This window comes from Schistocerca cancellata, chromosome 4, assembly GCF_023864275.1.
Source record: "Schistocerca cancellata isolate TAMUIC-IGC-003103 chromosome 4, iqSchCanc2.1, whole genome shotgun sequence".
Taxonomy (NCBI): domain Eukaryota; kingdom Metazoa; phylum Arthropoda; class Insecta; order Orthoptera; family Acrididae; genus Schistocerca; species Schistocerca cancellata.
The window spans coordinates 454,556,770-454,700,948 of NC_064629.1; the positions used below are offsets into that span (position 1 = coordinate 454,556,770).

Below are 144,179 nucleotides of genomic sequence, written 5' to 3' on the forward strand. Positions count from 1 at the left end.
ACTGTTAGACATTTAATGTTGCTTATCTTGGTGGTACATCCAGAATCATAATGTCTGATATATTGTTTTTCTTTAATTCTCAAATTTTATAGAAAAAATGCATATTTTAATTTTATAATGTACTAAAACAATTTGCTTATAATATTTTATATGCACTGATGGAAGCACAGATTACTACGGATATAGCAATGGCTGTAATGATTGATCATTCCATTGTAATATTTATTTTCTTAAGAAGCAAAAAGTGGCTGGTTCAGCACCATTTCCTCATTATGTGACACACTGAACTGTTTTCACAACCAAAACAAGCACCTGGCAAGAGCTGTCATAGAAATATACTTGACTTAAATGCATTCTTAATTTGTTTATGACCCTTTATCACCATTGCTCTGTATGTACATCTGGTGATTCCTAAAGGCTGAGAGTTACACAGTTGTCACTCGGTATCATTGTGTTTTTAAACTGTTCAGATGGTGCTTGTTTGTTTGTTTTTATCACTGTTGACCAAGTTTTAATAAAAGTTCACAATGGTTCCAAGTGAAGCTTGGCTGACCAGGTACTAATAATAACTTTACATGCACCACGGTAACCATGCAGGCATGTAATTTAATAGTTTGCCTAACAATAAATAAAATGCAGAAAATCATACTAAATTTTGCAAGCATAATTTTAAAATTTGCTCACCTAAATCTTCACTTTTCTTGCTTGTTGAACAACAAATACTTCTCCATTTCAAGCCACACACAATCAGTATTTCCACTGGTGTTAAAGCAAGACTCCTTCCACTCATTGCTCATTGAAGATCTCAAATAGTTTTTAATGATCTTTAACTTGGAAAAGCTAAGGCTACAGGCACTGGCATGCACAAAAATATTTGTAACATGTTTGTTGCACTTGGTGAAAATGTCTTGCAAGTTCTTTTTGAAGATGTACTGAAGTACATCTGAACACCTACTGTCAGTTTGTGAGAGCATATGGAACAATATTTCCAATTCTAACTTATATCACCTCTCTGCATTTTATTCATTTATTTAACCTGATGTGATTAGGGCCATCAGACCCTCTCCTACATTGGAACAGGATTTAACACATACAGTAACTTTTTTGCATCATATTTATCTAAGAAATAACAATTTTAATATGACAATTAGTATTAAAATTATTTGAGTTTCTATTTATACAACGTGAGTAAATAATAATGACTATGAACTAATTTCTCAAGGCATCTGCAACATTTTTGCATCCTGTGTTGAGATTGTATTTCCTTGAAACTTCCTGGCAGATTAAAATTGTGTGCCAGACTGAGACTCAAACTCGGGACCTTTGCCTTTTACGGGCAATTGCTCTACCACTGAGCAACCCAAGCATGACTGATGATACTTCTACATAGCTTCAATTCTGCCAGTACCTCATCTCCTACCTTGCTGTATTTTTGTATTTCCTGGTTTCAAAGTTGTTAATGTCACAAATAACACTGAATATGTCACAGCAGTTACTGAGGTGCTGAAATCCTTACTTCAGAGACATAATTATGGTGTCTACCTCAGAGAATCTTGATCCTCACATATTAGAGATAGAAAAGATTAATATGATTTTAGTAAACTGCAGGAGCAGCCAAGGAAAGGTCCCAGAATTAGTATCGCTTATTGAAGGTTATAATGCACAGATAGTATTGGGAACAGAAAGCTGGTTGAAGCCAGATGTCAGTGACAATGAAATCCTAATTTCAGACTGGAATATTTATCGTAAGGATAGGTTAGTCACCAATGGTGACAGTGTGTTTATTGCAGTAAAAATTTTGATAAAATCCAGCAAGGTTATCACGGATTCCGAATGTGAGTTAATCTGGGTGAAACTGTGTATTAAAGAACAGTCAGATACAGTGATTGGATGCTTTTTTAGACCACCTTGGTCAGGATCTGTAGTTGTGGAGCACTTCAGATAGAGCTTGCAGAATATCATTAGTAACTTTCCTGTGTGTGTGTGTGTGTGTGTGTGTGTGTGTGTGTGAAATTTTATGGGACTTAACTGCTAAGGTCATCAGGCCCTGAGCTTACACACTACTTAACCTAAATTATCCAAAGGACAATCACACACACCCATGCCCGCAGGAGGACTCGAACCTCCGCTGGGACCAGCCGCACAGTCCATGACTGCAATGCCTTAGACTACTCGACTAATCCTGCATGGCTAATTTTCCTGATCACACTGTTATAATAGAGGGTGACTTCAACTTAGCAGGTGTAGATTGGGAGTGTTATGCCATCAAAACTGGTACCCAAGACAGGGAATCAGGTGGCATTGTTCTGGATGTCTTGTCCAAAAATTACCTTAAGCAGATAGTTAGAGAACCAACTGGTGATGGTAACGTCTTAGACTTGCTGGCAACAAACACACCAGAATTTGTCAAATCAATTAATGTAGAGGAAGGTATCAGTGTTCATAAGGTTGTGACAGCAACTATGATGACGGGTCCCCCAAGGAATGTTAAGAAAGGTAGGAAGATATATTTGCTCAGCAAGGGTGACAAGGTACAAATTTCTGAATATCTGAATATCTTAGCAGTCAGCATGAAATATTCGGTGATGAGGATGAAGATGTGGAGGACAAATGGAAAAAATTCAAATTCTTTGTTCAATATGCCCTAGACAAGTATGTTCTGAATAAGGTTTTAAGGGATGGGAAAGATGCACTATGGTTTAATAACCATCTTAGAAAAGCACTACGTAAACAAAGAGCACTTCATATCAGATTCAAGAGAAGTAAAAATCTAGCTGACAAACAAAAGATGAACAAAGCTAAAATGAGCATAAAGAGAGCAATGAGAGAAGCGTTCAATGATTTCAAAAGTAAGACGTCATCAACCGACCTAATTAAAAACCGTAAGAGATTTTGGTCATGTGTAAAATCAGTAAGTGAGACAAAATCATTTGTTCTTTCTCTTAGCAACCATGCCATCACTGAACCATTTATAACAGAGAGAAGGCCGAAATACTGAATTTGGTCTGTCAAAGTTGTTTCACTGTGGAAGATCATAACACTGTCCCTCTCTTGAATCGTCGTGTGAACATCGAAATGGCAGATATTGAGATAACGTGGAATTGGGAAGCAGCTACAATTGCTTAGTAGTGGAAAGGCTTCAGGACTGGATGAGTTACCTATATGGTTCTATAAAGATTATGCAAAAGAACTTGCTCCCCTTCTAGCAGTAACTTATCGTAGATTGCTTGAGCAACAAAAGATACCTAATAACTGGAAAAATGGGCAGGTCATACCCATTTTTAAGAAAGGCTGTAAGACAGATCCACACAATTATAGACCTATATCACTGATGTCATCTATTGTAGAATTATGCAACATGTTTTATGCTCAAGAATTATGACATTCTTGGAAAAGGAACAGCTCCTGCATAAAAATCAACATGAACTCCGAAAACAGAGATCCTGCAAAACTCAGCTCACTCTGTTCCTCCATGAGATCCACAGCACAGTGGACAGTGGTGCTCAGGTTGATACCATGTACCTTGATTTCAGAAAGGCATTTCACACCGTCCTGCATTGCTGTTTAATGAAAAAAATACAAGCTTACAGAGTATCGGAGCAGACCTGCAATTGGATTCAAGCCTTTCTTGGAGATAGAAGTCAACACATCACTCTTAACAGAACTATATCAACAGATGTAAAGGTAATATCTGGAGTACCACAGGGAAGTGTCATAGGACCGTTGCTGTTCACAATATATATAAATGATCTAGTAGAAAGTGTCGGATGCTCTTTACGGCTATTCACAGATGATGCAGTCGTTTATACCATAGCAGCAATGCCAGAAGAATTTTCAGAACGACCTGCAGAGAATTGATAAATGGTGCAGGCTCTGACAGTTGATCCTGAATGTAAATAAATGTAACATATTGTGCATACATAGGAAAAGTAATCCACTAGTGTACAGCTACACTATTGATGACAAACAGCTGGAGACAGTGTCTGCTGCAAAATATCTTGGAGTAACTATTCAGAGCAACAGTAAGTGGAATGACCATATAAAACAGATAGTGGGAAAAGCAGACACAAGACCCAGATTCATAGGAAGAATCTTAAGGAAATGTAACTCACCCACTAAGGAAGTGGCTTATAAGGTGCTTGTTCACCCCATTCTTGAGTATTGTTCATCTATCTAGGATCCCTATCAGGTAGGACTGATAGAGGAGATAGAGAAGATCCAATGAAGAGCAGTGTGTTTTGTCACAGGATCGTTTAGCTAGTGAGAGGGCATTATGGAGATGCTAAACAAACTCCATTGGAAGACATTACAAGAGGGACGTTGTGCACTCACGGAGAGATTTACTACTGAAATTTTGGGACATTTCAGGAGGAGTCAAACAACATGTTACTTCCCCCCACATACATCTCGTATATTGACCATGAGGAGAAAATTAGAGAAATTAGAGCCAATAAAGAGGCTTACGGACAATCATTCTTCCCGCACACTATTGGTGAATGGAAATGGGTTGGAGGGATCAGATAGTGGTACCGAAAGTACCCTCGGCCACACACCATTAGGTGGCTTGCGAAGTGTTATGTAGAAGTAGATGTAGAACATACAAGAATTTTTTCATTAAGTAGTTCTCTCCATTGGAATGAATTCTTCCATATTTTCTTAGAAAATTGCCTTTTAACAGTTGCAGAACTGGATTCTATGAACTCGGGAACATTTCCTAAAGCTGTTACCAATTCTTCCACTCCTTTCTTAGCCTCTTTCAAAATCATTGTCTCTAATTCATCAATAACATTAAGTGATGATTTTATTAATTTGACTGTAGCGTCTAATAGCATACTTCCTTGCAGAACTACTTTATTGACTCTGTTGACATGGCAAATGACACTATGCCATATCACAGCACACAGAGAAATCCTAAATTTAGTGATTCCTTTAAAGAGACTAGATTCCTTACTGAAACCCATTGGATAATTTTTGCAAGTGTTTCCTAATTCTGCTAATGCAAGTCTTACATTATTAAGCTCAGCTCTCACAAGAAGAACGCTTTCAATTGTAGCCTCCCACCTTGCGTGTGTGCCAGTGCTTCACAGAGGCTGAAAATAATGAGAAAAATCTTTAAACTACACCAAAAGAATGTTGTGCAATTGCAGATGGCTTAACTTCACCACTGACAGTGAAGTTCAAGCAATGAGCACAATAGGAGATATAATGAGCTCACGGATTATTTTTGATGATAAGAGCTTGAGTACCACTCTTCTTGTCCTTCATATTTTTTTCATTGGCATAAGATTGTCCTCAACAATGTGCAAGTATTATCCAAAGGTTATGTAGTATCCAAGGAAACAATTCTGTGAGATCATTTCCAGTAGTGTCATTTGCCTGAAAATAAATGAATAAAATAAAATAAAAAACTATGTTTCATGGTCACTTCGTAAAGGAACATGTCTTTTTGGCAAGGAAACATAATTTGGGAAATTAACCTTAACAAAACTGATCTGCACCTCTTTTCTTCCTGATCAGTTTGATCTTGGGTTGCCACATCCATTAATTTTGTGTTTTTAATTCTCTGAAAAACCTCTTTCCATGTTCACTTACCAATACTATGGTTGCATGGCAGTTCATGGTTGGAGAGCTTTGCCAATCTGCTAAACCATTTGTTACAAGAGAAGCAGCACTAGAACTGAGCAACTGGCAACAGAATCAATACACAGAATTTTTTGTTCAAGAATATACAAGTCGTGCTTCCTCAACTTTTCCAACATTTGAAAGATAATGGAAGCAATGATAAACGGTAAAATATCTTCTCGTCTTGCTATCAACAGGAAGTTTTATATTGTTCTCACTAATGTGTTTGCAAACCTTCCTTAGTAGTTCCTATACTAAAATTACGATTTACATTATCCACCCAGGTTCCTGGATCACTAAGATCATTGACAACTTGAAGGCTGTTACTTCACTTAGCTGCTTTTCTTTCTTCAAGGTGATGTTGGCCTGCTGTAGCTTCTTCTGCAGTAATACTGTCACAAGTTATAATTCACAGTTTCATCAACCGCTAGTTCTCGCTTGCATGAAACATATGATTCTACAGCATTATCAGTTGATGAAGCTTTAGTAACACTACATTATTTCACATGACACTGACTATTTACAGAAACACTGTCAGATCAGTTTAAAAATGTATTTAATGAACTCATTTACTGCATCTGATCTTTTAGTGTGATACACTTATGTTTTCTTTTTATGGTACCTGAAATTATTTATGAAACATTCTACACTCTTGCATAAATCAAATCACAGGCTCTGACAGCACCAGACATAGGCACACAGTCTGTCCGTACTAGATGCCTTACTGGATTGCTGAACCAAGACACCAAAAACATTACAGCACTTTACTCAAATGTGTCCAACCCACAGATTAGCATTGGAAATTCTACAGAGTGGCAAGGGTTGAGTGCTGTCACTGTGGGAGAAGGTACATCTTAACCTACACCCTGCAATTTGTCTAGCATCGTAGGTAAAAAGGCGTACCATGCCAGCCAGTGACATTAAACAATTATTGCTTTTATGGACAAGCCAAGAGACAAATGGAAATCTATATTGTTATCAGTTTATGTGTATAATGATTGCTGCAGTATTCATCAAAGCTGTCTGGTTTAAGAAAAAGTAGAATAAAAAATGAACGAGCTCTGGACAGTGGGACTAGGATTAATGCAACCTATTAACATTCAAAATTTCTTTTCTTTTAGCAGAAAACCAGGCTGTTTGGTAAGTAAGGACAGATTTTGACAGGGGTCATTGGAGGGCCCCCTCAAGCTTGGTGGCAGCAATTCGTGCAGTAGCCATATATTGGCCCAGCATGTAACACATTCCTGCCAGTACTATGCGTAGATTTGTGACTAGCAGTGGTCAATACAATGTCTATAGTGGTAGGTGAATATCCTATTGGCAACAAGTTGATCTGATGGTGATTAGTCTCCAGAGAAATTGCAGACAAAGATTTTAGGGCCCGAGTTGTTGCTGATGCCGAGAGACATTGCATTCTATACCTCAGAGTTGCATTGCTTAGCTCTCACTTAAGCTCCACCACAGTGCTGCCAGCACTTTGTACTTTTGGCATCATGGCAGGCATTTTTGGTAAGTGACAATAGGGTTTGAGTTGTCAGAGACATGGAAGCAGGATAATAAGAGATTATGGTAAGGGGTTTGGGCAACTTGAGGAATTCAAAGTCATGATTTGATCAGGCTTAAGTTGTCTTATGTTTAAATTAGGAAGATACAATTTGATTTCCAACTAAATAATTTTCAAGCTAAATGCAATTTTACATCGAGGTAAGAGAAAGGGATGTGCTGCAATAGGAGTGTGAGATGTGGCTGGGATGGAGTTCGTTGATTGGCAATGTTGTTAGTTGTGTGCATGTATCTGTGTGTGTGTGTGTTCTGGGGTGGGTGAAATGGTGCCGGTAGATCTTTTTTGGGGAAATGTCTTTGACAATGCTGACAGATTGTTGAGAAGGGACTTGCAGACATTATATCATCTGAGTATTGTCAGTTTGCTGATATGGTAAAATTTCAGACATGAGTGCTGTTACTGATATCAGTGGTGTGGCTGTGGCTAGTGCAGATGATCTCAGTGTAGACAAGGCTTTTGTGTTTGAATAACAGGCATTTATTGCTGGCCCTTCTGTGGGCTGGCGCATCTTATAGCTACAGCTACAATCTGAAAACCACTGTGAAATGCTTGGCAGAGGGTGCATTACATTTTACCACTTCTTAGGACTTCTTCCCATTCCATTCATCTATGGAGCACAGGAAGAACAATTGTTTAAATGTCTCTGTGCATGCTGTAATTAATCTAATCTGCCATCACAATTTCTATGTGAGCAATACACAGGTGGTTCTTCCATTGAAATAACTGGAACTTCATTTCTAAGCCATAACTATAAACCCAGGACTCATCGCCAGTGATCATTGCATTAAGAAAGTTGGGCTTACTGCTCACAGTATGTAGCATATTCTGTGTAAGCTCAGAACAAAGTTGCTTCTGCTCAGTTGTTAGCATCTTTGGCACAAATTTTGCTCAGATCTTCCTTAGGTCCAAATTTTCTGTTAAAATGGAGTTAATGGATCCAATAGTAATTTCAACCTTGCCTGCAAGTTCTCTAATAGTGATTTGTCTGTTCTGCATCACCAGGGTCCTTAAATGATCAATAACAATCTCATTTGGGGATATTGAAGGCCTACCTGAATGTGCTTCACTTTTTACTAAGTACCCATATTTGAAGTGGTTGTACCACACCTTTGTTTCTGTAGTACCCATTGCTTTATTCCCAAACACTTATCAAATCTTGCAGATTGTTTCAACTTGAGAATTGCCAAGGGTTAAAACAAAATTTGATGCAATAATTTTGTTCCATGTTTGCTGTCATTTTGTCCACAGCACAAAATCTTAAGACTAAAACTTACACATGTTCACTTTTCAACAGTTAGTCAGTGACTGGTTGTTTCTGCAGTCATGAAAAAGTTAGGTATGTGCATTATGTATGCCTAAAAACATAGAAATCATGCTTGTACCAATACCATTGCTGGTTTCAACAATAAAATATAAGGTCAGATACTTTTTCAACAGCCCTCATCCTTCCACAGTTGGTATCACACACAGGTTATGTGTGTTTAACCATTTGCTAACTCTGAATGAGAGGAAATTTTACCAGTTTTGTCCCTATTCATCTTTTTTGTATGTATTTCGAAGTCTTGGATCATGTTCAATAGCTAAGTGGTCTGAGGCCCCTTTCACGGTCTGCACGGCACCCCCCGTCGGAGGTTTGAGTCCTCCCTTGGGCATGAGTGTGTATGTTGTCCTTAGCATAAGTTAGTTCAAGTCAGGTTAAGTAGTGTGTTAGGTTAGGGACCGATGACCTCAGCAGTTTGGTCCCATAAGACCTTACTACAAATTTCCAATTTTTTTCATGTTCAATACATTTTTCACTGACTGTTTTTCATGTCATATTTTTTTTTCACAGTACATGTTTTGACAATTTAATGACACATCACGAAATTTTAAAATCTCTCTTGCAGTTAATGCTGTAGCACCATATGTAGATCTTACCATTGTTATTATAGATTCTACAGTAACTTGTAGCTTTCGAAGTACTAACATCAAAAACAGTTTTTCAGTTCTTTCCTAAATATATTAGGAATGAAAAGTTCTGAAACCATACCTGAGTTTAGTTAGTACATTTGTGGCACATGATAGGACATTCATTCTTTAATATAATTTGTGATAGACCTGATTTTCACCACCCCTAATGGTAAAGCTGATATCAAACTTTTAGGAAAATATATTCAAGAGCTTATCAGTTTTATCTTCAAACTATCATCAATTATATAATATTGTTCCAGTTGTAGGGTATTTCTATTTATTTGGATGTGTTATCCTTTGTCATTTCTTGGATAACAAACTTGAAAACAGTGAATTACTAATACCTGATTAACAGTTTATGAAACTACAATTTGACTGTCATGATCAGAAAGGCTAGTTGTAAACTAAAAAATTGTTATGAAAAAAAGATTATCTGTGGCAGCCTTACAAGAGGCTTAACCTGTGGTGGGAATTTTTCTGTGGAGTGTAAGTTAAATTCTTGAATGAAGAGGTTTCCAGCAGCTTTTTGTACCCATTAGCCGTGAAAAATTAATGCTGTAGCACCATATGTAGATCTTACCATTGTTATTATAGATTCTACAGTAACTTGTAGCTTTCGAAGAACTAACATCAGAAAACAGTTTTTCAGTTCTTCCCTAAATATATTAGAAATGAAAAGTTCTGAATTAATAGGCACATTCTCTTTGCAAACATGCACAACATTTTAACATCAGACTGAGAGGTCATCAGCAGATGTGCTGATAGACAGATCACTGAGAATAATCAATACATTGATGTGAGGATGACACCTCAGCTTTCATCAAAATAATACACATGTATGCTCTAATGATCCACTCAAATGTCAAAGAATTTCTCATTCATAGTATGTATGGAAAAAGTGAAGAATCACATAAGCTAACTCTGCGAGGAGGAGATGCACTGCAGCATGAAGGAACTTGACACGTTTTGCCACAAGAAATGATGACTTCTTGGTGGCTGCATCTTTCTTGTATATAATTATAATCAGTCCATCAGTGCTCCGCATGATAACAATTTAATTGCTTCCAAAATATTGTGCCTGTTGGCAAACTGATTCGACCATTCAGTCAATAAGTCCCCATGACAATCCCGAATAATATCTACAGATAGCCTGTGTTCGATTATTACTATTACTATTACTATTATTATTATTATTTACCTTTGATTGTTCAGTTCATTATGACTATGACATAAATGTTTTCTGTACGGCAATTGCTACATGTTATTTTCACTTAAATTAGTATGGTAATCATAGCCATGGAGAAGGTACACACTCTGTATCTATTAAATTTAAATGATACTTTAATGATGGTCAACACAGCCATGTAATTCATTTAGTAGCAATATTTATAATACAGAAAGTAAGACATTTTCCTTTTGACTAAGTGTTTCAAACAGTTACATAAAGAACAAGCAAGTTGTAATGAGTGTGTAAAATTTACTACACTTTGTCTTCCCATTACAGGCTTTATAATAACTATTTATTACTCTTTGTCTTTATTCTCTAAAAGTCATACTGTGAATGTAGATAACTAAGAAATTATGTAAGTGGATAGATAAAAAATCTACTCACCAAGTGGTGGCAGAACAAACACATAAAAGATGGTTGTAATTGGTGAGGTTTAGCCAGTGGCTCCTTCTTCAGGCAGAAGGGTTGAAGGAGTAGGAATAAGGGTGATGGAAAAGGACTGGAGAGGTCTAGGAAAAGGGGTAGATTTAATGAAAGCCACCAAGATCCACTGGTCTGGGGATACTTACCAAACTGTAAGTTTCCTTTACCCCCCCCCCCCCCCCCTCCTACCCCTTCAACCATTCTGCCTGAAGCAGGTGCCATTGGCTCTGAAAGCTTGCAAATTACATCTGTCTTGGCTGTGTGTGTTATGCCGCCACTTGGTGAGTAGATTTTTTACCTATCCAATTAAATAAATTTGTCAGTAATTGATTGTTTTTGTTGTTATAACTAAGAAATTAGGTAGAGCTTATCCATTTTGCATGTGCAAGTAGCTTGACCTTGTATTCTCAGGTAATATTATTTTCTCTTTTGTTCTTATTACAGTGAGGAAAGGGGATCAAGGCACAATTCTAAGTATACAAGGAGCTTTTCCCCCTTGATCTGCATCCTTAAATACGTAGATTGGACTATGTTTCAATACTTTTGACCTCATATCTATAAGAGGTTTTATTTCTTTCCACAAAATATTTCTTGTCATGAAGGTGACATGTTGAGTTGCAGACAAGCAAAATGAAAAGACTATTATACAATGAGCTTTTGGCCAGAGCCATCTTCAGAAAGAAAACACACATACACACACACACACACACACACACATACACACATTCACACAAGCAAGAACACCTCATGCAAACATGACTGCTATCTCCAACTAATCTGGCCATAATGCAACTGGAAGCAGCAATCTGGAGTGGTGTGGTGGAGAGGGAAGGGTGGCAGGGAATTGGGGTTGGGGGATGGGAGTGAACGTTCCCTGGCAGAGAAGCATACAGCAACTAGATGGCAGCAAGACAAGGCTGCCAGGTGTGGAATTGGTTGGCTGTGGGGCAGGGGGGACATGGAGTTGAAAAGGAGAGGAGTAGGGAAGGGGGAAACACCAGTGGGTACATTGGCTGAGAGCAGTGCACAGTGAGGGTGAGGGTATGTGAATTTGGAGGAGGTGATAGGACAGAGAGGCCAGAAACTGTTGGGCGGAGGGTGTGGGGAAAGTAGGTTACTGTTTGTCAAGGCCAGGATGATTTAGGGAGAGAAGAATGTGCAGTAAGAAGAACTCCCATTAGCACAATTCAGAAAACTTGGTGGTAGAGGTTAGCATCCAGATGGCCGGGGTAGCTAAGCAGCCACTATAATGAAGCACACTATGTTCAGCTGCATGTTGTGGCACAGGGTGGTCCACTTTGCTCTTGGTCATAGTTGGTGGTGTCCATTCATCCTTGTGGACAGCTGTTTGGTAATCGTATCAATATAGAAAGCTGTAGAATGATTGCAGCAGAGCTGGTATTTGACATGGCTGCTTTGATGGGTGGCCGGGCCTCTGAATATTGTTGATATTCCAACCCGGACTTTCCACTGTTTAATATTTCTTGTCATGTAGTCATTTCATTTCTTATCCAACTTACATGAGTGATTTTACTTTTACTCCATAAATATTTTATTCTATCTATATCCGATTCCCGCTCCAGCTACTGCCGGGTCTGGGTGCTGACGAGTCCTCTCCATTTGGCTCGGTCCTCCCACCACTTTTCTTCCTCCACTTGCTGCCAGGTCACACCTCTCCTTTCAACAGATATTCTCACTCCCATTTTCCACCGTGTTCTTGGGCGCCCTCTAGGTCGTTTCCCATCCATCTTTAGTTCTTCCATAATTTTGGGGAGTCTCTGCCCATGCATCCTCTTAACATGCCCATACCATCTTAATCTCTTTCTTTCAACTTCTTCTCTCATACTTTCTTGTTTGAGGTCCTTTCTAATCTCTACATTCCTTACTCTGTCCATTCTTGTTTTTCCCTTAACTGCTCTGAGAAATTTCATTTCCCCTGCTTGCAGTCTGCTCCAGTCCCTTTCTTTCATTGTCCATGTTTCTCCACCATAGGTGACAATAGGGAAGTAATAATTCTTATACATCAGGAGTTTTGCTCTTTCTGAAACTTCATTATTCCAAATCAGATGTTTTATTGTTTGGTAGAAATTGCCTCCCTTCTGTAACCTCCTATTAATTTCGTTAGTTATTCTTCCATACCTAGATATTTCACTCCCTAAATAAGTGAAACTTTCTACCACTTTGAGGGGTTCTCCATTCAAGGTAATATTTCCATTGATTCCTTTCTCTCTTCCAAATACCATTACTTCACTCTTATCTTTATTTATTCTTAATCCATACCTTTTCATTATTTCCTTCCACGCATCAAGCTGTAACTGTACATCTACCTCTTTATCACCCCATATTACCATATCATCTGCAAAAATCATCTTTTTGTCTTTTTCTTTTACTATATCTTTAACTGCCCTATTCATTCCCTCCATCACAACATTAAAAAGTGCAGGAGATAGAATACTTCCTTGCTTAAGTCCTTGTCTTATTTCGAAGTATTCAGAGTTCCCCAATGGTGTTCTAATTCTACAATTGTGGCCTCTGTACATTGTCTTTATAACATTAATGTATCCATCTTCTATATCTATCTTCTTCAGTTCTTCCCAGAGTCTTTCCCTGTCAACTGAGTCATATGCCTTTTCTATGTCTATAAAAACCATTATCACCCTTTTGTTATACTCCCAACTTTTTTCCATCAGTTGACGGATAGAAAATATCAGGTCGATTGTGCTCCTTCCTTTCCTAAACCCATGCTGTTCTTCACTCAGCTCCTTTTCTATCTTTTCACTTATTCGATTTAGTAAAATTCTTTCAAAAATCTTGGCTGTATGACTCATGAGGGTTATTCCTCTGTAGTTTTTACAAAGTCTTTTATTGCCTTTCTTGAAGATGGGAACAATGTCTCCTGTTCTCCAGTCACCAGGTATTTTACTATTTCTCCACACGCTTGATAGTACTCTATACAGCCACTGCATTCCCACTGGACCTGCTGCTCTTATCATGTCCACTGATACTTCATCAGGTCCTGGGGCTTTCCCCCCATTCATCTTCTTCACAGCTTTTTCCATTTCTTCCTGTGTAATTTGTCCTAATTCTGCTTCCCAACTTCTCTCAATTTCTCCATTATTTGTTGTTTCCTCATGTACCTGGTCCTCAGCGTTTAACAGCTTCTTAAAATGTTCTTTCCAGAGATCTTTTATATTCCCTGGATCTTCAATAATGGTACCGTCCTCTGTTTCCATCTTTACTGGTACTTCAGAAGCCTTCCTTTTATTTTTCATCATTTTATAGAACATTTTCTTATTGCTCTTCACATCTTCTTCAAGTTTTTTTGTAAACTCTTCCCATGCCTTTTTCTTTGCTGTTTCCACTATTTCTTTGCACTTCTTCTTTTCCTCTATATATCTTTTATGGTCTTCGTCATTTTTAGTTTTCCACCATTTTCTCCATGCTCCATTTTTTCTTCTAACTGCTTGGATTGTGGTATCATCCCACCAACTTGTCTGTCTTATTTTTTCCTTTCCAGATGTTCTGCCACATACTTTTTGTGCTGCTTCGACTAAAGTGTCTTTGAATAAACTCCATTCTTTTTCTACATCGCAGAAGACTTCTTTTGGAAATTTTTGTGTTATTAATTCTCTGTACTTCTCAGCACATTCACTCTCCTTCAATTTCCAATCCCGTATCCTCGTCACTTTCTTCTGTTTTCTATTTTTCACACACTGATTCATTTTCCATTGTCCCACCAGTAACCTATGGTCTCCATCAGCACTCACACTTGGAATTACCTTCACATTTGTTACTTTCTCTCCCCATTCCCTATCTACTAGAATATAATCAATTACACTCTTCGTTCTTCCATCCCAACTGTATCTGGTGATAACATGACTTTCTCTCTTCATAAACCAGCTGTTTGCTATTTTCATTCCATTTCTCTGGCACAAATCCAGGAGTCTTTCCCCTTCTTCATTTCTACCTCCATATCCAAAACATCCCAATACTTGCTCAAATCCCTTTCTGTCTTTGCCTACCTGTGCATTAAAATCTCCCATCACTATATTAGCACTCTCTATATGGTTTTCTAACACATTTTCAAAGTCCATCTTCTCTTCTTCGCTACATCCCACTTGAGGTGCATAAATCTGGATTACTTTTAGTGTTTCTTTTTGGAATCTCAGGTTTAAGATTATGATCCTGTCTGATATATATCTCACATTTTCAATACAGCTTTGTACATTCTTATTCACCATCACTGCCACACCATTTCTTCCAGACCTGTTATTCCCACTCCAGTACAGTTTTCCTCCTCCTCTCAAATTCTTCTCACCTTTTCCCTTCCACTTTGTTTCGCTTAATCCCAATATATCTAACTTCCTCTCTGTCAGTACATCTGTCATTTCTTCCATTTTTCCATTGAGGGTTAATATATTAAGGGTGCCAATATTTAGGTTATTTTTTAGTCCAGTTGGTTTCTTCTTCTTGTACTGATGAGTAACATCAGGTCTCCCGCCATTTGCACCAGTACTTGAAGAAGCAGTGGGGTCAAATCCTGAGTGGTTCATTCCGAGGCTCGTCTGTGTTTTGAAAGCAATATATGAACACTTTCCTACTGGCTTGCTAGGCCTAACGCAAGGAAGGATTTTCTGTTGGGGTTGTCTCCCTTAGCCTTTGGAGTTTCTCCTCCACCACAAGGCAGTGGTTCCCTTCTCATTTAATCCCCAGAAAGGAGGGTTGCCTCATCTGCCAGCTACGCCGTTCCGAAGTCTTCCTTCTCCGCCGTCGCTGCCATTAAGGTCTTCACCAGTAACCCTGGGCATGGGTTCCGTGTTATACCCCACGGGATTGGGTCCCTGCCTGAACTCAGCCATCCTAGCACTCCGGCCTACTGAAGTGTAGGATGCCCACCCCCGTGACGTGGACGCGCCAGACAAGAATTACCCCAGTGGAGGAATAGGGAAGGGCACCCTACCTCCCTGGAGCCAGGTTAATGATTGTGTATGGTGCCACAATCAAAGGGCGAAATATTTTATTAACAACTGATATTGTAGTATCATCAACTCAGTTAAAATGCATAAATTTAATTACATCTGTTATCTACTGTCTTCCTATTCTTTAACGTATATAGCAGTGTCTTGTCTACGTCAGTTTGCCTATAGTGCTTTGTATTTTTGTTTTTTCTATCTTTGCTCAGAAGTGAATAGTAGTGATAAAACTGACATCACTACAGTATTTAAATCCCTTAGAAAAACTGAAATTCTTATTTTCGAATTACAGTTTTTAGGAAAACATTCACATTATAAAGAGAACTCCATTCAGAGTCAATTGTATAATGTCTAATGTGTCATCAATATGTATTTTGATGTAAATGTATTAATTGGGGGAGGGGGTTATTAATGAAATACTATATCGAGAGTTGAGAATCTGTATGTTACAGTGACATTGTATGACTTGAAACATCTGTATCCACTCTCACACCATACATGTCTTCCTGAGAAAGATGTCTGCATACAATTTTCACTTTGTCTCACACAGACAGACTAGGTCTCATTTGAGAACTTACCTACATTTTACCACGAATATTTATAGCTGGTTGCAAAGTTTTTCAGTCACCTTTATTAAATTGCAGCACTCAAGTACAAAATGATCCACAACAGATATAACGCCATTAAAATATCAACACACTTGTATTAGGAATAGTACAATCATTCCATTTAAAGCAATAGAACAGTTGAACTGTTGTGCTAAGTTGTAAATTGCAATAACTGAACAAAAAATGGTGTACGTTGCAGATTCAGAGCAGCTACAACAAGGATCTCTGATGCCCATTCAGAATGATGGACAGGAAGCTGAGGCTGTAGCAACAAAAAATCATGTGGTCAGTTAATGTGTATTAACTTACAGCAGAGTAATTACTAATAGTTTTAGCATGCGTTTGGCATAATATGTTTAATGTCATTAACAGAAAAATATGCATGATGAGTGTTTTAGTTCTGGTTGTATCCTTGTGCCTATGTTTACACTTAAAAGTATCTGATGCCCTATACTAATTGCATTTTACCCTCATATAAAATATTACCTCAGTTTGGATGGATCTAAAAGATGTTTTACAATGTTTGCAGATAATGAATAGCATTTCCCATCATTTGTCCTAATCATCAGTGGCTGTATCAGTACAAGTGAATCACAGAATAATTAAATGGATCACAGAATAATTAAATGCTTCCTCTATCTGTCCTCATAATACAGTTGCCCAAAATGGTCTCAGTGATCTCATCAAGTAACCCCCCAGCAGTTTTATCAGTATGGGGATTTCATTAATACAATGTGCTAGGTAGTTCTACTACCACCTGCCCTAAAAGTAGAGCTGTTAGACTCTTATTTTGGAAGCTTGATGTCTCTTGAACATAGGGAAGAGCACCCCTGTCCTGCAGACAGATGATGGTTCATAAATTGGTCTCCAGTGACTTATTCTCAATCATCTGCAAAACTTGGTGGCACCTAATTCTACGCGAATGGTGTATTGGCTTGTTTTCTTGTTCTGTCTGAAGAATCTGGTTGCAGTTCCAATGATGTGTTAGACTGGGAATGGGCATTTGACACAATTTTTCAAGTATTTTTGTTTGAGCTTTATGTTTTCCACTTCTGCAATGACAGACGTGCAATGTACCGTAATCATTAGAAGACCATTTTTCTATGATGGGTTGTGATGACTATCTGAATGAAGGTTTATGTAAAGATGAATTTTACAGTACTGAAGAATGCTAGATAGCAATAGAAACTAAATATATAAGTAATTTATTTAGGGCCTAAATGACATACATCCATTTAAAGTATTTTGTCAATGAAAACTTCTTCCCAAGAAGTCCTGGCAATAAATTACTCTCGAGTCAACTCTAAGCATTGCTAAGGAGGGAATTATAAGGAGAATCATAAATAAAATTACTGTCCAATGAATTAGAGCATGAAGCATTAGAAGTTCAAGTGTTGTTGGGAAATTCAGTGATCTGAAGGGAGAGATGTTATGCTGATATTAGATCCAGTAGAGTTTAGCCAATAGAAATCCAGGGCAATAGCAACAGGATTAATTAATGGCATAACAGGTGTTAGCATTGGTATGAACAGTAAGTTTGTAACAGAGTAGCCAAATAACTGTTTGTGCACTGAAATAAAGTCAATGCCAACACTCACTGTACAGCTATCTGTGCCTATGCCATATTTGATGACCAATTAAATGATTCTCTGTTTGATTTAAAATGTAATAATTCTGTAATGCATCTTAACATAAGTGGTCTATCAGTAGGAGTGATGAACAAATTGTATGAACTATAAGTATTTCTGGAGAACTCAAGATCTGTAAAAGATCTGGCTTAAAAGTGAAAATATAAACTTGATAAACTCACTTTCAGGTTACAATTTAGCAGTGAGTTTTCGTAGAAAAATGGTTTTGGAGGATTGTGCATTCTAGTAGAAGAACCACTAAGCTTTGAAGTCAGGCAGACTTTAATTGCTTGAATGAGGAACTATTATTTGAAAGCTGCGGCATTGAACTTTTGGAATACGACATATTAATTATTAGTATACATATATATATATTATATTTCTGACTATTCTGCTACATGTGCATTTTTAGACAAACTTGAAACCTTGTTGTATAGATTGCAGGTAGAAAAGTTATGTAAAAAGGTCATAATTTGAGCTGACTTCAACATAAACGTAAGAGCTGATGACAGGTTTGACATTTCTCTGAAGGACATGTTATCTACAAATGGCTTAACACCAAAACTTTAGGGAATACACTAGAATAACAGCATCTTCTGCAACATGTATAGATAATATAGTGAGCAGCATCAATTATGGTGTTTCAGAAAAGTTCATCGTAGAATTAGGTATATCTAACCATTCAGCCCTTTTTATCTCATTGCCAAATTTAGATAAAACTGTAACAATGAAACGAGTCAGGAACAACAGCCAACACAATGTGAATACATTTGTCTCAAGACTAAATGAAACATCCTGGTCTTTCAGCAATTGGTACTCAGTAAACACAAACTACAATGCTTTTGTATCAGAATTCATGAGTGTTTTCAATGAATGCTTCCCCTTCATAACAGCGCATGACAAAAACTGTAAAAAGACCTCTTGGATAACTGAAGGCAACAGGATCTCTAGTATTAGAAAGAGGATATTGCACATGCAAGCAAAGAACAGCCATGGTGCAAAGTTTGTCAGCTATGTAAACAAATACAGAAGAATATTTGGTAGAGTAGTTAAAAAGGCAAAACAAATGGCAAACAGTAAATACATATCAGATGACACAAATAAATCAAAAGCTGTGTGGCAAATTGTCAGGAGTGAAATAAGTTAGGAGACGAGGTACTGGCAGAAGTAAAGCTGTGAGTACTGGACGTGAGTCGTGCTCCAAACTATTGCTAGTAATCTCTTTTCTGTGGCTGTAAAATTAGTGCATGAGTATCTAAGCTAGGGCTGGTGAATGCCACAGCATTATTAGTACCTAACTGATGACCCAGCCACCTTGAAATAATTTGCAAGTGACTCCTTGATGTGATGCATCTGCAAAAAACTTGAAAGGTACATTCATTTTTGGATGTTTGAGTTTATGGGCTTCAACTAATGCTTGCTTAATATTATTGAAAGCCTCCAATGTTCCTTCATACCATTTCAAAACCACTCTCCGTTTTAATAAAGCCAGAAGTCTCAGACACTTCATTGAGTGTCCTTCTGTGAAACATGATTAGAATCTGTTTAACCCTAGAAATGAGTGTAACTGTTTCACATTTAAAGGTTCTGGACACTCCTTTATTGCTTTTGTCCTAACGGGGGTCAGATTGTATACCTTCAGCTCAATTATGTGTCCTAAAAATTTACATTCATGTGATTTAAATAGCTTAATAGTAATACCCTTTTTGTAGTGCTTACTTAGTACTAAGTAAATTACAATGTTCAATGCATGTTTTTGAAATTAATAGAGCATATTCATCATAAATTATCAGATCTTGCAATGACTCATTACCTAGGGCTTCATCGAGTGCTCTTATGAACACTGATACTGTAATATTTAAACCAAATGATAATACTTTAAACTGGTATGATATTACTTCAAACAGTGGGGACTCTTCATGTAGCCTCACCTGCCAACAGCCACAGTGAGATCCATTGAAGTGAAATGTTGTGTATTTTCAAACTTCAACTATAATTCCTGAATATAACTGGATGGTCATGTTCTGTTTCAATTTGTTTATTCAACACTTTCATATCTAAAACTAACAATGTACCTGCTGTTGCTCTTTACTTTACATGCATAATCACTAAGTACTCATGGTTTTTCTGAAAAAATAATCTTGATACTTGGACAGAATATGGAATAACTTTTGTTTCTATGCATCATTTAATGCTTTCAACTCCAGAGCTTTCTCTCTTATTTGTTCCATGTATTCCATATCATTATTTTTCAATTAATACCATATATACTGATAATTGTCAGAGGTGCACAAAATAAATTATTAAAAGTATTTAAATTCCAAATGCAAATACTTGGTTATTTAATCTATTTCAGATATGAGTACAAAATGGTTTTAAAGAAAAATATTTTAATACAGTACAAAATGCTAAGTATGTATTTTCAAAACACCTTTATTCAAGTAAAATAACTCTATTTAGTAAACAGTTTTCGTACTGTTTATTTCACTGATTCTAATACCTATAATTGCTAAAATATTTCATCTTGTTGTACTGCCTATGTGGCCTCATTATCATTCCACAAAGGAAAGTGGTCATTCAACAGGGGCAGAACTTGGTAAACAGGCATTATATCTAAGGAAACGGTTTCCTGCAGTTGGATATGTCTTCAAGGAATGTAAACTATTTTCATTATCTATAAAATATTGTAGTGTTTTCAGATCAATTTAGTGTTGACACTATCACTGACTACAGAATAATCAAACTCCTCAAAAAGCTAATAAGATTCAACCTTTTCTTTTTCTATCAGAATGTTGTAAGTTCTTCCCATCTTCTTCTTCATGTTTCAACATCTGTACTTCTGAAATAATCAGTTCTTTAATGTACTATCTGCTGTCCTTTGGTACCCATTTCATTTTGAAGGTAGAAGCTGCTTAGCATTCTTTGTATTCTCATTAGTTGTGGCAGAAGATATCCATAGTACATCAGTTCATCCCCTTCTGAACTTCTTGTGCCATGAGCAATAGATTTTGAACAGCTTGTGTATTCTTTAAGAAACTGTATTTAAGTGTCTTTAAAAACTACAAATCTAAAAACTACAAATCTAAGTTTTCTGAAAGTTTTATTTACAGTACAGAGAATTTTCCACTTGAAAATAGGTTTCACAAGCTTTAGGAGACCTTAAACACAGATTTCAAAATGCTTGACAGTTTGAGATGGCTGCTGCATAAGGTTTTCTTTGTGTGACTTACTTTTAGATCTGGCCTTATCCATATCTCATGATGATTTTAAGTGTAAAATTGGTGTGGCACAACTCTCGTGATTAGGCAGTTGTAATTCTTCAAAATATTCAGGTGGCTCTGGAAATTCACTCGGTGTTATATCATCATCACGTTCATCAACAACAACAACATTATCATGCCGAACATCAGTATTTTGATCTGAACATCATTCACTTGTTCCTGTGTCTAAATGTTTTCGATACAGTTTAAACGGTTTGAGCACATTTGATGCACTGTCGGTAATAATGTCCATGATTTCTGTCAGCTTTAAATCAAATTTAAAATGAATGTGCACAATCTGTTCAGCTACTTTGTTGTAACTGTACATTCTCTTAAGCCTCATGCAAGCCAGAGCTGTGCTTTTTCATGCAGATGTTTCACAATCAATTCAGTGAGTTGTTACACCCAGGGAGCGGCTCATGGATGATAACCAAATACCAGCAGTGGTGCATAAAAAATCAGTCTTTTTCAAAGCTCCTTTTGAATTCTCTATATATTTTGTGTATTGCTATGCAATTCTTTTATTACCTGTTTCTGAGCATGTAATTTGTGCTGGGACCTTCAATAAGAGCATTACAGGATTTATTTTCTGCAGTTAATGTAGGTGACAAGGTATACCCTAAGAAATTCACAAGCAACTTTTCATAATTATGTGACTTCTGTAAGATGTCAGGAAATGTTTTTTGTTTCATTATCTTTATTTTAGATGAAATTAGCCTCTCACCAGCATCACCAATGTACTTAAACTTCTTTGTATTTTCAGTTTTGATTTTCTCATCTTCCCTTAATAGGTCAGCATGTCATCTTCCTGCAAAAGTAAAATTAATAGTTTATTACCAGAAGCACAGAATGGTTGTAATTATTATTACCAGTAAGTAGGATCTTGTTTTATTATTGGGAACTTAATTATGAGATCCTACTAGAAAGCAAAACAAATTAGGTATCCCTTCTTGTGTACCTTTAAATGGTTCAAAAAAGTTAGCTGTAGCATTAAAACTTCCTATTAATGTTTTCTAACACTTTTTGGGAACTTCAGATTCATTTGTGTCATTTCAAGGGTCATTTTTTATGTCTTTGAAGAAGTGTTTTAATACGGTTCTTCTGAAACTTGTTATAATCCCTGAAAAAGTGTCTACAAATAAGATAACAAAATATCTTGAGTGTCTGATTTCAACAAGTAGTCTATGGATCAATAAAAACATCATTTGTCTTTTGTCTTGATTATTATGAATTCATAGTGAATATTTTTTATGTTTCCCTGGATAACATGGAATTTGATTGAATAACATTACTGGCTATAGCATAACTGTGAGAAAATTTAGATGATGCAGTTGGCCACCTTAAGACAGCCTTTCTACTAGTCAGAGGATATCAGTGGTGTTAAACTTCTTCTATGGAATCTAGAAGACATTAATGTGAGAAAATTCAGACGAGGCAGTTGGTCATCTTAGGAAAGTCTTTCTACTGCTTATAGCGAGGATTTAAATTGCTTTAAACTTCCTCTGGACAGTGCAGAATCTAGTTTAAAACTACTACTGGCTATGTTATTACTAAGAGAATTTAGATAAGGCAGTTGGCTACCTTAAGACAATCTTTCTATGGGGCAGATGGAGGCCTTTAAGGCTTCTCTGGGCAATGTGGAATTTTCTAATTAATATTTGTGAAATATTTGTGGTTAAGATATTACCAAAAGTAGGCAAAAACCAGTCTGAAGGTACATCCCTGCTCCACCCCTCTCACCCTGAAATGAGTGATCTTTTGAGTTAACAATGGTTGCAAGTTCCATAATGTTTCTGATTTTCATATATGTAGTGATCTTCTTCAGGTCAATACCAATTTCAGTGCCAAATTTTGTGGCAATCAGGTGATTGGTACAAGTGTTATCCATGGACAAATATACATACCCACATCATTTTAGCTCTATATATTATAAGATAAATCTACCATATAAAGCAATAACTACATAGGTATGTACGTTTGTCTGGGGTAAATGCCTAACAAGTCATCAGATTGCCACAAAATTTGGCACTGAAATTAGTATTGATCTGCAAAAGGTCACACCATCTATGAAGTCCAAAAAACCATGAGCCTTTTAACATTAACTCAAAAAAATCACTTATTTATTAATTTTGTGTGTGTGTGGGAGGGGGGGGGGGGGGGGGAAGAGGGTGTACCCTTGGACCAGTTTCTGCACTCTCTAAATAATATCTTACCTATGGATGTCAGTACATTCTTCCAAGTGCCTTATGAGAGATCAGGTATGCTTATGGTACATTATGAAGTCCCAAAGAGTATTTGTTAATCAGTAAAATTAAAATTTGACAAGGAAAAAAGTGTTTAAGTAAGTAAGGCTCCAATAGGCTCAGAAATTATTCATTTTTTTATGAAAGTGTTTCAGAAATAGTATATTTTCATAGATCCTCCCAAAATATGTGATTTTGCCTTAAGATTTAAATTTATAGATAAAATGTTTTGGACAGTCCTCTGTATTATATTTTGGGATATCACTTTCAGTACAGAATTTTGAAGGAATGTACAGTGAATTTGTCCAGGTTCTGTTTTCCATTTAATGAATTCATCTTAAATAAGATATTTTAATTTGGATACATTTCACTGTGATGCTTTTATGCAAGTTATTCTTTGCTTCAGATGCAATCACACAGTGACATCTCCCATACACAAAATATATTGCAGCATGTCTACTCTATAATGAACTTTAGTCACTGGGACTTGCTGGGAGATGGGAGAGGGCAAGATGACTTTCCTGGGATGATTTGTGGTGAGCGGAGCAGCAGCTCATGAACACTGAAAACTTAGTTTTACTGCTGACCATCTGGTATGGTAGAAATATCAAACAGAACAAGCACAAGTTTTAATGAAAGCACATTTCGAAGACACTAATTCAAATGTGGTACAATATGGCAGCAGCAGCAGCAACAACAACAACAACTACTACAACTGCAACACTCTCTCCTCACATATGATACTTTGTACCTTTACAAGAATTGGTTGCAGTGAGACATGACACGAAGTACAGCAAGTTCTATAGGATGGAACTCGGTGCTGGAATTGATTTATGGACTTGACAGGCAGTACTCAATTTACTGCTGGCCATGTTTTTTATTGTGTAATCTAACTATCTGCTGCACATGGAACCTGTTAATTGTGTGTCACAAATTATTTTTGTTTGTGAGTGTTTTGTGGGGGAGGGGAGTATCTGCAGACCAGGCAGCAGTGTGTGGTGGACTTTGGGGCAGCACATTGTGTAGTACTGACAATTTAATTTTCATACCTCATAGCTCATGTACTGTGCTTTGTACCAAACAATGTTGACCACAAGGACTGGCAGCAGTGAGAAAAGATGGTGAGGTACTGTGGCAACTTCTGAGGGAACTTCGGTACCTGAGCTCAAGGTAGATTATAGTTGCCACTCAAGGAGCAATCCCCTCAGGATGATAAGCTGCTGTGGGCAAAGGGACATGTGAAGAAGGATGTTTACTTATCTAGTGCCAACTTATGATAGCACAAGTGTTGTAGTAATCAACAGCTGTGGTAGTAAAAAGTGTTCATGATAGTGCTTCGTGGATCTTTTGTCTTCAAAACATGCGCTTATTTGTCATACAGACTCTAAAATTAAACTAAGACTGTTGTAACACAATACAATCAGTAGAAAAGAAGTTACTACAAAGTAATTTCACTATCATGAGATTTTTTACTTCAACATCACTTGAAAACACAAGACAATGGACAAGAAATGTTCTATATTGTGCTGACATGATGTGAAAAGAACTAGGGGCATGGGGATTTCTTGTCATGTATGAACATGCAATACCTGACAGTGCTATAATACTTTCAGGAAGTCTTACGGTACTTTACGAATTCCATGGAACTTAGGCTCCCGAGCAATGCTGGGTACTCCAGCTAGCGTAAGTTAAACATTTTGAATACAATTTCATACATTGTCAAACAAAGAATGATGATGGTGGAATTTCATTTCAGGTTGTATAACTAGTAATAACTGTATTATGATGTTTAACATGTTCATGTTTAGCTTAAAACAACTGAAATTTTGTTTTACTTCTATTAATTTATTTAAATCCAGCAAATAAAAAAACTGACCAGAATCACTTATGAAATGAAGAATCTTACATCCTGTATATTTCCAGCCTGACTGGGTACTGACATGTGTGTCATATTTCGTTGTTTCCACTTCTTTTTATTATGCCTTCACTGTTCAGCATTATTGACTCTGCATAAAATTAATTTGTTTTCTGTCGGGAAATCTGTTTAAGTGTTGATTGTTCTCCTGTGCCTGTTGGGAGCTATTGTCTTATGATATGAGTTCCCCTCTTTCCATATTTAACATAGTAAAACCTAAAAAAAGATAAACAATCACTTAATGTTGACCAACCTCCGTATGACATTTCTTTTCTAGCTTAGCAAGTAAGTCTCCCCACTAGTACTTTTCATAAATATGTTCCCTCCAGTGGGTTGTCTAAATACATCATCCTGCTCAGATGCCACTCTATGTATTTCTTGTAAGACCCAAAAGAATTGTTATTATATTTAGGGTCCTGTAGGTTCAAAGTTAGTTTCTTCTGTGCAATCAACCCATGGTTTGAATTCTTCAAAATGTGCAGTACCCCATTCAGCCACACACCCCACAGGGCAACTCAATGCAAAATATATCTTTTTGGAATCCTCCCCGGACTGAGGCAAGGCTCATGAGAATACTCATAAAAATATGTAGTGTGTACATCTCCATTTGGTTTAAATTTAGGGAACTGTTTTGTTAAATCCATGTAATTCCCTGATTGAAGCTCTAACACTTCATTCAGTATCTCAATGTTGTTCTGTCCTACTTGCTTCTCTACCCATGCCTTTGTTTTCTCTATTTCACCACACAGCATCTTCCTCCTAATGAGAGGTGTTTGTGAATGTAAAAATCTCGTTGATGATACCTCTGATCAACTATAGATTTTACTTTTCTCTCCAGTCTGATTTTCCACAACAACCTCTAAAGTCTCTAGCAATTTTTGAGTGTCTTTCATCTGGACATGTATGTTCTGGAATTGGTCATCATTGTTCTCACTCATTTGTTACAAAGTGCTGTTAAATTCTAGAACTGGTACCATACCTCATTGCTCACTAAATCACATTGTTTTTCACTTTTCTCTCCAGTCTCTCATTTGTACAAACAGGCAAAGGCTTTTGCCTTCTTCTGATTACTTATAAATAATTAGTCTTGAATTCGCTGTACCAATGCAGAAAATTTTTTTCAACATAATGTTGTTGACATCCATTGTCTGGGGCAACCAGCCTAACTTCTTAACAAAATCTTCATAAGCTTTCCAAATTTTGCTTATTTTGTTATTACTGCTCCACTGTTATTTGTGTCTGTCAGAGGGCTCCAAATGTGGTGCTGCAGTGGATGGATTCAAGGTTGTACTTTTCATATGTAGTATGTGAAACGGCATACACTGTCTTGTCTTATGTTCTGAATACTCATGATTTCCTTCAATAGTTCAGTCATTGTTTGCAGTAGTGGTACTCAGTTCTGGTGTACCATGCTTGTCATTCTTCTTCATCTGGCAGTTATGAATGTAGCTGTAAGAGAGACTGTTTTCCAAGTACCATCATCAAACCAAGAAATTCTCAGACATCAGTTTTACTTACATATTCTTCAACATCATAAACAATATTTCACATTAATATCTTGCAGAACATGAGATTAATATCACAACTGCCAGGGCATACAATGTTCTCTATGTGACTTATCATCATCCAACGTCCAGATCAACATGTTTTGATAGCTCTGCACAGAGAAGAAGTTGGTCATACATTGTGATCCATGGCACTACAACATGGGCGAAGTACATCTCTGGCCTGGCACCCGCACAGTGTAAGTGGCCCTACATCGGAGCAGGTGTTGATCTTTTAACACCTGTACTGGCACACAGACATACAGCAGTCCTGTATTATTATGTCTCTGCACAGAATTTCCATCATTTCCCACACAGTGAGCTGTCCAGTCTCTTTGCATAAGTTATGCATTAATAAATTTTCTGACATATTTTGTCAAACATCGTGAAGCTTTTGGAAACAAAATGACAATCTGTCATTGAGGAGGATTGATTAACACATTAAGCACATCTTGTTATTTTAGACATGATCATGTGATGTGATAACATTCATAACCAATTTCAGCCATATGTTGACCTTTTTCAAATTGTCTATGTCACAGTGCAGTAGTGAAGCTCCCAAAAAATCAGTTTGGTGAACAAAGTGTTAATGACATGTATTATTATACTCAATGTAAGAACCAAAGTGAGTGAACAGTTAACTAGAGAAGACTGTTACTTTTTTTTCTGACCTCCATTTTTCCAACATTTCCTGAGCACTTTGCAGCAAGCCTAATATGCCTGAAAACTTGATCATGTACTGTCAATCATAAGTGCACTTTCCTGTGTCAGTAATATGGACACACCACCCTGGCATGCAATAAACATTAAACTTATTGAAAATAATCAGCTCTTTCATTTTGTGTTCATGTATTCTTGGCATAAAGGAAAATTTAATTCAGAATGAGCATTCTGCAGTGCTGACTTTACCAGCAGAAGCTGCAACAAACAGTTGCTCATACAACTTCTCCTGTAGTAGTGGAGCTGCTGTGAAAACACTAATCTCCACCACACAACATCCACACCACACAGACGAATGCACTCCTCAAATTGGAGGTTTGTACCTAAAGGAAAATGAACCAAAGTTGAGCAATGTGTTGACAATGATGAAGTCATCATCGACTACATCAAGGGAGATGGAAGTTGAGAATGAACCAACATCACCCAAAGCAAACAGACAGTGCTAATCTCGTCTCTCTTCTTCTGTGGTGAATGTGGTAAATATAAAACTACTGATTTTGTCATTGAAATCTAAAATCCATCTGAAGGAATCAAAAAGACTTCCCAAGAAACCCCTTTCAATTGCAAGCTTAAATTAAATTAGATTAGATGTACTTTTTGTTCCAAATGATCCATTGTGAAGAAATCCTCTGGGATGTGGAACACAGGAAGCAAGAATACACAATAAATATTTACCAAAATAAAAACAGATATGCTAATGTACCTACCACAGATCCCATATGAAACTGTCCAAGGTAAAAAAAAAATACATTTAAAAAATATAAGTGCTATTATTAGCATCATACACATGCATCAATCTGTTCAGCTGAGAACTTGATCAATGAAATAGGTGTTGGCCACCAATAAATCCTTTAGAATCTTCTCAAACTAAACCTTATTATAAGTTAAACTTTTTATGGCTGCTGACCTGAAATTAAAAATGTGTATTACTGGGTAGTGGACATGTTTGTGAACCCAAGTAAGTGACTTCAAATCTTTGTGAAAGTTATTCTTATTTCTAGTATTGATTCCATTAACTGAGCTGTTGGTTTGAGAAAAAAAAATTTTTTAATAACAAATTTAATTAAGAAATAAATATATTGGGAGGCAGTTGTTAGTATCCCCAGATCCTTAAATATCCTTCTGCAGAACATTCTTGAGTTCACATCACAAATAATTGATATTGCACATTTTTTGGCTCAAAAAGCTTTATCTTGCCTCGATGAGTTGCCAGAGAAAATAATGCCATATGACATTACGGAATGAAAGTAAGCTATGTCTGACAACATTCTCATAGCAAATAGAGATTGTTTAGACACTTTAGCAGTTCTGTGGTATGCTTCCCGCAGTTAAACTTGTTATTGAGCTGTAATCCCCAGAATTTAGCTCTGCCAATTTCTTCTGTCTGCTTGCCATCATATTGAAGGCATACACTGCCAGAAAACCTTTTACAACTTCTGTTCTGCATATTGTACATTTTTTCAAGCTTCAGTGACAGAGAATTGGCTAGGAACCACTTGTTAATGTCCATGAAAGTTTCAGTGGCTGACCTTTCGATGGCTGCACTTGATTTACTATCTACTGCAATGTTTGTATCACCTGCAAACAAAACAAACTAATATGTAACCCTGGGGGACACGAGATATTGTTAGTTCCCAGCTAAATGATGCCTGGTAGCTTAATGCATGTCTCTTTTCTATTGAGACCCTTTGTTTTCCGTCAGAGATATAGGAGTTGAACCATTTTTTTAAGCATTTCCTGTTACACTGCAATATTCTTATTTGCTTAAAATGATATTGTGATCTTGTTGCGTTTGTCAGATCACAAAATATACCAATAGCCTGTGATTTACCATTTAATGAATTAAGTACACTCTCACTATATGTGTAGATAGTCTTTTCAATAACAGAACCCTTTAGAAATCTGAATTGTGACTTGGATAATATTTTATTTGTGGTCAGATAGTTAAAAAGACAACTATATATGAAGGGCTTATTTCAATAGTGGTATGGGTCCATTTTTGTTCATTCTGAGGTACTGAATCCTAAAGTTAAATGAGTGCTGAAAAATCTGCAGTTGAGACACCAGAAATATTCAAATATATATACTTCAGTATTTCTGGTATCTCAACTGCAGATTTTACATTTGACATTAGGACTCTGTATCTCAGAATGAACAAAAATCGATTTGTACCACTATTGAAATAAGCCCTTCATATTATCTTTTCTAAAATTTTTGATAATGTGGACAAAAGTGAAATGGAAGTGGGGTGGCATTTTTTTATCTCCTTTCTGATACAAACGTCAGTGTATTCAGCTTATTCAAAAGTTCAGCAACACTGCACACATCTGTTGCCTGTGTGTCATTTACTCTTAATGCTACATGCTCGTCTTCATCTCTGGTTCTATCAGCCTCTTCCTTCACTATATCGTATATGTCTTTATTTTGTTATCTGATTTTACTATCCTTTTCTGATAATGAATTTGCTTTGATATCCATATGACTAACTTCAGTATTTTGCACAGAACTATTTCTGACTCATAGGTATAGTTTCCTTTTTATCTTACAGGGTACCTTTATTCCTTCAGTAATCCGTGGCTTTTTTTATAGACGTTGGTCTAATATAGGTTAATTTTGGGGAGAAATGTTTTAAAATAGGTTAATGATATTATTAATAAAAGTGTTTTATTTTTCATTCATTCTATGAGCATTGAACACACTCACTCCAGTTCATATCTTTGAGGAGTTTCCTAAAGCAACCAATTTTTGGCTAACTGACTATCCACTTGAACTCAGATTTAGTCTATTTTATATCCTCATCAGTATTAACATTTATCAAAAGGATGTCATGGTATGCAAAGCTACTTATTTTGTCTTATAATACAATTTTGTTCATTAGACAGTTCTGTAAACATATTATCAATGGCTGTGTTTGAGTCCTTAGCTATTCCAGTTTGAAAGTTAACAATATGAATTTAGTTGAATGACAATGCTACTGATTGCAATAAGTTATTACTGGCAGAGTTTTCAAAAAAAATCTACATTAAAAACAGCAATAACCATTAATTCTTTATTTTTTGTTGTTAAATAGTCCAATAGGGCTTCAAAGTGATTTATTAACAGCTTAAATTATCTGCATTACCTCAGTAAATACTTACTATTATGAATGATTTGTTATAAAATTTTACTTCTGTTACACATGTTTCCATAAGCTGCTCTATGCAAAATTTGTGAATGTCTATGTTATTAAGTTTATGGCAGCTCCTCCATCCTCCATGTCTGCCCTACAAAAGTGAGATGCTAACCTAAACCTTGTAACACTTAACACAATGGTACCAGTGGCCACATGATGTTCAGAGAGGAAGGTTACATCAGCTAGGTTAGATGACTTTAATTCATCAATGCAGATAAATAGTTAATTAATTTTACATCTTAGCCCTTGAATATTTTGATGCACTAAAGACAGTCAGAATTTCACATTGACTGAGATAAAACTGGGTGGAAATAAAATTTCTGTTGAGTGGTGAAAATTTTTAATCAACAGCTGTGTTTGCTGATCCAATGTGCCAGAATTCTGCTGTTTAGTTTCTTTCTGAGTCTGAATGTTTGTTTCAATCCTGACCTCTCTTATGACTTGACTTGTTTCTGTCATACCTATACCAAATAAGGTGCTGCTCCAACATCTGTAACCACTGATATTTTACCACTCATGGCAGTGCCTCCCCCTCTTAAATTTCCTGGTATTAGACCAGCCAGTTTACGCTATCCTTTCCTGCTGGTGCCCATTTCACAGTGTCTTGAAATGGCATGCAGACGAAATCGGACTCCCAGTACAAGACCGATCTTGTGCTTGTATTTACAAGAAACACATATTGAAATCCAGAATGATCAATGACTCTGTATCAGAATGTAACTGATCAGAAACTTCTTGCCAGATTAAAACTGTGTTCCAGACAGGACTAAAACGGTGATTTTGCGTTTTTCAGGCAAGTGATCTACTGACTGAGCTAACCAAGCATTACTTATGACTTGTCCTCACAGCTTCATTGCCTCCTCTCCTACCATCAAAACTACATAGCTGTTCTCCAGTGTAATAGTATTTCATTACTGAAACAGGACAATTGGTCAGCTTGAGGAGGCCAGCTACTTTAATTTCTGTTCTCAAACTTGGGAATTGTTGTATCAGAGGTGATCAAAAAGTTTCCAATTGAGGGCATTGCTGCAAAGTATGTGCAACGTAGCATGACTGTGGTGCAGGTTTATAAGCAACAATATGTGGGAAGGGGTTTAGTGCACCATTCGTGTCTTTCCAACATATGTATGGTACATATGAAAACATGAACTGTGACAACATTATTACCAAATGCATCTGAACAGTACCCAGATGCTGTTATTCTTTTCTTTGCTGCTGAAGGACAAACACTGGTAGACATACATCAGAGAATGAAGAGTGTGTATTAGAAAGCATATCTGTCACAAACCACCACTGTGGTAAATGGTAACAAGGGGTGCTGCTGCTTTATGGTGACACATGTTCTCATCCTGCAAATTTTGTAATGAGTAAGTTATGCCAACTCAACTGGCAGACATTTGAGCAGCTGCCCTGTAGTCCTGATCTCTCCCCATGTGATTATCATATGTTTTGTGCCTTCAAAAAGGCCTTTAAAGGTCAATGAGTCCTGTTACTTGAGGATGCACTACAGGCAAGTATGGTCTTCCTCATGCAGCATGACATAGTGTTTTACCTAATGACTATCTTAAACTTGGTGTATCAGTGCAATGATTGCCTCAATGATCATGGTGATTTTGCCTGACTGTCGTACCAATTCTGGACTCTACAGCCTTTAAATGGAAACTGTTTGATTACTATTTATACATGCCTAAGTAGTCACCCTTACCAGTTGTCCTCACCAGCTGTATGGGAAAGACCATGCAGTGCATGATTAACCTCAACCTTTTTTGGATCTTTGCATAGAAACAAGTGCTTAGTCCATTTCATTGGGTATCCAGGAGATATTACTCTATAATTGATAAGTGCCATTTCTAGAGGTGATATACAACTGACTTTCCTGTGCAGACTCCCTCTAGAATATTACTTTTTTGACCTTGAGAAGTCGTACAATAAAAATTGGAGGCATAAAATCCTTGACAATCTACATATATGGAGCTTTTTGGGATGTCTTCCAGTTTTGTTGTGGTACTTCTTTATTTTTGGTACAGAGTTGGTAATGTTCTATTAGATGATTTCCGACAAGAGTGTAGTAGCATTTTAAGTGATCCTCTTTTTAACAGGTATTATCGGTATTGCATCTTTTATGCTGCCAGAATGGGCCAGTAGTCATTGACACAGTTGAATGTCAGGATGCTGACTCAGGGTGGTGAGCAGGCTACTGATTGTAAGGGACTTGTTCCTTGGCAGTAATGGAATGAAATCCATACAAATTTGCATCATACTTTATCTAGCAAAAACATGTACAGATGCCAGTGATAATGGTTCAGTGGGTCTCAGATGCTACATCATACGAGGTGGCATGTTGATGACACATGACTGCCATGAGGCAGAGTCACACCATCAGTGGTCTTCTGGTGTGTGACTGCATTAGGTGTTTCACTGACAGCAAGGTACATAAGCAACCGTATCTTCAACATGAAGCAGTATGGCCTCTTTCAGTGCAGATGTACAGCATCTCCTTGGAGCACCATTGTCGTGCATGCTGTTGGTGAAGGCACCTCTTTCTCAAAACCATTGCATAATTGTGGTGAAAAATATATGCTATAGAGCTGGATGTTGTGAATAACAATTTTGATAAAGACAATGAGCAGCTCTTCCACTGTCATAAGGCTTGGCATTGAGAAGGATCATATCAATGTATTCTGCAAACATGTGCTGAGCAATGTTGTTCTAACACTCGCAGATACTTGAAAGAGGCTTGAACTAGGCAGGACAGATGTCAGATGACATCAGCCAACTGCATACTACACTGCTGCATACCTACCTGGCAAACATGTTTTTGTACATTTGTAGCACAGAATTGGTACATTTCCAGACATGGACTCCAAATCAAAATATTGTGTACTGACTTCCCTCTACAAGTACTAGAAGTTTGTAATGGGAGTTCTTGAACACCCTGTATACCAGTTTTGGTACCTATATCTTACAGGATTCAGTCTCCTCCAAAACATATATGACTATCAAGTAGCATTTTCTTCTAAAAATAGCTTAAAATAGTCTTATGCATAATATGAATCCAGAGAATTCTACCTTACAGAACTGAGGTAGCCATAAAATTATCTGTCACACATGTCCAGGTCTGTTATGTAGGGAAAACAGAATGAGAAATTGCTGTTAGATACAAAGAATATGTATTTGGAAAAAAAGGGTAAACATTTATATAACTCATCGTCTGCTGTTCATTTATTAACTACAGCCCATAAGCACAATGAAGTTCATGACATCAATATCCTACACACAGAGAAGAAAGGGTTCAGAGTTAATATCCTGAAGAATTATAAATTTTCAAACACCCTTCTGTTAATGACAGTTCCATTCTGAATGAACAGTAATAAAAAAAAATTTCAGTGGTATAAAGCCATTACTTAGAAATATATAAAGTTGACTCCTCCTTTTCCTCAGAGTAGACTCTAAAATATCACCTTCATCTCTCCCTTGAATTTATTGCATTGTAATCATTTTCATATGATATGTATAGAGTAATTGCTATTGCACTATCCTGTACAAATTTCATTTTTCATAATACTGTATATTGACTTGTGAGATGAAAACTTATAAGCTATTTCAAATATTTTTGTAATTTAAGCAGTAATTTCTCTGTTTGTTAATAGATTGCATGATGTGTTTCATGTCCATACTGTGGCAACTTCAGCCTGTGGGCCTCTTAGGCTGGTACTACCTCCAGTGACTGTTTCCTCTTATAGCCCGTAGTGGCATATAGTGTACTACTCCACATAGCTTTAATTTTACTGACTGCTTTCTACTTGATACCAGTTACTATATCTGTAATTTTACACAGATTAAATATTATCTTCTTATGAAGTATTTTATGTGACAATAGCATGTTGCTGTTAAATCTGTTCAACTGTTACTATATGTGAGTACAATTTCCTCATAAATGTGTTTGGTATAGTAATCATCTATTCTTGGTTTTTCTCTATGTTAATTGTTTTGTACTCTTTTCAGGTAATTGTTTGATTTTTCTGATGAAGATACCCGTAGTTGGTGTCAAAACCAGGTTAAAGTGAAATCTTGTTGCAACCAGTTGTGTGTATTATACATGTCATAGTCCTGTACAGTTGCTGTTTCACAGTCATATTTAAAATTTTAAGGTTTCTGTTATAATTTGATGTGTCATTCATTGATGCTTAGTATTAATGTTTTGATAGTGTTTTAGACAATTTTTTTTTGTTTCTGTCTCTCACTGTCCCATTTGCTGCAGGAATAATTTTGCAAAGGTCTCACTAGTGAGATGTAGACTATGGTCACATTAGTGTCACCACTTAGTGGGAGTTTCATGAATAAATAGAGTAAATGTGTGCAAAAAGTTGTCTTTCCATTTGTCATTATCCGACGTGGGTTCCAACATAGTTACTCAGATGTTCACACTCAGATCAGAGGTGACACAGGATTTGAGGCATCCATCTTTTGGTATATTAGGCTAAGGAAGTAGATATGGCGATGATAGGGAAATGAGGTTCTGGTTTGGCTTGCTGGTCTGCTTCTTATTGCTTATTCATGTGTTTACAGTGAACATGCAGAAGAGCACAGACACTAGTTTACAACTTCAACAAATCCAAAAAGTATATGAGGCTTGTTAGATTCTTCAATGAATTATCAGAACAAATGTCCACCTCAACCTATAACTTAATTTGGATTCAAGTATACAGTAATGGATGGTACCATGCACAACAAACCATGGAAGTAACAGAATCTATTCCATTAATTGGCCCCTTAGGTTCAAGTACTTGTCACAATAAGAGCAACATACAGATATAGGTAAATGTAGATGAATGTATGATGGAAACCAATAATCCTTGTCCAGGGGTACATACAGGTGGTAAGCTTTGCAAGTCCTTCTTAATGCACAAGTTTCTTTGAGTGTAATGCTCACTCAGATAGCATCCCCTGCACACTTTTGGTCATCTGAGGCTTCCAGTTGGAGCTATCCTCTGTCTTGAACTCTGCTTTGCTTGATGTTGGAGGGCCTAATGCATACCCATATGACCTATTAAGGAACTGACAAAAGTGCCATCTTTATCTACGTTACAAGGCTTATGACTAATATTAATAATTAGATTAATTTTCTTTTTTTTTCTGTCAATCCTTCAGGTATTGGTCATTAAACATTATTAGTAAATTTCTTTCTCTATGTTTATTGTACCTGAAGTTTAGTGAGTTTTATTTGCTTGTGAATAATTGCAGCATACTGTGAGTTAGAAACTATCACAACATGAATTCTGTGTGCAATATATTATGCAAAAATCTGGAACATGATCTTGAAAAATAACTTTTGAAATGTCCATATTTTAATGAAAGGGTCATAGACCATCTTGCAGGACAGAAGGAGAGATGAGCTGATTACATCTGCAAACATAAATGAAGATAAGCAAAACTTAATAAAAGATAAGAAGTTCATTTATTGTAATTGTCTACCTAATATACTAAATTAAGCGGTTAAAAATGATTGGTAACAAACTTTCACACCAACATCCCATTTTCAGATACATTAGCACAAGAGATCATACCAAAAATGAGGCGTTTTGGGGATACCTTCAGTGTGGTTGCAATACACAAGTATAAATAAGAAAACAGACAAATAAAGTGTGTTGGCTTCACAAAAAATTAACATGGTGGCAGCTGCTTCATTTGCTTCTGTCAGCCAGTTGCAGCACAAAACCCATGAAATCATGGAAAATTTACAGTTTTGTTTCACAAACTCATAAATACTGCAGATTGAACGTATGGTACACAAAACATAAAATGTCTCAAGTTTACATTGGAAAACATGAGAAACATTAAGCATGCTATACAGAAAACATAAACTGCATTTAAGCTCTCTCTTGAAAATGAATCTTTTAGTTGAATTGTCAAGTAAAATGTAGGAATATGATGTCAAAAAATAGATATGCTACCTATAGATTTTATCATGGAGTTAGTATTTGTTGTTATTTAATAATTTATTATGACACAGATAGGAGGCACAGCATGTCAACTTTTGGCTTGAATGTGATACTGACCCCCCCCCCTCTGGAAGCTTGGTTGTGATTACATATTACATTGCAGTGTAGCCTGATATCTAGGTTAGTTCAGATCGGCAGCCTTCCCCAGCATGGAAACCATGCATAGTGCCTGCTGTCCCATGCCAATATTTTTATATTTCACCTCTCTCTCTCTCTCTCTCTCTCTCTCTCTCTCTCTCTTACACACACACACACACACACACACACACACACACACACACAGTAAAATGGTGTGGTCTGAGTGACCTAACCTTCCTTTTTACCCTTTCACTGTCAGTCCTTCTCTCCTCACCAAAGAAGGAATGTTAGTTCCAAAAACTAAGACATTGCATGTAGTTTTGTATGTGCCTGTTGGCAATACTGACATTTCTCCAGTGGCCAGCAATTTTGTATTGTCACTTTACATTTATCAAATTTGCTTGTGACATTTTCTCAAACTCATCTCATTTTGACACTTCCCTTCTTGGTAATGACTCATTGTTAACTTTGGTGAACATAATAAAATAATTAATAGACTTATAATTGCAGAAATTTTCTTGTAAGAATGTCTCAGTTCTTGCTAAGTAAACATTTATTTTACAGGTCTCAGATAAATTACAACATCAAGAAGGAATTTACAAACATTTAGAAATGGGAAGTTCAATCACAGCTACAGGGAAATTGTTCCACACTCTGCAAATGGAAAGTGGAAACACAAGCAGTTGTGTTTCACGTGAGATGAAGGAACCAGAACAGCATGTGTCAGCTCCTGTAGTAGCTGCACCTGTATTTGCAGGTGGTGAAGATACGGGTATGTCAATTAATTCATCACATTTTTATGAGTCATATCACTAATAAATGCTGTTTTTTTTTGTTTGTTTTGGTTTTAGGGCGCAAAACTGCTATGGTTATTAGCTAATAAATGCTGTAAAGCATTATTTGTAAAATGAACAACAGCTGCATATCTCTGTGGTGGTTATTTATGCACATGTAATAGACTACTTTTTTCTGTTCAGGAATGCCTGAATTGTTAACTGGAGTTTCACTTAAAAACTGTGCAGCTGTCATTTTATTTTGTTGTGAAGGTGACCACTGGGCTTCATAACTTATGAGTCATACCCTTCTGTATAAAAAAAATGGTTTTAGTCTGTAGTTGGAATTTATTTATTTTGCCTTCAGGCTTCTGGTTTCAGCACACAGTACACCCCTCAGGCCATAGCCTGGCAAACAGTTGTCACTTTCACTTCCCAAGTAGGTATATGGGGGTATGTGACACACCTGCTTGGGAAGCGAACATGACGTCTGCGTTCCAGCAGTTGGCCTGAGGATGATACTGTACATCAAAACATAGCCAGCAGGAAAAATAAATAAACTGTGAATAGAGACTAAAGCTTACATTTTCTTCAGTATTGTATCAGTAAATTTTTGGCAATAAATCATATCAGTAAATGAAAATAAAATGAGCCTATAGGTAATACTCCCAACTGATTTGGCAATAAATACTATTTCTCTATGTAAGTTACCTCAGAGTACCTGCCAGGAGGACATCAATGAATAAACATTTCGTTTTCTACATTGATTTTTCAAATCAAATTTTTCAACTCAGATATTGCTCCTGGAATTATCAGAATGGACCCCTGCAACTTAGGAACATGAACATGTGCTATGAACTATGTTATGCACAACACCCACAAACTTCCAAAAATTCTGAAATGTATATTTTATTCATGTAGATTACACTAGGGATTATTACCTAGATGAGGATACTACTGCCAAAAGTTTATAAACCACAAATGTAGATTACAACTATTGATGTAGTGTTATATAATTTTTGTAGCACTAAACATTCAAATGTACAGAGTATGTGAAAGATTAGTCACACAGTTAACACAAAAAGAATATTTAAATTTTACTTAAAATGTTAGACTCTAGAGTTTTAAAGTGAATTTAGATGACACAGGTGATCTTTCTCAAACACACAAAGGAAATACCAGAAGTCGGGTGCACACCTGCGAGTTAGATCATACATACATTACAACCATTAAGTTTACTACAGACTGTCACTGCTAGTACAATCCTCTCCATTACTCACTCAGTTGTCTCTGCTCCATTATAGTACATTCCATTTTATATAAGGATCACAATAATGATATACTTGATTTGATTTATCTAAGCTTAGAAATCTTACATTGCATTTTCACAAAAATATGGAGTTTGTGACAACAAAACAATAAATACTAAATAAAAAACAAATTTATAAATACACAGCATTTACCAAGGCAAAAGATATTTGGTAGTTACAACAATGAAGTACCACAAGCAGCTAATAAATGAAAATATTCATCAGAATTTTGCACATATATGTTTCCAAAAATTACAATGGCTATGAGATAAAAAAACAACAAAAGACAGTATACCTATGTTAATATACAAAAACGAAACAAAACGTAACTGTGAATGTATAATTTTCATTGCAACAGTATCTGTATCTGCGGTGAATTTTTTAAAATGATTTTGTGATGCATTCAGTTAACATTTTCTTTATTTGGTATATATTTGGTATATCAAATGAGAAAATGTTAGCTGAAGGCTTCACAAAATGGTTAAAAAATGTACTGTGTGTCTGTGATTGTCCTTTGTCTTCACATATATTAGCAGTTGATGAACGTGTATTACAAAATACATGCTCATGTCATCATGCCATTCTGATTATCAAGATGTATTTGTTAAATATTCATAAGCATAGTTACCATTATATGTGATCATCCTCTTACTTGCTTCATAAAGACATTGTTCTCAGTAAAGTGTATATTCCACAGCTGCCATTTGAGCCTTAATATTTCATTACATCAACAGTAAATGCAAATTATATTATTACTTTGTAACTAAGTGTAGGATGCTACAAAGAATTGCACTTCTTTATGGTCAATAACTTGTTAGGTAACAAAATTTTTGTTTCTGTGACCCTTTTTAATAGATATTTCATCTAACTCTGAAATGCATTTAGCTTTGTGTTTCTTTAACACTTTTGTCTTCAACATGGTATTTTGGTCTATGATATTTGTGGTGTCAGTAGGCTATCATTCAGATCCTCTTCTGATTACAGTATCCATGAACATGAATTTGGGCTAAATGTCTGGCATTGCTAGTATATCTTGATATTTCCTCCTCCTGTCTTCTGCTACAATATAACATCTTTATTATATGTCTCATGACACAATTGCCATATAGATCAGCTCCTGATTATCTTTTTCACAATCAGATTGATTCTAAGAAAACAATTATTACATGATTTCCCTTTAATATCTTTTTCTGCCAGTGGTCTTACTGATATGATATTAAGCCCAAGTCTACCTTCATGTTTCCATGATGTTTCAACTATTACTGTTTATTACATCATGCCTCTTGAGATGCAAATGAAAAATCTCTAAATGTCCTAGATTTTCTTCCATTGTCCTTCTTCCCACCATGCTAGGTGAGCCTTTGAGATTACTGAGTTATGTAGTCACACTCCTCTTCATTTGGCTTTGGCTGATTTCTATTGTTTCCTTAGCAACAATTCATCCAGCAGTGAATTATGAACATTTTATGATAACTCAATTTTTCCTGCTTTATTAAGCATGTAAAAAATCTAATTTAATGATGTTGACCAGCTTGAGCATATAATATTGATTGCACAGTCGTAATATGAAGACAGATATAAATGACAAATGAGTGTCTCATTTATTTAGTAGACTGGTTTTACATTACATTCTTTTCTGATAATCATGGATTGTGCTGTAACTGAAAGATGTGGAACATACTCCACTAAGCCTCTTAAGGACAAGTGAGATAGTGTTTGACTAAAGATACACAGATGTAAGATGGTGATGTGGCATCAACTCAAAAACTATCCATCATTTGGCAAATATACTGATTTGCTTACTTAGATTAGTAGAAGATTTAGCAAACAATTAAAGTATCCCTTACAAGACATAACAGCATGGTCTCTTTTTCATGATTAATCTGTATTGAACTTAGACCAGTATTTACTTTTATTTTGTGATGTTAGTAATTTTATAAAGGTTCCAGCTCTAGCAGGTATATGAGCAGCAAAAGAATAATGGTCAAAAACTGAAAGATGTCAGATGATTCAGACCGTATTTCATACATTTTGATATAACTCACTTTTTCAATCTTTTTCATCCTTGATGAAAGACCTTTTGGTACCTAAGCCTTTATCTAGTCTCCTTTCATATATTTTCCACCCTGACTGATATACATGTTACAATACAGCAGTTACAAAACTTCAGGACAGATAGAATAGACCTATATAAAATTATTTAATTAGACAGATAAAAAAATCTACTCCCCAACAATGGCGAGCTTTTGGAGCTGGTGGCTCCTCCTTCAGGCAGAAGGGTTGAAGGGGAATGAAGGAGGGTGAAGGAAAAGGACTGGAGAGATCTAGGAAAAGGGGTCGATTTCAGGAAAGTCACCCAGAACCACAGGTCGTGGGAGACTTACCTAGACCTCTCCAGGCCTTTTCCTCCACCCTTCTTCATTTCTCTTCAACCCTTCTGCCTGAAGAAGGAGACACTGGCTCCAAAAGTTTGCCAATCACATCAGTCTTATGTGTGTGTTCTGCTGCCGCTTGGTGAGCAGATTTTTTTATCCATCCACTTAAATAATTTTATCAATAATTGATTGTTTTCATTGGTTATATATATAACACACCCACACCCACAGCCACACACACACACACACACTGAAGAGCCGTACAAACTGGTATCCTTGCCTAATATCCTGTAGAGGCCCCGCTGGGACACAGATGCCCTGCAACATGAAGTGGCATGGACTTGATTAATATATGAAGTAGTGCTGGAGGGAATTTACACCATGAATCCTGCAGGGCTGTCCATAAATCCATAAGAGCATGAGGAAGTGAAGGTCTCTTCTGAACAGCATGTTGCAAGGCATCCCAGACATGCTCAATAATGTTCATGTCTGGAGAGTTTGGTGGCCAGCAGAAGGGTTTAAACTCAGAATAGTGTTTCTGGAGCCACTCCGTAGCAAATCTGGACATGTGGGGTGTCACAGTATCCTGCTGGAATTGTCCAAGTCCGTCAGAATGCACAATGGGCATGAATGGATGCAGGTGATTAGAGAGGATGCTTACTAATGTCACCTGTCAAAGTCATGTCTTGACATATCAGGGGTCCGATATCACTTCAACTGCACATGCCCCAAACCATTACTGAGAGTCCATCAGCTTGAACAGTTCCCTGCTAACATGCAGGGTCCATGAATTCATGAGGTTGTCTCCATACCCATACACATCCACATCCATCCGCTTGAAACAATTTGAGAGACTCATCAAAACAGGCAACATGTTTCCAGTTATCAACAGTCCAATATCGGTATTGAAGGGCCCAGGCAAGGTATGAAACTTTGTGTCATGAAGACATCAAAGGTACACTAGTGGATCTTCAGCTCTGAAAGCCCATATCAATGATGTTCTGTTGAATGTTTCACACAGTGACACTTGTTGATCACCCAGCATTGAAATCTGCAGCAATTTACAAACGGGTTGCACTTCTGTCACACTGAATGAATCTCTTCACTCATCATTGGTCTTGTTCTTGTAGGATCTTTTTCTGGCCACAGCAATGTTGGAGATTTGATGTTTTATGGTATTCCTGATATTCATGATATGCTCTTGAAATGTTTGGATGGGAAAATTACCACTTCGTTGCTGCCTCAGAGATGCTGTCTCCCATTGCTCATGTGTTGACTATAACACCACATTCAAACTCACTTAAATCTTGATAACCTGCCATTGAAGCAGCAGTAACTGATCTAACAACTGTGCCATACATTTGTTGTCTTATTTAGGCTTTTCCAACTGCAGCACCTTATTCTGCCTGTTTACATATCCCTGTATTTGAATACGCGTGCCTATACCATTTTCTTTGGTGTGTGTGTGTGTGTGTGTGTGTGTGTGTGTGTGTGTGTGTGTGTGTGGGCTGGCGCGCGCACTCAGGAGCCTTGTACTCACATAATTAAAAACACACAAAGATTTCATCACTTTTGTCAAAATATCTGAGACAGTTAGACCGTTTCACTCAATTGCCAAGGGTCCAGGTCACATACCAGTCTGACATATTGTTTAGTTCCTACAGAAAGTTGTAATGATGCCCACAGATGAAGCAAAAAAGAAAGTACTCTGGTATAGCCTCCAAAGTTAGATTTCCTGGTTTACAATTTGTGAATATTGATAACCTAGTGAAGACTAAAGGATGATACATTAAAATGTGCATATTCATAGCATAAACTCTCATAAGGAACTTGATACAATTTTTAACATTACCAAATCATCATTGTTATGTTGCAGCAGTGGGGTCAAGTCAAAGTAATGCATCATACTATGAGTCGATGGCTAATGATGTAACAATGTGGATGACCAGTACATTTGGAAAATTCTTGGATAGTGAGGAACACTTAACCGGCAATGAAGGTATGTGATGAGTCTTCAAAACTTATTGTGTAATGAATGATAAGAGGTTGTATGGAAAAATAATCCACCATACCTGGTGTTCCTCTTTTTTTACTCCTACCAGGTTTAACAAATGTCTCATTCTCTAGTGGAAGTAAATATATGTACAATAGTGGTCTGGTTCAAGATCCTTATAGTCATGTGGACTGTGCTGAGCAGGGTGCAGTGATAAGGATCTGCTTACACTTGACAGTGCCAAGAAAACATTAGTCACAGTGAGATATATTGTTCAGAAATACAGAATTATTTTCCCAGAGAGGTAACAGCTCTGTCAGGCCAGTAGTTTGCGGACCTTGTGAGCAGAGGCAGCCACCCGTCTGTCTGATGGTACTGCTGCATAGTGGATATCTCGTGTGAAAGCCATTATGCCACAGCTGATTGGTGCCCCTGTCCCAGTGTCAGCCACCATGGTTAATGCTATATAATAATGGACAACAGATCTGCAAGCTGATCTCTTAAATGCTCTTGTTGATGTTGAAGACATGAACCTAGGGGAGGACAGGAGATGTTTAGATACACAGAGGTCAACTGATGTAGCTTCACACCTCCATAGAACAGGTGCAACTTTGGTTATTGATTAAAAAAGGTGTAGCATTCATCTGACACTTATCATGCGCTCTGCTGCAGTGGGAATACCAATGACATCATGTGTACTAGTTTTACAGTTTGGTTGGCTGTCCTGAATGTTTTATATTTTTGTAACTTCATTTTCCATGATTTTTTTTTCTGCTGCTGAATACTTAATGTTGTGTATCTGGGCATTCTTGTGACACACTGCTTGTCACCAATATGATGGCAGGTTTCTGTTCCATGATGGGATTACGCTTCATTCATGGACTTGGGTGCTCTGCTAGCCTCATTTTTTGCAGTCAGTTTCACATTCACCTCAACCTGCTTTGTATTTTCCCATAGCTAGCAGTCTGCCAGATCAGGCTTCTGGTGTTGCTAGTGAAGAACTTTAACAAACTTTTAGTGTTTTCCTGTGATACTATTCTGGGGAACAAAATCTCGTCTTTCCTTCAGTAACATGCCTTGAATTTTTCAGGATGGAATATTTGTGTAACAAATTCATTATCTACATTTTACATTACTATTTATATATTATTCAATTTAATTATGCTTCCCTACCTATACTGCTGACTTACATGATTTCTTGGATTACCTCCTACTTTTAAAGCATTATATTCTATGTCCAAGACATGAAGTTCATCATATTCAATTTTATTAAAGCTGTTTCTTTCTTGCTAATACAAATTTTCCATATAATTACAAGTTCATCTAGTAGTTACCACTTAATGTTCTACTGTTCTTTAGCTTTGTTTGCAAACCAGTCAATGAGTGTTTCATTCAGCGGTGAAGCTGAGTTTGAAAGTATCAAAACTGGACCAGCTTTCAGTGCTTGTTTCAAGGTGGTCAAATGCTCTTTGACATTTGGTAGACCATTCAAATTTTATTCCTTTGTACAACAATTGGTTTCAATGTTTGCCAATTTCAGTGAAGTTCTTTACAAATTTATGATAGTAATTATAGAGACCCAAAAAAGTTTGCAGTTGTTTAGATGTCTGTGGTGGTGAGAAAGTTCTGAATTGCTGAGATTAAGCACATATCTATTCTCACACCTTCCCGACTAATCATGTGCACAATATAATTCAGCTCCATAGCTGCAAAATGACATTTATCAAGGCTTAGCTTCAGTTGTGCTGTCGTCAGTCTTTTGAGCACTTCCTCCAGTTGTCACTTACAAGTATTTTCAGAACACTATCATGTCATCAAAATAAACCAAAAATTTTCTCCATTTCAGTCCTCCAAGTATCCAATCCAGTAATCTTTGAAAAACTGCTGTTGGGTTCTTGAAACCATTTGTGATTTGATGGCACTGGAAATGGCATCAGAGGACAGTAAAAGCTTTATTAAGCCAATATTTCAGTGCTGTCATCAGCAGGTGATATCTGCTCTTCAAATCCATGGTGGGGAATTATTTACTGACCCAAGCTGTCCAGAGTTGCGCTATGTTTGGTATGGGATATGTATCGGTGATGATTAAGTATTCAGAGTCAAAGCTAAATTTGTATTTTTAGTGCCATTTGGTAACTTATTTGAGGCTAAAGAAAAGGGTGCTCCTATGACTCTCACTATATTCAATAATACTGTCTGCTAGCTGTTTGTCGAAAAGTTCTTCCACTATCAGTTGCATACATTTAAGAATTCTATAAAGTTTTTTACACACTGCAGCATTATTCCCTGATGTTATCCTGTGCTGCATGACTTGTGTTGGTGGTAAATAACTCCATTAATTTTAGGAAGAAGGTTTCTGTCACTTTCCTATTGTTTGTTTGTATGTGCTTTACTCTTTCACATAATGCTGGCTAGTGATGGTTTGCTTACAGAAAAGGTCCTCACTTGATCTAGCTATGTGATCTTCCTCCAAAACCTTCAAATTAGCAAGCAAGAAACTCTTTGATATACCTCAATTCATTCATACTAAAATTACCTAGACTGACTGGGTCGATAAAATCTCTAACCACATGATTGATGTGTACTATACTTCTGTGTTCAAAACAGTGTGACACCCAATTCTTTGTTAGTTTTCTATGGCTCTAAAACTCATAATAAACCCTTGGATAAGTGTGTACCTGTGCTAAAGCAAATAAAATTCCCTGTATCTTGAGGTATTGTATCATGTGAATTGGTTTTTCATGCCTGTGTCTGCAGTTTATTTAGTACCACCTTCATGATTGGTGAACCTTGTGACATTTTAACACTTGCAGCTGTTTTACCTAGAGGAACCAATGTCCTGTCAAGTTCAGTTGTACATTACAAAAGATCCATTTTTGGGTGATGTTTAACAGTACAACTGAATCGCAGAACCCTTCCCCAACATGTGGCAACACTTTCATATGCTCCCAAGAACATTTAGTTCTTAAGTTAAAACTGTGCATTTTGTTCTGAATTACCTCACGACATTTCCCCCACTCCACACAACCCATGCCATGCCCAAGAGATCCAGACTGATGATAAGCACATGAGCCCCAGCAAACTTAATAAATTTATGTTCCTTACAATCCACTCTGAATATGTTTCAGCAGTGTTGTGTTCTCCTGGGAATGCCATCCAATCAATGAGGCTAATTATTGGGCAATTCCTGCCATATGCTTTCTTCCAGGAATCACATACCTTAACGCCCACCTCCCCACATTCATAACATACCAGCTGATAACATTGCTTCCTGATGTGGCCTGTATGTATGCTCACCTCTATAATAGTTCACCTCAGAGAAGAAAACACCAGCGTCTCTCCTCCATGTAGCAATGTTGATTTCCTCTAGTTGTGTGACAGTTATAATGGCTGCAGATAAATCACTTAGATTCTCCATCTGAATGTCCTTGACATGTCAGTAGATATACCCATCACAAACACATCATGAAGGATGATTCTGCCAGCCTCCAAATCGCATTTTAGCTGACACGTTTGCACATTCACCTTCCTAATTCTCTCAGAGAAAGAGACTACTGATTTGCTGCATTTCTACAACAGTTCACTGACTTTCTCACTAAAAAATCTTGTGCTATTCTGTGTACGTAGTGGTGCTGGATGAGACCATTATCCAGCTCCTCCAATTTTGTGGTCTTACTAACAGTCTTGCGGTACATAACGTATGGTCTTATGTCAACTACTAACAACAATTTAGCCGTATTCAAGGCTGTTTCAGCCCACCATTTTCCCAAATCAGCTGCAGACTTCAAATCATAAATAAAAGAAGATACATCCTCAGTTCCCCCCAAGAACCATGGACCTTGTCATTGGTGGGGAGGCTTGTGTGCCTCAGCGATACAGATAGCCATACCATAGGTGCAACCACAACGGAGGGGTATCTGTTGAGAGGCCAGATAAACGTGTGGTTCCTGAAGAGGGGCAACAGTCTAGATTGACTGATCTGGCCTTGTAACACTAACCAAAACGGCCTTGCTGTGCTGGTACTGTAAACGGCTCAAGCAAGGGAAAACGACAGCCGTAATTTTTCCTGGGGGCATGCAGCTTTACTGTATGGTTTAATGATGATGGGGTCCTCTTGGGTAAAATATTCCGCAGGTAAAATAGTCCCCCAATTGGATCTCCAGGCTGGGACTACTCAGGAGGACGTCATTATCAGGAGAAAGAAAACTGGCATTCTACAGATCGGAGCGCGGAATGTCAGATCCATTAATCGAGCAGGTAGGTTAGAAAATTTAAAAAGGAAAATGGATAGGTTAAAGGTAGATATAGTAGGAATTAGTGAAGTTCCCTGGCAGGAGGTACAAGACTTTGGGTCAGGCAAATACAGGGTCATAAATACAAAATCAAAAAGGGGTAATGCAGGAGTCAGTTTAATAATGAATGAAAAAAATAGGAGTGTGGGTAAGCTACTACAAACAGCATAGTGAACACATTATTGTGGCCAAGCTAGACACAAAGCCCACGCCTACTACAGTAGTACAAGTTTATATGCCAATTAGCTCTGCAGATGACGAAGAAATTGAAGAAATGTATGATGAAATGAAAGAAATTATTCAGATATTGAAGGGAGGTGAAAATTTAATAGTCTTGGGTGACTGGAATTTGGTAGTAGGAAAAGGGAGAGAAGGAAATGTAGTAGGTTAATATGCATTGGGGCTAAGAAATAACAGAGGAAGCCACCTGGTAGAATTTTGCACAGAGCACAACTTAATCGTAGCTAACACTTGGTTCAAGAATCATAAAAGAAGGTTGTATACATGGAAGAAGCCTGGAGATACTGACAGGTTTCAGATAGATTATATAATTGTAAGACAGAGATTTAGGAACCAGGTTTTAAATTGTAAGACATTTCCAGGGGCAGATGTGGACTCTGACCACAATCTATTGGTTATGAACTGTAGATTAAAACTGAATAAACTGCAAAAAGGTGGGAATTTAAGAAGATGGGACCTGGATAAACTGAAAGAACCAGAGGTTGTACAGCGTTTCAGGGAGCACATAAGGGAACAATTGAGATGAATGGAGGAAAGAAATACAGTAGAAGAAAAATGGGTAGCTTTGAAAGATGAAGTAGTGAAGGCAGCAGAGGCTCAAATAAGTAAAAAGACGAGGGCTAGTAGAAATCCTTGGGTAACAGAAGAAATATTGAATTTAATTGATGAAAGGAGAAAATATAAAAATGCAGTAAATAAAGCAGGCAAAAAGGAATACAAATGTCTCAAAAATGAGATCGACAGGAAGTGCAAAATGGCTAAGCAGGGATGGCTAGAGGACAAACATAAGGATGTAGAGGCTTATCTCACTAGGATTAAGATAGATGCTGCCTACAGCAAAATTAAAGAGACCTTTGGAGAAAAGAGAACCACTTGTATGAATATCAATAGCTCAGATGGAAACCCAGTTCTAAGCAAAGAAGGGAAAGCAGAAAGGTGGAAGGAGTATATAGAGGGTCTACACAAGGGTGATGTACTTGAGGACAATATTATGGAAATGGAAGAGGATGTAGATGAGTTGAAATGAGAGATACGATACTGCGTGAAGAGTTTGACAGAGCACTGAGAGACCTGTGTCGAAACAAGGCCCCGGGATTAGACAACATTCCATAAGAACTACTGACGGCCTTCGGATAGCCAGTCCTGACAAAACTCTACCACCTGTTGAGCAAGATGTATGAGACAGGCGAAATACCCTCAGACTTCAAGAAGAATATAATAATTCCAATCCCAAAGAAAGCAGATGCTGACAGACGTGAAAATTACTGAACAATCAGTTTAATAAGTCACGGATGCAAAATACTAATGCGTATTCTTTACAGACGAATGGAAAAACTGGTTGAAGCCGACCTTGAGGAAAATAAGTTTGGATTTCGTAGAAATATAGGAACACATGAGGAAACACTGACCCTACGACTTATCTTAGAAGCTAGATTAAGGAAAGGCAAACCTATGTTTCTAGCATTTGTAGACTTAGAGAAAGCTTTTGACAATGTTGACTGGAATACTCTCTTTCAAATTCTGAAGGTGGCAGGCGTAAAATACAAGGAAGTGAAAGGCTATTTACAATTTGTAAAGAAACCAGATGGCAGTTATAAGAGTGGTGGACATGAAAGGGAAGCAATGGTTGGGAAGGGAGTGAGACAGGGCTGTAGCCTCCACCGATGTTATTCAATCTGTATATTGAGCAAGCATTGAAGGAAACAAAAGAAAAATTCGGAGTAGGTATTAAAATCCATGGAGAAGAAATAAAAACTTTGAGGTTTGCTGATGACATTGTAATTCTGTCAGAGACAGCAAAGGACTTAGAAGAGCAGTTGAACAGAATGGATAGTGTCCTGAAAGGAGGATATAAGATGAACATCAACAAAAGCAAAATGAGGATAATGGAATGTAGTCAAATTTAGTCAGGTGATGCTGAGGGAATTAGATTAGGAAATGAGACACTTAAAGTAGTAAAGGAGTTTTGCTATTTGGTGAGCAAAATAACTGATGATGTTTGAAGTAGAGAGGATATAAAATGTAGACTGGCAATGGCAAGGAAAGCATTTCTGAAGAAGAGAAATTTGTTAACATCTAGTATAGATTTAAGTGTCAGGAAGTCGTTTCTGAAAGTATTTGTATGGAGTGTAGCCACGTATGGAAGCGAAACATGGACAATAACTAGTTTGGACAAGAAGAGAATAGAAGCTTTCGAAATGTGGTGCTACAGAAGAATGCTGAAGATTAGATGGGTAGATCATATAACTAATAAGGAGGTATTGAATATGATTGGGGAGAAGAGAAGGTTGTGGCACAACTTGACTAGAAGAAGGGATCGGTTGGTAGGACATGTTCTGAGGCATCAAGGGATCACCAATTTAGTATTGAAGGGCAGCATGGAGGGTAAAAATTGTAGAGGAAGACCAAGAGATGAATACACTAAGCAGATTCAGAAGGATGTAGGTTTCAGTAGGTACTGGGAGATGAAGAAGCTTGCACAGGATAGAGTAGCATGGAGAGCTGCATCAAACCAGTCTCAGGACTGAAGACCACAACAACAACAACAACAACATCCTCAGTTCTTTACCCATAAATGGTGCTATAAAGTGTAGAAGGGACAGGTACACCCAGGATTGTTTTGGTATACCCTGATCAGAATGTACCTGCCCACCAGCAATTTCCAATCCAGGTACTCTCCTTCACAATGCCTCATTGCCCTAGTTATCGTTGGCTGCATTCTCCAACAACACAGCTATTTGCCCTTCTGGGTTTCCATTGTGTTTTTTTCCCAAAGTCACTGTCCATACATCTGGCACTTGTGTAAGCTCTATCTGTCATTATACAAGAAAAACAAGGAAGTAGTACCCCAGTACACAAATGGGAACAACACTGCACTTAATCTTTGGACTGTATCACAGCCCAGTAGGACGTTGTGCACTGCTGTGCTTCATAACCAAACCTTCTACATGTTCTACATGTAGCTCACACAGCCTGAACACATGGCAAGTCATGCCTGGATAGATCACAATATTGATATCCCAATGGCTGCAGGTAAATCTCCCTAGTATTTCCACAAAACAAAAGTAAGTCCACAATTTCTGGAGGCCTAATCATGTAAATGTTTAACATACTATGGAGGTCCTCATGGCTCAAAATGATGAATACAAAAGACATGATGAAGGCCAACAAATATCAGTCGTTCACCACACTTCAATGTAGTGCACTGCAATACACAGCCATTGACATTATAGCAGAGCTGCACAAGCAATATGGGCTGCTGCTGCTGTTGATATGTGGTTGTGGCACCAGGCATAGATGCCTCTTCTAGGGGTAACCACTTGCTAGCATCAGGTGTAAAGGTCTGGTCCAAGACCCCTATAGTCTTCAGGATTGTGCCAAGCAGGGTGCAGAGAAGAAGATCTGCTTATGCTCAAGGGCACCAATAAAACATTATTCACAGTGACACATTTATCGTTCATAAATACAAAATCATCTTCCCAGAGTACTGGCAACTCAGCTGGGCCATTCGGGTGTGAACCCCATCAGCACTGTCACGCCCACATCTGTGTGGCAGTACTGTTGCATAGGGGTTGGCCTGTATAATAGCCATTACATCACAGCCATTCAGTGCCCTCAATCCACTGACATAGACTTCCACCTCCACAGGATAACTGGAACTGAGCTCATTGATTGAGAAAGGCATGGTATTTATGCTGACACATCCTGTGCATTCTGCTGTGGTGGGGCTAGCAATGACATCATGTGTACTAGTGTTCCCATTTGAACATCCTTCCTGGTGGCTTCAGGCTTTCATAATTTTGTCTTTCAGACACTCTTTTCTGCTACGTCAGGGTCTGAATAGTTACTGTTTTTTTGTATCTAGGCCTTCTTGCAACACACCACTTGGTCACCATAGTGCTGCATATTTCTTGTGGTGTGATATAACTGTGCTTTGTTCATTGACTTAGGCTCTAAGCTGTCCTGTACATCTGAACTGCTTCCACATTCCCCTCAACCTCGTCAGCGTTTTCCCCTGGCTGAGCAGTCTGCCAGGCTCTGACTCAGGCATCTTAGCTTCTGGGGTTCTCGGTGAGGAACTACGATTGTATGGTTTGTTATTTAATTTTTATCTTCCATGTTAATCATTTCATATTGTAAAATTTATAAATGTCTTTTGTTCTGATTTATCTGTCCTGATAACAGGTCTGCGAAAGTTCTCAATATATATTTTTATATCTAAGTTCTGGTTATCATTCATAATATAGATTTCAGTTTCCTCTAAGTTGTTCATGTATTTTCTTTTCTTGACTCAATGAACATTGGACAGATTAGTTCTTGCATCTGCTGTAGAGTATCAATTTTTTTAAAGATACATATTAAAAGGCAAAACCTTGTTTTAATTTTTGATATATTCATTGCAGCTTCTAGTGAATTTTGGTCCTGTTCATCACATGTAGAGCATGTCACAGTCACAGAATTTATTTTTATGTATTTGTGATTGGTCATATTTTTTATCTTTACCTGTTGTGTGTACTATGCTCATTACTAGCTTACTCTCTGTGAAAATGCTAATTTTATCATTAGTATTATGGTATATGTTACTTACTTTTAGAGAAATGTTTTCCATATATGGCAGCATTATAAATTTTTCTTTCTTCTCTCTTTTTACTTTGGCCAACGTTTTTTCATCATTTTTGGTAAGAAATTTTATACTAATTTCCTTTCTGTATATCTTATTGACTATATTAGAATTGTAGCCATTATTTGCAGCTACATTGTTAATTGTTTCTGCCCTCATGTTTTCTGTAGTAATGGGAACTCTTTCATGATGAATTATGTATTTACACAGTCACTTGGGGCTCTCTTACAAAATGTGTCAAATTTGTCAACACCTTTATCATTAGCTAATTTTGTGTCAGAGAAGTCCATGCTCTTGTCTGTTTCATATTTAATAGAAAATTGGATGCAATAATGCATTATATTCATTTGATAGTGAAATTAATTTAATTGGTTTTATCATTATTTCCATTAAAGAAAATGAGAGTATCATCAACATAAGATTGATAGAAAAAGATTTTATGAGCTGCCTGGATCTGTTTTTAGAAAAAAATTATTTTCTATGGATCTAAGAAAATATTTAACAAGGTTCCTGCAAAGCAGCTTTTCATAGCTGATGCCTCATTCTGGTTGTATGTCTCTCCTTGACAAGTGAAATGATTGTGGAATAGCACAATTTTTAGGAGACTGATCAGTTTGTACATTCATAACTGGATAAGCTTGCAAATTTTAGTGGATTTATTATTTTGATGTTCTAGGTTTCAGTAATTGGCACATTTGTGCCCAGCACTTATTAAACAAGCAGTTAAAAATATGACATTCTACTTTAGTATGGAAATGAATAACTGTATAGTAATGAATCCACAAGCATCTAAAATGATAGCCTGACCCAAAATTCACACACAAAGATTTCCTCTTAGAACTGTTGTAGTTTACATAAATATTTCAGCATACTGACTTACTAAAAAATTCAATAAATTGCTTACTCAGTTCTGTAAATATACCTTGAAATACACAATTAAAGATACCATGGACCTTAATCATATAAAAGACACAAACACACCTGCCAGTTCGATGTCATAAATCTGTACAGAAATGTGCCAATAATTGGAATCATAAACATCACAAGAAATAACCTACTAAAATTTGTCAAGGTTAACCGACTAGAAATATATGAACTGATCAATCTCCTAGAAAGAGTGCTATCTCACATTTCACCTTCCATGAGAGATATATGTGCAGATTAATGGGTCAGGTATTGGAAGCTGTCATGCAGAAACACTGCCAAATATTTTCTTGGTCATTTAGAAAATAAATTTATCAGAGAACAAATCCAATAGGTGAATAAAATCACTTATTACCATTGTTAGGTTGGTGATACAACCAGTATGTTAAATGGAAATAATGATAAACTCAATTAATTTCACTGACAAATAAGTAAAATGCTTGAGAGTATTAAATTTAGCATGGAATATGAAACAGAGTAGAGCATAAACTTCTTAGCAATAAAAATAAGGAAACTTGTGGATTTCATAAACCATCCCCAAGTAACTGTATAATATGTAAAACAGATGCCACCCACAAACACATAAAACATTGTATTTTAGTGGCATGTTAGAGCACATCATTAGAGTTCCCTTAGTATAGAAAACATGAAGGGAGAATGGGACTGCTGCAAATATTGACTTCAGTACTCATATAGTCAATAAAATATACTGAAAGAAAATAAGGGCAAAATGGGCAATACCTGAGAAAAAATTATGATATAATGTTACTGAAAATGGAAATAAAGAAAGAAAGAAAACTTTGTATACTACCATATATGGGAAGTATTTGTCAAAAAATAATTAACATATTTTGTGATATTAGTATTAAAATTAGCTTTTGAACAGAGTCTTCACAAAAATATGACCAATCTGGAGCATAAAAATTTTAATGCAATAGGTCTGGCAAGTTGTACACTGGAAAAAGTCAACAAAGATTTCTTACAAGATTCGAAGAACATTTACAGAAAGTGAAGACAACCCTTCCACATTTGGTGTGTATCTTTGAGAAATTCTACAGTATGCAGCAGATACAAGCACTAACCTATAGATGAAGAAAAAAGCAACATGAACATGTTGGAGGGAATTGAAATCCACAGATATATGGCAAAATATCGAAATGAGATAATCAGAACACAGATCTTATTCTGTAAGGAAAAATTATACATACAAAAAAATTTTATGTATTTCTTTATTTTGTGTGTGTGTGTGTGTGTGTGCGAGTGTGTGTGTGTGTGTGTGTGTGTGTGCAGATAATAGTTCAGTAACACTTGAGAATACAGCTATTGCTCAAAACCAGTAGTTGTAAATAAAGTATAAAAAAGTGGTTCTGGTAGATTATTATTACAACAGTATTCATTTCATACAATTTGTTGCGGCTACCAATTAGTATACATAAGAAATATACAAGGAATTGCCTTACCAGGCCATAAGAGCTGTGCTAATGCTCCACTGTACAAATGTCTCGCTAATGAGTACCATATAAAGTATTAAATTCAACAAACAGTGTGTAATGAAGAAAGTGGCACCTTAATATGCAATTCTAAATATTAAAGCCACTACGAATGTGCAAAATGTGTTAAACAAAAAGTGAACAACGTTGTAATTACGATAATAATGAAGAAACTTAAAATATATCAGTGATAATAGTGGTGTAGCAATAAAAGCAGACAAAGGCACAACAATTGTAGTTGAGCATAAAGAAGACTATATTATGAAAACAGAATTTTTTTTTTGGAATGAATAACATTGTGAGGTTCAAAAAATACACAAAGAACAAATGTCAAGACACTTATCAAACAAGCAGTTAAGAAACATAACTTTCTACTTTCTTCTAAGGAAAAAGATAACAGTATAGTAAAGGATTTACAACTACCTAAACTAAGAGCACAGTCCAAAGCACAGAAGCAAGGGATTTGTTTTAGATTTTGTGTAAATTACATACAATTTACAGTACAGTTACTACAAAAAATGCTTAACCAGTATCATACATATATCATTAAATTGACTATTAAGATACCTTGGGCATTTTTAATGACATTGATTACACAAAGCATCAAGGAGCAAAAACAATGTACATCAGACACAGTCCCTTAGGTGAAAGAACTGTTTATGTGGTAAATATTTAAAATTCATTGATGAGAATACTGGATAACTATATATGAAAGTAACTGGGGTGACTTTGCTGTTGAGTAATGAACACTGAAGTTAAGCACTGTGTTTCATGAGAAATTTTCTTTTGCTTTTAAATATTTAGTGTAAAAAGTGCAGTCTGCAATTGCAGAAAAACGCATATTTAAAATGTTGTTGAGATTTCCTGCAATCACATGGTGATTGGCCAGAATTACCATGGATAAATTGACGCTGCCACAGTATAAGTCAAACCTGTGTCCTACTCTCATAAAACAGATTTTTATTTTACTTCCTTGGTGAACAGACATCAAGCTACGCTGCTTTTGTAAAACAAAAGAGGTCATTAATCCCCATTTATGAGCATTGTGGTATAATTTGCAATGAATTAGTTACATGAACACCAAAACTCTCCTGTAATTATTTTCCTTTAAATATAGCTGTAACTGAACTCTTCAAAAAAAGTAGCAGGCTGCAATCAGGATAATGAAAAGATGGAAGAATTTCAGGTGACTCAAAGTGAGCAGATGTGACATCACATTTACATTCATACTACCATTCATACTTGGCACAGCCTGAACCACCTTTATCCTAATAAAACAGTATTCTATTAACTCTGTCTAACAACAAAGACTAAATAACCCATTTATTATTCCTCCACCTGAACTTCACTTAAAATCCTCTTACGTCCTGATTTCTGCTTTATTCATTAAATAAAGTTCTTCATTGATACATCTATTTCTCTTCTTATTAACATTACTGTACAACACACAAAAAATACTACGTAAACCAGTAGAAAACCTAAACAACAAGCAACCCAGTACTACAACTAAACAATGTATTGTAAAAAAATAATGATCATACACACTGTGTACATATTCTACACTTATGTTATCTCTTCTGATTTACTTTAGCATGTCTGTTACTATACTCTGGAAAGACACCTCTCTCTTCTCTCCTTGGTACTCAGTTCTTATGCTTTCTTCAGCAAAGTACAAAATATTCAATTTTTTCTGGCCAATCCTTCCTAATGTAGCTTCCACATTCAGGTTTGCCACAACTGATACTGATCGCATAGACCACATATTCTTAACGGAAAATTCCTTAAATGCTTCTTTCTTTCCTTTGACTCTCTTCTTTTCAGTAATGTTGTTAATAAAGTCTCCAGTTGTACTACAATGAGGCAGTTCATTTTAAATCACTTCAAATTACATGGCCAAATTGTATGTCTTGTATCACAATAGGTTGAAAATAACCTTCCCAGGTCTCACATTACTCATTTGATGGATTTCACTGTGGGTGAAATTTTGAAATTAACACTTCCTTTACTCTCTGCTCCTATATAATTTCTGAAATATTTTAGCTGTAAATTGTCTCACTATAGTTTGACTAGCTTCCCTACTTTGGCAAAATATTCATCTCTCAAGATACACATTGTTCTTTTTCCTACAGTTGTTACTATCAGATATACGTTTGCAACTACCAAGAAATGCTGTACTCCTTGTTCCCATGGTAATAGTCCATATGAATCAATTTTTAATAAATTTTTGGAGCAATTTTGTAAGTCTTCAACTTTACTTTGCAACATAGCTCTCATGTTCAGACAGCCTTTCAAACATTCCTGCTCATCCCTTTAAAGTATTAATACTTTTTCAAATGATTAAAACATTTATGGGCACTGAAATGACCATACTGAGTGTAAATTTATTTTATGGAAAAAACTTTGTAATTGGCTGAGATACATAGCTTCCACTTATGTATCCCAGATTCTTGACAACTGAATTTGCTTCCATGCAAATTGATTTTTACCTCTCATAACTGAGTCTTTCTGGGCTTCTGACATCCTTCATAAGATTGTCCAAATCAAGAGGTCTTTCATTGGTTTCTCCTTGATTTTCCTTATAAGTTCTTTTATTTCTTTATTGAAACTTATGCTTTTAAAATACATAATTGTATTTTATTAACTATGTCTTACAATACAGTATTTTCCTGAATTCCAAATAGAAGACAAGATAGCACATCTGCAACATGATTCTCATTCCTCTCTTTAGCAAATTTTGGGGTTAAGCTCTTGCAATGAAAATGCCACTCATATTAAATGACTATTCAATAATTTCTTTTTATCAAAAATTCAATGGGTCTGTGACCAGTATTAATGACCACTTTATGTCCAGCTAATAGGTCCAATACATCTTACAAAATCATACCAATGCTAATGCTTCTTTGTTTGTGGCCATATATCGCTAGTCACAAAGAGTGATTAATCTGCTAGCAAAAGCTATGTTCCATAATATTATTTGGTTTTCCCTACCCTCAGCTTGATACATCCCTGCTGATATCCCATAAGCTAAAGCATCAGCACTGATATGAAATTCCTTTGTAAACCCAAATACCCCAAATTTTTGGATTCTGTAACACTTTTTATTTCTCTCAAACTCTCTTTCACATCCTACTTCACATGTCCAACATTTTCTTCAGCAGTTTCATCATGTTCTCACATCATAATGTCTTCTGGAAAAAAAACTAAAAACCTGACTAACCCTAGAAAAGCTTTCAATTGTTTTCTCATTTTAAGGTGTAGATACTTCACAATTGCTTGCACCTCTTTACGGCTTGATTAAGCTCTACCACTACTGTGTAAACTCTGAGACTGGCATTGATTTCTGCTTTCACTTGTCCTTCAATACTCAAAGGTATAGGGTTTGAAGAGTTGTAAAACATTGAATTCTCTTTCATTTTTAGGTTGCATTCACATTGTGAGACAGTTCTAAGACTTTCTGGAAAAACTTTCCCATATTTATTTTATAGATGCAGTCTCTGTACTGGTTCTAAGTTTTCACATTACAGAAACTTTGGTGACAACTCTTCCCCTATGATTTCATCATTTACAAGCTGTTTTTCCTACCAATTTACTACATCATTTTACTGACCAGGTGCTGCTACAGTGACCTGCCATACATTTTCCTCATGATCTAATGTCAGTGAATCACCCAAAAATCTTATTTCCCTTATCTTTTCCTCATCGCACACAGTCACTTAATGTTCCTCAATAAAAGACACTTGACTTGGTTTATTCTAAGCAAGAACATTCCCAGCAAAATTTTCCATTTCTATTCCCATTACTACATGTTTTGTTTATTGAAAATGCCTTCCTTATGTACAGAATTCTATGTTAACTTTTTCCTTGACAGTCTGACTGCAAACACCACTCAGTCCATGCCAAATAACCCCTTTTTTAGATGAAGTAACAGCCTCCTCATGCTTTTTAACAACCTCTCACCATACTCCATCAATTAAACATAAATCACTTACAGTGTCAATCACTAACATCCCATCTGTGTTATTGACATGCTCACTTAGCAGCAGTTTTGATAAGTCCTCATGCTCCTTTAAGTGTTCCTCTAGTAATAATTCATTTAACTCTACTCCTTCTTTACATTTGACAAAAACTGACTCATGTACTACTGTATAATCTACAATATTGTCAGGGAAGCTGGTTCCTGCCTCAGGTAGACAGACACTAATTTTAAAACCTTCTGCAGCAACCAGCTCTCTCCATGATCAGTTAGTATCCTTTGGCACTTTCCTCACTCCTTGATACTCCAGAGGTGGACTGACTCTTGCACACCTCCTCCCATTTTCCTATTATGACTGTTACTATTACAGTTCTGGCTTTGGTATCCCTCATTTCTGTTAGGGTAATACCTATTGTTTCCTCTATTATTCTAGTTAGTGCTCTGCTGATTGTGTACCATCCATAACTTTGAAAAATGCTGCATGCCAAATGTTGTTCACCATGAGTCCTCTGCTATTATTAGGACTTTGTTGAAAGAAGTAACTTTTCAAAACAATAACTTGTATTCTTCAGAAGAGTAGCTTAAGTGTAAATTTTATATACACTCCTGGAAATTGAAATAAGAACACCGTGAATTCATTGTCCCAGGAAGGGGAAACTTTATTGACACATTCCTGAGGTCAGATACATCACATGATCACACTGACAGAACCACAGGCACATAGACACAGGCAACAGAGCATGCACAATGTCAGCACTAGTACAGTGTATATCCACCTTTCGCAGCAATTCAGGCTGCTATTCTCCCATGGAGACGATCGTAGAGATGCTGGATGTAGTCCTGTGGAACGGCTTGCCATGCCATTTCCACCTGGCGCCTCAGTTGGACCAGCGTTCGTGCTGGACGTGCAGACCGCGTGAGACGACGCTTCATCCAGTCCCAAACATGCTCAATGGGGGACAGATCCGGAAATCTTGCTGGCCAGGGTAGTTGACTTACACCTTCTAGAGCACGTTGGGTGGCACGGGATACATGCGGACGTGCATTGTCCTGTTGGAACAGCAAGTTCCCTTGCCGGTCTAGGAATGGTAGAACGATGGGTTCGATGACGGTTTGGATGTACCGTGCACTATTCAGTGTCCCCTCGACGATCACCAGTGGTGTACGGCCAGTGTAGGAGATCACTCCCCACACCATGATGCCGGGTGTTGGCCCTGTGTGCCTCAGTCGTATGCAGTCCTGATTGTGGCGCTCACCTGCACGGTGCCAAACATGCATACGACGATCATTGGCACCAAGGCAAAAGCGACTCTCATCGCTGAAGACGACACGTCTCCATTCGTCCCTCCATTCACGCCTGTCGCGACACCACTGGAGGCGGGCTGCACGATGTTGGGGCGTGAGCGGAAGACGGCCTAACGGTGTGCGGGACCCTAGCGCAGTTTCATGGAGACGGTTGCGAATGGTCCTCGCTGATACCCCAGGAGCAACAGTGTCCCTAATTTGCTGGGAAGTGGTGGTGCGGTCCCCTACGGCACTGCGTAGGATCCTACGGTCTTGGCGTGCATCCGTGTGTCGCTGCGGTCCGGTCCCAGGTCGACGGGCACGTGCACCTTCCGCCGACCACTGGCGACAACATCGATGTACTGTGGAGACCTCACGCCCCATGTGTTGAGCAATTCGGTGGTACGTCCACCCGGCCTCCCGCATGCCCACTATACGCCCTCGCTCAAAGTCCGTCAACTGCACATACGGTTCACGTCCACACAGTCGCGGCATGCTACCAGTGTTAAAGACTGCGATGGACCTCCGTATGCCACGGCAAACTGGCTGACACTGACGGCGGCGGTGCACAAATGCTGCGCAGCTAGCGCCATTCGACGGCCAACACCGCGGTTCCTGGTGTGTCCGCTGTGCCGTGCGTGTGATCATTGCTTGTACAGCCCTCTCGCAGTGTCCGGAGCAAGTATGGTGGGTCTGACACACCGGTGTCAATGTGTTCTTTTTTCCATTTCCAGGAGTGTAGTAGGCAGTGGGATCGACTCAATAAAAGAACACGAACAGTGTATATCATGTTTTAAGTGAAAGCAACAATATGGTTTGACACTCTGTTGATAATATTATCTTTACAGAGCTTGACTTTACACTGGTGGAGTAGTAAAAGTGTGATGGCATTTTTAAGTGGACTCTGCTGGTATCCTCCTAAAGCTCTTCAGATGAAGCAGAGAAAATGGAGAAAACATATCTGAATGATGGTACAGAAATTTGAACTATGCTGCTGCTCCTAAGTGTCAGTGCTTTGACCTCTCCATGACTTTAGTTATCCAGTAACAGTTTAAACCAGCCTTCACAATCTTTAACAACAACCACAAAGAATCCTCTGTAACTCTGGTCAGACACTGACATTTTATTTTATAGATCAATGAGCAACAGTATGTCAGGCATGTACATAGTATATGGAAGACATTTTGTAAGTTTGTTAACCCTTCTACTGCTAAAAATGCTGTACAATCTGCACATTCAATGTCTCCAGTTTGGCTGTGTTCTTGGCACATGCTACCATAACAATTAATTCACAAACAGTTCACAAGGTAAATGAAATGCTTGCTGCAAGACCTTTTGATACACCTGAATACCTTACGAGCTATACAGAATCTTTCCTAGGCATCATAATAATTTGATCACACCATAAAAAGATGGCTCTGTATAATTTTTTATTAATGGACACTACGTAGGCTGTGTTCTTATTTGATTCATGAAGTAGATATTATTGCACATGAAGAGTCAGTTGCATCTGTTGCCAGCATACTAGCTCATCTAGAGACAGTCTCATAGCCTTTGAGCATCTGGACACTTTTTGAAAAGTGCAGTATGTATAGGCCAAAACTAACAATACACAAATACAGTTGTCTATATTATATGGAAATAATTTTGGTGTATTGTTGTAAGATGACTATGTATACATTTGTTTTATCTGCATAATGTATGCTGTGTAACTACATCATGTAGAAAATGGAACAGTATCATCTGAATCCGCAAATCTGTTTCTTGGAAATATAGTTCTCATTTGGTGAGATGCTCCAAAGTGAGGATATTCAGTGTTTTGAATACTTTTTACAGTATTCCCCTCATATGTATTTGCAATCCTTGTTTGAAACCTTAGTCAATTTTCTTGGCTCAAAAATCAGGGATCATGAACGTAAGCATTTAGTGACTTTGGAATAATTTCATCACTTTGAAAAGTAATGAATATTCACAGTGTTGAACTGTCAAAATGAATCTTGTGTGTTCACATCATGTACAGTATGGAGTCTGTTGTCAGTGAATTTCATCACGTGTAATGGTGCTTCACACTCAAGAACTTATTTGAATACTTATTTTCACATAAAATATCTTTTCAGCCATACTTTACACCCATAGGCAAATATCACTATCAAAACTCAGGACATCCGAATGTAATTCTCTATGTCATGTGGCCATTATTTTAATTCATCATAAGGAAATGAAGGTGTATAAGTTTTGTTTTACTCGTGCAGTATATGCAATGTAATTACATTATCTGCTGAACAGATATTGTAGCTTTTGAAATACCAGATCTGTTTATTTACCTACAAACTACTTCATATGAATAGGTGAAGTCATTTACTGTTTGAATACTTTTTACACAAATATATTTTGCAACCTCCATTTTGATATGGCCTTTGGACTGGCACCAGCAAAGTTAAAAATATATTTCATTTATTTTTTACATTTTTTTGCATTTCATTTTTTAAAATAATTTATTGAGAAGTGTCAATAATTCCAACTAATCAGTAATACATCTTTGTGTGATGAGTCTCAAAACAGAATATGACACATAATTGTGCACTACAAGTTTTGCATTGGTATTTGGTTTCATGGTGCAATTTCCGTTTTGTGCAAACCATGCATCTCAACATTAGTGTACTTTTAAGTGAATGTTCACTGACTATAACATCTGGAAAATGTCTTCCTGTCAACTGTAGAGGATTCACGTCATTACAGCAATTTCCTCTGTCATCTTTTCTCCATCCTGTTACATATTTTTCTTAGTTTGCTTAATGACAAGTAGGTGAAACTCTCCGAGTGTCATTCTTCACCCTGCCTCCAACCTGTGGAGAGCATGAACATTTAAAATGCACAAATCCAGAATATGAAAAAATATTTCTTGCATAATTTCACAGTCTCAAACACTGGACCTACTGAGTTCAGTAGCAAGTAACCACAGTCAGCTACCACTCATACTGTAAACTACCACCATACTCATATTGAAATCTACAATAGGCTGGGGTTTCATGGTGTTTTCACTGTGTTTCTCTCAGTTATCTCTGTTTCAAGCACCTGTGTTGAGTTGTGATCAACATCCACTCTTCTCTTTTATTGCACTGCTTGATAGCAAGAATCTTATCAGTTGACTGAAACTCAGTTTCCCCTTGTTGCAATTTATTCTGTAATTTTAGCTTATTGCACCTATTCTTATGATCAGTGCCATACGCAGTCGTTCCTTGATTGTGAAGCTAGAGAAACAGGTCTGGGCTGGAATATCCATTGTCTACATGTAAATTAAGTTCCTGTTCGAAATATGGTATAAGTATTGCCACTACATCACCACTTTCGATAAATTGTGGAACCCAGTGTCTGAGGTTACACCTGCATGTACAATGCAATGGAAAATTTAGCCAGTTTGACAATCACTCAGCATAAATGTCTTTATTTCTGAATATATTTTGCTTGGATGGAATAAAGTGTTTAAAAGATAATTGACCGTTGAACAACAAAAGACCTTCATTAGTGCAAAGCTTTTGCTGTGAACTAAATACACTGCAAAATGTTGTATGAAATTTATCACAAATACTCTTAACTTTAAACACACTCTTACCTCCAGTAGGTACTCCCATAGATGTTAGCAAAGCACAACATTCTCAAAGGTAAAATAAAATGGTCTTCAGACACAATTTTGCTGAAAGCTGTAGTGTTTAAAAAGTACATCTCTGAACTAACAAACACTTATTTTCAATATTTTAATTTGAGCCATTAGAAGGAAACTAGCAACATAAAAATAAATTTCCTCAAATCCAATGGCCTTCCACTCTCACAGTTGAAAATGCAAATATTCAGGAGTATTTTCATATATGTATACATAAAATCAGTTTGTTTCGTCTGCTATAAAGTGAAACATGTCATCTGACAGGAATATCATGAAAAATCACAGAATGCTTGGGTTGTTAACCAGATGACATTTGTTCCCTGAAACCGACTCATCAAAATCATGTTTTAAGTGCTAGAAAACAGTTTGCATCCACTCAAAAGTATCACTAAGACATGCATTTTTTGAACAGCTTCACTATCAATTTCAGATTCTTCAGATTCTAAATATTTGGCAACTGTACATCTTGTACAAGCATCAAACTAGTGTGCTATACTAGCAGATGTACAGGGATCAGCACTATCTCTTCAACATTCCATTGAAGACTCATCACTGTTACCGACATCAGAGAATATACACGAACTGTCACCCATAGTAATTATCTCCATGCAACCATGGTGACATGCCATTTCTCTCATAGAACCAATATTAATACCGACAAAAACAGGCAAAGCAAAGTCAAAATATACAATGAGAGACTGCATGACAGCAAACATAGATGCTAACTCAAACTATGCAGCTGGAACTCTCAAAATTTCTGCAAGAACAGTGCATGAATTCAGATCTGCATGTCTACATGTATAGAGCATACAGTTACCCGTGGCTCAGTGTGCTTTAACTCACCCCTAACCTGCGGTTGAGAAAGGAGAGAATGGGGTGCTTAAAACATCTAAAGCACTTAAGGAAAACCCAGAGGTTGTGCTTAAATGCATCTACAGCATCTGGGGAGTGGCAGAGCATGATGAATTAACTAGCCCACATCAGTCAAATCATTAACAATGTTCACATACAGTAACAAGTTGCAGCTCATGAGCCCCAACAAGAAGACTGTCACTAGACTGGATCTCAGTTACTCCAAACAAGTGCAACTCAGTCTGGAAGAATAACTCTAGGAATGCCTCCATATCAGTCTGAAATTTTCTCAAAATTAACCACCATGGTCATTTTGAAAGATGTAGAAGTCTGGAAAATGTTATGAAAGAATGAGACATGTGCATTATGCTTCTAGGGCTGGTAAGCTTGATTATTCTGTGGGAGCATGCAGACAAATAGTTGCGTGTGCACAGTACAGGGGCAGCGGCAAAGACTCTAGTGTACACATAATCATTTACCCTCTGCTTAGAGTTTGTTTTTGTCTTAGATGTTCTATGTTAATGTCTGGCTCATGGCTTCACAATAAAGTTGAACATTAAGAATACGAACAAGTCTATCATTAATAGAATGGAGCTACGTAGTGGCTACAAAGTGGTGACCTCAAAGTCAAAGAACACGTACGGCAAGAGGCAGAGGAGAATGACAATGAAGGTACACTACAACATACACCAAACAGCAGAAGCTCTACAGCATGATCAGTACACCGGCAGGGTACGCTGCGCAATCAGGTTTGGGAACTATGGAACGATGTTCGACACCACGGAATGGATTCAGTGGAGCAGGACAGTGATTACTAGAACTAAATCTGCGGCCGGAACACATATACGAGAGGAAGATTCGCTGGGACAATGCATGAAAGTACACCCACTGCCGTTCCTGGCCGATAAACCGAAACATTGGTTCTCCACATTAGAACTGGCATTCATGCCTAATAAGGTAACTGATGACCAGGAAAAGTTCATGATAGCGGCAAACAGTCTGGATGCCAGATCAGCGATATTAGTTGAAGAGATAATTAAACAGCCACCGGAAATGAAGCAATATACAACATAGAAGGGCTTTTTAATAAACCGGCTGACTAAACTGCTATATCGAAGAATCTGCCAGATGTTGCGAGGTGAACATAGAGGTGACAAAATTCCTTCTGAATATTGGAGGTATTTGCTTGGAATCGTGATGGAAAATGAATTTTTTAACACTACACTTCATTCTGTTTGGGCAGCACAGCTTCCGTCTGCAGTATAGCAGCTGTGGCAGCGAATGATGGATACGATATCCAAGCACTACTCCAACTCTCTGACAGGGTTCATGCGTTGGTTGAAACAACAAATTCTCTCAGTATAGCAAAGGTGGAGGTGATGATGAAAGAATACGAAGCAGCGATGATTAATAAGCAGTGGTGCGCTGTTACTGGCACACAACTTCCAAAACTCAAGGAGCAGCTAGACGGTCTGCAGAGGCAGATGGAGGCGTTGAGAGCTACTGGTTCGGAGGTCCTGTCGACACATAAGGACAGCGGAGATGCCGGGAAGGAGTAGTTGTGTTGGATACATCAACGATTTGGGGAGCGAGCCTCAAAGTGCATTCTACCGTGCAGTCACGCTTGCCGCGTAAATAACATGGAGACTATAAGTACAGATGTTTCCTCATTAACGGTATCTCGCTGACTTTATGTTCGGGATGTGCGGCTTCATGATATTATTTGATAGACACGGGGTCTGATGTCAGCATGTGGCCAAAGGGGAAATGTACTTCCCTCAGTGTCAGCACATCGTTTTGCCTCAAGGCTGCAAATAAACAGCCCATAATGACGTATGACAGTTGTGTCAAAGAAATGAATTTAGGACCTAGTATTATTTGTCATTGGACTTTTGTCATTGCAGATGTGGCAGATTGCATATTAGGAGCAGATTTTCTATATGCATTCGGTATTGTGGTGGACATTCGATTATTGCAGCTTAGAGGTGGTGCAGGGTCATGTAGGAATAATCACAGAGAAGGTACACGGTTCAGTTGGAGTGACAGAAGTATGCCGACTTAGAGAACTGTCAGCGCAGCCGAAAGCCATGGTGGCCCATCATACAGTTCACCACAAACACCGTGCCCGGGCCTCCAGTCTCCCTCAGACCGAGAAGGTTGGCCCCAGACAGTTTTGCAGACACAAAAGCCGAGTTCAAAGAGATGTTGGAAATGGGAATTATACAAAGATCTGACAGTGCATGGGCCTTGCCTTTACATTTAGCGCAGAAGAAAGATGGAAGTTGGAGACCTTGTGGTGATTATAGGTTGTTGAATGCTCATACGATACCTGATCGGTATCTGGTTCCCAACATTTGTGACTTTACAAATAAATTGGGCGGAGCTGAATGTTTCAGTGTAGTCGACTGTAAAAAAGCATACCACCAAATACCGGTGGCTGACAGTGACATACCAAAGACAGCAGTCACTAAACCTTTTGGTCTTTTCGAGTTTTTATGCATGCCATTTGGTTTAAGAAATGCTGCACAGACATGGCATCATTTCATCGATGAGGTGCTGCGAGGGCTAGATGTTGCTTTCACCTATTTAGACGGTATACTGGTGTTCTCAGCGACAGCAGCCCTCCACGAAGAGCACCTCCGGACAGTTTTCAAGACGCTACGTACTTATGGTGTAGTGGTGAATGACACCAAATGCAGTTTGCATAAAGATCGGGTGACTTAAATGGGTCACACAGTCTCAGCAGCTGGCATCCATCCTTTGGAGGAGAGGGTCGAGGTTATACAGCAGATGCCTTGCCTATTCCTAGGTGTTTTAAATTTTTACCGCAGACATCTTGCAGGAGCTGTGGCTTTACAAGCACCACTCATGGAGGCTTTGGCGGGCACAAAAACCAGAAAAAATCAGAAGCTACAATGGACATCAAGCATGCAGCGCACATTCGAGTGGATCAAGGAAAGCCTAAAGCAAGCAGTTTTACTAGCTCACCCAGAGAAAAATGCAAAGCTAGCTATTGTTGTTGATGCAAGTCAGGTGGCGATTGGGGCAGCATTGCATCAGTGGACTGCTGGTCACTGGCAGCCTTTAGGATTCTTCTCCAAGAAAGTCACAGACCCACAGCAGAATTGGAGAGCATATGATAGAGAGCTGCTGGCTGCTTACGAAGCCATGAGGTATTTCTGGCCTCATGTGGAAGCCAGACCATTTACATTGTTTACAGATCACAAACCACTCACTTTCACATTCTGCAAGCATGCGGATACTTTGTCACCTAAACAATTCAAGCAACTGGAATATATAAGCCAGTTCACTACTGATTTATGACATATTAATGGGGAAGAAGCAATGGCATGGTAGAGCGGTGGCACCAAACACCTAAGGTCGCGTTAATGGTCCATGGTGAGAATTGGTCAGCAGCATTGCCACTAGTGTTACTAGGCTTATGCACTGTTTTCAAACCTGACCTCGGAGCATCTACAGTGGAATTAGTATACGGGGAAACCTTACGCCTACCCGGAGAGTTTTTCCAGAAGAGTACAGGTGAGACGGACCTACCATACTTGATAATGAAAGTAAGGGCTCAACGGGGGCTGAACTTAGGCCACAACCAATGACACAGCATGGCATTAGGCCATCGCTCATACATCGAGAATTGAGCAAATGCTCACATGTAATGTTGCAAACCGACACAGTCAGAACTCCATTGCAGCCACCATATATGGGACCTTATAAAGTACTACACCGTACGGACCAGGCCATGACTATCCTAGTTCGCGATAAGAGTGTTACTGTGTCAATAGACCGGGTGAAGCCAGCTCACTTACTGCTGGAAGATGTAAGACAAGAAGAGAAGGTGGGCCTACAGCAAGATGAGGGGCCCCTGCAGGGTGCAACAGATGGTAGGACAGCAAGCCGGATGAAGCCACGAGAGGACACGACGATAGAGGAAGTACAGCTGGAAATTCGCGCAAGAGCCAGGCGAAGGGTCCAGTACAAATTGCCGCACATTCCTGGAGCTCCACTCTTCAGGGAGGGGGCTGTGTGGGAGCATGCAGACGAATAGTTGCGTGTGCACAGCACAAGGGCAGCAGCAAAGACTGTAGTGTGCACATAATCATTTACTCTTTCCTTTGTGTTTGTTTTTGACTTAGATGATCTATGTTAATGTCTGGCTCATGGTTTCACAATAAAGTTGAACATTAATAATATGAACAAGTCTATCATTAATAGTATGGAGCTACGTAGTGGCTACAATTCCAAGGATTGACATCTGAATTGGGCAGTGTGCCGACTGCGACTCACAGTAAAGGAAACTGAGTTTTGTACTGTTATTATACATTCATCATTTCAAGACCTGAACTGCCACAGAAATCAAAACAGAATTAGATGAAGTCCATCCGGACTCTGCAACAAGACTATTTACCTTTGGATTAATGAATTGAAACAAGGTCAGACAAGCACAATAGATGAAGTGTGCTCTGTCTTCCAATTGAGGTCACCACATAGGGAACCATAGACAAAATCCTAGACATGGTAATGCAAGACAACCAAACAAAAATTCCTGAGATTACTCAGACTATAGACAGCTGAGGAGTGCATAATATCCTGCAAGGAGAATTGGCTATGAAGAAGCTACGTGCAAGGTAGGTGCTGTAATTGCTCACATTCACCCAAGAGTGCATCAGCAAAACGTTCCAGCACATTTTCTGGCTATGTTTAATCAATATCTGCAAGACTTTCTGCACCAATTTGTGACTGTTGATGATAACTGTAGCCATCATTACACATCAGAGTCAAAATGGCAGTCAGAATAATGGGCAAAGGCTGGTGAAAGTGGACTGAAGAAGGAAAGGAATATTTTGTCAGTTGGTAAATGATGGCCACTGTTTTTTGATATTCCCAAAGAATAATCCTCATAGATTACTTGGAAAGGGGCAGAACCATAACTAGACCTTATTATACCATAACTAGACCCTGTTATGCTTCATTGTTGGATCATTTGAAACTTGCCTTGCCAGAAAAAAGGTCAAGGTTGTCACACAAAATAGTGCTCTTTCACCAGGATAATTTACCATTCCACACATCAGCAATAACAGTGGCAAAAGTGCATGAATTGGGCTCTGAATGAGTTGGTCATCCATGCTATTACCAGAGCCCCAAGTGCTTTTTCCTGTTCCCTGATTTGAAACTTTGGCTTGCTGGGAAGAAATATTCTTCAAATAAGGATGTGATGGTTGCAGTCAATGAGTATTTCACAAAGTTTGACAGAACCTAAATTTCCATTGGAATGATAAAGCTGGAGATCACTGGTCCAAGTATATATCCCTCAAAGAAGACTATGTCAAAAAGTAAGGAGAGTTGTTTGTGAAACACACATTTTTTCTCTGTTTTTCATGAGACTTATCAAAATACCCTCATATGTGGGAGGAAATGCCACAGTCTTTTCCAAGTCTTGCAAAGTCTCTTCCTGAAGTTTATGGAGTAGGTCTCTCAGTGATCTGTCTTTCAAGTAGATTGTTCAACAGAACCTTGTCAAACTTTTTTGGATGCTCTCACAGGGTCTAAACTAGTCCATAATAGAAAATGTATATCTACTTTGAATTGTTGTTCTTTCTTGTGGTATAGACTCCATAATTCAATTTTTTTAGTTCATTATGCATTTCTATTCATGCTCTTTCTGTATTTGATGTTGATTTATTTCAATATTTGTTAAGCATCCTTCAGGGATATCTGATGTTTTGATTTATTTCAATATTTGTTAAGCATCCTCCAGGGATATCTGATGTTGGATGTTCTCTCAACCTTCCCTTTGGCATTATAGTTGTCATATTCAGTATATAGCAGTACTAGAGATATCTTTAATCTAAACTTCATATTGTTTAACCAGTTTTGCTACATGTTACCTCTACAGTTTCAAAATTCTACATAGAAACTTTCCTTTGTTTCAGATACAAATTTGGGAAGCAAGAATTAAGTAAATGGCAACTTACCTATGAAGTATCTTCATTTTTAAATCTATCACTTTCAACTGGAAGACGTAAATGAACAAAATGTACCTGAAGTAAAAACTGTGATTTTCCTTAGTTCTAAGAGAGACTTGAGATACAATTATGTGTATGCCTAGGATGAAAAGGCAGCCACGAGGAGTATGATTTATGTTGTTGACAAAGTTTTGTGAAAGTGATGTTCTTAATGTAATCAGTGGAAATATGTTAACCAAAGACATGTCGCACCCCACAAAGAACAATGACACAACTGAAAAATGCCAGTAAATTCCATTACAGTCTACACAAAAGTAACATGGACATGTAGTTCTGTTCTCATTGAATTTGAAAGGTTATCACATAATTATTGAATCATAAATGGGCTTATATAATGCAGGAATACTTTTCATTGAGAAAAGGGATTCAGTATGAACTTTCTTTATAGCAGAAATGTCAATTTTTTCTTGTACACTGTAACATATGATATTTTGTAACAGTTACAACAGCTGTTATAATGAAAGAAGTGTATGATCTTTCAGACATGCACACATGTGTGAAGGACGTTACGATGTATCATAAAGACACTGTATGAACACTGACATTGGAATAATCAATGATATTAACAATTACATTCAACTTACCTTATACATGAAAAGTTTGATGACTCAGAATGTGCCACTCTTCATGAATGGCCTACACACACATGCCAGTAACAATGCCTGAAGTGACTCTGTTGTTGCTGTGGAGCATCATGAAGTAACCTACAAGAAAACCAACACATCTGGCCAGAAGTGGACGAAGTGTGAGATGGAGGGGTGATGTTTTCAGACATGTTGGGGCACTTCACACATGTTTTTTGGTGACAAAAACTAAAAATTGCCTGGACATGACATGAGGTACAGATATGGCTCAGTGAAATACATGGTGACCTTTTTTCATTGAAAGCACTATCAAAATAAATTATTTAATACATTCAGTTTCACTTTTGGGACGTCTTTCTGCAAGAAACACAAATGACCAAGACAGTTGGAAAAAAATTGTGATGAAAGAGTAGCTTTGACCTAGTATTATAGTTTTTTGTTTAAAAATTTTATTTAGCTTTCAAAGACAATATGTTATTTGCTTATTATTTACACTTTTTGATATATTATTGAGTAAGTGGGACGTACCAGTATGCAGACATACACATTATGTGCATGCAGTAAAAATATTATATGTGGTTGAACAGAGCCCCCTGTTAATATGATGACTGAAATTGAAATTAGTGTTATTTTCACCTTATAAGGACATTGATTGATTGATTGATTCACTCTGCAAACCACCATATTTGCTACTTTTTTACAATTTGCTCTTTTGATTGGTTGCAATTCATTTGACAGAAAATTGTAAAACAATGCTCCTTGATGTAAGGGCTTTTGCTGCCAACAGTTTTGTACTAATAACGTGAATATTTTTTCTGTGTGTCATGCTGTGATCACGAATTTGCAAATTCATTTTTCTGATATTGGTTTCTAGTTTTGTAATTTCATTAATTATATTTTGTTTTATACTTTGTGAAATTTAGAAATGTAATTACCAAGACAATAAAAATTAAAAAATATGTTTTTACATTATATTTTGGTATCACTTTTAGCCTACTCTTATTCTCTATTTTTCTGTTCTGCAAAACAACAGAATTTCTTATATTAATGTAAAAGCTGACACTGAAAAATCCTATTCTGTAAGATGGAAAGAGGTACTCCATGGAAAATATAGAGTTCCTTGTGATGATGTTATAAACATTCATGGATGATGGAGGAGGGTAAATGTATCAGTGTGACATATGGTACACTGGTCAGAAAAGACAGTTGAAAGTTAGAAGCGAAAATCTGTCTGATACCTCTGACAGTGGACTTCTTCTCCTGCATGCTCTTTGCTTTCCATATTTTTGGAAGAGGTAGTATAGACAAAAGCAAGAAAAAAAATGTACAGTAAACGTGGGCTCTAAAATGTATACCTCATGAGCTAACAGCACTTGTTGAGTAGAAGAAATGTGTTTCACAGCAGCAAAGATAAACAGCTACTCATATCTCTTAAGGTCTACACTTTGGAGTCCATGTTTACTGGCCATTTTCTTCTATTTCAGTCCATATTACCACCTCTCAAAATATGGAAAGCAAAGAGCCAACATTTTGAGGTTTGCTGTCAGAATTATCATGATAAATTTCACGTATATTTTTCGACTCAGTTGTTTCAAGACCAGGGTCCTTTACTAAAGATTGATACATTTACCCTTCTGCATCATTCCTGAAATCTGTAACATCATTTATGGAATCACCATGTATATTGGTGTGAAATTTGAAAAGACAAGTGAGATTAAGAATGCCAGACAACAAATTACTCACACCAATAGACATCACACTAATGTTGAGTAATACCACCTCTAACCTTGACAGTATCTTCAGTTTAGTGAGCAAGAGGGTCCACAAGTTTTGTCAGGTACATCATAAAAAGCTGAAGATGCCAATCAAAAATTAGATCCCATATAGCTACCAAATTACTAGAATGTTGCCTCCTACAAGGTCAGTTGGAAAAACACCCTTTTTTCCCTCAAACAACTGATGGATTTGAATCTAGTGCACTTGCATGAGCCAACTTTGAACCTTTGTTTGCTTGCCTGAATCTTTTCCTGCCTATCTATAGCATCAATTGCTGCCAAGCAGCAGCTGAGTGAGATAGTTTGTAGTGCTCAAATTGCTTTCTCATTGCAAGGGAAAGGATGTAACAACTGGAGCAGCACCACTGCATCAAATTTTGCCAGTAACTGGGTGATAGCCCAGTGGAAACCATTCAGAAGATTCAGATGGCTTTTGGTGTCAGTGCTATGGGAATCACAAAGATTAAGGATTGGTACAACGATCTAAGGACAGTTACACATTAGTGGAGAGCAAGCCACACTCCGGCCATCCATCAACATGCCAAAATGACCATCATTGCCAAAGTGAATGTTTCAGTGATGCAGGACTATCATATGACTGTCAGAGAAACTGTGGAATAGGTGGGAATGAACACTTTTTCACCACATTCCATGGTGACTAAAGATTTGGCCATGAAGAGAGTGTTGGCAAAATTCGTGTCGAAGCTGTTGATGGTGGAGCAAAAGAAACTTTGTGTTGGTGTGTCACAGGACATGCTGCACTCCACAAATAGTGACCTCAACTTCATGAACAACATAATCACTAATGAGGAGTCCCAGGTGTATGGATACGACCCAGAAACCAAATTAATGTAATCACAGTGGAAGCATTCCTCATCACTAATGTCAAAGTGATGCCGACTGCTTTCTTTGACTCCTGAAGTGCTGTACACCACAAGTACACAGAATACGATCATATAATTGCAAAATATTGGTACAGGGATGTCCACCATTGCCTATGTAATGCTGTGTAGTGCAAAAGATGGGACATGCGATCAACAGGAAACTGATGCTTCGATCACAATGCTCCAGCGTATTCCTTGATTCCAATGTTTTTGTGAAAAACCAGATTCCTGTGCTTCAACAGTCAGCTTACTCTCCTGATGTGGCCCCCTATGACTTCTGGCTGTTCCCTAAACTTGAGAGGTCATTAAAAGGAACCAGATTTGAGAAAATAGAGGACATTGAGACAGCAATGACAGATAAGCTAAACCCCATTCTGAAAGAGGCTTTTTTGGAATGCTTCTAACAATGGTGGAACCACTGGGAGAAATGCGTGGTGTCCCAAAGAACTGTTTTGAGAGTGATTAGGTGTCCAATGCTCCAGATAAACCAGTTTTTCCCCCTCGTCCAAAGATCGGATACTTTTCTGACAGACCTCATACATTTCACCTGCTGTTCCAAATAGCCCTAACATTTTATTTTACTTATTTATTTACACATCAGAAGTTCCATATGACCAAATTGAGGAGCAAATCATCAAGGTCATGGAATGTGTCAGTACACTAAATTACAACATAAAAGTAATAACAGATAAAAATAAAATGTTTATGAACCTGAAAAATGTCAAGCCATAAGTTTAAGTAAATGCAATCAACAATACAACAAGAATCAGCTTTATTTTTCAAGGAGCTCCTGAACAGAACAGAAGGAGTGACCCATGAGGAAACTCGTTAAGTTTCAATTTGAAAGCGTGTGGATCACTGCTAAGATTTTTGAATTCAAGTGGTAGCTTACTGAAAATGGATGCAGCAGTATGCTGCATACCTTTATGCACAAGATTTAAGGAAGTGCGATCCAAATGCAGGTTTGATTTCTGCTGAGTATTAACTGAGTGAAGCTGCTTATTCTTGGTAATAAGCTAATACCGTTAACAAGAAATGACAGCAAGGAATATATATATTGAGAGACCAATGTCAAAATACCCAGATTAGTGAACAGAGGTTGACAAGTGGTTTGTAAACTTGTAAGTAGGCTGTTTAGGTTTTTATGTTGGTAACACCACATAGTGCTCTATATGAAAATCACTGACTGTGCTGTGTGAAGTCTGTGGCTGTTTTGCATTGTTGGAATATTTGCTATTGTAGTGTTGGGCAGTTGGATGTGAACAGCGCGTAGCGTTGTGCAGTTGGAGGTGAGCTGCCTGCAGTGGTGGATGTGGGGAGAGATATGGCAGAATTTTGAGAGTGGACAATGTGGACGTGTGTCCATCAGAAAGAGTAAATTTGTAATACTATATATCATGAACCAATATATATGATTCATGAAAGGTATAGGTTATTGTTAGTCAGGGCCATCCTTTTGTAGGCATTATTGAAAGTCAGACTGTGTTGCGCTAAAAATATTGTGTGTCAGTTTAGTGTTGATCAGAATATGTAAAGAGAGAAATGTGTGAGTATGTTCAGTTCTGATTAGCTGTTTCAAAATCAAATAACGTAAGAGGTTTACCAGCACTGTCATTCACAAATTTTTCTAAGGGGGCATTTCAAACTTACACCACTTATTGCCCGAACCACCCATTTCTGAGCCGGAAATATCCTTTTAGAATGGGAAGTGTTACCCCAAAATATAATACCATATGACATAAGCAAATGAAAATAAGCAAAGTAGACTAATTATCATGTTGAATGATCACTCACTTCTGATACTGTTTGAATAGTAAAAATGTCAGCAGTAAGTCTTTGAGCAAAGTCCTGAACCTGGGCTTTCCATGACAGTTTACTATCTATCTGAACACCAACAAACGTGAACTGTTCAATTTCACTAATCATATGCCCATTCTGTAAAATTAAAACATCAGATTTTGTTGAATTGTATGTTAGAAACTGTAAAAACTGAGTCTTACAGTGATTTAGCGTTAGTTTATTTTCTACAAGCCATGAACTTAGGGTCATGAACTGCACTATTTGAAACCAAGCCAATTCTGCACACAACATTCCTTACTACCAAGCTAGTGTCATCAGCAAACAGAAATATTTTAGAGTTACCCGTAATACTTGATATCATTTATATAAATAAGGAGTATTTTCGCCTGGGAAAAATCATATATTTTAAACTGGATGTCCGGGAAAAATCCAGGAATTTTTTTCCCTTGTCTCCGTATACACCCTCATTTACCAGCAATGCTCAGAAAATGATTGTTAAATACTGTACATATATCTGATTTATCAGTAATAAAAATATTTTTACTATGAACTGACTTTCTTTCATTGAACTTTTGCTGCTGACCACACACTTCCTTCACAACTGACAATATGGTTTTAATTTTATCGCCGGCCGGAATGGCTGAGTGGTTCTAGGCACTACAGTCTGGGGCTGCGCGAGCGCTACGGTCGCAGGTTCGAATCCTGCCTCGGGCATGGGTGTGTGTGATGTCCTTAGGTTAGTTAGTTTTAAGTAGTTCTAAGTTCTAGGGGACTGATGACCTAAGAAGTTAAGTCCCATAGTGCTCAGGGCCATTTGAACCATTTAATTTTATCGTGTGAATTAGCTATTCTATTTGCATACCACATACTCTTTGCCTTTGCAATAAGATTTTTAAGCACCTTACAATACTGTTTATAATGGGATACTGTAGCTTGATTGTGACTACTTCTAACATTTTGATTTAATTCCCACTTTGTTCTACATGATATCCTTATCCCACTAGTCAGCCACCTGGGCTGCCTATTACTGCTAGTATCCCATTTAGAACATTCTAATGGAAAGGAACTCTCAAAGAACATCAGAAATGTGTGAAGTATAGCATTATTTTTATCATCTATGTTATCGGCACTATAAACATCCTGCCACTCTTGTTCCTTGACAAGGCTTAAAAAACTCTCTATTGCTACTGGATTACCTTTCCTACACAGTTTGTAATTATATGTGACATTTGTTTGTGTACAAAAGCCTTTTAGTGTTAAAATTTGTGCATCTTGGTCTGAAAGACCATTCACCCTTTTACTAACAGAATGCCCATCTAGTAATGAAGAATGAATAGAAATATTGTCTATGGATATCCTACTGTTCCCCTGCACATTAATTGGGAAAAACACAGTCTGTATCAGATCATATGAATTTAGGAGATTTACTAACATCCTTTTTCCTGCACCGCCACATAGAAAATTTATATTGAAGTCATCACATATAACTAATTTTATGGTACCTCCTACAAAGTGAATCAAGAACCCCCTCTACCTTGAGCAAAAATGCTCTGAAGTCGAGTTAGGGGACCTGTAAACAACAACAACAACTAGAAGTTCAGTTTCACTAAATTCAACTGTCCCAGCACAACATTCAAACTTCTTTTCAGTGCAGTGCTGTGATGTGTCTGTGGACTCAAACAGAATACTGTTTTTTACATACATAGCCACTCCCCCACCCCACAAGGAACTCGTTGAAAAACAGCCAGCTAATCTGTATCCTGTTAAAGAAAGCCTCCGTATTGTCAAATTATTTAAGTTGTGCTCCGATATACCAATAATTTCAGAGTCAACATCTGCAAGCAGTTCACTAACTTTATCCTTAATACCTCTTATAAATATGATAATTCCTTCTCTACTTGGAAACATGATGTCCTCTGAAGGTGAGCCCTTTGTTAGATGGACTTCCTTTAAGGTATACCTATCAACCGACTTCAATCTGAAGAAGGTGCAGTTCTAACACCAACTACTACAGGAATTTTTCCATGTGAGATCCCACCACCACCAACTACACTGTCAACTATAAGCTTTGCCAGCCTCCCTTTACCCTACGAATTGAGGTGCAGGCCATGCCCAGTGAAATCCGACCTACTGATAGACCCAAGTGGCATCACTGAAATGTGGCCCATTCCCTCTACAATCAGTGCCCTCTCCAGTCTCATGTTAACATGCCGATCATGACATTGAAACAGTTACACAAAATGCACATTAGTGCCATCTACATCATATTCCCCAACCCTATCAAGACTGTTCCCTGCTCCACCCACTATCGCTACCTGATCCTCCTTTGTAAAATTCCTACATAACTCCCCCTATGCTGTCACTCACCTGAGCCAACCCTGCACTAGGCTTCCCAATGCTGTTGACCTGGTACTGCGGGCCAGTGTGGCTGAGCGGTTCTAGGCACTACAGACTGGAACCGCGTGACCACTATGGTCACAGGTTCAAATCCTGCCTCGGGCATGGATGTGTGTGATGTCCTTAGGTTAGTTAGGTTTAAGTAGTTCTAAGTTCTAGGGGACTGATGACCTCAGCAGTTAAGTCCCATAGTGCTGAGAGCCATTTTTTTGACCTGGTACTCACTCTGCAACACTCCCTGCAACTGCTGGGGCACACCACTACTGTGAAAACTACCTAGCAGCAGAACCTTCTTCTTTCTGTTGGACTTTGCAGCTGATGTAGGCCTCCTAACTGCTGAGAACTGCTACATGTTCCCTACATCTACAGTTACAAGAGGCTCCCCTCCAATCAACTCTGACAGTTGGTCAAATCTATCGCATGTACACAAAGTATAACTGTCTGAATACTTTCTCCTTCTAGCTGCCTTCTTCCCAACTGCCAGTTCCCATTCCCCACCACCTTTCACCCTCCTGAGCCTATCTAGTTCCTCCTTTGGGTGTTGTATCTGCATCTGAAGGGCACACATCTTATGCTCCTGCTCATCTACCATCTTATGTCTACTACGGATTCTGCATTCCCAGGAGAGGAACTCGCTAGAATGCCTACTGTCTTCCCCAATAAAAATATTTTGAACAAATCTGACACTGTAACCCACTACTCACAAACCTATGACAGAGCCCACACTTCTCACTCATGGTAAAATTTTACTGTTACTGAAAAAAAAAAACTATACGCCTATGTTACCTAAGTTCAGTTACACCAGTAGAACTATATATAGAATTAACAATAGCAATCTCGAAATTCTCTATCTACTAAGAAAGCAACTACTTGTATTAATACAACTACACCACAGCTAATACCAATACCAGCAAAACTTCACAAAATTGTTAGCTAAAGCCAAAAGTTCAACCGGCCAGTATAACACTCAACTAAGTTAAAATGCTGGATGAAAATTTTTCTGAAATGTTTCTCTAGGAACAATAACAAATGTCAGCTGAAAACTAAAGCTTGAAATTTACTAAATGACGTCAATGCACAGCAAACTCTAAAACGCTCAGCAAGCAAAGGTTTCCAGAAGTTTATTAAATCGTTATTTTGCCACAAACAGCACAAAACACTGCTGAAAACAGTTAATTCTAATAACTGCATGACAGTGCACAAATAACTTCGTCAGTAATTAGCTTTATAACCACTACAGCAGCAACTGCTCACCGCAAAATGTAAACACACTACTTAGGCATGAGGCTTGGACGAACGACATTAGCACACTCATGAATAACAGACCACTCGAGTCAATAACACAGGAAGAAAGACTAAGATTAATGAAAATCAACTAATAAGTTACTTTTACAGCAAATATTAACACAAATAAAATTTAAAATAAGTAACTGAAGACTAAAAATTTATAAAATATTGACAAGCAATTTCAACAGCAGTCCAGCACATGTGACATCAAACCAAAAACACATTTCTTATGGAATTAAGATTAGGTGAATTAGACTTTTAGTTCCTCATGAATTGACCTTCTATGTGCAGCACTGTGAATATGACTGTTGTATTCCTGGAAGATAGGAGTGTCCACAGCATATTCATCATGAAGATGTAGGAAAAAGGGAAAAACATTATTACTGAGATTGATTATATAAGCCACTAATTAAAAATTGGATCCCATACAAGAACAAGCATGTTTTTCTTCAGTGACTGGCCTCCTTTTCACACAGCATACATGGCAATAATAGTGCTGACCACATGGGAATACTTCTTGTGCAGCACGAAGCCCAAGAAAATCCAATTGTAAAGGAGTGAAAGCTGCAGCAACAATTACAGTGCACAGTGAGTACCAGCTACGAATGGAATTTCACTAAATAAAAATGTAATACTTGCATTATGTGCAGTGATAGTTCTCTATAGTTGTTGTCCATGATGGTACAAGAAAAAAATGTTTGATTCATCTGACATAAAGGCGAGAGCTCAGCAAAGGGACGTTTTCTACTCTTACATAGTAAAGTGAAGGCAAATAAAGACAACTATTTTGAACACTACAGGATGTCTGTTAACTCATTTTAAATACTTTTTAGTGTGGGCAGCACCAGAGCTTCCAAAAGGAAGACAAACATGTGTGAATTTATCAATGCAGAAGAAAAACTCAATGTAACCCAGGGGTCCCAAAGTGGTCAATTCTGACTCCTAGGGGATGATTAGAACTATCTTGGAATTGGTTAATACATGAGCGTTGAAAGGGGGTCAGTTAATACCAAAGAGGACCAATTAAACTGTCTAGGATCAAAACAGAACATTCCAATAAAATACCAAAATATATATAAAATGATTAATTATAAGTACTTTTTCATTATATTTTTCCAATTCATGGTACCAAATAAATGAAATTTAGATATAATTATAATCCCTTTCAATTCTAAATATCTGTTATTAGCAAAAGGTGACAACACTGCACTCTGAGAAAGAACAGCCAATTCTTTACAGCTCATGCATGAGTAAATTGTGTCTCTTACTGCTGCTGTTTTGTTGTGCAGCAAACTTATTTTGTTTTTCATATTAAAATTTGATTTTAACTCCTACAAGGAGTAAGGAGAAATGCAGAAAACATTCATAGGAGTATTTGAAATATGGTTTCGTACCACTGTTTGCTAATGAAACTACTACTGTGTGCTTATGTGTCAAAAAAAAACTTTCTGCAATGATGCTATGAGGCCAGTGAAAATGAAAGATCGTGTGGAAAGGATCCATTCTGATTAAAAAAAGAAAAAAAATATTCTGAGTATTTCAAAATATTAAAAGACAAGTTGAGAGTTCAGACAAATTTGAATACATATCATATTTAATCTATTATAAGATGAAGTTTCTTCCTTAATTCCTCATTCAAATACTACGGAGGTCATATTGTATTCACATATTAAACCATTGTTGCTGAAGTCAACATTTTTTTTATTTAATAGATTGATACAGGCATTTACTGATGAAGCTTTGGCTACTGGGGTCATGTGCAGATTTATTTTGAAAAATTTAGACGAGTAGTTGGGTAAAGGATACTTGTGCTGAAACAGGTTTCAGGATTCCTGATATGCTGAAGTGCTCAATACAGTACTGACGTTGCTTGAACAATCACATGACATTTTACATGTGCTATGTTAGTGCAATCTCTTGCTCTGCTTAATATTTAACACTTTTGTGAAACACAGGAGAACATAGAATTACTGTTACATTTGCTCACAGACACATCATAATACGGGGTTTAGATGAGTTATGGTAGGCTGATCTCATTGGTATGAATCAATATTCATGATGGAATAAAGGTTTCAAATATATTTTAATTGGTGTTGGTAGATATTCGAAATTCCCCTGGGCCCTGTCTTTTTGAGGACAAGGATAGGGAAGAAGGTTGAGCAGGTTTTTGAACAGTTACCACAGACTGGGACAAATTGATAATGGAGGTGTATTTTATAACAAATATTTCAAGTCAGTAATGAAACAATATGGAATAAACCACAAATAAATATTCCCCCAGATGAAAATGAATATTGTGAAATGTTTTAACAGGACTATAAAAAACTGCATATGGATGAGATTTAAGCTTCAGGGGTCATACACATGCTTAGACATTCACCCACAAATAATTGAGCAGTATAACGAAAACGATGCCTATTGATGTACTTGATAATGGGCTTCTACAGTCATATGAAGTTGGCATATGCATGCAAGCAAAAACTCTATGTGGGTGATCTGGTACATATTTTGAAATACTAAACTTCATTTGAGAATTCTTACATACAAATCTGGTCAACAGAGATATTCACAATGTTCAAAGCGCAACAGACTAACCTGAGAACTTAAACCTTAAAGGATAGTGAAGGTGAAGAAATTGGCAGAAGTTTCAATAGAGAAGAATTACTGTGAAGCTCTGAACCACCCGCTTCTCTCGTAGAGCATGTTATGTGATGTTGAGAGAACAAGGCTTCAATTAAGTGGCCTGGTTTCCCATCAAAGAACAACAGTTTGGTGAACATCCACGATTTGATATGTATAAATGGACACAAAGCTCAGACCATACAGTACTGTGACATAGGTGTTACAGAGCACATCAGAGGTATTCTTGAGAAGTTACCATTTGAATTGAATTTTACCAGGGTACATCTACTGTGGACGTTGAAGGAGGCTGGAAACATATCTAGCTCTGGGTGATAAGGGAATTAATATACTTGACAACACCTGCAAGGAGCATGATATTGCCTACTGGTATGCTATAAATGAAGATAGTGACATTAGAAATCAAATATTAGTTGACAAAGCCAGGCAAATACGTGGAAGAAAGAACATAGTTATAAACCAACGTATTGCTATGTCTGTCGTTGAAAAAACAATGCATGCCAAACTTAAATTAGGCGCAGGAATAAATTTCCAGCAAATTGTGAGTGTGGCTCATCATATATTGAAGAAGGAACTTGTAGGGTATTGAAATAAAAACACTGATTCAATGGTGGTAGGAGCTAAAGGTGTCTTGAAGCAAAAAGGGGGAAGAAGTCGAGACAAAGCTCCACAGGGCTATTAGCATTAGGTTCTTTGGCTGGGAGAGCTGCCGCCATAGCTCAAACAGTGAAGAATGCACAAAACGCACAGAAGCAACTGCAAAAAGCTAAAAGGCATAACAGGGCAGTTCAGGCTTCGGCTATAGGTAAGGGACTATATTTAAAACCACCTGCGAAAGGACTTGGACTGTATATTAAAAAATAGCCTCATAACTATACCACTGGATACACTGCTTCCCAATACAGATCTGCTAAAATTCTTCAGGAAACTCAAAATCCCAAGATTGTGTGGGGTGTTTAAGACTAACACAGTGACAGAGATGATGTGGAAATATAAGGAGCGTGGGACTGTTAATTTAGACGTTGCTGGAGGATATGACACTCACTGGGTTGCATATGTTAAAAAAAATGAAATTCCATCTGCTACGTTGACTTTTATGGTAATTTGAAACAACCTGTAGAATTGTACCGATACTTTACCTGTAAGAACCATGCGTTCTACAGTTTGTGAAGCTACCCATTCTTCGATTCATATCTCTGTGATCATTTCTATCTAACGTTTCTCCTGACGAATGTGTGAAGTAACATCGCTGGCTGTCGACCTAGGTCCCACCCAAGAAACTCTTTGAGCAGCAGTCAGTCTCATGGTTTAATCCCGTTTGATTGCTTTTCCAGTGTACATTCGTACTGCCAATAAAATTGTTATTCACAGTATATGGATTGAGGGTGATTATCTCCTACGACCTGTGATCTACGTTGACGACTCAATGATCATGATCTCATGCAAAATTTAACCTTCCAGACCACTGCACAACAACAGTGTTGCCGGCATGCCCACATTGTGCCACATAACTTCCACTTGTGGACAACATTTCTCAGGCCACAACATCAACTATTATGAATAATATTTCAACATGCAGAAAAGCGACAGCAAGATGGTCCTGGAAAGAGCTACTTTAACCCTTTGAGTGCTACACCGGCGCGTGTGACTGGCCGTGTCAAGCGTGCCCTTGGGGCCGCCGAATCCGTGTACCTGAGCTGCCAGCCACTTATGCGGACTATTGTGTGTGCCTGAGCTTTCCGCTCAGCCGTCCTCGCCCTGTCCTGAATACTGCTGGAACCACGGCAGTCGTGACAGTCTCGCAATTAGTGTGATTGCCGACGTTACAAATAAACGCAGGATATCTGGATACTTATATAAGCTTTGAATATGGAGATGAATTGTTCGACAGGCCTAATGTACACTGAAACTGCTTACGCTGCTAACATGTAACTCCTCATCAAAGGCTTTCTTTCATTTGCAATTAGTTCTTGAGAATCCTCATAAGGTCTCAGTATACATCTGTGTTTGCATACTGATACTTAATTATCAGATTTTTGAACGCAACCTAATGTAAACGCTGTAGAACCCATAACGACCAAACGTTGACGTTCTTCTGTACTAGCGCAATAATTCGCCCGCAAACAACCTTCGAGGGAAGCGTCTGGATGCCGAGACATACTTTTGAAGCTAATCACTATATTTTGAGAGCATTAACGCAATAAATTATCCCTAAGGAAACTTCAAAATAAAAAATTCAACATTTCTGAATTCTTTTTATATGGGATGCAATTGTTATTGTACAGTAAAAATAAACAATGATTTATAACTTTTGTTTAAGAATTAGATAAGGAAATACTCAAGTTTCTAAACTACCTAATTAAATGTCACCTTTAATTCCTAATGACCTTTTGTGCTTCAGAAACGGGCGAGTGTGCGCAACTGACCAACGTGTGCCGAGACGCCCTTTCCAAGTGTAGGCCTAGAATTTTTTCACAAATCCAGTGTCCTATAAAAATAGGACAGCAATCCGTTACTGAATATTACTAGAAAATTATAGCCTAGGTTGCGGTAAAAGATATTTCTTTAAGCGGCGACTAGTTTTGGGCGAAGCCCATTTTCAAACAACCATGTCAAAAATGAATGTGACAAACACATTATAGCTGTTAATAAAATCATGTAATATCGATAACTGGCCATCTTCTATGGTTTTATTAAGAGCTATAATGTGGTTGTCACAGTCTTTGTTTTACATGGTGGTTTGAAAATGAGATTCGCCCGAAACTAGTCACTGCTTCAATAAATATCTTTTACCATAACCCAGGCTACAATTTTGTAGTAATAATAATGCTAGAATTTTTTGTTTAATTAATGATATTTGCACTAAGTTTAAGGTTTAACTTCCACCAAGAAGTTATGGGTTGTTTGGGGGAAGAGACCAAACAGCTAGGTCATCGGCCTCATTGGATTAGGGAAGGACTGGGAAGAAATTCGGCCGTGCCCTTTCAAAAGAACCATCCCGGCATTTGCCTGGAGCGATTTAGGGAAATCACCGAAAACCTAAATCAGGATGGCCGGACATGGGAAAGAAGTTATGGAAGAATCCATAAATTTGTACTAAGTTTTTATTTTTGCACCTTCTGTAGGAACATTTGAAGCATCCAGTCTGTATTTGTCAGCACAGATTGGATGTCTCACATGTTCGTACATAATATGTTTGTCAGCAAAGTAATTCATCTGGAGAGGCTCTTCAAGCTCAGATAATTCGGTGATAATTTATTTTTTCCTACTGTAAGGGCTTCATTTCATGTTACAGCTGTAGCAATTTGGCTAAACGTTCTTCTTTGTGTGGTATGTTTCAAAACATGGCTCAATGCTCAAAGGTACATTACATGTTTTGCTTTCATATTTCGTTTCTCGACGCAAATTCTGTTTCGTGCAGACTGCACATCTAAGCCATAGTCCGCGTTTCTTCGACTGGTCACTTGGAATGACACGTGGAACGTGCCTCCCAGTAAAGTGAAGAGGATTCTCGTCATCAGAACGTCTTCCTTTCCTATCTCTTCTCCGTTCTGTAGCAAATTTTCCCACAAGTTCTCGTACCAGACATAAATGAAAATCTCCTAATGATATTTTGCTCCCTCTTGTAGCATTGAACAGATTTACGCACAGATACAACAGAGCTTACTAGCATATCGGAGTGGTCTACTGCTCCAATTTTTGCATTGTAATTAACAACACATTGCAGCATCATTACTTTTTCGCCAGTCGTCCTCTTTCTCTTTCCCGTGTCACGCATTTCTGTAGTGTTGCAGGTAGTCAGCATGAACACTTCTCTCTCGTCGCACCACTTGATGGCATGCATTGCGTCAGTTGACATAAACTCAGCTTCTCCTTGTTTCAGTTTCTTTTGTAGCTTTGGAAAGTTGCGCCTGTTCCTACGTGCAGTACCGCATGCTGCTGTTCTCTGGTTGTGAAGCCAGAGGAACAAGGCTGGACTGCAGGTTTGTGTTGCTTAACATGAGGAAAGCCTGTAAACTTTTTGGTTACATGTGTATCCCATGTCAAAAGAATGCCTGACGTCATGTGCAAGCTCCCATAGGCTGTTTCAAATCTTAGTTGGGTGCTATAAACACATTCATATAGCAGACATTCCTGCTGGAGGGACAGTCGCAACTAGGCTTTATAGGAGAGGTTAAAAGCACTATTTCAGTTATAAAACTTTTTCTATTTTTCAGTAGTTAAAACACGACCGGTTTCGGGCTCTTACATGCCCATCATTAGGTCTTATACGGAAAACAAACAAGAGACGGGAGCTAATAATAGCTTTTAGACGCAGTAGCACACATAAAAAAGTAAAAAAGAAGTTCGATAAACATTTTAGAAAACAGCCGTCGGGCTAGGTGTGGTAAAACCTAAGTCAATGGCAAATTGACACCAGACAATATTATGGACAATTGCCTGTATAAAGAAATATGCAACGAACACCAGGACACTTACACTTTGTGCTGTCACCCCGAGCACTGCGGTGGACGACTGCGGGGCGCGGTTTTATAACTGAGAGGTAAAATGGTTAACCAGAGGGCCAAAACTTCTGCCATCTGTTGACGGGGAGAACAACGTGGGGTCAACTAGCTCGGCAGTTCATAATCTGAATTAGTGATTCACATTCAAAATAGAAAAAACAGTTACACTGAAAATCACTTGAAAAGCAAAGGAACATATTGAACCGGGATAGTACAGAACTGTAGTAAGACTAACTGAAGCTGGCGACATAAAGTTTATGCATCAACCTTAAAACTCAACGAAAAGTTTTCCATTTTCACTAGTGGCAGACAAGTTCTTAATTTGGCGGAGATATATATGGCGACATTGAGCAACACGCCACATTCGAGGGTTGGATTCCCTCACTTCCTGATCGAGGACTCACACTGCTTGGGCTACACTCAGGGTGTATCTTCGACGTGGAAGAGCCCCAACCGTGCCTGTCGTGTTGTTGCCCATCTGCACTCCGTCACTGCTGCCCGCCGTCTGGTCCTCGCCGCCGACGCCGACGCCGCCGCCTGGTCGCCGCCTCTCGGTGCTCGCTGCTAATAATGCTGCTGCCGCCGCCGCCGCCGCCGCCGCCATCTCCCAGTGCTCGTCGCCGCCCCCTGTTTTAGTTCCTTTTGTACTTCGGCTACTCCTGTCGCCCATGGGCAACCCCAACTACCACCGTCATCTACACCTCCCCTTCACCTGCGCCACTGTAACATCATGGAGTGCTTACTCTGGGATTAACTCGTCTCATCCACCTCCCCTACTCACGGTCTCCTCCCCATCTATCTCCTCCCCATCACTGTATCCCCACCTGTATGTCACTCCTTCCATTGCCCCTGCCCCTGCCCCTGCTCCTGCTCCTGCTCTGCTCCCTCCGCCCTCACTCTGCTGTCGCCCAGACGACTTCCCCCCCCCCCTCCCCTGTGCAACTACCCCTGCTTCCCCTGCCCAAGTCACTGCCTGCCACGCCACAGTCGCCGACACAGAGTGCCCTACCCTCTCACCCGGTGCTACTGCCTCACAGGAGGGCCCTGCCTCCCACCACCTCCCCATCCACCCAGTCCCTCATCCCTCCTCCCAGGCAACACCCACAAAAAAATCTTCCACACGGCCCAGTGGTGACCTCTCCTCTAATCCCTTATCCAAAAAGCCCCTGCCCACCCCACCTCCTACTGACCCCGCCATGGATACCACCCCACCTCGCTCCTCTGCAGCCCCCTCCCTGTATATCTTCGTCCTAGCCAACTCTGATCCCTAATTCCTGGATGCTCACACCCTCACCCTTGAAATCCGGAAGTACATCCTCAATGCACCCATCACCCAACTTATCTCTCACAGACACTCTGTTCTCATCAATTCTCCCTCTCCCTCTTTCCATACTGATCTCCTCCGGTGCCTTCCCCACATCACCTTTGGGCCCCATGCATCCCTCACCCCATTCCTTACATCCTCCTCTCCTCGTCAGCCTAACCCACTCGTCGTCCACTGACCCTCACTGCTGTCATCACAAAACTCAGCCCCGTGGTCACAGAGGCTGAGGTGGTGGCGGAACTGAACGCCCACACAGCCCTGGAAGTCTGCTCGGCCCTACAGTATTTACAACTCCTCCGGCCCTACTTTCCTCATGGGTATATTTACAGAGTCCGCCTCCTCCATTGACCACCTCCTCATGCAGGGAGCCCCGATTTTCAACCGCTGCCACCCTGTTGACCCGTCCCATTCCCCTCCTCAATCCTACTGCTGTCAGTGCTGTCTCCTGTACAACGACCACCTCACACAAAACTGCATGAACCCCCACCTGCCCTGATTGTAAAGCCTCCCACTTCCTTAAACAGTGTCCCAACCTCACCTCCCCCCCCCCTTCCTGCAACACTTGCAATGAACCTCACCCCACCTATTCCTCCAAATGGAAAGCCAAATCACCTCCCACCAACCCTGAACCTACTGTCCCCGTTTGCCCCATCGACCCACCCATCCACCCTAACAATTCCCTCCATCCTCACCCTACAGCAGAAGACATCATCTGGTTCCTCACCATCATCCTGCAGAACATCCACCCCTTCCAGCGTCCCCACACACTCCAGCAGATTTCCCTTGCTGCCCGCTCTGTTTTCCACTTAAACACCTACGCCAGCTACTCCCATAACCAGGCTCACTTTACCTTCACCCGCTTTGAAACCCTCGTTTAAGGCCCTCTCTCCCCTTCCCGGATCCTTCCCACATCCAACCTCCTGGCACGTCAACAGTATTGTCTTCTCTACCTCAACATTCACTCCCTCCCTGCAAACAAATAACTCTTCATGCATACCCTCTCCCAGCACCAGGTTGACTACTTCATCCTTAATGAAACCTTCCTCCAACCCCACCATGTTGTCTGCACCTCCCCCTATCTCCTCCACCGCACTGACAATCCCCTTCCCCTAGCCCGAGGTGGGGTCGCTACAGCCCACCTCAAGCATCTCCCTGTCCGGCCACAACCCCTTCTCAATGACCCGACCGAACACCTTCTCCTCAGCCTCTTTTTTCCCTCCCTCACCATCACCTGTGCCACTATCTATATCTGCCCCGCATCTTCTCTCCCCTTTGACTTCATTTCCCATGTTGACCGTACTTTCTCCACGTACGTGATCGCCACTGACCTCAACATCCACAGCCATGAGCCTGCCACCCTTTGGCGGTGGTATCAGTTCCTTGCCACCCTCCACAGTGACCTTGTTCCTCTTCCACAGCACACGCGTCCTGAAAGTAACCCCACCACTGATGTTATCATCACTTCCCCCGACTGCCTTGGCCGCATCACCGTTGATGTCCACGATCCTGTTGGTAGTGACCATCTCCCTGTCCTTCTCACCATCTCCTTCCCCCATCCCACCCCTGCAGCCACCTGTCCAGCTGCCCCTCCAAAGTCTGTCCATGACTACCGCTGTGCCAATTGGGATGCCTACTGGGAATCCATTGCCTTACAGGTCGAAAGCCACCCCCTCACCTTTCACCACCCTGCTGAAATCACCCATGCCTCTTCCTTCCTTCAGAAGACCATCACTGATGCTGTGGAGGCTGATGTCCCCACCAAACTCACTCACCCTCACTCACCCTCACTCACCCTCACCACCCTACGCTTTCTCCACAGGCCGTCCTTCTTCTGCCTGAATCCCGAGGGCTCTACCGCTCCTTCTTCTGCACCCGTGACCGGGATACTCTCACCCACCACCAGCAATTACAGCGACACATCTGGAACCTCCTTACAGCAAAGAAACGCCGGGACTGGCGCCAGACATGCACACGCCTGAACTCCACCCTCCCTGTCAACTCCTTCAAGTACTGGTCAGCCTTCCGCTGCCTTACTGGTAGTCATCCCACCCCACGTTACCCCATCCAGCATGACGATCGACCCTTTCCTGACAACCTCAGTAAGGCTAACCATTTTGCTTCTCACCTATCTGAGATCTTCCCTATTTTGATTACTCCCTCTTCCTCACCGTCCTTGACCGCACTGACACCTCTGTTCCCCCACTCACCCCTAGCTTCCAGTACTTGGATCGGTTGCCCCCCTCAGACATCAACACTCCCATCACCGCACAAGACATCACACTCGTCCTCCGCTCCAAACGCAACACTGCCGCTGGTCATGATGGCGTCACCTACCTCCTCCTCAAGAAATCCCCCCCATCCTTCCCATTTGTCCTTGCTACCCTGTACAATGTCCTCCTCTCCACTGGATTTTACCCCAACCTGTGGAAGACTTCCCATGTGCTGCTGTTCCCTAAACCTAACAAACCCCCCTCTGGTACCTCTTCCTATCGTCCCATCTGCCTCACCTCCGTGTTCAGTGAGGTCTTCAAGGCCATGCTATCTCACCATATTCACCGCCACCTTAACCAGCACCACCTCTTTCCTCTTACACAATGTGGCTTCTGGCCTTCCTTCTCTGCCGACGACCAGATCCTTAACCTTACCAATCTTCTTTCCCTCCAACTTAACTCCAGTCGCTCCGCTATCTTTGTTTCCTTGATCTCCAGAACGCCTATGACCATGTCTGGCATCCTGGGCTCCTCTTCAAACTCCAGACCTATGCTCTCCCCATCAACTTTGTCCGTTTGTTGCTTCCATCCTCTCCCCTCATCCCTCCTATGTGACTATCCACAATTCCAACTTCCGTACTTTCTATCCCTCTGCCGGCGTGCCCCAAGGTTCTGTCCTTTCCTCTCTCCTCTATCTCCTGTATACTGCTGATATGCCCAAACCTCCCCCACCTATTCAATTTCTCCAGTTTGCTGATGACACCGCCTTCCTAGCCCTTTATCCTACACTTCAACAGTCCCAACGTACCCTCCAAACCCATCTTGACCAATTCACCACTTGGTGCAACCAGTGGTTCCTCCGTATCAATCCCTCCAAGACCCAGGCGATCATCATAGGCCACACCACCCACTCCTTCTGCCTCCATGATTTCTACCTCACCATTTATGGCCGTCCTATCCACCTCACTCCTACCCTCAAATACCTTGGCCTCACACTCGACCGCCACCTCATCTGGACTCCCCATCTCCTTACCATCCTAAACAAAGCTCACAACCGCCTCCGCCTCCTGAAACTCCTGTCTGGCCGGATGTGGGGTCTGCATCCTTCCACCATCCTTCACACCTACAAATCCTTGATCTGCCCCATCCTCTGTTATGCCAGCGTAGCTTGGATTTCCGCCCCTCCCCAGTTCTATAAAGCCCTCCAAATCCACGAACGCCATGCGCTCTGCCTCTCCTTTCGCATCCGCCTTCTGTCCCCCACGCATATCCTCTATGACCTCATCCCTTTCCCCAACCTTCTCCTTTTCCTTGGACACATCCGCACACTATATATTGTCCGCCGCCTTGATCCCCCTCACCCCCTGGTGTCTCCCTTCCTCTCCACCCCCAACCAGTTGCCGTGGCTTCTCCGTTGTGTCCCATCCTCTCTCCATCCTCACACCCTCCATCTCCTTTCCCAACGCAACTTCCACCATCTACCACTCCCGGACGATGAGCTTCGCCCTGACATCTACCCTTCGTACCAACTCTAACCCCATCTACCTGCCTCCAACTCAGGGCTCCCTCTCCTGACCCTCCCTCCTCCTGAGCGGCTCCCCCTCCTACTCCTCTTCCCTCTCTTGTGCCTCTTTCAGTGTCTCTGCACTCCCTCCTCTCTTGTCTTCCCTCTTCATGTCCTGCCCCACGTGTCTCCTGTCTCTTAGTGTACCTGCTGATGCCCCTACTCTCTTCATCCCGCCACTTCCCCTGTTGCCCCTTGCTCTCCCCTCCTTTTCCATCCTCTCTGACCTTTCCCTCGGCAGGTCCCACCTGGTAGTTTTCTTCTTCATCGTGTGTGCTCCAGGTGGGTTTTAAGTGTGTTGTTCCAGAGTGTTTTTAATACTGTGGCCCACTTGTAATCTGTGCATGTGCATTCAGTGTCTTCTCTGTGTTTTAAGAATCGCCAACCGTGTTTTTTAACTTTCTGGTGACTTTTTTAACTGCCCCCCCCCCCATGACCGTCTCCATGTCAGTGTATATTTACCTCCATTTTCTCCTCTTACTCTGTTTTATGTTCCCCTTGTTTATCGCCTTATGTGTGTACCAATTTTGTTTTAGTTGTCATGTCACTCGGCTGAAGAGCGGCGGATTGTGCCGCTGACAGCCCTCCCCTGCCCATATGGGGCAGGGGAATGAAATCACAATAAAGAAAAAAAAAAAAAAAACATGCCACAGTCATGAGTTGAAAAGACATACACATGTGCTACTCCTATTACAAAGCATCTCGCTACTGAACAAAACGAAAGGTAGCAAAATTTTACAGTCCACATTTCCTAAAACTACTATACCAATCAACATCTAGCCTCAGCGATACAGACAGGAGCAGCAGCCTTTTCAGTAGTTGCAGGGGCAACAGTCTGGATGATTGACTGATCTGGCCTTGTAACACTAACCAAAACGGCCTTATTGTGCTGGTACTGCGAACGGCTGAAGGCAAGGGGAAACTACAGCCGTAATTTTTCCAAAGGGCATGCAGCTTTACTGATAGTTAAATGATGATGGCGTTCTCTTGGGTAAAACATTCCGGAGGTAAAATAGTCCCCCATTCGGATCTCCGGGCGGGAACTACTCGAGGACGTCATTATCAGGAGAAAGAAAACTGACGTTCTACGGATAGGAGTGTGGAATGTCAGATCCCTTAATCGAGCATATAGGTTAGAAAATTTAAAAAGGAAAATGGATAGGTTAAAGGTAGATATAGTAGGAATTAGTGAAGTTCCCTGGCAGGAGGAACAAGACTTTTGGTCAGGCAAATACAGGGTCATAAATACAAAATCAAAAAGGGGTAATGCAGGAGTCAGTTTAATAATGAATGAAAAAAATAGGAGTGTGGGTAAGCTACTACAAACAGCATAGTGAACACATTATTGTGGCCAAGCTAGACACGAAGCCCACGCCTACTACAGTAGTACAAGTTTATATGCCAACTAGCTCTGCAGATGACGAAGAAATTGAAGAAATGTATGATGAAATGAAAGAAATTATTCAGATATTGAAGGGAGATGAAAATTTAATAGTCATGGGTGACTGGAATTCGGTAGTAGGAAAAGGGAGAGAAGGAAATGTAGTAGGTTACTATGCATTGGGGCTAAGAAATAACAGAGGAAGCCGCCTGGCAGAATTTTGCACAGAGCACAAGTTAATCATAGCTAACACTTGGTTCAAGAATCATAAAAGTAGGTTGTATACATGGAAGAAGCCTGGAGATACTGACAGGTTTCAGATAGATTATATAATTGTAAGACAGAGATTTAGGAACCAGGTTTTAAATTGTAAGACATTTCCAGGGGCAGATGTGGACTCTGACCACAATTTATTGGTTATGAACTGTAGATTAAAACTGAATAAACTGCAAAAAGGTGGGAACTTAAGAAGATGGGACCTGGATAAACTGAAAGAACCAGAGGTTGTACAGAGTTTCAGGGAGAGCATAAGGGAACAATTGAGACGAATGGAGGAAAGAAATACAGTAGAAGAAAAATGGATAGCTTTGAGAGATGAAGTAGTGAAGGCAGCAGAGGCTCAGATACGCAAAAAGACGAGGGCTAGTAGAAATCCTTGGGTAACAGAAGAAATATTGAATTTAATTGATGAAAGGAGAAAATATAAAAATGCAGTAAATAAAGCAGGCAAAAAGGAATACAAATGTCTCAAAAATGAGATCGACAGGAAGTGCAAAATGGCTAAGCAGGGATGGTTAGAGGACAAACGTAAGGATGTAGAGGCTTATCTCACTTGGTTTAAGATAGATGCTGCCTACAGGAAAATTAAAGAGAGCTTTGGAGAAAAGAGAACCACTTGTATGAATATCAATAGCTCAGATGGAAACCCAGTTCTAAGCAAAGAAGGGAAAGCAGAAAGGTGGAAGGAGTATATAGAGGGTCTATACAATGGCGATGTACCTGAGGACAATATTATGGAAATGGAAGAGGATGTAGATGAAGATGAAATGGGAGATATGATACTGCGTGAAGAGTGACAGAGCATTGAAAGATCTGGGTCGAAACAAGGCCCCGGGAGTAGTCAACATTCCATTAGAACTACTGACGGCCTTGGGAGAGTCAGTCCTGACAAAACTCTACCATCTGGTGAGCAAAATGTATGAGACAGGCGAAATACCCTCAGACTTCAAGAAGAATGTAATAATTCCTATCCCAAAGAAAGCAGATGCTGACAGACGTGAAAATTACCGAACTATCAGTTTAATAAGTCACGGCTGCAAAATACTAACGCGAATTCCTTACAGACGAATGGAAAAACTGGTAGAAACCGACTTCGAGGAAGATGAGTTTGGATTCCGTAGAAGTATTGGAACACGTGAGGCAATACTGAACCTAAGACTTATCTCAGAAGATAGTTTCAGGAAAGGCAAACCTACGTTTCTATCATTTGTAGACTTTGAGAAAGCTTTTGATAATGTTGACTGGAATACTCTCTTTCAAATTCTGAAGGTGGCAGGGGTAAAATACAGGGAGCGAAAGGCTATTTACAATTTGTGCAGAAACGAGATGGCAGTTACTTGGAAGAGCAGCTGAACGGAATGGACAGTGTCTTGAAAGGAGGATATAAGATGAACATCGCCAAAAGCAAAACGAGGATAATGGAATGTAATCGAATTAAGTCGGGTGATGCTGAAGGAATTAGATTAGGAAATGAGACACTTAAAGTAGTAAAGGAGTTTTGCTATTTGGGGAGCAAAATAACTGATGATGGTAGCAGTAGAGTTGGTATAAAATGTAGACTGGCAATCGCAAGGAAAGCGTTTCTGAAGAAGATAAATTTGTTAACATCGAGTATAGATTTAAGTGTCAGGAAGCCGTTTCTGAAATGAATTTTTTTGAGTGTGGCCACGTATGGAAGTGAAACATGGACCATAAATAGTTTGGACAAGAAGAGAACAGAAGATTTCAAAATGTGGTGCTACAGAAGAATGCTGAAGATTATATGGGTAGATCACATAACCAATGAGGAGGTATTGAATAGAATTGGGGAGAAGAGGAGTTTGTGGCACAATTTGACTAGAAGAAGGGATCGGTTGGTAGGACATGTTCTGAGGCATCAAGGGATCACCAATTTAGTATTGGAGGGCAGCGTGGAGGGTAAAAGTCGCAGAGGGAGACCGAGAGATGAATACACTAAGCAGATTCAGAAGGATGTAGGTTGCAGTAGGTACTGGGAGATGAAGAAGCTTGCTCAGGATAGAGTAGCATGGAGAGCTGCATCAAACCAGTCTCAGGACTGAAGACCACAACAACAACATGAATAGCTGAGGAAAGAGCGTACAGTACCTGCCACTTTCTTTTCAATGCAGATGTAGCTCAGCCACACGCATTCACGTCTTTTCAATAGCAACAACTGCCCAAGTCTCCAAGTACAGAGGGCATCGCAGCGTCCATTGTGCCCTGGAAAGTTAAAACAGATTCTAACCTAGCCTCCCTACTCCCACCAAAAACTGACGAAGGAGACTGGACGCACTGTGACTAATCTGTCTTTTGTTATTTTTGGATGACCTCTGGCTACAGTGTCTGACATTCGGTGTTGGAGCCACTGTGTACGACATCTAATTCGTCATGTCTTTGAAAGGTGTTAGAGAGACGGTGTTGCTTAATTTGTTTAACAATGGTGTGCTTCTAGAGAATGTAATTCATTTATGGTTGGAATAATTTGTTCGAACAATAGGCACCGTTTTCCGTTTCTTGATTAGATAGTGTCTGGATTAGGTCTTACAAGCACAACCAGATCACAAACAGTATTACACTGTAGGTGTTACGTAAAAAAAGCAGAAATGGCAGAAAAAATCAACTAGAAATATGGACATGAAAGTGCTTTACTCCCACACGTAAATTATCTGTTTGCCTGTCTGGCGAGATATCTGTCGTTTGGATTAGTTTTTCTACGTTTATCTGCACAGAATTCTGATAGGAGACACACTATTAACGCGGAAACGACGGTCTCAAAATTCAGCACAGCACGCTTAAGGACTATATTGTGAATTGGGAAGCTGGGACATTTCCGTTCATCTTCTTCGTGTTTAAATTTTTTTCGGTTAGTTATATGAACAACAGACTAGATCAATTTTGCATGTGATGATGTACACTTCGGCACTTTTTGGGACAAAAAGCAGTGTTTTCCGTCACAATACAGACGAGAAGCAAACATTTCTCTATTGTCGTCTGGATATTTTTCTGAATATATATAGTTTATACGAACAATTTTTCAGCCTGTTCACTGCAGCCACCAAGAGATGCACTGTGACTAGATTTTTAATCACCCACCAGCGAGTGTCTCACATAATTCAGAGTGACTGCTCCAGCCACCTGCTCATGAGAGTGGCGTGCATGTGTATATGTACTGCACAATAGATGCTGGTCGACTGCCGGCATCGTTTAAACAAATAATCCAAGTCATTCAGACACTTGTATGCAAAATACGTCGAAGTAACTCTATGATTTTACGTGGAGCGATAAACAGTCGTTGATTGATAGTCTATACGATGCGGTTGTGACAGTCGCGAGCCAAGGCTGCGGCCAGAAAGGTCACTGCCAACTCCTAGTGCAACTGTCATAGGCAGAGCGGCAAGAGACGTAAGTACATCGTGTGGCATCTGCATGATGCTGCTAGGGTGATAATGTGTGGTTGCAGTGCAGATTTTTTTAATTGGAAGAAAAAGTACATACCTTTGTACTTACGGGGGTACTTTCAATGCCAACATCCCCAAATGATTATCTAAAAAAAACAAAAAAAACAAGATTTATTAGAGTACTCTCTAGTGCTAGATCAACGACAATTAGCCTCAAATGCTCCACAGGCATAAGAAAATAATGTTGGTTATCCAAGTTGCTACCTGTGGCTGTACACGTATGAGCAGCCCTTAGAGGCTCACCTTCACACATTCTTCTTGAATTTTTGTGACTAAAGCCCTTCTAGCTCATTATTTATGTTATACTTGACATGTGAGTACTGTCTCTGTCTAGTACTGTTAGTCAGCACTTACACGTTCTTTTATATATATAAAATTTTTTTCTTCCATAAATTTGTGATTAAGTTATAAACCACTTTGCATGTCTAATTTCTGATGAAGGCACTCTTAGAAGTGTTGAAACCTGGTCAATAAGACTAAAAAAAGTGTGACCGAGGGCTCATTTGTTTCATTTTCAATTGAATACAAATCATTCTCGAGAACTGAAAGGTATATCGCCGGCTAAATACGTAAACGTAACATACTCAATACAGGAAATTTAGTTGAGTTATTTTTCCTCGAATATTTTGTATAGGTCATGTGTATAAGGATAACTAGGTAGGCTGCAGTATTTTAATAAGTTACACAAGCACTTTTAGAAGTGATGACATAATTTTATATATTTTGGAGATATCAACTCTGTCACTGTCTTTATAGTCTCATGAGTGTATTTGACCAAAACATATCGTTCTGAAGTTTAAGTGACCCTTACCTCTGCCTCGCGTCATGCATTTGGTGTCAAGCATGGCATGCACCCGCTGGCGCTCAATGCACAGATTTCCATTTACTTAAAGATAGTTAAAAATGTATTCATCCACAATACTGAAAGTAGAATGTTGTGTTAGTAGTTATTAGGTCCTATTTTCCCCTTTAATAATATCTTGCATTCTCATTGGTTGTGGATTCCACTAGAGATTCTGTTGTCTGCGTTACAACTTTACGCCGTTCCTCTAAAACGCGTCTTTTACATAATTACTACTGAATATCAGATGACTCTTCATATATTCATCGAGTACGTGTCGGAAATTCTCTACTGGCAAAATGTCTAGGGATTGCAGAGGTGTTGGGATTCAGTGGGCAGTGTTATGCAACAGCTACAGCCATGCATCTGGAGCTGTATGTGTGAAAATACATTCTTAAAAAATGGAATGTCCAAATGGGATGGAAATCGGTAGATGTTGTCTACATCACCAGACAAACAAATGATAATAATTTCTGAAAAAAATTATGTTTCATTCAAGAGAAGGAACTTTACTAATTGAGCGAGTCAATAATGCTTTGGTCCACCTTCGGGTCTTATGCAAGCAGTTATTCAGCTTGTCATTGATTGGTAGAGTTGCTGGATGTCCTGATGGGGGATATCGTGTCAAATTCTGTCCTACTGGCACAATAGATAGTCAAAATCCCGAGCTGCTTGGAGAGCCTTACCCGTAATGTCCCAAATGTTTTCAACCGGGGAGAGATACGGCTACCTTACTGTTATAGATAGGGTTTGTCCAGCATGAAGACAAGCAATAGAAACTGTCTACGTGTGCATTAGAGCATTATATTGCTAAAATGTAAGCCCAGGATTGCTTGTCATGAAGCGCAACAAAACAGGACATAGAAAATCGTTGACGAACTGTGTCATAAGTGTGTCGCGGATGACAACAGAAAGGGATCTTGCTAGGAAATGAAATGGCACCCCACACCATCACCTCTGGTTGACTGGCCAGGGCGTATCTAGACACCTCTTTGCTGGCCATCGGGCGATAGTCCAAGTGGGGGTCATCACTGAAGACAATTATATTCCAGTCATGAGATTCCAGGCCGAAGACATGTAATTTTTTTGAAACTGTAATCATTTGTTCGTACGTGCACATCACATCTACCAATTTCCGGCCCATTCGGATAATTCCTTCCTGGTGTGTCGCTATAATCCTCTAAAAGACCCATATTATTGATACTTGTGTATAGATGTGATGTACAGGTGTGTTTATTTAGGATGTTTATGTAAACCTTATGGACCATAGTTCCGTCAATAAAACAAAAATCTCGCCATATCGCTTGCACTCATGCAGCCCCAGACAAGTACCGAACCCCATCCATGTTTACCTGAGGCTGTTATATTTCCCTCTTCAAGGTCACAATTCTTTTTTTACTCCATACTGTTGCTCATACACTTGCCTTAAATAATTAAAATGGCCTCTTGTCAGTAGATACCACCTTCTTACAGAAATTAAACCCACCGTATTTATGTTTTCTTGCAAATAAAACTTAGTTTCTTCAGTTGATGTTCCTGGTGTATGGTTTTCTATGGGTTTCTTGACTTCTCTAAGTTTCGTAGCCCTCGGATGGAACTGCAAGACGATCGCTTCGTCATTGGTTTTTTTATGTTTTATTCAGCTGAAGATGTGAATTGAAGTTTGTGTGAGGGAGGGCATTGGATTGTACAAGGGTAGCCATGCAGCAATGATAGCTGCAGCGCTGTGGAGGTGGTGTAATGGTTAGTGTTCCTGCCTAGTAAACAAGGAAACGTGGGGTCGTGTCCTGCCTATAGCACATATTTTAATTCATTTCTTCAACTTCAATCATTACTGTATATAATTGTTTGGTTGATCTACCGACGGTTTCTCTGTGGCTTGAAAAGATTCTCCTTTTCGAAATCACCTATTATAGGTTCTTCGCTCTTTTGTAGTTTTGCGACTACCAGTCATCGGACCATCAGTTTACTGTCATCACTATCAAAAATACTCGAACGTATTATACTAGCTAGAATATTTGAACGTAATATGAAACAGGCATTTTTCTTGGTGTAGAAAAGGCTTTAAACAGACTTTGACTAGACTCTCTGATTATCAAACTGAATGCTTCAACAAACTTTCCTTTCTGCCACCTGAGACTGGTGGATAGTTCCTTAACTGACAACAAATTTTACATCATCGGTGATATGAAATCAGAGATCGAAAACGCCAAAGAAAGTGTCCTACAGGGCTCAGTCATTCCTCCGACACTCTTCTCTATCTACGTCAATGACCTGCCTATATTATCACACGCTCTATTTCGACAGATCACTCTTGATAAGGCCTCCCTATCATTGAACAGAAGATTGGATACCTCCATCAAGAGATGTGAAGATCTATTAGACGCTACCGAAGAATGGCTACTGCAAGACGATCGCTTCGTCATTGGTTTTTTTATGTTTTATTCAGCTGAAGATGTGAATTGAAGTTTGTGTGAGGGAGGGCATTGGATTGTACAAGGGTAGCCATGCAGCAATGATAGCTGCAGCGCTGTGGAGGTGGTGTAATGGTTAGTGTTCCTGCCTAGTAAACAAGGAAACGTGGGGTCGTGTCCTGCCTATAGCACATATTTTAATACATTTCTTCAACTTCAATCATTACTGTATATAATTGTTTGGTTGATCTACCGACGGTTTCTCTGTGATAAAGATAAAGCTGAATGCAAAATAAACGAAAGAGGTCTCGTTTTCAAGGAGAAGCCCAGTCCTTTGTATGTATTGTATTGAAATGGGGACCTAGAACCGTGGTTCACAACCCCACAACAGGCTAGTCCACTGACCGCACCGCCGGCCCACACCTAGCCTGGGGTTATTGTTCGGTTCGGCCGCTCAGTGGACCCTCCCAGGAACGTCTCACGCCAGACGAGTGTAAACCCCAATGTTTGTGTGATAGAGTAATTATGGTGTACGCCTACGTGGAGACAGTGTTTGCGGAGCAATCGCCAACATAGTGTAACCGAGGCGGAATAAGGGGAAACAGCCCGCATTCGCCGAGGCAAATGGAAAACCGCCTTAAAAAGCATCCACAGACCGGCCGGCACACTGGACCTCGACAGTAATCCGCTGGGCGGACACGTGCCGGAGATGGGCACGCCTTCCCACCCGGAAAGCAGTGCGGGATAGCCCAGTCCTTTAGACCAAGCGGTTGCTGTGAAACACGTAAGTGGACTGGATGGACAAAAGAAAATATTTGGGCATTATACTGGACAAAAAGCTAATTTACAAGACTATGTCGACGAAAAGAAGACAAAGATCACGAAAACTGTCTACTCACTCTACGTCCTACTAGACGGCACAGAGCTTAACATCAGAACCAAATTTCCTCTTTATCAAGCGCTAATGCAACCAATGGCAATCGCATCAGGGAAACGACAAGCAGCAGTCACATTCAAACCACGCAGAGACTTCAAAATCGTTGTCTTAGACTGACGCCACACGTTGGACCAGGACGACTGAACACAAAGGCCTCAGAATCCCAACTGTTAGGGAAAATCAGGAACGCACGAGAAAACTCAGAGAAAGTGGACCTACCCAGTCAAGACTCATGGTACATAAAAAATGTTGGGGTTGTTCAACCAGCAAAGAATTATAAATGTAGAGCACCACTATGTATAACAGCCACTTTATAAGAGAAGTGGAGGCCAAAAGGACAAAACTATGAGCCCAATGTCCTCCAAACGCCACATCAAATAAATAAACACAAACAAATATTACAAAACCTTGACAGTCCACTCCACAAAGTGGGAAGCACTTTTGGCACAATTACAAGAAAACTTCAGCACCAATCTCGAAGGTGAGTGAACGATCACATAGGTGCCAAAAATCGTCAGAATTATTACCAAGTCTTAACTGCACTAGCAATATGAGAAACTTTTTGGAAAGCTAGTAATTTTTTTACCGCTGTCCACAGCCTGCTCCATCCAGCCCTCAGTGGAGCTGCGCTATGAGATTGCGATCTAAGGGAGTGTTTCCAACCGATAGCAGATTACACCATTGAAAAATACGAATGAATTGCACACTTCCCTTATTGGCCTGTGGTAAAGCATATTTTCACAAAACTTAAAATTTCTGAAAAAAGCCCTTGATCAAATCAATAAACTGTAAGATATTACTCACTGCTGACTTCAAACGGACTGTAGCTACGTCATGTATTGAGTGATACACAACTACAAAATCAGAAATACTACCAGAATGTTTATCGATAATGGACTATTACATCAATGCCAAATCGTGAATTCACTAGATAAAATTGAATGTATAACAACAGAAGTAGAAACAAAACAGAAGAATTAGGCAAATGTGTAGTTGGGCACTTAGATTAGTTTTCACGTGTAGATCTATCATGGATAATGTGTACTATCAAGCATGTTCATTGCTTCCGTAAATTTGCCCGTGTTTCTCGGTACCGGTATTATGAACAAAATACAAATTCGTGCCACTAACAGGTGCATAGAATCTGTTCAGACATTTTCTCTTGTGTTGTTGGTGATGTAACTTGGTATTCGTGACGCGGAGGACTATGGCTACTCCTGCGAGTTTGCCAGGAGAAATATTATAAGAGGAGTGAATATTCGTTACTAACTTGTGACAGTTAGCATCTCACTTAATGTAGTAGCTTAAGGAATTGATAACATGCACCTTTTGCAGCAAAACTGGAACTAAATTTCCTTTACTTTACGTCTATGGTTACAAATGTTTTGTCACCAGACTACCGGTTTCGGTCTATAGCGACCATCTTCAGATCTGCAGCAAAATATGGGAAAACAAATACATTAGTAGACTGTCTACAGCTTAAAACAATATAATAGACCATAATAAAACGTACTACTGACATACATATGAATTTGTGCGCTTGAAGTATGAAGAGGCATACCTGTTTTATAAAGACATGTCCTGAGGTACTGCAGCCATGGTGGCATCGTCAAATGTTAGACGCAAAATTAGCACCAGCATCCTCAAATGTATATAAATAACAGTATATGCAAGAGTCGTCTTGTCAGCAGCAGCTAGTGCTGCTGACAAGATGACTCTTGCATATGCTGCAGCTAGTGCTGCTCCTATATGACGTCGTTGAAACATATCTCATTTTCAGTTGACACCGTTGCCGCCCCTTACAGTCGTGCCCGGCCCATTGTTGACCTCTGGTATATTTCAAAAAAATGTTCAAATGTGTGTGTAATCTTATGGGACTTAACTGCTAAGGTCATCAGTCCCTAAGCTTACACATTACTTAACCTAAATTATACTAAGGACAAACACACCTACCCATGCCCGAGGGAGGACTCGAACCTCCGCCGGGACCAGCCGCACAGTCCAGGTTTGTTCCAACCAGTTTAAGATTCGAAAAACTTCGTTCTCCATTTGCCACTGTCACCGGGAGTGTTAGCTAAACTCTTAAGACTACACTTATTTTGGGCACAAAGTCAAATTCTTGAATGATTTTCGAAGCTTCAATTGGTGTGCTACCAGAATTTAATTTCGAGTTCAATTTAAGTTCATCGTTCAAATCGACACAACTGATGTCCTTAGCCTGCCCATGACTAAAACTGTCGCAGCGTTTAGAACACTTGTCATTTAGAATTTCAGCTGACATGCCTTTACTAATGTCGTACAAAATATAGAAAAGCTCGTTGTTACATTTAAGCTGTTGAAATCCATTACTGAGGGAACATATTGTAAAATCCAGTATTTTAAAGTAAAAGTCTGTTTTGTACTGCGCTTCTGGATCTTCAATTTTCTCATCTTCTTCCTCATAATAGAAATGTTTCTATTTCCGTCTCTTTCGTATCTGCGTTGTACACCTACGGTCGGGTTTCCTGTACTAGGTAGTCTTGAAATTTGAGGCATTACTTGAAGTTTGTTAAATTCTGTGTTGTGTTTTTGAGTAAGTCAATACTTTTCGATATGTCTGTGGTAATACGTTGTAAGTTTTGCTGACAACTAAGCAGTGTATGATACCATATGACCACTGAACAAAGGAGCACAAAATCACAGATAAGGTTTTGCATACTCCAGCCTCATACGCAACCATTCTATCCGTATTTTCGTCTTCGCTTATGTCAACCAGTAGCCTACCTAATAGATCTCCCCTACGTCATAGTTTCAGAGGGCGTCAACATCAATCCTACTGTCCCATCTGATAGTACTCAATGGCTTCAACGTTGGTGCAGAAGTACACTGAAGAGCCACAGAAACTGGCACACCTGCCTAATGACATAGAGGGCCCCCGCGAACAAGTAGAAGTGACGCAACACGACGTGGCATGGACTTGATCAATGTCTGAAGTAGTGCTGTAGGGAATAGACACCATGAATCCTCCAGGGCTGTCAATAAATCCGAAAGAGTACGAGGGGGTGGAGATCTCTTACGAACGGCACATTGCGAAGTAACCCACATATGCTCACTAATGTTTATGTCTGGGGAGTCTGGTAGCCTGAGGAAGTGTTTAAACTCAGAAGAATGTTCCTGGAGCCTCTCTGTAACAATTCTGGACGTGTGGGGTGTCGCATTGTCCTACTGGAATTGCGTAAGTCCGTCTGAATGCGCAGTGGACACGAATGGATACAGGTGATCAGACAGGATGCTTATGCTCATGTCACCTGTCAGAGTCGTGTCTAGACGTATCAGGGGTCCCATATCACTCCAACCGCCAACGCCGCACACCATTACAGAGCCTTCACCAGATTCAACAGTCCCCTGCTGACATGCAGGGTCCATGGATTCATGAGGTTGTCTCCAAATCGGTACACGTCCATCCGCTCGATACAATTTGAAACAAGACTGGTCCGACCAGGCAACTTGTTTCCAGTCATCAACAGTCCAATTTTAGTGTTGATGGCCCCAAGCGAGGAGTAAAGCTTAGTATCGTGCAGTCATCAAGGGTAGACGAGTGGCCCGTATCGATATGTTTCGTTGAATGGTTCACACGCTGACATTTGTTGATGGCCCAGCGTTGAAATCTGGAGCAATTTGCGGAAGGGTGAATCTTCTGTCACGTTGAACGATTCTCTTCAGTCGTCATTGGTCCAGGTCTTGCAGGATCTTTTTCCGGCCGCAGCGATGTCAAAATGGCTCTGAGCATTATGGGACTTACTTCGAAGGTCATCAGTCCCCTAGAACTTAGAACTACTTAAACCTAACTAACCTAAGGACATCACACACATTCATGCCCGAGGAAGGATTCGAACCTGCGACCGTAGCGGTCGCGCGGTTCCAGACTGTAGCGCCTAGAACGGCTCGTCCATCTCGGCCGGCGCACCGATGTCGCAGAATTTATATTTTACCGGATTCCTGATATTCACACACGTGAAATGGAATTACGGGAAAATCACCACTACATCGCTACCTCGGAGATGCTCGAGCGCCGACTATAACACCACGTTCATACTCATTTACATTTTGATAAACTGTCATTGCAGCAGCAATAACCGATCTAAAAACTGCGCCAGACATTTGTTGTCTTATATAGGCGTTGCCGACCGCAGCGCCTTATTCTGCCTGTTTATTTTGTATTTGAATACGCCTGCCTATACCAGTTTCTGTGTGCTTCAGTGTATGAACTTTCAAGACCACCCAAAGTCGCGTAGACGCAGGAAATATGTCAAATTTTTCTCACCAATCGAAAGAATGGAACTGCATATTCTGATTCCTTTGCAACATCATTCACAACCAGGTTTCGGGAATGATTGCAGCAGCGATGTAAAATGCCTTAGGATCTTTTATCCAAAATCCGCTTTTGCATTCCTATATTCTTGCCTTTCGTAAGAGACCCGTTACTGTCTTCCTCTTCACGTTTTCCAAAGGTATTTTCATTTCTCTAATTGTTTTAAGACTATCTCCGTAAACCCCAAACCTGATGCATCTCTTGCAAGTGCAAAGCCAAGTAAATGTACACAGTATTTGTAACACAAGTGTCAAAATCAGTGGAAGTCACTTTAACGAAACGTCCTACCAATGTCATTTGCTCAACACCAGAAATATTTTTGGTGTAGTAGAGAAGTATAGCCTACTACAAAATTTAGCAGCTTTCAATAAAGAAAAAATTTTTTTGTAATTTTTTGATGGAGAACTTAAAATTTTGCTTCGTTTGTGTGGCCATTTTGTCTGTGGTGCTTTATATTATTTTAAAGTATTTTAATTCCGTCTTTGTAACAAGATGGAAATGCGTGTTTTTGTCACCAAACGCGTTTAATTTTTGTTGTGAATAGGAATCCTACATACTTTGTTCGCTAGACAAACAATCAGACAACTCGTATTAACGAGTTTTATTACTAGATATTACAAACACTTACTTTGATCTGAGAATTCTTGTAGTCCTTTACACACGGTCATCCACAAGTGCAATTACACAGATGTGATGGAAGCATGTTCTCACAATCACGTGATTGTAGCACAGCGAAAGTCACAGCTCGCGTATGCGAGCGATACATGGCAGGAAAAGTACATTTTCTAAGAACGGGAATGTCTTGTCCATTACAAGCCATCAGGTGTGTGCTAGTTTTGGATACAGGTAGGGAGCCTAACAGTTGATATATGTTACGATTGAGCAGTGTAACAAAGGCACCCATGTCCCACCGAAATTTCACAAGTTTTCCACTAAAATGCAAAGAAACAAAAGGTTTTCTCCGTTGCAAACATACCGAGTGTACGTGACCTTTCTTGCCACAGGCGTAACAAAGTGCTAGTCTGGACAGGCATTGGCGTTTGTGCCGTGAATAGCACCGAGGGTATGGCTTAATTCTATCCAATGATGTAGCCGCCTGTTTAACGAACTGTTTATGTGTCTTGGCACACGTGTGCTGTGACTGCGTACTGGGCTGGTTATGAGAAAGGGACGACTCAATCTGACAAATTAGTGGCTGCTCAAATTAATCAGCCTCTATGACATCTGAATCATACTGATATAGAATTTGCACTACTTGATGAAATGATGGATCTGACTGTTTCAAAATCTGTTCTCTAAGTTTGACATCAGTTACATTGTACACGATCACATCACATGTGAATATAAAGCATCACAATCACATTTGTATTTTCATTTCCTTGTCGTACCTTGCAAATCCGTTATCTACTCACGATAAGTTTCCTCTGACCTTTTCTTGCAACGAAAGAATTGGTAGCCGGCCGGAGTGGCCGTGTGGTTCTAGGCGCTACAGTCTGGAACTGCGTGACCACTACTGCCGCAGGTTCGAATCCTGCCTCGGGCATGGATGTGTGTGATGTCCTTAGGTTAGTTAGGTTTAAGTAGTTCTAAGTTCTAGGGGACTGGTGACCACAACAGTTAAGTCCCATAGTGCTCAGAGCCATTTGAACCATTTGAAAGAATTGGTAAATAGCTGCCACTACATTCACTTGTTGGTCATACTAGTTAGTTAGAGAACCTATAACCTGATCATATGAAAGTCTACTCAGAGTGGCGTTACGGAACAATTTCTGAATGTGGCGAAAGACTGTACTTCCTACCGTTGACAAAAAGTAACGTAGTTTCACGGTACCTGATACCTTGTGAGCAATGATGTGGGCTTCATACTGTTGCAACCACTCGCGTCATTCCTCTTCTTTTTCGTTAAACTGGCGAAAAGGCAGTATGGTACTTAGAGCTACAGTTGTTGTTGCATGTTGGTCGGGTAGTCACGCTGTGTTTGTTGCGTGGTTGGCGAGCAACTGCTGTACCGTGTTTAGAAGGGTTGCAATCTGCTACGTCTGAAATTGAAACATCTGTGTTGGCTGCGTTGCATCTACTGCTTGCAGCTGAGGTGGGTTGCTCATTTTGGAATACGCAGATGCAATAAACAGACAATGCAAGCAATAAAAACAGGCACACAAGCAAAGAAAATTTCTGTGACGCCCACATGAAAACACTGAATAGAAAAAACACTATAAGAGACACTTTTAAATACGTAAACACACCCCTGCCAAGAAAAGGCAAGGTAGAATTAAGGCGCCAGCAAAACACAATAGCCCATGACAAAACAGAACAGAGACAATCAGTGGCAGCCGGTGGCCTTGGGTTCGAAGCGTTAACAGGTTGTCACTACGTTATTCCTCCTATATCGTCGACACCATGTTATTAGTACATTCCATCCTCGTCACCATGTCGTTGTGTCTAGGAATCCTGCATACTTGGTTCACTAGACAAACAATCAAACAATTCAAAATAATGTCTTCTTCAGAATAGACAAACAAAAGTAACACTTCTGGTCCTAGCGACCGCTACTAACAACAATCTGTTAACTGAACTGCAGTGACAGCTGATCTCTAACTGAGATACATAGAGACTGCTAATGAAGAGGCTACGATGATTGAGCTAACGAAGTGGCTAACGTTGAACCTCCTATCGAAGTGGGTGCCAGCAGTCGGGCGCGACGCTTATATCGTCTTCACCTAGATACTGTTGCTGTCGTGTTGTTGTCCTGGAGGGAGGTCGGTCAGCCTGCCATTGGCTGACCTCTTTCCACAGCCTTCTCTGTCGTTCCCGACTGTCATGCCGGAGCTGACTTTACGCCGTAACAGTTTTATTGATATAAAACATTATCAGTCGTCTATAATAAAAAAGATTTACAGATCAGCTTGCTTTATAGACCGAAAAAGAGATCGTATGGTATTTTATGCCTATTTTTCGCTCACGTCATGAAACGCTGTCTACCTGCATTTGCTTCTCTTGATTCTGGATTAATTCCACATTGTTTTGCAGAACTGCGTGTTTTCTGAGGTAAAACACACCATTGCCATTTGTTTGTATCTGTCTGGTTACGGATGCCTCGTGTGTTTTATGTAGTGTTAAGAATTATGTGTTTTCTGAGGTAAAATACACCATTACTATTTGTTTGTATCTGTCTGGTATGCCTCGTGTGTTTTATGTAGTGTTATTAACTTACCAACTTCACCACTAGTTTTTGCTTTGATCTAAAAGTATTCTCCTTGTGCTTTGTCATATGTGTGTTATATAGTTTAAATATGATGTTATGTCTTTATTTAATGTACATGAGAACAGAGTGTGTTGTGACGAAGCTGAAGAATGAGTATGATGTGATCGTGGTCCGAGGTGGCAATGACAAAGGTCAGGGGGGGTGGGGGGTGGGGGTGGGGGTGCGGGAGAGGGACGTTGGCGAGAGATGATTGAATAACTGAATGTAAGGTAGAGGTGGGGTGTTGAAGGCAAAGAGTGAGGAGCAAGAGGCGAAATGGAAGGGGAGCGTGGTAGAGTGACAGAAGGTGAGGGATGAGAAAGCAAAAGATTTTTCTCTCACTGCATGATTTTTTCAATTCTTTTATATGATGCCTTTTTTTTATCTGGTAGTTGACAAACTTAATTATGTGTTAATACTTCCTGTATATGGAAGTTTTCTTGAAAAGGGAAGAGGTGTATATCTTTAGTGATTTTTATGAAGCTCATATCATTTCTATTGTGCTTGAGCTATGGTATTCCTCTTTAAGGTAGCCCGCAAATGCTGAGTGATTTCTAGAGCATTTCCAAGCCCTGATGTGATCAATCTATGTTGTGTCTAATATCCTACCACTCATCTTCAAGACTTTTTTACAGTCTCTGCTATTGAATTGGTAGGTACCAGATGGTTAGTGTCCGTCAGGTTTTGATTTTAGTTTAGAGACCTGTTTCTGTCTGTATTGAGTTACTTATTTTGTTCGCAAGGTTTATGTCCTGTTTTTTGAACATATTACATATTTCGTATGTGAAGAAAGGCACACACAAAACAACAACTGAGGAAGAATAATCTCAAACACTGTAATGGAGATGGAATAGCAATATCGGAGAAAACAATTATAGTGGCGCGAGACCTGTAGCCGTAAGTAAAGCTGAGTACTGTACAGTCGGTGGTATCGTCGACGCTTCTGCCATAAAAAATGGGCCATAGGTCAGCGAGTCACATAGATATAAAAGCTTTATTTGTTGAAAAAAGCGTATAAATCGCTATTTAGTGTGTCTGTAGTACTTAAAGGGAAAACGGCTACGGTCGGATGTTGAGAAGGCATGCTTTCAGGCACAAGGCGACCATACTTCAAAACAAGCAGTTTTGAAGCAGTTTTGTTTCCTGTACGAAAAGGTAACAGTTAAATTCTAAGTAGAGCTGATGAAACCCCAAACAGTGTGAAAGATGACGAAATTGGATAAACAGAGCGTGCTGTAGTTCTAGGTCTACGTTTTAGTTGATCAGCTCCAGAATAAAATTTGATAGGTTTTTTTTCAGTATGACCTTAATATTAATGTATTTTGTTATGGCTTCAACAGCGAGAAATAAAAGGAAATGATGGAAAACCTAAAAGAAGTTACAGACAAAACAGGAAACATTATTTTAGAGGAGTGTGGCAAGAAGAAGAGCCATGTAAGTGGTATTCATGGCAGATCCAAAATTGAGAGAATGGTGGAGGGAGGATGCCATGACCCTCTCCAAGTGTAAACCCCGTTTACCCTCAATTTGTGGATTCAAAAGGAATACGGCAGGTGACGGGCAGTGCATATTTTACTTATTCTTTGTGTATTTCCCACAAAGCGTTTTTCTCAGTGATACTGTTATAGATGTTTAAAGCTGCTACATACGAATCGCTAGGCTGTATTATGCTGACATTTCTCTTCATTTCTTTATTTCAAAGTTTTTTGCTGCTGTAGGGGTTTTCAAGCTGGCGTACGTACAATTCAAGTGTTGTGTATGTGCAAGGTCGAAACTGAGTTGGCAACACTTTTACCCAGCAAGCTTTGCTATTTTGTAAGATGCACTCAAGATGATCAACTCCAGCGCTTCATTTGTCATCTGTTCTACAATGCCGTACAAAGTTTCCAGCAAGATATTAGATTTTGTTAATGATTAGTTTCAATTTTCTCATGCTGAGAAATCAGAAGGAGCGGTCTGTTTTACTTAGTAAAAAAAGTTTCAATGGCCAAGAACGTGTAAATTCATCTTTATTTTTGACAACAGATTTCGACCGATATAACTGTCATCTTCTCGTCTTCAAAAACTTGTTGTTACTAATCATGTTCATTGTGAGTTAGAGCCTCATGCCATGTCATCAGTATGGTAGACAAAAAAATGTAACACTTCATGCAAAGGAACGTCAGAAATAAAACATTTACCGTTAGAAAACACTTTGTTCGTATTTCCATGTCCGTATACGTAGCGCTCACAGACCATTGTTAATTCTTAAAAATCATCTACGAGCGCTATGTATACGGACATGACAATGTGAACAATGTGGTTTTTAATTGTAAATGTTTTGTTTCTGACAAACCTTTGTATGAAGTGCTATATTTTATCCACCATAACGCCAACATGGAATGAGGCTTAAACTCACAATGAACACGTTTAGCGGCAAAAAATTTTGAAGACCAGAAGATGACAGGTGTATCTGTCGAAACCGACACGATGAACGTTCCGCAGGAGCTCCCTAGCAGGGCTCTGACTGACTTACAACTTGTAATTGACGACTTCTACTCGTGCACAGTCACTTAAGCGCTCGTGTCTTTCCAAGGCGACGCTGATGCTACAGGGAGCGTATTTTTCGCGGGCAGCGTGATTGGTACGCGCGCAGCGATGTTCCTGCTGCGAACGTACGTCGACAGTAATTCTGGTGCCAATTGCAGCAAACTCTTCTCGTGTGATGTCTTAGTACACCACATTATTTTCGAATCGCTGTATAGAGCAATTTGCAGTTAAAACTGCATGATCTACAACAATGAAGAGCTTTCTGCATGTGTGCACTACGTTCTGATTGTCAGACGAAGTAACGACTTTAGAAATCAATGAGGCAAGCAACAATGAGAAAATTTCGGAATCCATTCAGAATCTCATCAAGAGAGACCTGAAATACAAATTAACCACAACTGAAATACCTCTCAAATCTTGGATTCATAATGGGGCCACTCAGGCTAGAGAATGAATTAACTATCCCTTTAATCATATTGGCGAGAATGAATTAACTATCCCTTTAACCTAACAGATCAAAGCGAAAATTTCTGTTCCGACACTGACAATGTTGAGTGTTTATCGAAAAAGTTCAAGGCAATCGTAAAGTGCGTTTTAGACAGGTACGTGCCGAGTAAAACTGTGAGGGACGGGAGAAACCCACCGTGGTTCAACAACAAAGTCAGGAAACTACTGCGAAAGCAAAGAGAGCTTCACTGCAAATATAAACGCACCCAAAACCTCTCAGACAAACAGAAGCTAAACGATATCAAAGTTAGCGTAAGGAGGGCTATGCGTGAAGCGTTCAGTGAATTCGAAAGTAAAATTCTATGTACCGCCTTGACAGAAAGTCCTAGGAAGTTCTGGTCTTACGTTGAATCAGTAAGTGGATCGAAAAAGCAACTTCAGACACTCTGGGATGATAATGGCATTGAAACAGAGGATGACACGCATAAAGCTGAAGTGCTAAACACCTTTTTCCAAAGCTGTTTCACAGAGGAAGACCGCACTGCAGTTCCTTCTCTAAATCCTCGCAAGAACGAAAAAATGGCTGACATCGAAATATATGTCCAAGGAATAGAAAAGCAACTGAAATCACTCAACAGAGGAAAGTCCACTGGACCTGACGGAATACCAATTCGATTCTACATCTACATCTACATGATTACTCTGCAATTCACATTTAAGTGCTTGGCAGTGGGTTCATCGAACCACAATCATACTGTCTCCCTACCATTCCACTCCCGAACAGCGCGCGGGAAAAACGAACACCTAAACCTTTCTGTTCGAGCTCTGATTTCCCTTATTTTATTTTGGTGATCATTCCTACCTATGTAGGTTGGGCTCAACAAAATATTTTCGCATTCGGAAGAGAAAGTTGGTGACTGAAATTTCGTAAATAGATCTCGCCGCGACGAAAAACGTCTTTGCTTTAATGACTTCCATCCCAACTCGCGTATCATATCTGCCACACACTCTCCCCTATTACGTGATAATACAAAACGAGCTGCCCTTTTTTGCACCCTTTCGATGTCCTCCGTCAATCCTACCTGGTAAGGATCCCACACCGCGCAGCAATATTCTAACAGAGGACGAACGAGTGTAGTGTAAGCTGTCTCTTTAGTGGACTTGTTGCATCTTCTAAGTGTCCTGCCAATGAAACGCAACCTTTGACTCGTCTTCGCAACAATATTATCTATGTGGTCTTTCCAACTGAAGTTGTTCGTAATTTTTACACCCAGGTAGTTAGTTGAATTGACAGCCTTGAGAATTGTACTATTTATCGAGTAATCGAATTCCAACGGATTTCTTTTGGAACTCATGTGGATCACCTCACACTTTTCGTTATTTAGCGTCAACTGCCACCTGCCACACCATACAGCAATCTTTTCTAAATCGCTTTGCAACTGATACTGGTCTTCGGATGACCTTACTAGACGGTAAATTACAGCATCATCTGCGAACAACCTAAGAGAACTGCACAGATTGTCACCCAGGTCATTTATATAGATCAGGAACAGCAGAGGTCCCAGGACGCTTCCCTGGGGAACACCTGATATCAGTTCAGTTTTACTCGATGATTTTCCGTCTATTATTACGAACTCCGACCTTCCTGACAGGAAATCACGAATCCAGTCGCACAACTGAGACGATACCCCATAGCCCCGCAGCTTGATTAGAAGTCGCTTGTGAGGAGCGTTGTCAAAAGCTTTCCGGAAATATAGAAATACGGAAACAACTTGAGATCCCCTGTCGATAGCGGCCATTACTTCGTGCGAATAAAGAGCTAGCTGCGTTGCACAAGAACGATGTTTTCTGAAACCATGCTGATTATTTATCAATAGATCGTTCCCTTCGAGGTGATTAATAATGTTTGAATACAGTATATGCTCCAAAACCCTACTGCAAACCGACCTCAATGATATAGGTCTGTAGTTCGATGGATTACTCCTACTACCCTTCTTAATCACTGGTGCGACCTGCGCAATTTTTCAATCTGCAGGTACAGATCTATCGGTGAGCGAGCGGTTGTATATGATTGCTAAGTAGGGAGCTATCGTATCAGCGTAATCTGAAAGGAACCTAATCTGTATACAACCTGGACCTGAAGACTTGCCTGTATCAAGCGATTTGAGTTGCTTCGCAGCCCCTAAGGTATCTACTTCTAAGAAACTCATGCTAGCAGCTGTTCGTGTTTCAAATTCTGGAATAGTCCATTCGTCTTCCCTGGTGAAGGAATTTCGGAAAACTGCGTTCAATAACTCCGCTTTAGCGGCACAGTCGTCGGTAACAGTACCATCGGCACTGCGCAGCGAAGGTATTGACTGCGTCTTGCCGCTTGTGTACATTACATACGACCAGAATTTCTTCGGATTTTCCACCAAATTTGGAGACAATGTTTCGTTGTGGAACCTATTAAAAGCATCTCGCATTGAAGTCTGTGCCAAAATTCCCGCGTCTGTAAATTTTAGCCAATCTTCGGGATTTCGCGTTCTTCTGAACTTCGCATGCTTTTTCCGTTGCCTCTGCAACACGTTCGGACCTGTTTTGTGTACCATGGGGGATCAGTTCCATCTCTTACCAATTTATGAGGTATTAATCTCTCAATTGCTGTTGCTACTATACCTTTGAATGTGAGCCACATGTCGTCTACATTTGCATAGTCAGTTCGGAAGGAATGGAGATTGTCTCTTAGGAAGGCTTCTAGTGACACTTTATCCGCTCTTTTAAATAAAATTATTTTGCGTTTGTTTCTGGTGGATTTGGAAGAAACGGTATTGAGCCTAGTTGTAACGACCTTGTTATCACTAATCCCGGTATCAGTCATGATGCTCTCTATTAGCTCTGGATTGTTTGTGGCTAATAGGTCAAGTGTGTTTTCGCAACCATTTACAATTCGCGTGGGTTCGTGGACTAACTGCTCGAAATAATTTTCGGAGAAAGCTTTTAGGACAATCTCGAAAGATGTTTTCTGCCTACCACCGGTTTTGAACAAGTATTTTTGCCAACATATCGAAGGAAGGTTGAAGTCCCCACCAACTATAACCGTATGCGTGGGGTATTTATTTGTTACGAGACTCAAATTTTCTCTGAACTGTTCAGCAACTATATCATCGGAGTCTGGGGGTCGGTAGAAGGAGCCAATTATTAACTTACTTCGGCTGTTAAGTATAACCTCCACCCATACCAATTTGCACGGAGTATCTACTTCGACTTCACTACAAGATAAACCACTACTGACAGACACAAACGCTCCACCACCAATTCTGCTTAATCTATCTTTCCTGAACACCGTCTGAGGCTTTGTAAAAATTTCCGCAGAACTTATTTCAGGCTTTAGCCAGCTTTCTGTACCTATAACGATTTCAGCTTCTGTGCTTTCTATTAGCACTTGAAGCTCAGGGACTTTCCCAGCAGAACTACAACAATTTACAACTACAATTCTGACTGTTCCTTGATCCAAGTACGTCCTGTATTTGCCATGCACCCTTTGAGATTGCAGCCCACCTCGTACTTTCCCAAGGCCTTCTAACCGAAAAAACCGCCCAGTCCACACCACACAGCCTCCGCTACCCGTGTAGCCGCCAGCTGAGTGTAGTGAACTCCTGACCTAGTGAAGGAATCTGCAGCCAACACGCTCGCAAAACCGCCTGAGCCTCTGATTCAGACCCTCCACCTGGCTCTGGACCAAAGGTCCGCAGTCGGTTCGGTCAACGATGCTGCAGATGATGAGCTCTGCCTTAATCTCGTAAGCAAGACCGGCAGCCTTCTCCAAATCAGATAGTCACTGGAATCCAGAGAGAATTTCCTCAGATCCAAAGCGACACACGTCATTAGTGCCGACATGTGCCACCACCTGCCGCTGGCTGCACCCTGTGCTCTTCATGGCATCCGGAAGGACCCTTTCCACATCAGGAATGACTCCACCCGGAATGCACACGGAGTGCACACTGGATTTCTTCCCCTCCTTAGCCGCCATATCCCTAAGGGGCTCCACTTCGCGCCTGACATTGGAGCTCCCAACTACCAATAAGCCCACCCTCTGCGATTGCCCGGACCCTGAAGGCTGAGAATCATCCTCTGAAACAGAGCAGGCTGCTGCATCTGGCTCAGCCAGAGACAGCACCTGAAACCTGTTTCTCAGACGCACCGGGGAGGCTTTCTGATCAGCCTCCGGGGACGTCTTTCGCTGCCTGCCACGCCTTGCAACGACCTCCCAATCAACCACAGGCGAGGGCTCAGCCCCACTGCGGGCAGCAACCGGGGCAACCACAGCGGCAGACCGATCTGGGAACAGACGGGACGATGTTGACATCCCCCTGATACCCAAGTCCGGCCTCCCACAGTGGTGCCCATTGGCAACAGCCTCAAGCTGCACGACCGATGTCAGCGCCGCCTGCAGCTGTGAGCGAAGGGATGCCAACTCAACCCTCATCCGAACACAGCAATCACAGTCCCTGTCCATTCTAATCGCTGTTGAACAACAGTTACTGAAACACGAGTCCGTGCCTAGATAACGCAAGGGAAACACGCAAAGAATGTATGAGCTAACGTGTACAAATGCCTAACGACTGCACTACAATTTGCCTGAATTTACGATTACAGTAACTAAAACTCGAAATTACACCTCCTATACGAAACTATGTAACAAATAAGTGAGCTAGGGGTATACGATTTGCTGCTGGCAGCTGCTTATCCAACGGCGGCAGGAAGCACACTGACTGTGACCAGCCGACACTGGCCGTTCAAAACAAAAACAAACGACTACGCGAATTTACACTATTCAGGTGCTAAAGCGCGATGCTACAACTCTCAAATACTATAATACGCCAGAAATCTATGACTTAAACAATGCAAGTACCCAAAAACACGCAAAGAAATTAAGAATTAAACTGTGTAACAAATAAGTAAGCTACGAGTATACGACTTGCTGCTGGCAGCTGCTTATCCAACGGCGGCAGGAAGCAAAGAGTACGCGAAAGAACTTGCTCCCCTTCTAACAGCCGTGAACCGCAAGTCTCTAGAGGAAAGGAAGGTACCAAATGATTGGAAAAGAGCACAGGTAGTTCCAGTTTTCAGGAAGGGTCGTCGAGCAGATGCGCAAAACTATAGACCTATATCTCTGACATCGATCGGTTGTAGAATTTTAGGATATGTTTTTTGCTCGCGTATCATGTCATTTCTGGAAACCCAGAATCTACTCTGTAGGAATCAACATGGATTCCGCAAACAGCGATCGTGTGAGACCCAACTCGCTTTATTTGTTCATGAGACCCAGAAAATATTAGATACAGGCGGCCAGGTAGATGCCATTTTCCTTGACTTCCGGAAGGCGTTCGATACAGTTCCGCACTGTCGCCTGATAAACAAAGTAAGAGCCTACTGAATATCAGACCAAGTGTGTGGCTGGATTGAAGAGTTTTTAGCAAACAGAACACAGCATGTTGTTCTCAATGGAGAGACGTCTACAGACGTTAAAGTAACCTCTGGAGTGCCACAGGGGAGTGTTATGGGACCATTGCTTTTCACAATATATATAAATGACCTAGTAGATAGTGTTGGAAGTTCCATGCGGCTTTTCGCGGATGATGCTGTAGTATACAGAGAAGTTGCAGCATTTGAAAATTGCAGCGAAATGCAGGAAGATCTGCAGCGGATAGGCACTTGGTGCAGGGAGTGGCAACTGACCCTTAACATAGACAAATGTAATGTATTGCGAATACATAGAAAGAAGGATCCTTTATTGTGTGATTATATGATAGCGGAACAAACACTGGTAGCGGTTACTTCTGTAAAATATCTGGGAGTATGCGTACGGAACGATTTGAAGTGGAATGATCATATAAAATTAATTGTTGGTAAGGCGCGTACCAGGTTGAGATTCATTGGAAGAGTCCTTAGAAAATGTAGTCCATCAACAAAGGAGGTGGCTTACAAAACACTCGCCCGACCTATACTTGAGTATTGCTCATCAGTGTGGGATCCCTACCAGGTCGGGTTGACAGAGGAGATAGAGAAGATCCAAAGAAGAGAGGCGCGTTTCGTCACAGGGTTATTTGGTAAGCGTGATAGCGTTACGGTGATGTTTAGCAAACTCAAGTGGCAGACTCTGCAAGAGAGGCGCTCTGCATCGCGGTGTAGCTTGCTGTCCAGGTCTCAGAGGGTGCATTTCTGGATGAGATATCGAATATATTGTTTCCCCCTACTTATACCTCCCGAGGAGATCACGAGTGTTAAATTAGAGAGATTCGAGCGCGCACGGAGGCTTTCCGGCAGTCGTTCTTCCCGCGAATCATACGCGACTGGAACAGGAAAGGGAGGTAATGACAGTGGCATGTAAAGTGCCCTCCGCCACACACCGTTGGGTGGCTTGCGGAGTGTAAATGTAGATGTAGATGTAGATGTAATTTGCCCCTATGTTATGTAATTCTTAAAAGTACGTCTAGGATTCAGAAACATGACAAAATTATATTTAATACAGCCAAGATTGTAGGAAAAATGTATTTTCTTAAAGCTATGCACGTAATGCGTGATGGGGCATTTCAGGCCTGTTGTAATCTAGTGCCTTAGCTAACGATTTTCTGCCGGTCTATCAATGTTAGTACCTGTGATATTTTTATACTGGTAATTTTTACATCTGCTAGACTCTCCCAACAACAGCAATGGACTTCCCGTTCATTGTTCGAGTTGACTCAGAAGCGAAAAGTGTTGCTGTCATAGCTGATGTAATTAATTATGTTTGTTATTCTCTGTGTATTTCTTTCTTCTCGCTTTCTCTGATAAAATAATTTCTTAGATTTTCTTTCTAACCAAGGAAAAAGGTAGCAAGTAATTGGTCATGATGTTCTGGCTGATCAGTGTATATCGGACAGCTCAGAATCCGAGTAAAGTACTGATGAATATTGGAATATAAGTGATGTAGGCTTACCAAACATAGCCTGGCCTGTTTACACAGCGCAGCCTGCAAATTCAAATAATGTAGCAAGGACACCCCAGGCTGCAAATAAAAATAATATAACCAGCACAACCCTGCTTTAAACTACCAAATATGTAGCAAGTTCAGCCCAGCCTACAAACTTTTGTATCGGACGCGATGGAACTCATTGGAACAAAACATTATCTCCTTGTTTGGTTGGTTGATTTGGGGGAGGCGACCAAACAGCGAGGTCATCGGTCCAATCGGATTAGGGAAGGATGGGGAAGAAAGTCGGCCGAGCCCATGCAAAGGAACCCTCCATCATTTACCTCAAACAATTTGGGGAAATCACGGAAGATTTAAATTAGAGTGGCCGGTCGCGGGATTGAACCGTCGCCCTCCCGAATGCGAGTCCTAAATACTAACCACTGCGCCACCACGCTCGGTATACCACGTCCTTCTAGCAGAACGCTTACTGATAATGTAATGAAAATTTCTCCAGGTCCTGTTAAGGGCAACAAATACACAAACACCAAAATATGCTTGGAGTTACTTCATCACAAATAATATTGTGGATGAAATAGTTCATTGCACAAATATGGAAAGATGATACCCCGCAGCTTTCCAACGTCAGACATGGCGTCATGTCACAAACGAGGATATCAATGCATTTGTATAATTCTCCTATGAGCTCGCGGTTGCGGAAGCTGGGATGTCCATATAAGAGTTCCATATGAGATAATTATTTCGCGACATTACTGGTAACCCCGTTTATATGGCAACATTTTCTATAAAGATGCCAAGATGATAAAATGGCAGCTTCCGCAATGTGTGGGAACTATTCATAGACAATTGAAGACAAAGATTTCATCAAAGAGGGAACTACACAATAAATGAGCAGCCAGTGCCTTTCAGATGGCGTTGTAGATTCCTGCAATTTGTTCCAAGCGAGTGAGGAAAATATGGAACAAAGATATTCTGACTCTGTGACTGATTGACATCATAAGCTATACAATGACTAGTGTACTCAGGAAAAAAATCCAGATCACCTCGATCATGATATTGTTGCAAGCTCATGTGGTAAAGACCCTGGCAAAAACGCTTAGAGGAAGCTCAACGAATATCACAGTGGAGAACTAATTTACCAGTGTTTCCCTGTTTCAATATTTTTTGGAAGGATTAAATTACAGAAGTCGATACTCTTCGCCATACCAAAGTTTTTCTCTTCAACATTTGGATACAGAGATGATTGACTATTTTGAGTTATGTACCAAAGAAGCATAGGCGTGTGGTCATGCATCACGACGCCACAGTTGATGTAACTAACAGAAAGAATAAACCAGAAATGATTTCATTTTATTACAAAACACAATCAGGTGTGGATTCTGTTGACCAAAAGGCATACACGTGCAAAAGACAGACAAGGAGATGGACGTTTGTATTATGGGCTAATGTAACGGATGTTACAGCTGTAAATGTTTTTTTGTTTATTCACGTACAAACATCCAGAACACCACAATGGAATATCTAAGTAGGATTTTCTTGAAAGACTTGCCCTAGAATTTATTCGTCCACATATGGAGTATCGGGGCCAAAACTCCAAGTTTGCAAAGCATTGTCCTACAAGAATTGGCTAGATGTGGCTTTAAAAGGGGCCAGCAAATGGATATCATCCATCAAAGAAAATTGCGCAGAAGGAGATGATTTTTGTGTCCACGTGCATTGGAAAGGAAATTGGTGTGTAGACCCTTCTGACTGGCAGTCTAATCTTTATTTCGATAAAATGTTATGTAGCCTGACTGTTGTTGTGTCTATGTAATGTGTAACTTAGCCATTTTCTTTTTTTCTGTTTTGTACTTGGATGCTTTACGCATATTGATTTGCGTTGTTCCTCACCAATGTGCAATTCCTAGTTTATATAATGCCAAAATAGGTTATTATATGCCAAAATAACAAAATTAGTAAAGACTAAATTCAAACTTATTCCCTCTGAAATTAATATTCAAACCTTTTCTTTAATATTTCCGTAATTTAAACTAACAACAGATATGATTCATAAGACTGTATTGACAAGGTATTCTAACGATTACATCTGGAGTGTCTTTTAGGCTATTACGAAATAAATTCGGAGGAAACTGGACCAGCTCCAGGGTGCCACTTCAACCCTGCCCACGCTCAATATGGTAAACCTGCTCCTATTATTGGTATTTCGTTTATTTCAGTCTGAAGTGTACTGCAAACTGAATAGGTCGTTCAGAAATGCTGTTCACTTTTATTGACAAAGCTTCCTGAGTGACTACATGCTAAACATTATGTGTAGGTTATACTTTTATTTCTTTTCATGTACAGCCATAAAAGAACGACAATAAACTGTAGTTGGGTTAAGTCATGCTGTGCTGATGGAATCAGGTTTGGAAATGAGACTCTGAAAGTAGTAGACAGGCACAAAAATTGAATTAACAATCAGTTGAGTATTATTCAGTTTTCTACTCTAAGTGGCCAATCGACGTATCTGAAATTTAGAAAGCACTGTGTCTCTAAATTGGGATATCTGAATCCAGTCATGAAAGATTCCAGCTGTGAAAAAGCTTTTTTCTTGCCGCTAGCGTAGTCAGGACTATGCAATGCCCTGGCCAATCTTTGGTAACTCTATTGTCATAATTTGTGTACGAAACAAGACGCTACGTGGCTACTGTCTCCTACCTTCATATCAGGGCACACCCCGCTGCAGAGTGAAAATCTCATTCTGGAAACATCCCCCAGGCTGTGGCTAAGCCATGTCTCCGCAATATCCTTTCTTTCCGGAGTGCTAGTTCTGCAAGGTTTGCAGGAGAGCTTCTGTAAAGTTTGGAAGGTAGGAGACGAGGTACTGGCAGAAATAAAGCTGTGGGGACGGGGCGTGAGTCGTGCTTGGGTAGCTCAGATGGTAGAGCACTTGCCCGCGAAAGGCAAAGGTCCCGAGTTCGAGTCTCGGTCCGGCACACAGTTTTAATCTGCTAGGAAGTTTGATATCAGTGCACACTCCGCTGCAGAGTGAAAATCTCATTCTGGATACAACATATCACTCTGATTACACCAGATATGCAGCGACCAACTGTCGACCATGCCGAGTTACGGTTGAATCATGTTGCTGAATGGGGGGACCTTACTGAAAACACGTAACGCGTGACCATATCCTACCTAATAAACGTACTAGAACCGCCACTATCATGTGTTGTATCGTTCCTTCCGTTTTCCAGCACCCACACCACATTATGACTGCTTACAACGCTATATTTTAACCTGGTGGAAGAAAGTAGAATTATTATTGTTTTCAGCATGCTCGGCGAGCGCGCCGATTAATGAACATACTCACGATGTTTCACGGTCCTACGATGTATACAACTTGCTCTGCAACACTCAGAGCAGTTTAATTCTAAGCACCGGGTGTGAAGGAGCAGAATGTCACATTGCCCGCACCTGCACTTTAGTTTCTGTGCCAATGAACATAGTTCTCAGTTCCTTCTCTACTGAATCATCAGATGAATTGATTGCTCAGTGGCATCGAATGATTAGTTGACTGCATTTCTTATTTCTTTCATCCACACCAACATACTTCTGCATTCTGGTGGTAGTAGTGAATGTCTAAGTGACACAAGACTTCCCCCTAGACAAGTCGATTTTGAAGTGCAAAAGTGTTGGATATCTTACAGCTTCGTGACGTGTTTGTCAAGGATTGATTTCCAATTACATTTTATTCCTCTGAAATAAGCTTTTATAGCAAACTATCGAAGTATATCTTTAATTACTTTTTTGGGAAAATTCTAATCGTGACGGTAAATTATGTGCCTCAGTGGTTCACGTGCTGTATGCTGCATGAGCAAAGCTAATATCGCTAGTAAATTGTGGGAAGCACACAACAGTTGCTGAATCAACAATATTGCGACCAGACGAAACTAATTCAATCGTCTGGCCATAAGTGTGAGTTCTCTGAGTACTTTGGAAGAAGGTAAATTTTTAACTATAATAGATGAAATATTAATTCACTTTGTTATATAGAAATGAAGTCCCATGTTTCTTGACAGCTTAGGGGAACGATGAGGGAGACCCGCACCGCCGTAGTAGGCAAGGTCCTAATGGAGGTGGTTTGCCGTTGCCTTCCTCTGACCGTAATGGGGCTGAATGAAGATGATGAAGACGACACAACACCCAGTCATCTCGGGGCAGGTGAAAATCCCTAACGCCGCCGGGAATCGAACCCGGCACCCTGTCCTCTGAGAGAGAGAAAGCTACCGCGAGACCACGAGCTGCGGACTACTTTATTATATAAATGAATAAAAAAAATTACTTAACTTGAGACAGTTCTTTGCCACAGAAGAGGGTAGAATGTTTACAGCTGTCATTAACTATGAAAGCATCACTTGATGCATACACTAGCAAATTCTTCGCTTGAAGCAGAATATTCAACATTAACTCAAGTACATGTTCTACTGAGACCTCAACTAACTTTGTCCCCCTAGATGATGTTGACTGCTGAAGCTGAGGTCACAAACTGGGCTGAGCTCTTGCTCGTTTGACACTATCTTGACCTAAGTGGGAGGGCGCTGCTGTGTGGAGGGGAAAAGCGTGTCTTCTGGAGTGTCTACCATTGGTTATTGTGCATTGCGATTGTGGCGAATCCTCGCTAATGTCTGTGGTATCGATTTATTTTGCTGACTTTGGTGTGGCGCTGCTCTATCTGGACGATACCACAAACGACATTTTTATTGCTCACACAACCGTTTTCAGAATACGAAAATTCCATCGTCTAGTGTGAACCAAAAGGATTAAATTATATTATAAGGCTAGGGCAAGCAAGCCTCAAAAAATTAAAATATACGGATAAGCAACTATACACACGTAAGAATTTCTGTATGAATCAATAAAAAAAGAAGACGGAACACTTAACCGTCTGAGGTCATCTTTCCACGCCAATGTTGTAATGGGGAGAAAAAGGTTCCGTGTCTGAAGTATGAAACGAGAGTCAAGGTAGTTAACAAAACGGCAATACAACGAGAAAACAAGAGTCAGCTGAATCTCGGAGTATCTAAGATGCAATAAAACACGGCTCGTGTCGTAGACGCATTATAAACTAGAGCTATGATAGGTGGAACGATTTAAACTGCAACATCGCGAAAATCGCAATTAAAATGGCGAGGGGGGCGGGGAGCAAGGAGAAAAGTCGCAACACACAATATTAGGGGGAAAGAGAACCTGTACATAAGAGAAACAAGCAACAATATTGTGTAACCTACATATAACCAAATACAGAAAGAAAATTAAGTGGCCTGCATTATGTCATAATTAATGGCTCTGAGCACTATGGGACTCAACTGCTGTGGTCATAAGTCCCCTAGAACTTAGAACTACTTAAACCTAACTAACCTAAGGACAGCACACAACACCCAGCCATCACGAGGCAGAGAAAATCCCTGACCCCGCCGGGAATCGAACCCGGGAACCCGGGCGTGGGAAGCGAGAACGCTACCGCACGACCACGAGATGCGGGCCATAATTAATTTAAATATGTTTATGACACAGGTATATGCGTTAATTAACAGTATAAAGAGGATGGGAATGGAGAAGCCTTAAAATTTCTATTTCTTCCAGCACGTTAAGCATATGACCTTTCTCTGCAGTATATAAGACCACTAAATTACCACCAACCTGCTGGAAATGATGCTAGTATTCCATCATATGCATGGTCAAAGCTGCCCTGGGACTGACATTGTCTTTGTGTTCTTTGAATCTCTCTTGAAAATTCCTTCCTGTTTGACGGTTGTTCGTCATCAACTGTTGCGCGGTTCCTTCAGTTTACAAAATCAGCTTGTACTGTTGCGGCTGTCTCCCAAGAAGAATTGTTTGTAATATCACTAGTTTTACTATCCATACACTGAAAAGACAGACAATAACAAGGGTATCAACAGCTACCTTCCACGCCGGAAAGTTTCAAAAAAATGGGGAAATTTGGAATAAATCCAACTGAATGCCTTAAACATAGATGCCCTAAAAGGCGACAATAGAAACTATCAGGAGTTAATGGCGTATAAAAAATATTGCGCGTGCTTTCCGTTCCGAACGGCCGTAAAGGCGAGGGCAACAAGCATTTCGCTATGGAGTTGCTTCTAGCACACCTAAGAATTGGCAACATCTCTGCAAATATTTGGCAACTCTGTGATAGTGTATTTACGTCCCTATATATTGCTGGACATATATATATTATATGCTGAACATACATATATTATATGCTTAGTTTGAGGTGTTCCTTTGACTTTTCTTGCATTGGATATTCGAGCTCTTAGTTTCGCAATTACAATGTAGTGGTCTGAATCTACATTAACTCCTCTGTAAGATCGTACATCTGGTAAGTTTGAGGAATGCCTGCCATCAATAATTACACGATCAGTTTGGTTGAAGGTACGCTGATCAGGGCTACGCCAAGTTGCTTTATGAACCCTTTTTTGTGGGAACATAGTGCTACCTACAACCATGTTATGTGACAGTGCAAACTGAATGACTCTGTGGCCATTGTCATTTGTGTATTCATGGAGGCTGTGATTCCCTATTGCTGGGAGTTAATGTTTTTCTTTAGCAATCTGTGCACTAAGGTCTCCAATAGTTATTTTAGTTTCATACACAGGGTATCTGTCATAAATTCTGTGCACATGCAGATGCAACTGATTGACCTGCAGGGTAATTCCACTTTTGATGACAAGTCTTTACATTAAAACTGTCCAGTGCATCAACATTGCTTTCGCCGGCCGCGGTGGTCTAGCGGTTCTAGGCGCGCAGTCCGGAACCGCGCGGCTGCTACGGTCGCAGGTTCGAATCCTGCCTCGGGCATGGATGTGTGTGATGTCCTTAGGTTAGTTAGGTTTAAGTAGTTCTAAGTTCTAGGGGACTGATGACCACAAATGTTAAGTCCCATAGTGCTGAGAGCCATTTGCACCAAACATTGCTTTCCTCAAGCAGAATTTCCACGCCTCTATAATGACGTTGCTAGTGCTGAAATACATATTTGTGTGAAAGACTTTTCCTCGGTTCTGAAACTCAATAAGTCACAATTACGAGGAAACTTGGGTGAGAAAATCTGTGAAATTGTCTGCATCTGTCCGTATGTTGACATTACGTACCAAATATAAATTATAATGTCATCAGTGAGCCAAAAATAATTAATTAATACTAAAATTTTTTTGTGATGCACTTTGATGAGAAGTTGAAATATAAAACCTAGTCTTATGCAGTGTGACTGCACTGCCATTTAAATGCGACACGTTCACAATTTTCCCCTATTTTCCCTCCTCAGGCTCAGACACCGAGCGGTGAGCGTGTGGATTGGGGGGGGGACAGGGAATATGCAATGCGGCTGAGCACTTCGCCACTAGGGCTAAGCGTGGCCCCTGAGCGGAAAGCTTCTCTACCCCAGTTTCTAAAGCAATGACAAAGTAATGATCAGGAAGTTAACAGAGTTTATAAGGAAAAATTGAACATAAAATTACCAACTTGGTTTCTGAAGTAACAAATCAAGTGAGGTAGCTATTAATGTATGCATGAGCACTGCTATGACAGCAGCTGATGATGGACAGCAAACAACAGCTATATTTTTACATTTACGGAAGGTTTCGCGAACTGAGCTATAGAAATCTCATAAACAAGCTTCAATACTATGGCATTTTAGCCTATCAGATGAATGGACTCGCTCGTTTCTTAGTAACTGTAAGCAAAGAGTAAGCATAAGTGATGAAGGTTTAACTTCACAAACAGTATCAGAATATTTTTTAGAAAAATACTCCGTCACCGTTGGGGGTATCTCAAGGGTCAGCAATAGGTCCTCTTCCTTTACTGCTGCATGTCAGTGACCTGGACATGGATGCTGATTCACATAAAACAATTCTAGTTGTTGATGACACAACATTATTACATTATTAGTAAAGGCAGCAAAAAATGAATAAATTCTGCAAGCAGTAAATTCGGTTGGAACTGAGCTAATCAGCCAATTAAAATCAGATCCCAGTAAACAAGAGGGGAAAAGGTATCAATAAATATTCACAACTGTCAAAATAAATTATTGTGTTACCCTGATACTGTAATTGCGTAAAGTCAGCGCCAGCATGCCAATCAGTAACAACAAGGAAGAGAAGGCTATGAGAAGAAGTCGGCCAATTGCACGCTGACTGACCTTCCTCCAGGACGACAACGTGACAGCAGCGGCCGCTAGGCGAAGAGAACGTAAGCGCCGCGCCCAACTGCTGGAACCCTCCTCGCCAGCAGCTTGAACGTTAGTCACTTCGTTAGCTATCTATATGCAGCAAGGACTTGTGTTTGTCTATTCTGAAGAAGACTGATTATTTTGTGTGTCGCCCTCTGCTTGCGACACATCTAACAATGTTAAGTACGGTTATTGTCTTATCGTAATAAAACTCAGTAATACCAGTTGTTTGATTGTTTGTTTAGCGAACCGATTGTGCAGGAATCCTAGACACAACAACATTGGCGACGAGTTGAATGAATACCATAGCGACAACCCAGAGCCACCAGTTAGCACAGATTCTCTGTTTTGGTTTGTTGTGGGATTTTGTGTTTTGCTGGCACGTTAATTCTACCTTGGCTTTTCTTTGCACGGGTGTGTTTACCTGTTTTAACATTGACTCTTATAGTGCTTTTTTTCCTTTTCAGTGTTTTCAGGTGGGCGTTGCATTGTCTGTTAATTGCAGTTACCTATTCCAAAATGAGCAACTCACCTCCCCCACCCCCTGCTCATGGGCCTCAGCTGCAAGCGATAGATGCAACGCACAGATGTTTCTATTTCAGACACAGCAGTTACTGGCCAACCAAGCCAGAGACGATACCCAACGTGCTACAACTGTAGCTCCTAGCCGGCCGTTGTAGCCGAGCGGTTCTAGGCGCTTCAGTCCGGAACCGCGCTGCTGCTACGGTCGCAGGTTCGAATCCTACCTCGGGCATGGATGTGTGTGATGTCCTTACGTTAGCTTGGTTTACGTAGGTCTAAGTCTATGGGACTGATGACCTCGATGTTAAGTCCCTTAGTGCTTAGAGCCATTTGAACCATTTGTAGCTCCGAGTGCCAACTGCCTTTTGAACAGTTTAACGAAAAACGAGAGGAATGGCGCGAGTGGTTGCAACAGTATGAAGCCCACATCATTGCTCACAAAGTACCAGCTACAATGAAACTACATTACTTTTTGTCGATGGTAGGAAATGCAGTCTTTCACTTCATTCAGAAATTGTTCCCTAACGCCACTCCGAGTGAACATTCCTGTGATCAGGTTGTAGGCTCTCTAACTAACTATTATAAAAACAAGTGAATGTTGTGGCAGCTAGGTACCAATTCTTTCGTTGCAAGAAAAGGTCAGAACACACTTATCGTGAGTAGGTAACGGATTTGCAGGGTATGACAAGGAAACGAAAATTCGAATGTGCTTGTGATGCTTTATATTCAGATGTTACGCGGTGTGATGTGATCGTGTACAATGTAACTGATGTCAAACTTAGAGAACAGATTTTGAAACAGTCAGATCCATCATTTCATCAAGTAGTGCAAATTCTATATCAGTATGATTCAGATGTCGTAGAGGCTGATAAATTTGAGCAGCCACTAATTTGTCAGATTGAGTCGTCCCTTTCTCATGACCAGCCCAGTAGGCAGCCACAGCACACGTGTGCCGAGACACATAAACAGTTCGTTAAACAGGCGGCTACATCATTGGATAGAATTAAGCCATACCCTCGGTGCTATTCACGGCACAAACGCCAATGCCCGTCCAGACAAGCACTTTGTTACGCTTGTGGCAAGCAAGGTCACATACAGTCTGTATGTTCGCAACCGAAAAAACATAACAATTCTGCCCACTCACAAAAATCAAGTCACAAGGCCCATGTAATCAATGCGATGTATTCAAAGCAGGCTGCAGGCATTAGCAAAACTAGCTAGCAAAGATTTTCTTCAGTGTTACGCCAGTCCAACAAACGTTTAGGCCATATGCATATTAGTGGAAAACATCTAAAACTTCAGTTGCACACGGGTGCCTCTGTTACATTGCTCAATCGTAACACAAATGAACTGTCAGGCTCTCCACTTCTGTCTAAATCTAATATGCATCTGACAGCTTATAATGGACAAGAAATTTCCATTGTCGGAAAATGTATATGGCTTGCCATGTATCGCTCGCATATGCAAACTATGGCTTTCACTGTGCTACAATCGCGCGATTGTGAGGAAATATTTGGCCTTGATTCGTTTTATTTGCTCGGCTTTCACGTTCGGGATAATGTGTTGTCAGTGACTGCATTCAATGCAAAAGAGAGCGTAGCTAGCTTGCTGAAATAATTCCATGAACTCTTTTCTGAAGGTTTAGGCAAAGCTAACAATTTTGTTGCACATGTTACTATGAAAGACAATGCTCAGCTGAAATTTTGCCGGGCCGGAACTGTTCCCATTGCATGGCGGGAAAAACTGGCTACTGAACTTTAAGAATTGCAAGATATCGGAGCTATTGAGCCCATTCAAGCTAGTCAGTAGGCAAGTCCGCAGGTTTTGCTCCTTGAACCTTCGGGTCGCACTCGTCTATGTGTTGACTTTTAAGTTTAAAGTCCACCTGCAAACTGTAATTGATACTTATCCATTACCACGCCCACAGGATCTCATGGACAGATTAGGCGATGGTCGCTACCTTTCAAAAATTGATTTGCATGGTGCATATCTGCAAATACCACTAGATGAAGAATCTCAAACCGTGTGTGTTGCGAACACCCATTTGGGCTTGTTTAACTATTTGCGTTTGCCTTTTGGCAGTGCTTCCGCATTCGCCACCCGCCATTCTCCAACGGTATTTGGAACAGCTGACTGCTCAACTACCAAACCGTTAAAAATATTTGGACGATAATGTCGTAACAGGTCGTGCACCTGAAGCACACGTTGCAAATATACGTGCTTTGTTTCGTGTGTTATCTGATACAGGACTAAAGTGTAGATTGGACAAGTGTGATTTTTTTAAACCTGAGTTGCAGTATCTTGATCATGTCATAAACAGTTAAGGTGTACATCTTCTTCAGTCACATTTTTTAGCCGCATAGGACCTGCCAGTTCCTAGCAAAGTCACAGAATTGCAGTCAGTCGTAGGGAAAATGAATTATTACATTCGGTTCATAGCGAATGCTGCACAAATCGCAGCTCCACTGCATCGCTTGCGTCGCTAGAGCCTCCCCTTTGTTTGAAGCGATGAGTGCCAAGAAGCTTTTCAAAAACTTAGAGTCGTTGCTCAGTGTTCGATGCCTGGTTCACTTTGATCCTGACAATTCAGTTGTGTTGCAATTTGACGCTTCCTCTTACGGAATCGGTGCAGTGCTTTCGCAAGGATTTGGTGATAAAGACAGGCCTATTGCTTTCGGGTCAAAAGTGTTATCCAAAGCTCAGTGTAACTATTCCGAAATAGAGAAAGAGGCATTGGCTATTGTGCACGGTGTCACCAAATTCCACCACTATTTGTATGGCAAAAATTGCTGCTTACTAACGGATCACAAGCCACTGCACTCCTAGTTTCATCCAATGAAACAGGTTCCTGTACGAACTGTCCAAAAATTGCAAAGATGGGCTTTGTTGTTGTGTCAATATAAGTACGAGATTGTGTACCGTGCGACAGCTCGACGTGGTAATGCAGATTCACTTTCACGTCTTCCGATTGGCTCTGATACTTTCGCACTTCTGCTGCATCTTGTTGTCACCTCGATGCACACTATTCTGAATTGATTCAATCTTTTCTGCTGAACTATAAGAAAATTTCACAGGCCACTGAAGCTGATTCATGTTTGAACATTTTGCTAAAATACATTCGCACGTCTTAGCCTCGCTCATTGCATAGTATAAAGAACTCTGTAGTGCGCCAATACTTTGCATGTAGGCATAGTGTCGCTATACAGCAAGGTGTGATTCTTATTCAAAATGACAGTGGATAGTCATGTGTGTTGATCCCTAAAGCATTGCAAAAAACAGTGTTGCAGTTACTTCACCAAGGACACTTGAGTATTGTTAGTACGAAAGAGTTAGAGCCTCGACATTGTACTAGGCAGGGTATGGGCATCTAAATAGAACAGATGACGTCACTGTGTCACGCATGTGCCGAAAGTCAGGCTACTACGCCACAAATATTCTCTGCTTGGCCTTAGTCGCTATCACCATATCAACGTGTGCACATATACTTTGCGGGACATTTTACGAAAATTCGTTGGTTGATTGTGGTAGACCCTTATAGCAAGTTTCCCTTTGGTGTACCAATGAACTCGACAAAGTCACGTAGCATATTTCAGGCGCTGTCCTCTATTTTTCGCCTAGAAGTTTGCCTGAAGTCACAAAGCGGACAAAGGCCCTCAGTTCACGTCAAATGAATTTGAAGCATTCTGTGAAAGCAATGGCATACAGCATCTAACTAGTGCACCGTTCCATCCGCAGTCCAACGGCGAAGTGGAACGATTTTTCAGAACCTTCAAGCAGTAAATGGCCAAACTTAGCACCGCGCACACTAGTGATCAAGCATTGCAACTGTTTCTCGCCTCCTATAGTTAACGTCCACGAGATGGACCATCGCCGGCGGAACTGCTTCACCAACGACGCCATCGGACGCTGCTGCACCTGCTCCACCCTCCTCAGCATGCGGCTCAGAAGGAAGACCGCCAGTATCGCTTCGCGCCACATGATATTGTGTTTTCCAGGGTTTTTAGCGGCAGCAGCAGACGGTGGGCGCGTGGTGTGATACTTCGTCGACTTGGCGCATGCATGTATCTCATATTAGGACCAGACGGATTGCAGCGCCGACATCACAATAAAATTCGCCACTGTCATGTTTATGGTGATCCTTCTGTGTCTCTTCCCCAGATTCACGGTTTCTGAGGACAGCGCGACCACAGCAGCCATCTGAGGGTATCATCACGACACTGCGGGACGATCTCAAGGGGACGGAGCCTTCACATCTTCTGCCTCCTTTCGTCCTACCGATGGAGCCCCAGCAGCCGACGCCTTCTACATCGTGGTATGGGCCTCAGTAGGTGGACACGTTCTCTTCTGGAAGTTTTCCAGTGAACATTTCCACCAGAGCGAAGGCCGGGATGCCAGGTCTGACGTCCCCTGCAGCCACAGCTTCCGGCCCATCAGAGTGTCCACGTTCCTGCCTCCCTTCCCCATTGTCGTGCTCCATATACGACGATGGTCCATCGCTTTGGGGGGGAGGGGGGAGGTTACAACGTAAAGTCAGCTCTGGCACACCTGTCAGGAATGACAGGGAAGAGAAGGCTATGAGAAGAAGTCAGTCAGTTGCACTCTGACTGACCTCCCTGCAGTAGGACAACGGAACAGCAGCGCCCCTAGGCGACGAGGACATAATCGCCGCGCCCAGCTGGTGGAACCCTCTTCGATAGCAGCTTCAACATTAGCTACTTCGTGAGCTATCTCTATGTAGCACAGACTTGTGTTTGTTTGTTCTGAAGCAGAGTGATTATTTAGTATGTCGCCCTTTGCTTGCAACAGATCTATCAAAGTTAGGTATTGTAATTGCCTTACTGTAATAAAACTCATTAAACGAGTTGTTTGATTGTTTGTCTAGTGAAGCGATTGTGCGGGATTGCTAGACACAACAGATACTACATCAACAATCATCTCATTGTAAATGCTGATGCAGAAAGAACTTGGTATATGGATAGAGAGACGCCTAGGATATGTCAAATATTCTGAATTCATCAATTTAACGCTGAGTACAGGCTTTAGCTTTTAAGGGACGTGAAATATTGTGTAAATGAGCACTCATTGATAAGTGATTATGCATATATGAAATGTGGCCTCTTATTCGCAGGAAATTGCTCAGAACCTCTAGGGCCCTTCAATATACAAAACAGAATGGTTAAGATTAAATAAAACAGAACTGGACCATTACTTAAAACACGGAGTATGCTATCATTATGACACATGTATGATTTGAACACACTAATGTGTGTGTTTCTTTAAATACATTAAGAAAAAGATTGTGAATTACACAATCGCAATACTAGATTAAAAGCGAAGTTACATAGTCTCAGAATGCTATGTACTGGAAGAGGAGGAGGAGGAGATTAATTTTTAACGTCCCATTGACAATGAAGACGTTAGAGATGGAAAATGAGCTCTGATTAAGGATGGATGGAGAAGGAAAGTGGCCATGACCTTTCGAAGGAACCATCCCAGCATTTGCCTTAAGCAATTTAGAGAAACCACAGAAAACGTAAACCAGGATGGCTAGATACAGGTTTGAACCATCGCTCTCCTGAATGCAAGCCCACACCTGTGGGAACCACTGCAATGCCCGCTCGGTAAAGGTAGCTACCATGTGGGAATAAAACTTCTCAACGAACTGCCAAATGATTTAAAATGTTTGCTAAATATAAATAAGTTTGTAAAGTTAATTAAAGAATGTTTTCATTACCACGGTTTCCATTCACCAAGTGAATGCACGAACCTGAGCATATGAAATTTTTTAAGGATACATGGTACTTATAAATGATAGAAAAATCGAATTTTTTTATGACTTTATTTATTTGTATAGTCTTTCCTGGTTACATTGTTATATACATTACAGGGTTCCAATTGAAAAATGACCTATATATACCAAATTTTAAAGTTACAGTCATGTATGCCGCCACGCCCCTTTTATTTCTGTTACAGAAACCAGTATTATATCGAAACGAACTGTGAACTTTCTCTGTTTCCAACGATTATACGTATGATACATTGTATGTGTTGGTAACAGTGCAGGTTTCTAGTGTCTGTGAATGATTATCTGTGCTAGTATTTACTTTTGTTTCACTGAAGCAGATTGTTCATGTGTTACTGAATGTTTGTTGCCCAAGCGCTACATATATTTGTGGAAGCACATATCCCTTAGTGTGCAATAAGTACGAACTATGCCACGCATCAAGAAATTCAATAAAAGGAAATTCCGTGGTAACCGGTTCACAAACAAAGCAAGCCACACTGTTGAAAGTAACCTGTCTATCAGATCTTCAAGGAAGAAACTCCCACATGGCATACCTCGTGGTGATTCAGATTTTTGTGTTAACAATGACGCTGTTCGTATAGGATTTGTTGTTGATGATGTGGGCATCTTATCTTCTTTGATAAAGGAAGTGACGAGATGTAAAAATGTGATGGTGTAGGCTGTCTAGAAATAACTGAACAACAAAGTAGCAGGAAGGTTTTAGCGTCAAAATTCGTTGTTCTGTGTAAATCCTTCATTAAATCTACCTCGAAAGTGACTTCGAAGGTTGTGCATAATTCAAATGATGTGAATTTTAAGTTAGTGTATGCAATGCGTGCTGTAGGAAAAGGAAAAAATGCTGCTCAAACGTGATATGGTTTGATGGACCTTCCTCCTCCTCCCAGTGAGATCAGCAAGAACCTAAAAACACTTTCAGGTACATTAAGGGTTGTTTCTAAAGTGTCTATGAAACGCGCAGTAGAAGAAACTGTAAATATTAGTGGAACCATTGAGATGAGGACTCTAAAGATTTCAATAAAATTAATAAGTTCAATGTTTATGGTGATACCTAGGTAACAATACTGGAGTGTTGTGGTCATGTGCAAAAAAGGATGGGTGCTAGATTGAGGAAGCTACGAAGAGAAATGAAAGGAAAGTTGCCATCTGATGGACAATCTCAGTCTGGCCAAGGCAGATTGGCAGGAACTGAATTAGACTTTCTTCAGAGTTATTATGGACTGCCTATTAGACGAACTGCACCTCTTAATGGTTTACACCAATGAGAAAAGCTTTATGGGCCACCTAATTCATAAGTTGTCCACAGCTGACCGCTCTGTTCACGGACTTTGCCCGAAAGGAGCAGATTCTTGGTGTAGTTACCAAAATGCAAAAGAAAGTGGTCAAATATACCATCAAAAGCATCCTCTTCATGAGCCTGTTATCAATGAAATAAAACCAATTTTTAAAAACCTGAGTGATCATGTTTTGCTTAGTAAATATTTTCATGAGGGCACTCAGAATACAAATGAAAGTTTCAACCATTGCATATGGGAAAGATTACCCAAGAATGTAGGACTAAATGCATTAAAAGTTGGTGTACGAGATGCAGTGATATGTTTCAATGTTGGAGTGATAAGAAGTTTGGAAGTCCTGAGAAATTTAGGCATAAAATGTGGCTCTGGAAAATGGAAATGAGAGTATGGCATAGTGGGCCAGGAGTTACCCATTCGGGGAAGTTCGGCCGCTGAGGGAAGTACTTACTGCATTGATTGGGAGACTTGTGCGTCGCAGATGGTATTGAAATGATGATGATGAGGACAACACAACACCCAGTTCCTGAGTGGACAAAATCTCCTGCCCCAGCCATGAATCGAACCCCAGCCCCTTGGCATGGCATATCACCACGCTGACCACTTAGCTAATGGAGGCGGACAATGTGGCTCTAATATGGAAGATCAATTGCTTGTGTGTGACAGACAATGGGTGCATAATGTTGAAAGATTCGCTCTTCAAGTTACCAAAGACGCAAGAAGTGCTAAAGGGAATGCCAAGAGGAAGCTTGAAGGTGAAGAAATGCAGCAGGACGAAGACTATGCTTCAGGAATGTTCTGAGGTACAGTTAAATACACTCATATGTTCACTCACACTTTCCCTGCAAGTACTATTTTTCAGAATTCAGGGCCAAATATTTCCTAAAGATTATAAAGCATTGCTCTAATTTTTTCCTGTAGCTTGCAATAGCCGATACTTATTTAGTAGACCTGAGCTTTCTTCCAGAATCAACTAAATTATAGAAAAAATAACATATTTATTAGGAAAAAATGTTAGAAATACGAAGTACCTAGGAGCTTTTCTCATTGGTGCAAATCATTAAGAGCTGCAGTTCGTCTAATGTAATATACATAATAGGTGGAATTAAACAGGTCTAGTACCTTAGCCACCATGTCATGCATATCTGGTAAAAATTTGGTCTCCTTCAAATGTATAACATTGGATTAAATGGTACCTCAATTTGACGAAGAATTTTGGAAAATAATTGCATCAATTTCTTTGTAATTTTTTAATAACCCTAAGCAGGTTCAAAATATTTAAAAGACATCTAATTTGTTTAGAAAGTGTGCTGCATTACCCGATGACAACAAAAAATCTGTAAAACATACATATTATAAACAGTGTCTGAAAGAAATAGGCGTTGATTTTTACGTAGTATTGAGCTGGGAAAGTACCCTGTATCCTTAAGGAATGTAAGTCTACATGCAATCTTGATTATTTTACTTTGAACACAGTAGATGTAAATCAAGTCCAGTATCATGTGGCAAACTGTTCTACGTATGATGAATGGGGTAAATAAATAAATAAAGACACTATACATAAAAGTTACCTGTTAAATTAATGTGGCTTATGAATAATTTCCTTTTTATTACAAGCTGTCCAGTGGTTCCATTAAATGTAACATGTCTCACTCCATTTTGAAATGCCAAATACGTTTAGTAAATTCTGTCTTAATTAATCCCTGATTCCTAAAGTAAACTTATCTTAGAATTACACATTTCATTTTAGGCATGACAAGGATGGTGCAGGATACTGGCAACATTGTACAGATGTCATGTCACATTTTTGTAAACAAAATTCAATAATATAGCCAAATGAAATATTAACTACTGTATCATTCAGTTACTTGTCATACTGTAAAATCAGGAAATAGATAAAATGCTATAGCTTGGTTAACTGTGGTCTGGGGCACTGCCATAAGGTTTCACTGAGTTTGTTACATCAAAATAAATAAATTGGTCCATTTAATTTTTTGATGACTGAGTTAGAATAGGCGTAATTTAGTTTCTGTTAAATACAGTGTCAATGACTAGTGGCAGTTGTTGAGGGCTTCATGATCAAAGCAGCCCCACAGTTTTCCCAAAGTGTGGTGTGCTTAGCACACAACCTCTTCCAGCAGAAGTGTCGCTCTCCTAGTGCTTAAATTCCCCTATGTCAAACATGAGCTGAAAGCCATCTGTTGAGCTCTGCCCCTTAACTAAGCAGCCCTCATCCATAACCCCTTTCAAAACGTGTGTCACATACTTCACATGTTAGCCACCTGCCCTAGTCATTTTACAAGAACTCCAAGAAAAAGAGCGCTGAAACTTCTTGGCAGATGGAGACTCCGCTAGACCGTAACTTGAACCAGGAACCTTGTCTTTTGTGGGTAATGCTCTTATCAACTGAATTATCCATATGATACAACACCCATCCTCACAGCTTTACTTCTACCAATAACTCTCTCCTACCTACCAAAAATCACAGAAGCTATTATACGTACTTTGTGGACTAGCATTTCTGGAACAAAGAATGTTGGAGAGAAATTACTTATCCACAGTCTATGGAATGTTTCCACGAAGAAGTGATCACTCTGCAGCTTTGTATGGATTGCTTTGAAACTTTCCCGCCGATTAAAGATGTGTGTCAGACAAGGACTCGAACTTAGAGCCTTACCTTACCAAGTCAGCTATAGATGGAATACTCATGACCTACTTGCACAACTTCACATCATTCTGTTGGAACTGAAACGTTGTAATAAACAGAGCAATGTATGAAGGACAGTGAAGAGAAAAACTGAAGTAACAGATCCATTTGTATTAACAGAAAAGTTAATGAAAGAATTTTATGAGTGTTGCACCAAGCATAGTTGAGCTGCTTTAGCTGTAGATAATATACAATAAAGTAATGAAAATCATCTCAGCTGGTATTCCACAGAGTGGTTCATTGCATTTAATAGTTACACTTGTACAACATCATGAAATAATCTACAGCTGAATATATCAAACATGAAATACACAAGTGCTGATGCAGTTTTCAAAATTAACTACCAACCTGAAAAAATTGGAGATACATATGGGTACCCCTTCAGCGATGCAATTAGTAGGAGTAACCGTGTCTGGTAAGAAACTTTAGACACGTCCAGTAAATTCCTCTTGCGATGGTCGAATGAAAATGTACAGAATATTTAGTAAGTAATATATCAACACTCGAAAATAAAAAAATATAGTTCTGAATACATACACGACCGCAGTGACAATATGGGAAGACTAGAGTAGTTTCAGAATGTATGAATCAGATGTCTGATGTAACAAAATGGAATCGTAGTTTCCAGGATCACTTCTTGAGACCATATCCTTATTGATCAGTTGCAACGAAAATATTGCTTACCCTGCTTACTGTGATGTCTGCTAAGAAGGTGGGAAATAGTGTGTAGAATCAGTAAGGCAATGTCAGAGAAATTATTTAGTGTAAAGGGAATTTTCTGTCTATAGCATACTTACACCAGAAAAGTTAGCTCGGGTAATTAAAGTTAGACTATCATGAGAAGATAAGCATGTATTTACATCGGCTTGCCCATACTTAAACTGCAGCACTCAGTTCAGATTTAGGAGAAAAAATGGGGCAGAAATTACCTCGCTGTTAGTTAAATTTCTCTGTTGTTTCATAAAAGAAGGAACACAGAAATATGGTTCTTTGATGCAAGCAATAAAGTATCAATATACGCAATATTTTTTTGTCCTAGGTTTCCTGTAGCTGCCGATATGTGTGTGTGTCAGAAATTAGTCTACTTTGTTTCACATGATTCTATACTTGCTATCCATTAAATGACATTACACTCCTTTATGAGAAAAACTAAAGATCCCCAGCCTCACCGTGGGCCTTCGTTGCTTCTGAGAGTGGTGACCTTGATATGCGAAGAACTCCAGCACAATCATCTCGATCATATCTCTGAAATTTTTGATCCTAAATTATTTTGAAGTGTTTCTCTAATCATTGCCAAGTGGAAACAAAACTTCTCTCCCTTGCAGCTACAGTATATGTGTGAACTAGCTTCATTCAGTCTATGATTTGTACACAAATCATCTACCTGATTATTTTGGGATCCTAGAATATTTTCCTCTCAGGATAATTATTTTATGCCTTTAAAATTGAATTTGCAGCTTGCTTGCGAAAAACAAGAAATTTCTGTCATCTATCTGCAGAAATTAAACAAATTATTGATTCTACAACCATGGGTATCAGAATTTATAAATTCCAGTAAAAACAAAATCTTTTATACCATGACACCAACATTTAAAAGCTCTTGAGAAATTTAGCATATGCTTCAGCAGATACATTATATCAACTGTGGCATGCAAAACGGTACTTTAAAAAATCAGTTGTCCAAATTAGTGTTTTGTCTGAGTCTTACCCTCATAATTACTTATTAAATTATTACTTGACAATCTGTTGCATTTCATAATCAATATTTAATTTACTCCCCATGAATTGTGTAGATTTCTCTATGGGTGACAGTACTAATTTACATTGTCTTTTTGTCCATTTGGTCTGTAAATCACTCAAATTTTTTTGATGTCTAATATTTTACGTGGTGGTAGTTGTTATGGTCTACTCACAGGTCCCACATTAAGTGCCTGTATTTCGTGTTCAGTTTATCATTATGTGTAGACAGTAACTGAAACTGACACAAATCGTATCATTTATTCTGAAAACTGCATCACAATTTTATCCAACATTTATAAGATGTCATTAATACAAAATTAACCGAACAATTCATGTATACTTAATTTCTTAAAATTCCTGATGCTTGGCATTCTTTTATCTGTAAGACTCATATTTCTGACTATAAAGTATTATTCATTTTGACTGTCTGACATACTGCACATTTTTCATTTTTGTCAGCCTCCTCAATTAACAAATTAACTGTTTGGATTTCAGCTTTCAGTTTGGATTGCTTGTTTAGATTGTACCTTATGACTTATAAAAGACTAATTTTCTTCACTCTGAAAAATACCTGTTTAGATCAACAAAGATTTGAAGGCGCCTAAGTAATGCTAGTTTTATTGAAAGAGCTAATGTGAACTATTTTATTAAAAAATATTATGTTTGTAATTCCCAAATTTATACTTCTACAAGTGGTGTATATATGTTTACTCCTCAAAATCCTCAATTCTGAATTTTTTTTTATTTGTTTACACAAGATGATTACTGAGAACATTATTATATTTCTTCTAAAAGGGAAACATCTGTATCACTTTCTTTGGTAGCATTATGAAGAATTACATTACACTCTACAGTTTCAGCTCCTTCATCAGCTGGTCTATTTTCACTGACTGATGTTATGTTGCCTTGATTGTTATCTTTACGTTCTGCAGACGTTGAAGGTTGTTGTCCAGTCATCTGAGGGGATACTGTTTGCATCTCTCTGGCTTCTACATAAGGATGTGTTTTCTCTCTTCTTATACAGCGATCAAAGATATAGCAGACAACTAGCGATGTGACAGATACAAATGCCATTATTCCTATTGCTGTCAACACATCAATATTTGAATCTTGCCATCGTACAAAAGGCTTTAGCTGACAGAGAGCCTGAAAAGAAAAATATACCAGAATTAGAAGGTTTGGTTTGAATTAATATTTAAATACGTAATTTTTCTCCAAATTTATTTATAACTGTTGAAATAAATTGTGTAACTAAAAATAAGTTAAATGGTTTCTATGAATAAAAATGCATATAAGAATTGCAACTTCCTATTCAAGTCAGGCCTAACAAGCAACTGCTAGGTGATGAGAAAAGTTTTCTACTAGTGTTCAGCTCTTTTACTTTGAAAGCATGGCTTACATTAAAATTGTCACGTATTTGCACATTCTTTTAATTGCCAATAAAACCCGCGAACCATACGCGACTGGAACAGGAAAGGGAGATAATGACAGTGGCACGTAAAGTGCCCTCCGCCACACACCGTTGGGTGGCTTGCGGAGTATAAATGTAGATGTAGATGTAGATGAAAACAACAAGCCCATCGCTGTTTGCCAAAAATTACACATATAGCACAGTTTCGAAGACAGTATAATGTTTCTTAATAACTCATACAAAAACATTTTTAGTGCATTCGTCCACTGCAGCGGACGATTCTATTTTCTGTCGATATATGCACTCTAAAAAGTTTGTAAGGCACTACACATAGAGTAATGTGTCTTGGATTTTCTGTTCTACGAGTATGCATGCCTGTGCGATCTGTTGATCCGTATTTGAACATATACAACGTGCGTAAAGTGTCAGCCGTGCACTGAGAGTGTGACTATTAGGCTTCTACAACTGCACTTTTTTTTCTAAATGTTCAGCGATGTTCTGGTATTTCCTTCCTGTTGAAAGACGTTTTCAATATTTCAAAACTAGCTACAACCATAAGTTGGAGGAATTACAGTTGCCATGGCAAAGTTTGAGAAAATTGTCAATGACAGAAGACAAAGTACCTCATCTTTGGTTTCCTATGAGAACTGACGTTTCACTAATTTGTCAGTTGTAAGTGTTTGCTCTATTTTTCCATAAGTTTATTTTTAGTATCTCTTTGGAATTATTTCAGGAATTATGAAGAAAAACTCGGTGAGGAAGATGTTTTAGAAATTCTGGAAAACAGAGATATATTTGTTGCTGAAGAACTTGAATATGGTGACAATTTTTCTACAGTAGCTTACATCAATGTTAAACTTCCCAGACAATAGATTATCTCGAGCAGAATGAGTTAGAGGAAGATTATCATGACTGTCAACCTGATTTTGATATTCTGATGCAAATATACAGAAAAACTAAAAACAAGGATTTATGCAGGAGTTTATCGGCGATCATGGTGCTGTAATCCTCCCAACGAGGTTTGGCAACAGCTCACTGACTTCAGATACAAACTTCAAAGGCACTGGAAACGAGTATATCTGTATATGTTGGAATAATAAGAATAAACTGTACATTGATGTTCCAAAAGCTGAGATTGTGAAACTGTACAACACTTCCACTGGTGTTTTTGACAGGTGAAACTTCTTCATTTCAGTGTACACAACATTTATTTGATCACGAAAGTTGACACAGCACATGTTTACTCAGGCCGTAGATATTGCTGTAACTAACACATGGCTGGGGTATATATGTGCATGAGGCAAAATATTTTGGGATTCCTGAAAAGAAAATTTTGTACGTACACAGTTTCCGTCAATATATTGCAGAATCGTGGATTTTGGCACAAAAATGGACTGAAAAGAGGAGAGGCAGATCTTAAAATGAAGCTACACTATTATATTTATGTGCAAAGCGAAGAAACTAACCGGTAGAGGACATCAGATATGATTCCGTGCGCCATTTACCATGCTTTGATCACCAAAAATCGGCAACTAGATAAAAAAATCGTGGGTGAAACACTAACGCACACATGCAGTGTGCCTAGTGCATGCTTCATCTACGTATAGCAAGAGGGCACAACTTTCTTCTTCAATTCCATACAAAACAAACTATTGTACAAGAATATTAGTTAAATCAGGTTACCTTCCATTCGGAAAGTGGGTGCACTCAGCGACTGTTATCTGACATAATTTATAGAGCAATCTGTCGTCCTTTTCTTAGGTTTTATTACGCAAATCCAGATTTTGGCTAGTAGCTAGACATTCTCAATGCACTACTTTCTATTCTCAATGCATGTAAGTCCCTGTTGTTTGGGCGTCAGTCAAAGAACTGTGACTGATGCCCGAACAACAGGGACTTACATGCACTGAGAATAGAAAATAGTGCATTGAGAATGGCTCGTTACTAGCCGAAATCTGGATTTGTGTAATAAAATCTAAAAAAGGACGAATGATTGCTGCACTCTATAATTTATAAGTGTATATTAGTTAAATGTTCCAGTCCTTCAAGAACCGATGTCACAATGAGATTTGAGATTGAAAGCGCACAATAAATAGTTCCTTAAACATTGGAGAATTATGCCTGTAAGTCACAGGGTCTTTCATAGTGACGATTAATAACTTGGATTTGGGTAGTCTAATTTTGGTTTTCTGCTACACTAAAAAAATTTGAAGAATAGGTCCTGCCTAATACAAAATGAGAACATTTTCAAGCCGGAAATGAAACAGAATGTCTGGAAGGGTTAAGGGCAACTATTTAGATTGACTCAGTGACAATTAAGGATATGTCCATTGTTCAAAAATGCACTTCTGCACTATCTGTTAAAAAATCTATAATGAAACGAAGGTAGAAGAAATATCATGTTATCTAGACAAGCACATAAATAATCACATAGACTTAAGTGTTGAAAGTATCAGCTGTAGAAAATCATTGGTTTGAGTAATAGAAAGTAGTCAAACGATAAAATGAAAGTTATCCATAAACCGATCATCTTAAAGCAGACAGCAGGAGAGGCTGTAAATGGAACCACACATGAGAAAAAAACTGATCAGCACTAGAAGGAAAGGCAAGAAGAAGTAAGCTGTGGAAGAGAAACCGCAAATGAAAGGAAACACATGAGAGGCTGTCAGATATAAAACATACGTATATAGAGGTTTTCACAACTAGTCAGTTACAAACATTTTCTTATAGATCTCCATCTCATTCTGTTCTGTTGAGTCTACCTTGAGTTGAGTTATTGGGCGTCTTTTGATTTTAATCCCTTATTTGATTTGCCACCTCTGACCGTTTTCTATTTCTCACTAAATGATGGAACTTGTAGTTTCGAAAGGTAGAGCGTGAATATAAAAGATAATATATGTGGCTCAGGGGCAAGGAAGAAATCAGTTTTCTACTTCTGTAGTTACAATCACAGTTTTCTGGCTAAAGAGTTATACAGTTCTATACAATTCCCGGCTACAGAGATAGAGGTACTATCTCTGTTCTTTGAACTAATTTGTACACGTTTACAACATTACAGTACCTATGTTGCTAAGATGAATGATGCAAAATTCCTTTGGACATGCACACGTTACCAAGGAAACAACATTGCATCATTCTTCTTAACAACACAGGCACTGCAATATCGTATTTGCCAGCCAATATTAGCCAGTGCCTTTCAATTAAAATGTCCTTCTCCGTACAACAATTACATATTATGTACGAGTACAACTTGTGATGCAGGAGCGATGACATATGGAAGTTTCGGTCTGGTTGTGAGTCGAGCATGGATAGCCGGAGTGGTAAGGCGACCATTTGCTTATAGCGGGAAATCCGGGTTCAAGTCCCAGTCTGGCACGAATTTTTAATGTCGTCATTCCTTCATGGGCCTATGGCTAATATTCGTTCATTTTCGCAACTGCGAATACAGTTCTTGTATGTTATATGCGTTTTATCACCAACCGATCATCTATATATTCATATGTGTCCATAAATTGGTCTTCACACAAATTTACGCAGATGGTGGAGACTACGAAAAGGTATATTAAGGACGACACAGTTGACCATAAACAAGACATCAAAGACAGAGCCACTAGACAAACTCTCAGAATCACTGAGTAATGTACCATGAACAAAACAGGAAGAATATCGCGTAAAGACAAAGCGAAAAGTTCACAGACAGGTTCACCCTGAATCACTGTGTAAGAAGCAAGCTAGAGGTAAGTGTCAGAGAGAGAAAAAGGAGGATTCTAACAAGAATGTATCAACCTCCAGAAGAAGCAAAACATAAACCTAAATGGGAATTTGGAACCCTTTCCATCCATATGTGAGTTCAATTTCTTAACCATAGCACCACTACTCCTGGTCTGTGATTTAAGGTACCTGTAGTTACCATAAATC

General features: G+C 39.5%; 1 protein-coding gene across 1 annotated transcript; it reads left to right on the forward strand.

Annotated features, from left to right (window-relative positions):
- Window positions 1-16,551: 16,551 nt before the first annotated feature.
- Window positions 16,552-70,849, forward strand: LOC126184251 (uncharacterized). Its single transcript, XM_049926620.1, has 4 exons — window positions 16,552-16,653; window positions 37,495-37,702; window positions 43,265-43,387; window positions 70,667-70,849. Exons 1-4 carry the CDS (start codon window positions 16,552-16,554, stop codon window positions 70,690-70,692), a joined length of 459 nt encoding a protein of 152 aa, XP_049782577.1. The 3' UTR covers window positions 70,693-70,849.
- Window positions 70,850-144,179: the final 73,330 nt, after the last annotated feature.

What these genes read in the sequence shown, in the direction of transcription:
- LOC126184251 (XM_049926620.1), top strand. Translation starts at nt 16,552, where the DNA reads ATGGTGTACGTTGCAGATTCAGAGCAGCTACAACAAGGATCTCTGATG. An exon ending in TAGCAACAAAAAATCATGTG is followed by an intron (nt 16,654 to 37,494) that starts GTCAGTTAATGT and finishes TTTATTTTACAG; the next exon opens with GTCTCAGATAAATTACAACA. An exon ending in ACACTTAACCGGCAATGAAG is followed by an intron (nt 43,388 to 70,666) that starts GTATGTGATGAG and finishes CCTTTGTTTCAG; the next exon opens with ATACAAATTTGGGAAGCAAG.